The 141,780-nt window shown below is 46.8% G+C and overlaps 3 protein-coding genes and 2 long non-coding RNA genes across 14 annotated transcripts in view; 3 read left to right on the forward strand and 2 right to left on the reverse strand.

Moving 5' to 3' along the window:
- Positions 1-22,401: 22,401 nt before the first annotated feature.
- SLC16A1 (solute carrier family 16 member 1) lies at positions 22,402-38,065 on the reverse strand. Of its 4 annotated transcripts, none has more exons than XM_064398830.1 (6): positions 37,934-37,958; positions 33,632-33,734; positions 29,149-29,404; positions 25,644-25,787; positions 24,318-25,181; positions 22,402-23,909 (listed from the first exon to the last, which is right to left on the reverse strand). In XM_064398830.1, the coding sequence occupies exons 3-6, from the start codon at positions 29,363-29,365 to the stop codon at positions 23,644-23,646; spliced, it is 1,491 nt and encodes a 496-aa protein (XP_064254900.1). In that variant the 5' UTR covers positions 29,366-29,404; positions 33,632-33,734; positions 37,934-37,958; the 3' UTR covers positions 22,402-23,643. The 4 variants fall into 4 exon arrangements, with proteins under 4 accessions (XP_064254900.1, XP_064254901.1, XP_064254899.1 ...); XM_064398831.1 differs by lacking the exon at positions 37,934-37,958 and adding an exon at positions 36,336-36,449; XM_064398829.1 differs by lacking the exon at positions 33,632-33,734 and having other exon boundaries at positions 37,934-38,065.
- Positions 38,066-38,397: 332 nt separating this feature from the next.
- LOC135285991 (uncharacterized) lies at positions 38,398-50,467 on the forward strand. The gene is made up of 4 exons (XR_010350575.1): positions 38,398-38,637; positions 39,020-39,270; positions 40,372-40,466; positions 50,104-50,467. It is a non-coding gene; the product is annotated as an uncharacterized LOC135285991 (long non-coding RNA).
- A 3,570-nt stretch (positions 50,468-54,037) lies between these two features.
- Positions 54,038-76,601, forward strand: LRIG2 (leucine rich repeats and immunoglobulin like domains 2). Its single transcript, XM_064399409.1, has 18 exons — positions 54,038-54,314; positions 57,835-57,906; positions 58,395-58,469; positions 58,961-59,095; positions 59,610-59,753; positions 59,881-60,024; positions 60,793-60,936; positions 61,170-61,313; positions 63,455-63,535; positions 64,366-64,437; positions 64,577-64,645; positions 66,093-66,256; positions 67,502-67,822; positions 68,885-69,166; positions 70,412-70,861; positions 71,369-71,518; positions 72,400-72,681; positions 73,571-76,601. The coding sequence occupies exons 1-18, from the start codon at positions 54,067-54,069 to the stop codon at positions 73,777-73,779; spliced, it is 3,186 nt and encodes a 1,061-aa protein (XP_064255479.1). The 5' UTR covers positions 54,038-54,066; the 3' UTR covers positions 73,780-76,601.
- Positions 76,602-92,857: 16,256 nt separating this feature from the next.
- LOC135286250 (uncharacterized) lies at positions 92,858-96,939 on the reverse strand. Its single transcript, XR_010350682.1, has 2 exons — positions 96,887-96,939; positions 92,858-96,013 (listed from the first exon to the last, which is right to left on the reverse strand). It is a non-coding gene; the product is annotated as an uncharacterized LOC135286250 (long non-coding RNA).
- A 43-nt stretch (positions 96,940-96,982) lies between these two features.
- The window catches only part of MAGI3 (membrane associated guanylate kinase, WW and PDZ domain containing 3), a 53,220-nt gene continuing 8,422 nt past the window's right edge, over positions 96,983-141,780 (forward strand). For 2 of the 7 annotated variants that reach the window (XM_064399307.1, XM_064399314.1), the window contains exons 1-16: positions 97,087-97,501; positions 119,494-119,610; positions 121,037-121,156; positions 122,579-122,788; positions 124,094-124,268; positions 125,061-125,140; positions 126,528-126,585; positions 127,606-127,700; positions 128,296-128,484; positions 129,847-130,446; positions 131,472-131,503; positions 133,256-133,409; positions 133,920-134,011; positions 135,698-135,890; positions 136,596-136,781; positions 138,521-138,706. In XM_064399307.1, coding sequence (XP_064255377.1) covers positions 97,180-97,501; positions 119,494-119,610; positions 121,037-121,156; positions 122,579-122,788; positions 124,094-124,268; positions 125,061-125,140; positions 126,528-126,585; positions 127,606-127,700; positions 128,296-128,484; positions 129,847-130,446; positions 131,472-131,503; positions 133,256-133,409; positions 133,920-134,011; positions 135,698-135,890; positions 136,596-136,781; positions 138,521-138,706 — 2,809 coding nt within the window. In that variant the 5' untranslated portion in view covers positions 97,087-97,179. The other 5 variants (XM_064399312.1, XM_064399313.1, XM_064399309.1 and 2 more) reach the window with 5 other exon arrangements.

Consider the following 141,780-nt stretch of genomic DNA (forward strand, 5'->3'; position numbering starts at 1 on the left):
CCCAGGGTGGAAACCACTTCTTCATCTCCCCACAGACACAGAAAAAGGTTTTATTCCAGCTGTGACACAAGAGCAGCTCTGGACCTCCTCAGACACAGCCACACCTCTGTGTGGGCAGGGGCTGTGGGAGTGCCCAGGCTTGTCCTGTGCCAGGAGCTGCTCCAGACACGCTGGCAGGGCTGCCAGGGGCTCTGGGGCAGAGCAGGGCTGGATGCAAGGGCACGGGAGCAGCTGAGGGGCACTGCAGGACACCAGCAGAGCCGAGCTGGGCTTACAGCTCCCTGCACCCCATCTCAAGGGAACTCTTTGCCAGCAAAGGCATTTATTTGCAGCCCATGCATGCACATTCACTTTTTCTCTCTTTTCCACCTGGGGAGAGGTCTGCTCCATCGCAGGCTGCCCAGGGAAGGGATGAGGGGGGGTGCAGAGCTGGGTCTGCCTGCCCTCTGCCTCCTCCTGACCACACGTGTGAGCCACCCTAACAGGTATGGGCACAGAGCTGGGAAATTCCTGAGCATGCCCCTGGGATGATGACAGCGAGTTTTCTCTGTCCCTCCAGCAGATGAGGGCAGCACTAGACTTTTAGAGGTTTTAATGCCAAAACCTGTAGGCTTTCACACAGTCTGTGCCCAGCAGTGCCAGGTGAGCTCCATGCATCGGGGTGCTGGTTCCTACCTTGCTGTGACTCTCGGCAAGAGATTTTGGTTTTGTTTGTACCCCACCAGCTCATGGGGGCACTCCTGTGCCATCCCTGCTCTGACAAGGGACTGAGCTCCTCACAAGGGTGGTGCAGATCTGTTATCACAGCAATCAGCTCTTCAAAGGACACTTTTCACTTGCTTAAAACTTCTGTTGAAACAAGAGATATAATTTGCATCTGAATCTGATCCTTTATAATGCAAATGTACAGAACTTCAAACACCAGCTGACTGCCACTCCACAGGGCTGAACACCCTAACCTTGTTCTGGAAGTGACATGTTTACCCATGAGGGTAAAAAATGTTGTCGATCAGGTTACTTTTAACCACCATGACCATTCCTATTTCCCTCCTGTGCTGGCTGGAGCAGGGATGCTGTCCCCTTTCCCTGGAGGAAATGCTTATTGCAGACCTCTTCTGAAGAATGTCACATTCCAAGCCTTTAGCTGCCTCAGCCTCCCAGGCTCCTCACCTTGCTGTTATGGGAGGCCAGGGGAGGCAGCTGCACTGCCAAGCCACAAAGGACGTGCAACAACTGAGGTGACAATACACATTCCTAAGCCTAAATCGGCAATGGAATAAATTGGTACAAAAGCCCTTTCCTGGGATTTTCTGAGGAGCCTCCAGGCAAGCCTCAGGCAGGCTGGTCAGAGTGGAACAGCAAGGGAAGAGCAGTCACAGAATCACAAGGTGGATGGGGTTGGAAGGGACCTTGAAGCTCATCTTGTTCCACCCCCTGCCATGGGCAGGGACACCTTCCACTAGACCAGGTTGCTCCAAACTCCATCCAACCTGGCCTTGAACACTTCCAGGGATGGGGCATAAATGCTGCAAATGCAAATGTGCTCCAAACACATTGGGGAATTCAGGAGAAAATGAACAAAAGAGAAAAATATCAGGAAAATAATCCTCAGTGTTGTAGTGAGAGCAAGAGCTCGTAGGGCAGGAGACTCCAGGGGACTCTGGCTGAATAGAGCACTCACCAACCTGCAGGACCAGGTCCCAAAGCCCTGCCCCAGGTCAGGGCAGAGGTGAGCCCTGTGCCACAGATGGTGCTGAGTTAGAGCAGCAAGCCCATGAGCCAAGGAGGAGGCTGTTTGTTCCACTGTCTGCTTTTGTGTCACATTTCAAGGGAATTTTTTTCCAGGAATTTATTCCTGTTTTTCACAGGACGCCAGAAGCCGCACAGTCTGTCTGAAGCTCTGCTTTTCCCTTTCCCTCTCTCAAGGAAAACCAAGGGTTAGGAAAAGCCAAGCCAGGCACATTTACACTGAACTCCCCCCTGCAGATCCCAAACAAAATGCCATGAATAAATTTCTTCCTGTTTGGCTTCGGTTCCAGTGTTAAATGGGCCATTCTGTGCTCTGGTGGCCCAGCAGGGAGAGGGCTCTAGGTCTGCCAGCAAAGGGAGCTCAGTCTGCCTCTGCTGTGCTCTTATTTCATTTTCACCATGACTAGCCTAAAGACCCAATAATCACAGATAAGCCCGAGTGAACTCTTGTTAAAGCCACTGGGCAAACAACCAGCCCAGCCCAGGGACCCCACAGAGCCTGGGAATTGCTTCTGACACTCCACTGCCTCCAGCCACCAAGGACAAGCAGCTTTTGATCCACCAACGCTCAAAACCAAACTGTCCAATTGGAAATTTCCAACAGGCTCCTTTCTTTTAAACAGAATAATTTGCAGTTTGCTCAGAGTTTTTAAGCCTAGCTCTTTCCCTGCTTATTTTCTGAATTTTCTATTTAGATGAAAGACCTGCCTCCTCACTCAACAGCGGCTCTGGGCTTACTGCTGCAGCTTTCTTGACAGGAAGATTATCCAAAAATCAGAAAAATATCCTTAATGCCTCCAAAGGGAGTCACACTTCCACCCCTGGAGGGTGGAGAGCAGAGGAGAATGAAGCTGTTGGAATTAAACGGAAATGGTTTGGGCTGTCTCATCCCTGCCTCATAATGCTACCCAAACAAGAAGGGGAAGAGCAAGAGCCTTTTCTCAGTGATGCTGATCATTTGGTTCATTCTGAGGCCCCACAGGTTCTGTGTGTTGGGAAGGTTCACCCACTGCCAAGGCAGCCCCGGTGCCCTGGCACTGAGGATGATCCCGCCCCACAGGACACTTCTGCACCCTCTGGGCCTTTCTCCCTGGAGCAGGGGATTCTTATTGTGGATGTAACCATAGGCTCATGGTACAGGACCAGTCCTCTGGGAAAGGGACCCAAAGAAAGTTTAAAAGGAAGAAGGAAGCATGCTGGAATCACTAGAAGGAGCCAGAAGTGTCTGGAAAACCCCAGCTGGCTGAAGAGCCGTCCCTGTGCTGCCTAAGAGCTGCTGCCCAGCCCTGGGGACAGGGTGTGCCACCCAGCACTCCTGGTCAGAGCAGCCCAGACAGGGCACAACGATCCCAGCAGAGCCAGCTGTGCCTCTGCTTGCTTCCAGGTGTGAGACTGGGTGCTGCTCCCAGCAGGCTGTGAAGGCACACGTGTTCCATTTATCATTTTAACCATTAAAAGTAGTGTTTTTCTTCAAATGCAGCCTTACAAACCATTTCTTTTAATTTGCTCCATCCTTGAAGGTGAGTTTAATACCATTCATACATTTTCATTTATAAATTTGTCAGTAATAAGAGAGTTGGCACATGGGAGAAAGTAACTGCATAATTGCAACTTACACGCTTGTCTTACTGAAAAACTGCTGGCTCAGGCATCGGCCGTGCCGGGCACCATGCATGAAATTGCAAATAGAATTTAATTTGCCCTTGTATCCTGTAGGATCAGCTTAAAATGATTAATGCAGGAGAAAATGCTGTCAAGATTTTATTCATTACAATCTCCAAGGGCTGCAATGCAAAGCCATCATGTAAAACATGACAATGTGTAATATGCAGCTCTCTGAACTGCTTTCCTGTGGCAAACAATCACATTTCTGCTCCTTAATTCCGGTGCTGAGGTAAGCAGGATTCATCCCATGCACATTGTTGTGATCTCCTGGACAGGTGGGAATGCAATTTGTTTAAATTTAGGGCATACAGAGCTGATGTCTGAAGCAGCTCTGGAGCAGGAGGTAGTGCAGGCTCTGGAGGCTGTTGGACCTGCAGGAGGGTGATGTGACCTGCTGCATCACCAGCTGGGAACGGAGCAAGCTCTGAGACAGGGAGAGCCCAGAAATTCTGAGTTTAGGTTTCTCAGTCCTCTCTCAGTCCTCAGCTGTCTCTCACCCTTCCCTCCGCTGGGTGCAGAAAGAGGAGCTGGCCAAGCCTGGTGTCATCATCAGCATGAAAACACTGCTGAAGTGCAGGAAGGTGAAGCAGGAAAAACAGTGGAAAACCCCACAGCTGAACTGAAAAGGATAACCAAGGCAGAACTGAGAGACTGAAGAAATGGCTCAGTCTTAAAAATGGGCCTCTGAAGAGACAGATGTTCTTCCCCTGAAACTTCTCTTTCCACTGCTGATGAGGAGCCAGTAAGAAAAATCCCTTCTGCTCCGAAGCAACTGGCTAATTGGCTTAACATAGTGAGACAAATTATTGGATTGCTCTCTTTTTAGTGGTGGGTTTGTGAGGAGGTTATGGCTTAGAAATTGTTCTCATCAGAATTCTAATTGAGGAATGAAATATGGGTTGTGATTATGTTATTGAAATGGATTGTCTGGTAATTTTATTAATACAACAGAATTACTGTAGATCCCATGTAAACTGCAGCTGGGAGCATTCCTGTCTCAGAGGAGTAGTCCCTCCTGCCTCTGAGTTAATCACTGCTTTGTTAGAATGAGAAATGGCTCTCCCAGTCCCCTGAGCCAAACATCCTTTTCCCTTGGCCTGAAATCCATTTTACCTTTTGATTTCTTGTTGGCTGATCCACAGTGGCTCCTGAAACAAAAGCAACAAGAGCCCTGCCCTTTCCCCCTGCCCGTGTCATTCCGGGGGTGATCTCAGCTCCTCCTGATCCTCAGGGATGTGCAGTGGACTCCCTGAAGCTGCCAGTCAGGGAATACTCCTGCAGCAGGCTGGGCTGCTGTAATTACAGAAGCTGTTTGGCTAATTAGGTATTCAGAGCATGGCATGGACACCTCAGGCTCGGATCTGCAGCCCACACCGTGCTGCCTGTGCTGTGGCAGGGACAGAGCAGGGCTGAGGCTGCCAGAGGAGCACTGCTGCTCACACAGACCTTCCCCATCTCCAGAGCAGTTCATCCTAAAACCACGGTTTTAGTGGAAGAACAGGGTGTGCACCGGGGAGCTGAAATGATGGCAATGAGATGGTTGCAGTGGGAGTCAGTGTAAGTGTAAGATCATCAGGATGCTGGGCACCCACCTGGGGGTGAGGCACAGGGTGCCCAGAGCAGCTGTGGCTGCCCCAGAAGTTTCCAAGGCCAGGTTGGATGGGGCTTGGAGCACCCTGGGACAGTGGAAGGTGTCCCTGCCTGTAATAGGGGAGCTGGAAGGAGAGGAGCCTTAAGGTTGTTTCCAACCCAAATTATTCTGGGATTCTCTGATGATTCGGCAAGGTGGGTGTCCTTGTCCAGCCTGCACCTGCCAGTGTGAGCACATTTAAAACACATCTCAGTCTGATAGGTTCCAATTTTCCATTAATTTAGAAAAGTGCTGCAAGTAGTAATTGTGCCTAACCCCCTTTGCAAACCTTATGCCAGATTTTTGTAACTAATTATTAGCAAAGAGAAACACGCTGGGCCTGAAGAAGCCGACTGGGCCTCCTGGCAGGAGCACATGGACTAATACCTTATTGGTTTAGCTGCCAGTTAAAATGAGACAAATCAATGTAAATTTCATTGTTTTACAACAATATCGATTCCCTATTAAACAGCAGACAAAGCAGGTTATGGCTTTAGGAAAGCTATTAGGAGTTAAAGGATGTTTTTTCTTAAGAATAAACAGGAAAATAGTGTTTAATACTGGAGTGTCAAAGAAGGAGAAAGGTGTAAGGGAGCTGAAGGGGAGTGAAGGGGCACAGTGAAGCCAAGAAATGGCGTGAATGTCTTAGGAGAAACCAGTGCAGTAATGGACAGCCCTGGATGGGGAGGAGGGAGCAGTGGGTTGGCTTAGAGATGCTCCAGTCCCTTCCAGCCCCACGGAGTGGGATCAATACTCACACCCCAGCGAGGTACCAGCCAGGTGCCAGTCACTCTGCCACCCATCTCAGCTTCCAGAGCTCCTGGGTCAGCACAGCAGAACATCCCTGAGAATTTCCATCATGGAGAAAGCCTCCCACAGCCTGGAAGCCAGGCAGATGCCTCCACAACGTGCTTTCTCCAAAGGGTTAAACCAACAGCACCACAGGCCTGGGATTAAGATGAATAATTTTTAACTGAATCAATACTGATAACACAACGGAAGCTGGGAGCTTATTGACTCCTGGAGGCACTTTTAATGGCTCTTTACACAGTGAGCTCCACACCATCTCTCACCCATGTGAGTGCCTGGCACAGACAGCAAATTCCCTGACGCCACAGAAACTTGCCTGCACCAGAGAACAATAAAAGCAGCTGCTCTGAAGCCTGCTCTGCAGTGTTGGCACAACAATCCAGGCTGGTTTCCAACCCCACCAGACACTCCCATTTGGATTTTTGGGGCAAAACCTCTGCCTGTAGTGCCCTGCGAGGAGCAGGTTTGGTGCCTTCAGGATCTGTGGGATGTCACTGTCAGAAATGAGAGGAAAAGGCAGCAGTGATGCTAGAGAAAGATGCCATGTCCTCTCCAGGTTAATTATTTGTCTGAGGATTACATAATGCAGATGTGTTATTCAGAGCTTAGCAAGGGATTAAAAAAATCAAAAGAAGGATGAGGAGGAGACACAAAAGCTGGAAAGACTATAACAGAGCAGGGAATGAAACAGAAGACAAAAGATCTAATTACAAATGACATTATTTGCATTCTCATCAACTTGATTCAAATTTGTTTTTTTATTGCTTTAATCTTGGAGCTTAATTCAGTGGAACACAGTGGAGCTGTGCTTGGTTTGTTGGGGCAGGATGTGGTGGCGGGTGCAGACAGCCCCAGCTTCTTTTTTCCATGGGCTGGATATGTCAGGTTGTTCCTCAGGTTATATAGTCTCCAGACATATCTAGATGTTTCAATTCAAAAAATTAAGGTGGTAAAAATTCAACATTCCTCACCGTGCTTGTGTGAAATGGGATCTGAAACACCTTCAGCTTTGATTGGATACCCAGTGTGACCTGACATTTAACTGAGGATGGGAAAGCACAGGTATCTTAAAGAACAGGGTGGAAATAATTCTGACATTGTGCTCTTGATGAGAAAATAGCATTTTCATAGCACATGGGGCATTACATTACATTTCAGGTACTGAGGGTGATGCAAGTGATGCTCAGACAGAAACCCATTTAGACTCCCAGAGAGAGTTTGTGATTCTTTGGGAATCCACATGAATTTTAAGTAAAATTATTAAGCAAAAATCTGGCCCAAAGCTCAAGGACTGTATTGCATATAAAATTTTTTAAATTGTTTGAAATTGTGCTCGTAGTACACATGCTGTCATAGTGAAGAAGTAACTAGTTTGAAACAAATTAAGTGGTCTAAATTGTTTAAACAACAAAACATGCACAATGTTGCTCATGGAAAATAATACACCCAAAAGCCAGACCAGTTCTGTTCCTCCACACTTTTCCGGTATAAGGAACAACCAATACAGGTTGTTCAAAAGGTTGTTCAAGGTCCAAATATCTTTTGATGATTCTCATGACCTGAAATAGAGGTTTGGTTTGAAGAAAATCAATGGTTTCCACTGAAGCTTACTGTGCTCAGATGGGAACTTCCCTGGGAGTGACAGGGCTGACATGGAGGCATCAGCTCCGAATTTTAAGCAGGTTCCTACAGAAGTGAACTGGAGCAGCAGGAGCATGTAATTGATATTAAATATTCCACACCGTCTCAAACTGAAGATAATTTGAATGCAAGGATTTGAACTAGCATGCTAGGAATATTTATTATTGAATCCAGGAATGGTCTGGGTTAGGAAGAAACTTAAAAGTTCATCCCATTCCACCCCCCTGCCAAGGGCAGAGACTCCTCCCACTGTCCCAGGTGGCTCCGAGCCCCTTCCAGCCTGGCCTTGGGCACTGCCAGGGACGGGGCAGCTTCACTGGGCAGCGTGTTCCAGTGCCTTACAACCTTCACAGTCAAGAATTTCTCCCTAATATGTAAAAACATGTAATAACAATGTAAACCTTCTCTCTGTCAGCTTAAACCATTCTGCCTTGTCCTATCATTGCACACCCTTGCATGAAAAATTTGCAGCCTTTTAATTAATTTACTTTGTTTTCTTCTGTTCTATCACAGCACAAAGTACAGCACAAGCTGTGAATATCTTCTCCAACTGAGTGTCTGAACACTTGGTTTATACCTTTGCATTCTCAGGATATTTTCTACTCTATCACAGGCAAAGAGGATCCTGATTGCATTATTATTTATATGGCTATTGATTATAAAATATTAAAAGTGGAGCTGACAGAACCAAAACTTTTGCAACACTAATTATAATGAAAATAGTGCTCAGCATCCTCTGCAGAAATGTTCAGGCTAACACATTAAAATCTGAACAGTTGCAAATAGAGCTGAAATTACAGTTGTCCTGGGTTTAAATTAAGAAGCATTGAGTCAGTGTAAACAGAGCTGAGGTTCCACTAAATCAGAAGAAATGAATGCAGTTTGTTTTCATCTGGGAAGAGAAAAAGCTTAAATGAGAAAGAAGGAATTACTAAAAAAAAAAAAAAAAAAAAAAAAAAAAAAAAAAAAAAAAAAAGCCAGCATACCTAACAGCAATTATGCACATCCTCTGCTCTGTGCTGGGTGGGTAGCAGGTGGCACAGACAGATTCCCAAATGCTTGGGGCACTGGAAGTCTTTGAAGGATAATTTTGTGTATGTATGTCCCTTTGAAATGCAGCAAAACACTTTGCTAAACACCTTAATTTGCACTTCTTAATTATATGCAGTTCTTGCTTTCATGGGATAAAGTGTTTTTATTGGAAACTCCAAGTGTCATATTAAAAGGAATTTTGCTTTGGTTTAGACTCTGGAGTAACTTCCCATAAACCTCTCCCCATCTTTTGTGCCACTTTTCCTATCCCAGCTGTCTGTAACAGAAAAACCTTTGGGTGGTTCATCACTGGGTGACAGCAGCTTCAGTGATACAAATCCAGGAAAAATTACTTGCTATTTCAGAATCCCAGATGGAGTGGGATGACTTTCCTGCCCTTCTGATTCCAGCACAGCTGAGCACTGGCACACAGAACAAGAGGGGTCTCAGCAACGAGGTGGCAGTCAAAGAGCCCTGATGGTGCTCGGCTCTGCCATCACCCAGCAAGTTCTGAACATCTCTTTACACCTTTTTACAAGGGCAGGGAGTGACAGGAATGGATTTAAGCTGAAAGAGAGGAGTTTTAGATTGGACATTAGGGAAAAATTCTTCCCTCCCCAGCCTCAGTCAGTTGTTTTACATACGGTGCATGGTCCTGCACACAGGTTCTGTAAATGAACATGGTGACACTCCAGTGTAGATGAAAGTGAAAAATGATGTTGCATTCCTGGCTTCATTTCACTGTGGCACAGTTCATTGGTGCCATCTGTCTTAGTCCTTTTTAAATGGCAGCTCTTCTTGATATGATTGACAAGTGAATAGATTTTCTGCCACAAAGTTTTGAGGTCAATCAATCACTTATGTGTATTAATTACGAAGATCTTGAAGCTGCAGTGGGCAATTTTTTTACTTCAATGAGCTACACACACAGAGGTGCTTAAACTTATTTTTAAACAGCTTATTTGTCACTGTTGGTCAAAACTCTGGGCTGAAAGATTAAAAAAAAAAAAAGGGATTGGCAGCTCCTGAAAGCAAACTTTATGATTTCAGCAGACAGCTCTGCTGGGCTATATCAGCAATGGCACAGCAGGAGTCTGAGGGCACAGAAAGCCACATCTTCCTCCAGGTAAGGAAAAAACCCAGTTGCTTGGGCATTAAAGGTTTTATAACACTTTCTCCAAGAGAAGGGATATATAGAATCCTGGAATTGTTTGGGTGGGAAAGGTCCTTAAAACTCATTCCAACCCCTGCCACTAGATCAGGTTGCTCCAAGCCCAACCTGGCCTTGAACACTTCCAGAAGACTGTGGAAAAAATGAAACGTTATCCAATCCATGCCCAAATCCTTCCATTTCATACAGAAAATTAGTAGCATCCTGGCTGACAGGATGCTGCCCAAACTCCATGGGAAATAGCAATGCAATAATGTTGCCTCATGTTGTACGGATTTGTAGTGCTGCTCTGCACAGTTAAACAGATAATGTTTCTCACCCACAGACACCTGCAGCTTTACAGCCAGAGCAAAGATTCTTTATACACATAATATTTTTTCTATACAAAGTTGCTGACACAGGAAATAGAAAATGCAGGAGATAAGGTAGACTGTGTATGTATATCTATACATACATAAATTCTAGTTTGTGTATCAGTTTAACTTTATAGAGGGTTTGAGCTTCTGAGCACATAAAGGGACAACTTAAGCAGGTGTATGTTCCATGAATGTTGAAATTTTCCTGGATTTCACATAGCAAAATTCTGTCTATTTCAGGCTACTTCAAATGCAGGTGGCTGGAGGAAAGGAAGTTTTTGGGTGGTTTTTTTTTTTTTTTTTTTTTTTTTTTTTTTTTTTTTTTTTTTTTTTTGGTAAGAACAGGCTTAAAAAGAAACTGGTTCTATATCCTCTATTATATGAATTGAATGTAACTACAATCTGGTGGTGAGAAAACGTCTAACAACCTCTGTGTGTTATAACAAGCACTAGAAAAGAAAGGAGCTGGTTATTTTGGGAGGTTCTGTGCTGGCTTAGCTAATTGCAGCCCCTGCAAATGCTGAATTGTGTGAAATTTTTACACATATTTTGGGGAACATTCAGAATGCTCAATTTTCTCCAGAATGGGGTATTAACAATTTTGTAAAATTCCCCCAGCTGCAGCAGGGAAAGCATTGTAATACCCACCTTGGAAACGAGCGCAGTGTAATTAACACCCGCGCTGAGCCTCGGATGCAATGGAGGCTTCAGATGAACAGCTCAGGGAAGAAAGGGAAATGCTTGGAAGCAGAGAAGAAAGGGAAATGCAGTTCCAGGGTTGGGTGCGGCTCCCCAGCATTTGGGTGAAGGGGTCTCTGCAGGACCCTGGCTCGGGACACCCCCGGCCAGGCAGGGATGGCCAAAGGCTGGCTTGGATGATCTTGCAGATCTCTTCCAGCCTTGCTGACAACGGTTCTGTGATCCTCCCCTGGGAAATGGAGAGTGGGTCTGGCCTTGCTGAGCCCAGCCAGCCCTGGTGATGCACTGGAGAGCATCTCCTCCCAGCTCACCAGGAAATGCCTCAGCTCTTCTGGGCAGCACTTCTTGAGCTCCTGCCTCAGAGACACAGAGAGAAGTGTCCATTCTGCAGGAGCTGGGAGCTGCTGGACGATGGTGGCCCGCCCCTGAGCACCATTTTAACCCACATGCAAAGGGAAATCTTGAGGCTTCAGCCCTGTGCTGGTGGACACTGAAGGCTTCAGTGCATGAGAGGGATTTGTAAATGACGAAATTGTAATCATTTGTATGTAAAACAGCTTGTCCTTCACCTACCAATTCAATGCAGCCAATTGCAATTCCCAATCTCTTTTTAGGGGAATAGCTTGAAGGAAAACCTGAGGCTGCAGCCCATCTGTGCTTGTAAGTTTCTATTTATTGCGAAATAATTTCCCATTGCTGTTTTCTAAACTGCTTTGACAGAAACAAAGCAGTGCATTGGAGTGCTGGCTTCCCTCAGCAGTAGCCGTGTGGAATTGCAGGTTTGACCTCATTTCATCCTCCGAGTATTTAGAGATTGCTTTTATGCCCAGGAACCATAGGAGAAGAATATAGATTCCTTCCAGAGTGCATTGAACTTGGAAACGGTGACCTCTGAAGCTGAATTCTACAGCCACAAAAATAAAAAATTTCTTTCTTTAGGAATGAAAGAAACAGATTTAAGATCAACACCAAGAGAACAGCTGCTCGACTAAAAATACCCAACAAAGTGGAAATAGAAAAGCTGTTTCCAAATTATATATTTTTGGGAAAAAAAAATCATTATTTCTGTGATTCCCTCATGCTTTCCATATCTGTGTTGCTATCCAACAGCAGGGGCTGCAGAAGTTAAAGGACATGAGTCTATCCTGTGTCCCTTTGCAAACACACAGGCACAGAGAAGCTTTGCCAGGACTGTTACTAGATTCTATTCCAGGAAAAATGGGCAAATTTCCACTTCGATGATGTGATGCCCAAAGGGCATTTTCACAGAATGGGAGGGAAAGAACAGAGCAGCTTCTGGCTGTTGGGCTGCTGGAACAGCTTTTTTAAAGGCCCAAGTAGAGATTGCTTCCCCTTCAGGGTCTCGTCACACTTTGCATGAGGAACGGGAACTGCCAGAGCCAAGGGAAGTGCAACCAACACTTTGCCACTTCTGTGGCACTCTGTGCCATCTTCAGCCCACTCAGTGGGTTTCAAAGGGCTTTTCAAACACTTTACATCAGGCCATAAATGTGTATCCATTAGTTACCCACCCACAGCATCCAGGGGAGTGGAAGCAATTCCTGAGGCTAACAGGGAAAAAATAAATCTCACCATTTGGAAGGTGATAGCATAGAAGTAACAACTGCACATGTCTAGATAAAAATAGATGAATACTGCAGAGGCCAAATTGTCTTTTTGACAGATGATATGAAGATAGGGTCATAAAAACGTTCTCTCCATAACTGCACCCCCCTTGATTTATATTAGGAAAAGTGCCAGGAGTCATTATGGATTTAAACACAGCATTTTGCTGCCTTGTGCTGTGATGTTTCCAGCCAGATTAGGAGACAGCACATGGAAATGGCTCATTATGCTGTCATTTCCAGGGTAGGCGTGAGGAGTTTGCACACCTTGGCATCAGCATCATCACCCTGTGGGAGTGATGGCCCCAGGGGCTGCCACAGGTCAGGGACCACTCTCCTCCTTTGGCTGCAGCAGCACCAGGAGGGACACTGGGAATCCTGAAAAGCTGCATTTTGTTGTGTAGCCATGATCTCACATCCCAGCCTGCAGGAATGGAAGGAAGCCCTTGTTCTGCCTGGTTTTGCAAACACAAACCTTTGGTGCTTCAGCGGCTCTTTGCTGCAGGACAGTCTGGAGCTGAGCAGTGAGTTAATTAATTTAGGGTGGTGATGTGATATCCAGCATGCCAAGCTCTCCACAACCCCATTTAGCTCCTGACATCCTTGTGGCACATCCCAGCATGTGACTGCCACCTACATCCTCAATGGAGCACACCTGACCCTTCCTGGCTCTGTCTGAGCCATAAGCACATTAAGCAGAAATTGCCTGGAAATACTAAATTATTTCTTTCATGTTTAAAATGAACATGAAATAAAACTGAATGAAATCAGAGCCAGCTGCAAAGCTCTCAGTGCTGACCTGCCTCCCAAAATTCGGAACAGTTGCTGCTGTATGGGACAGGAGCCGGAGTGTCACACCCAATTAGCACCTAACTTGAGATAAGGGACTCCCATTAAAGGTGATTATTAAGACCTGATGGTGTTCATGCTGCTCTGCTCCTAGTCACACCATTCACTGCTGCAGCTTCAGAGGCGTTTGGTGCAGCAGCAGCTCCCAGGAGATGGGTCTTTATGAAGGGCTCCCTAATAAAGGCTTTAATTGCCTGGTAAGAGGAAGGGCGAGCCCCTGAGCTGGAACACCTCTAAGATTAAAGGCTGTTCCCAGTCTTTCTCCTACTGTTTCTCCTTTTAGGACTTCAGGTTTAACTCTTCTAACACTTTATTTCTTTATTTCTCTTCCCCTTTGGCAGTCATGCAAAATAAATGGGAAGGAGAGAAAGCCCGATATCAAAGAGGAAAAGAAAAATTATTATCTTTAAAAACTTAAATTTCTTTTTTTTTTTTTCTTTCGAAATAATATAGACAAGAAACTCCAGAATAACTCAGCAGAAAAAAACCAGTCTTTAGGTGCCTTGGGAGCTTGGAAAGCAGAGTGGCTGAAAGATGTTGTTCCCTGTGAGTGTGGGCAGGCCCGGCACAGGGTGCCCAGAGCAGCTGTGGCTGCCCCTGGATCCCTGGCAGTGCCCAAGGCCAGGCTGGACACTGGGGCTGGAGCAGCCTGGGACAGTGGGAGGTGTCCCTGCCATGGCAAGGGCGGGGGGCAGGAGATGAGTTTAATGTTCCTCACAGCCCAAACCATTCCAGGGTTGTAGGACAGCTTCCCAGATCCCACCCAGTGGACAGTGAGCCTGGCCCTGCCTGTGCTGGGTCCCCTCATCCCAGGCACTCTGCTTTGGGATGGAGTGTGCAATTCCCTGCACAGAGGAGCATTCCCTGTACAGAGAGGGAACGGTGCTTTAGCTCCCTTCCTCTGTCAGGAACTTTAATCGGTTGTCCCCAGACATGCTAATTAATTTGTTCTGAGAGGAAATAAGTGTCTCTAGACTTCCTTTGTCGTTTTCAATCTCTCTTTAACTCCCATCTGTTTCCTTCATGGTTTGTGAATTAAAAAAAAGAAAGAGGGGGAAAAATGGAAAGGAGTTGATTTGAATTTTCCTTATCAAATGCTGTTACCGTAGTGGGGCCCTGGGGATCCCACAGAAAGGTTGCACATGCCTCTGCTGAAATCTAAACAGCTGTGGGAAATGCCCTTTTCCTGTAAATGCTGCAGGGAAGTCATTAATAAACTGCAGTTCAGTGGGTACTGCCAGATGTTAACTCTGAGAGCAGCAGGAGGGGAAGGGGCCACGCTGGGCTCTGTCTGCAGCACAGGAGACAGGGACCCCCACCCTGACCAGCACAGCCCTGGAGCTGCTCTGTCTGCTCCTGCCCTGTGCCAGGCCTTGGCACAAGCAGGGTGCCTGGAAAGGTTGGGAATGCTTCCTTCCTTCTCTTTGTCCCCTCTTCCTTCTCCTCCTCCAGCGAGGCTGGGGAAATGCTGACTCCTACAGTGAAAGGCAACCAGTGCTTGGAAAGCCAGTGCTTTCCCCCAGGAAACTCCACTAATACCCAGGAAAAATTGAACCTGCTCAGGTTCTGGAAGACCAAGGTCACCTCTGATGGCACCAGCACCAGCACTGTCCCCAGGGGGTCACACATTCGAGGGGCCCAGTGCAGGGTGCTGCAGACACCTCCACTCCCCAGCCCATGCTGGGACCACCAGGGTCAGCCCAGCCGCAGGTGGGGCTGCAGGCAGGATGGGCACAACATCCCAGCTCTGCAGAACGAGGCTCTTTTCCCCCTCTGCAGAGGATAAAGTCAGTCATAAAGCAGCCAAGACAATTCAGCTGGAAGGGAGCAGGTTGTTACACCTGGCAGTTGATTTTCATAGCTTTTTTTATATGGTGCATTAACAGAGTAACAAGCCCTGTTACAGTTTCATAAACGTGATTTCAGACTGAACACCCTTGTTTCCGGGCTGGCTCGCGTTCAAGGAGCAGGGCAGCCAGCTGAGAGCTCGCTCAAGAAGCTGGGAAGTGGTCTGAGAGTCAAAAGAGAACCATAAATGAAGCAAAAAGCCCTTGCCTAGGTTTGGGCTTTCTCACAGCTCAGTGTTCTAGTTAAATGCACCAGCTGAACACCTTGGTTTGGGGGCACAGGGGGATGGCTGTGGAGGCAGCTCCTGATGGGACAGCGTGACCACCTGCCCACCACGACCTTCTGTGTCGCTTTTATTGGAAAATTAATTTACTCTCCATGTAATTAGAGAAAGAAAATAGTTTTGACCTCAGCTTCATACTTCCCAGCTTAATGTGTATGATTGCTTTGCCAGCCATTTATTACTGTCAACATTTCCAGTCAGGGCAGTGGGGAGCAGCAATGGGAGGGCAGGGGGGTGGGGAGGTTGGGCGTGTGCAATAATAAAAAGCTGTTTACAATTGCATTTTAATCATAGATACAGACCCGGGGTGTAGAAAATCCCACTGTCCTCAGTCACCAAAGGTTCACAGGGGGGTTGGAAGGGAAAAACATTGCTGCATCCCCTGCCTTGCCCTTGGTCTGCCTGCTGCAAGCTTCTCTCCTTCCAGAGGTGCTCCAAGGCAGGTACATCCAAGACTAATGAATTATTGATCAGCAGATAATAGGAGTAGCTTTATTTCTAATGGCTGAATTGCTTATTGATCCACTTCACAGGCAGAGAGTGGGAGGACTGAGGATTCACCATGTGTTATTGCCACTGCACCCTTGTCTAATTAACACCCCTCTTGTCTAATTAACACCCCTCTGGAGTGTGTGCTGGAGAGGCGCCTGTGCCCAGGACCAGGACTGGGAGTCTGTAAATCCATCTGGGTTTAAGTAACATTAACAATGAAAGAAAACCCAGCAGCTTTAGGTAATTATGGAGAGAAGAGAGGAAAAGGGGAGCTCCCTGTGATGGACAGCAAAGCCTGGTAATTCCCTGCTACCACAGCATCTGGCATTCACTGTGAATCCCAACAGGATGAAGTGAGAGCCAGCCACTGCTTGGAACTCCATGCTATTTGCAAAGTACAAAGGAGTTCTCACTCCTGGATATATGGAAATCAGACAGGTAGAAGAAACAAGGGCTAAATGCTGCCTGATAGTACAAAGTGGAAATGGATTTTTTTTCAGGCTTGGTCTTCCAACCACTCTTACCCATTAAAAAAAAAATAAATTAATGTCTGATCTGAATCTCCCCTGCCTTAGTTTAAGGCCATTTCCTCTGGACCTCTTGCTCTAAGGGTAGAAGAGTAGAAGAGACCAGCTCTGTTGTCACTACAGCCTTCTGTGGAGAGTGATAAGATGCCCCCCGAGCCTCCTCTTCTCTAGACAAAGTCCATTACCTCTACCAACGAGCTAGCCAGAGGACCAGCACAGCACGGTGTGTCGGCAGCAAGTGTTTCACTTCAGCTGTAGGACATGCCCTCCCTTTCTAGCCCAAGAGGAGAAGGCTCCAGGGAGAGCTGCGAGCTCCTTCCAGCACCTAAAGGGGCACGAAGAGCTGGAGAGGGACTTTGGACAAAGGCGGGGAGTGGCAGAACAGGGGGGATGGCGTGGCTCTGTCCAGGGCAGTTGGATGCGGTGCTGGGGACGGTCCGGGCTGGGAACGACCCGGGAATTCTCATCCCGGGAATTCTCCAGGGCCCGGGGCGCCCTCTGGCGGCCCCGCCGCGAACGGCCGCAGGGGTTTGGCCTCGGCCCCCGCGAGCACCCGCACAGAGCCCGCACAGAGCCCGCACAGAGCCCAGCACCCGCACAGAGCCCGCACAGAGCCCAGCACCCGCACAGAGCCCGCACAGACCCGCACAGCGCTCAGCACCCGCACAGAGCCCGCACAGACCCGCACAGCGCTCAGCACCCGCACAGAGCCCGCACAGAGCCCAGCACCCGCACAGAGCCCGCACAGAGCCCAGCACCCGCACAGAGCCCGCATAGAGCCCGCACAGCGCTCAGCACCCGCACAGAGCCCGCACAGAGCTCAGCACCCGCACAGAGCCCGCACAGAGCCCGCAGAGCGCTCAGCACCCGCACAGAGCCCAGCACCCGCACAGAGCCCGCACAGAGCCCGCAGAGCGCTCAGCACCCGCACAGAGCCCGCATAGAGCCCAGCACCCGCACAGAGCCCGCACAGAGCCCAGCACCCGCACAGAGCCCGCATAGAGCCCGCACAGCGCTCAGCACCCGCACAGAGCTCAGCACCCGCACAGAGCCCGCACAGAGCCCGCAGAGCGCTCAGCACCCGCACAGAGCCCGCACAGCACCCGCACAGAGCCCGCATAGAGCCCGCACAGAGCCCAGCACCCGCACAGAGCCCGCACAGAGCCCGCAGAGTGCTCAGCACCCGCACAGAGCCCAGCACCCGCACAGAGCCCGCACAGAGCCCGCAGAGCGCTCAGCACCCGCACAGAGCCCGCACAGCACCCGCACAGAGCTCAGCACCCGCACAGAGCCCGCAGAGCGCTCAGCACCCGCACAGAGCCCGCACAGAGCCCAGCACCCGCACAGAGCCCGCACAGAGCCCAGCACCCGCACAGAGCCCGCACAGAGCCCGCACAGAGCTCAGCACCCGCACAGAGCCCGCAGAGCGCTCAGCACCCGCACAGCACCCGCACAGAGCTCAGCACCCGCACAGAGCCCGCAGAGCGCTCAGCACCCGCACAGAGCCCGCACAGAGCCCAGCACTCGCACAGAGCCCGCACAGAGCCCAGCACAGCACCCAGCACCCGCACAGAGCCCGCACAGAGCCCAGCACCCGCACAGAGCCCGCACAGAGCCCGCAGAGCGCTCAGCACCCGCACAGAGCTCAGCACCCGCACAGAGCCCGCACAGCGCTCAGCACCCGCACAGCACCCAGCACGTTCCAGCCGCCCATGCGGGGATCCCCCACGCTGAGGCACGGATGCTCGGATGCTCTCTTTGGCATCAAGTGCAGCCGCGGCACCAAAAAGCTGGTTGGGGGAATTGTGCGTCCCTGCTTCCCCTCTGGCCTCCAGCATCGTGGAGTTGCTTCTCTGCCCACCAGGCCAAAGTGCTCCCTGCTGGGGCAGGCAGGTCAGAGACCCGCTCTGGGATTGGCACTCATCAGGGTCCTGAGGTCTGCAGTGAAGGCAGGAGATGCTCTAGTGACTAGAAGCTTACGAGTCTACAGGGACACAGTAGCGTGGGTAGCACATGGAATGGTGAGCAGGGATAAACAGGCTCCATGCCAGCCCCATGTGCCCATGGCAGTGGCAGGAACACCAACAGCATGGTGGTTGGGGTGCATGGGAGGCTTGCCCAGAACTGCTGCAGTTCTCCCATGAACACACAAGCTTCCCAAAAACCTGGGATGCTCAGGGTGTGCCCGGGCCCATCGTGGGGCCAGTGCAGCCTCTTCCTATCATGCACTCTAGCTCACAGCATAGACAGGACCAATCTGCCCATTGTGTGCCTCCAAACATCTTCTCCTCCTTTAACTCACTGGCCTAGACCACCTCAAGCCCTCCAGGGGACACGGTAGCAACACCCCAGCCTTGCCTGGACATCACTACAGAGCCCAGACTGCAGGGCTGCTCCCCAAGGCTGCACATGAGCAACATGGGGATGCCAAAATCTCTGCCTGAAGCAGAGCAAAGGTCCTGGATCCGCCCAGGGGAAAAGCCTGAGCAAAGTGCAGCAGAGTTTGTCCTTGGCAGTGTTTGCAGTGAACACAGTCTGTGCCCCACAGCCACCCTGGGCATGTGCTGTGCCCCATCTCCACGTGGCATTGGGGCATCCCTCAGCTCCTCTGGAATAGCTCCGTGACAGTGGGGCATTGCTCAGCCCCCCACCCTAACACAGCAAGGGGCTCTCGTTAACAGAATATAATGTGGACTGAAAATAACTGATCATCCTGCAGCTATTGATGCTCTGTCTCCTGTAATTCAGCTTTGCTCCTGTTAAGGGGCTGTTGTTTTTCCCCAGAGCCCAGCCCAGGCAGCAAATGCTGAGCCGTGGCCCTTTCCATCGGCCCCCTCCTGTACCTCTATCCCTGTGCCATGCCGTGCCAGGCCACAGATAGGACTCTCCATCAGGGCTAAATCAGGTCGCTCATTGCGCAAGGGTGTTTGGTCTGTGCCAGGGCACAAACCTAGACATGCCTCTGCCCCTCAGACAGCCCAGGCTGGAAGAACAGAAAGAGGAAGCCTTCCCCACAGGCCAGGAGCTCCTCCTATAGGTTCCTCCTGCTCCTCAGCTGCAAGCAGGATGGTTTATGTGATGCTGGAGGAAGTGTCTCTGAAGCCACAGCTCATCTCAAAGCCCTTGTGGGAGTCAGGACAGGTACAGCACAGCTGTGGTCACCCCATATACCCACCTGCAGCAGGAAGGTGGCAGCTAGCAGAAGCAATGTGGGTGACACTGATCACCCTGCCATTTCTTGGAAGTGTTCAAGGCTAGGCTGATGGGGCTTGTAGCAACCTGGTCTAGTGGAAAGCGTCCCTGCCCCTGTCATGGAGTGGAATGAGATGAGCTTTAAGGTCTCTTCCAACCCAAACCATTCCATGATTCTATAATTCTCTCTGTCCCTGGCCCAGCTAGGGCAGCCAGCCACAGCCAGAAGCAGTGCTGGCCATGGGACTGACAGATCTTTGCCAGCAGTTGCCTGCCCTGCCGGGCCCCACCAGGACCTTGGCAGCAGCTGGGAACAGCAGCACTTGTTTGCAGTGCAGCAGCCCAGAGTGCCTGGACAGAGATGCACACTCAGCATAACCAAATATCCCAAAATAACTGAATAAAGTCCCTGGGCAGAGCAGGAGCAGGCAGGGACCCAGATCCCCTCCTCATGCTTGTCACATGAATGAGCTCTGCAGCCAGGCTCCCCTCTCCCCAGGAAGGGGATTGTGATGCTTGCAGTGAGGATTAGGCTGTTTCTGTTTCAGGAGGCTGGGAATGTCTGTGGGTGAAGGGCTGTAGGGCTGCCAGGCCTCTTACAGCACCACAGGCACCACAGCCCTACAGAGCAGGGAATATGGGCTGGAGGCAGCCATGGGGTTGGGGTGCAGCTGGGCACCCCCCAGCAATGGAGGATGGCCCCACACCACAGCAGAGGCAGCAGCAGCCTCCCAGCCCACAACCACTCTGTTCAGAGGGCTCACAGCTGAACTGCCCCCACATTCCCCAACAGAGAGAAGAAGGGAAAGGAGGGAGGACAGCTGGGGCCTGCCTGCCTCATCCCAGCTCCCACCAACAGGCCTGGCTGCCACCAGCAGGCAGCAGTTCCCAGCCAGCAGCTGGAGCACACCCCGCTCCTCTAGGAGCCCCCAAACCCTCCAGCTGCTGCTGAGCATTCCTGGCTGGCAACTTCAGATGTTTGGGAAAACAAACTCCAGGGAATTAGCTCCCAAGTATTTCCTCAATTCTGCTCGCTATGAAGAGAATTTTATTTTGCTATCTCTAGAGGAAGGAAGGCAATGTGGCCAGGTGCACAGAGGAAACCTGTGGAAGAATGGTGGGAATCTGGCCAGCAATACTCCCACTACTGACAGCTCCTGGCACGGGGAGCAGGGAAGCACACATGTCCCCACAGATTTGCAAAGGGACCACATCCAGCAGATCTTAGTCTCCTCATCAGGCAGTGCAATGGGTTCAGCCTGCAGGGCATCCCTGGAACACAGGGGCTGGTTTGAGCTGCCACTGTCATCATGGGTAAAGCCAGGGCTCCCATCTGCTTTTTGGAGCCCTGTGCCTAATATTAGCTCCTGTTTTACAGGTATGTAACACAGAGAGGCTCTGGGAGCCCAGGTTGTGTACTTCCCAGCACTGCAGATAACTTTGCTTGCAGAAATAACGTGACTAAATATAGCTGTGCTGCTGCTGAGAGCTGAGCCAGGAGCAGGCACGGGGACAGTCCCTGCCTGCTGGAGGAGGCTGGCCCAGGGCAGAGGCTGTGCCCTGAAGGGGAACCACACCTGCCAGAGCAAGGACTGTGCTCCACTCCAGTCAGGGCACTTATTAATTCTGGGCAAGAGCAAGTTCCTCCTCCCAACCCTTCCTCTCTCACCTGCATTTCCACAGCACTGGATCAGAGGAACAAGTCCCACAGGAGATCCTGGAACAAGGACAGGACTGATGCTCAGCTCCAGATGGGGCATGGAAGTCACCAGTAGAGAACAACCAGGATTTACACTGAAGTGCTCCCAGTCAGCCATATCCAAGCAGAAAGGAAATTATTTAAACACTTTTTTTCCTTAGAAGCAAGGTTGGCTTCCTGCCCTAGCTGTGTGAGCCTCTCCCAGTGGCTCTGGCTACAGGAACACCCATGTCAGCTGTGGACACAGCCCAGACAGGACCTCCAATGACCACAAGAGGTAGGGACCAGCAGAAAGGGCTGAGCACATTCTGCATTTCAGAGGATAGATGCTCTTCTCAACAGACATCACTAATGCTTGGTATGGCAGAAGAGCTCAGGCCCTCCTGCAGCCCTGAGTGCCACCAGAGACCATCCCACACACAGAGGGGATCTTGTCTGTAGCTGCAAAAACTTGGATAACAGGGCAAGTTTCCCAGAGGTTTGTTATTGTGATGTGAGCCCATCCCTGTGGTCCACCAGACACCCCAGCTATAAAAATACAATTACCTGGCTTAACAATATCACAGCTCAGTAAGTGTACAACATCCTCTTTTGCAAAATACTCCCCTGGCTTAATAATCTACAGTCTTAAAAAAAAAAGGGAAAAAGAAAAAACCCAACAACAACAACCCAGGCTGCTTTTTAAGATATTTACAAAAAAAAAAAAAAAAAAAAAAAAAGGGCAAAAGGGGTCTTGCAGACAAGGGAGAGCAAGGAGAACAGTTGCAATGCAGGGCTTGAACTTGCCATAGACTCAGGAGCATCTGCACATTACTCAGACTTTTAAGTGCATGTCCCTCCCCCTCATAAATCAAGGGAGTTCTCAAGGGTTTTTATAGGTTTCTAAAACCACAGTGCATGAGGACACTATGCTCTTGCCATCCTAACTGCCAACCAAAGCCTCCTCTTCCAGCTGGAAAGGGGCATCTCACCCTCACAGTATGTGTCCAGCTTCCACAGGGTGCTGGAGCAGCAAGTGGAGAGCCAGGGCCCACCACAGCCCCACTCACCCTGTCCCCAAATCTGACCCTAAATCTAGGGGATCTGGCACATAGAAATCTCACTTCTAAGAAAGAAGTTCAACATTTGATGGGTAAATTGTAAAAAAACAAGTTTATTTGAAAAAACTCAAGCCTCTTAACATGAATTCTGATCAACATTTACTAGAACTTGAGAGCCATTAACCTGCTCCACGTACGTTGAGATATTTTCCAACACTAAAAAATAAAAAATAAATACGTACAAATTCTTTCCTCCCCCCTCCGTGTCCTAGATGTGAGAGGTTCAGCATCCACCGCCTTAAGATCTCAGTTGAACAGAAGCAAGTAAAAGAGGTTTCTCTAACAGATAAAAGAGCAAAAGCAGAAAAAGTCTCAGGGATGTACCATCTCCACCCACCTCACCACTCCGCCCAAGGTCAGGCACCCAAAACTTGGCTGGATGGGATGCTCTGGTGGAAGCCCACGCCAGGGGCAGGATGGGGCAGCACAGCCAACAGCAGCGTGAATGCCAGCACCACAACCTGAGCCCATTTCACACCACCCAGCACTGGGCTGAGAAGAGGCACTATTGAGCAGAGTGGGGAGGCAGGGGGAACCCCAACACTCCCCAAGGAAGGCTTGGGCAAGCAGGGCTGCCACAGTCCTGGAGTGGGTGATGCCCAGCAAGAACCACAGCCATCTTTCTTTCTTCAACCTGAATATCCCATGAGAACAGCTACAAAAACAGGGATTTTAAAGAACTACAGTAGCTAAAGTGTTTTCAAAACATACCTAAAGACCACCTAAAGAGCCAGGAGGCACTGAGCATGGGGGTTAAGGAGCACCTTGCCCCATGCCTGCATCTCCCCTGCAGAGGACCTGCAGTAAGAAGCGTGTGAAGCAGTATTCATCCAGGGCCGGCCCTGAAGCCCATTGTGCTTCAACAAATCCAGTATCCTGCTTTTTATGGCTTTTTAACAACAAAACTCCCCAAAACACACACATATCCCCCCACCCCCCAACCCAAGCAGAATACAGAGCTAAAGCACAGTTTAGAGTTAAGGCTCGTTCAGATTCAGCTAGATATGGAGACTGTAAGGCACATATTAGTACATTCATGTTACTGTTAAAAAGCCAGACTATAAAAGCCCCCCTGCCCCTGGACACACGAGGATACTGCATGTGTAGTCCTGTTACCTTTGTTTAACACAGATGGAAAGACAATTCAGAGCCTGTTTAAAAATGAACACCCGGTTTAAACACTTCTTACGGCCCCCCACGCCCGCAGAGCTCTGCCCCGGCTGCCGCACCAGGGCAGCAGCGCTTCCCCGACACTCCGGGATTGACACCGGTCCCTCACATGCGGCTCTCCTCCTCTTTGACACCACCCTCCACATTCTTCTGAGATGAGGGGGCCACATCATTTTTTGCCTCCTTCTGCTTCCCAGCCTCATCAATGTTGGTCTCATCCCCCTTCCCTTCCTTCTTCGCTTTCTCCTCCTTGGCCACCAGGCGATAATTGATGCCCATTCCAATGAAGAGGTAGATCCCAGAGATGATCAGGACAACCCCGCAAGCCCAGTATGTGTACTTGTAGTCACCATATATGTCATTGAGTTTCCCTAAAATATAAGAGAGGATACAGATTAGCAAGAAGCCCCCAGAAGCAGCACCAGGTCATGGAGATATTCCCAACAGCAGCCCAAGCCCATCATCCTCACATTCAGACAAGGACCTGTCCCACATTCCTTAATTCCCTGCTCCCCTACCCTATGCCAGAGGTTCAGATCCCACTTCCTTGGCCATTCCTCAGATGCTGGGGTGGTCTCCTGACCACTGCCCCAATGCCATGGGCTGCCCATGGCTCAAGGGAACCCACCACCACTCAGCAAGTCCAGGCAGGACAGCCAAAGTCAAAGAACCATAGAATCATTAAGGTTGGGAAAGACCTTCAAGATCAATCACCAACCCAGCACCACCCCATTAAAACCATGTCCTCAAGTGAGTTTTCCAGGCACAGCACACCCTACCTAGCATAGGAGGTCCCAGAAGAACAGGGCAGCACTCCACGATGGTCACCAGGCCAACAGCGCTGGAGAACCGCTGAGCTCCCACCAGGTCCATCAGGGTCTCAAACAGGATTGAGCTCAGCCAGCCAAAGGCAAAGCCAAAGAAGCCAGCATAAATGCAGAAGCCAGCATAGCTGGTGGACATGGGGACCAAGAGGTGGCAAACCCCATTGTAAATAATAGAGATGGCAAAGAAATACTGGATGCGGGGTCTGACCCACTTGGTGTTTGCCACCAGTCCCATGGAAGGTCTGGCCACCATGTCCACAAAGGCCAGTATGGAGAGCAGGAAGGCTGCAGAGTCACTAGCGATCTTCTTGCTCTTTGCATAATTGCTGAGGAAGACCAAGGGAGCAAACAACCCGAAGAACATGATTACATTGCCTGACAGATAGAGCAGGAAGCCCCTGTGTGTGAATAGAGACAGGTCCAAGAATTTGTTGATTGTCTGGAAGACTGAGCTCTTCTCTTTCTTGGCCTTTCCATCAATGAGGTCTGTGCTGGTGTCACCATCATCCTTCTTCCCCGCTTTCCCAGCCTCCTGCTGCACTTCCTTATTGGCCTCTTTCTTCATCTGATCCGGCTTGGGACCGATGGGCCGCATCAGGGATCCAGCCACGCAGCAGTTCAGCAGGAGGCCACCCAGGATGAGGAAGCTGCCACGCCAGCCAAATATGCCAAAGAAGAGCTGGTTGACGGGTGCCAGGGTAGAGAGGAAGACAGGGCTGCCTGCCATTGCCAGCCCATTGGCCAGTGGACGCTTCTTAAAGAAGTACTTGCCGATCATGGTTAAGGCAGGGTTCAGGTTGAAGGCAAGTCCAAGGCCTGCAAGAGAGAGACAAGGGGCTCAAGGCTTGGATGCCTCCAGCAGCACTGGCAGAAGAGCTGGTAAAACAAGTGGGGTTTCAATTCTGGGGAGTTCACAGCTCCATTTCCAATTTAGAATCATGGAATCATTTAGGTTGGAAAAGCCCTCTAAGATCATGGAGCAACCATTGCCCCAGCACTGCCAGGTCCCCATTAACCCATGTCCCCAGGTGTGACATCCACAAGCTTTTTGAACACTTCCAGGGATGGTGATTCCACCAGTGCCCCAGACAGTCCATCCCAACACCTGATCCACCCACTTCCCAGCTGGCATGAACAGGAGTCAGCCCCTGTTGCCAGCTAAAGAGGCACCCAGACAGTGACAAGAACCAGAATTTATGCAAATTCAGACATCAACTAATAATTACAGGGTTGAAGTTGCTCCTTTCATTGCCCCACTAGGGCAGAGCTGTCACTTACCCCCTATGACCCCAACACAGAAGTAGAGCTCCTCCACCGTGTTGCAGAAGGAGGCTGCAATCAGGCCGCAGCCAGAGAGGCAGCCGCCTGCGATCATGATGGGCCGGCTGCCATACTTGTTCACCAGGATGCTGCTGATGGGACCTGGGCAAACAAAGGAGATGCATCCAGACAGGAGTTATCTTTGCATGAGAGACCAAACACACATGCAAGCACATGCAGCTTTACTGCCAGAGGATTCCAGCTTCCACACAGCATTGCTTCTCCCAGTGAGAGAACTGAGGTAAGGGGAAAGGACAGGAGGTTCGGAGGCAGCTGGAGATAAGAGAATCACAAAATGGTTTGGGTTGGAAGGGACCTTAAAGATCATCTTGTTCCAGCTCCCTGCCATGGGCAGGGACACTTTCTACTAGAACAGGTTGCTGCAAGGCCCATCCCAACCCCATCTTGAACATTTCCAGGGATGGGGCAGACACAGCTTTCCTAGGCCTCTCTGCCCAGGCCTCATCACCCTCACGGAAGAATTTCTTCCTAAATATCTAATCTAAATTAACCATAAGAGAGAACTGTTGAAACACAAAGTTTTGACTTCTCTGAGCAAGTTGCCTTCTGTGGGCTGAAATAGGAGCTGCCTGGCCACCAGCTTCCCTCAGAGACAGGGCTTTGGGACAGGCTGAAGCCACCCGCCTCATGCTGTGCTGTGGGCTCTTGCCCTACTTGCAGCCACCCACCCACCATGGGCTGGGGTCTCAGCCACAAAGCAACTGCACATCTCCTGCCAGAGGTTTCTGATCAAGACTAGATGAAGCTGTGAGGAAACACCTTCTCTGGGTGCAGGTGAAGCTCCCCAGGGCTTGGGGAGAAGCAGCACTGCCCCAGGACAAGGGGTGCTTCTGTTTTCACTGCTACCCCTAATGCAGACAAGGGCCCAATTGCCCTTTTAAGTGCTTCAGTATCAGGTGCTTTAATCCAAAGCAAACAGTGATTAGAGACTGCCAAGCATGCTCTACAGACACTAAAATGTATTTAAATACACTGAATGAACATCCATTGAATATTAACAGACCTTGCTTTGCCATTAACAGACAGAGAGGTTGTCAACATGTTATTCATGGGTCCTCAGATGGTACTTGACCTTTTTGCCCAGTTTAAACAAAGCCTGGAGCAGGTTACAGAAGCTGCTCCCAGCCCCACAGCATTCTGCTCTCTGCTACCAGAGGCTCCAAAGCAATGCCACCAGGGATGGGCCATGGCTCTGGTCCTGTGAGAGGCGGCAGCAGCAGCACCTGGGAGCTGCCACATCGCAAGTCCCACAGAGCACTCAGCACTTTGCAAAACCTGAACCTTGAACTCAGCAAACGTGATGCCCCTGAAAGGCTGTGGCTGCCTTTAGACTCTTCTTCCGGGAAGTCCACCTAGAAATAGCAGGGTCCAAAGAGCAATCAGGAGGAAGCCACCCAGCTGGGCAATGCCAGGTACTCTAGGGGCAATTGCCCCCGCCCCCCCCCCTTTTTCAAAGGAAAAAAACTCACACTCATGCCTTTTTTCTAGATTCACTGGAAGTGTTTTTGACTAAACATTACCTGATCTAACTTGATTGCTCAAGCTGCCAAAAACATGTAAGTAATGGAATCTAATCCCAATGTGGGGCTGACAAAGGAGCATTTGACACCGTGACATCCATGCATCCTGATGGTGATGGCACAGGGCAGCTGTAGGGAAATGTGCTGCTTCCTCACACCTAGCCCTACCCAGGAGAGAAGCTGCCCCAGCTCTGTGAGATTCCAGAGGATGAACTACTTTTTCAGCCTCCTAGCAAGCAGGTGTCCTAGGACACAGGGAAATCAGCACACAGGGATGCACACTGGGACTGCTCCAGCGCAATTCAGACTCTGTAAAGGGTCTGGTTTCAGACAGGAATGAATGGAGCAGCAGCGATTCCTGTGCTTCAGCAGCTGGGGGATGACTAAAAAGTCCTGAGATGGAAGTGATTCTCAAGAATCCAGTCCAACTCCTGTCTCTGCACAGGACAATCCCACCTTCTGCCTGAGAGCATTGTCCAAAATGCTCCTTGAGCTCTGGCAGCCTTGGGGCAGTGGCCACTGTTCTCGGAAGCCTGTTCAGTACCTGACCACCTTCTAGAGGAAAAATGCACCCAGGTAGATCTGGGGTACTTTCAGCATCCCTGCCACCAGCATATGGGCAAGCAGCTCAAGAGCAGGCAAGCAGCTGCTGGAATTTAACAGCTATAGTTCAGTGGAAGCAGGAGAGACAGTATCACATGGAAGGAGGGGGACATGGGGACAACCACTACTCCCGTACTGGAGGAGGGAGTTCTTATCCCTGCTGCCAGGCAGCTCCAGACAGTGCCCCCAGAAGAACCAGCTCTGAACTATTGGGAGAGGAGGAATGGCCCAGATTGGGTCTCATTAAGGCAGTTATACGGTTTACAAGCTTGTTACAACATTGGAGCAGGGAAATGTGCTGGTCGCTTCGCTAGCTGAGCGAGGACAAAGCAGAGCCTGTTCCCTGCAAAGGAAAAGCCTCGTGCTCAGCCGGGAGCTGACGTCAGCTCCTTTGGATGCACAAATCCAACAAGGCTGCAGGCAACTCGCCAGCTGGGGACTGGCAGCAGGGACAAGCTCCCATTTGCCTCTGAAGTGGCCACAACAGCAGGCTCACAGTGTTTCTTTCAGCACAGCACGACACTGTGTTTGCAGGCACATACAAGACCCCAGGCTCTGGAGAACAGGAACACTCTGCATGCTCCTCACCCACTAAAAACATGCATAAAGTACCCAGCTTGAGAGTGAAAAGCCTTCAAAAGGCAGCTTCTGAAGGACAGGGGAGAGAGGGAAGCTGTTTTAGTTTAGGTGGGTTTGCCTTATTCTGCTCATGTCTCTGTACTTCCAGGGCACACTACCATCCTCAAACAGCACAAGCTGCCTATGGCACTGCTTGACACCAGCAAGCAGCAGCATGTGGCACGAGGCTTCAGTGCACTCCAAGCACAACTGAGCTGACAAGAAACTGAGGACAGATCCCTACATACATCCACTATTCCCTGAATTGGAAAAAAACCCCCCAAAATAATAAAACCCCAATGTCTTATCTGAAAGTGCCTCTAAGAGCAGGGCTGCCACATGTAGCCACAGCAACTCCCTGGCCCTTCAGGAGGATGCTGGGAGTAGACACAGCATCTGCAACCCACTGTAACAAGGACAAGGGCAGAATTACACAAGTCATAATTCCCCGGAAAGATTTTACAGCTTTGCAGAAGAGGACAGATTAACCCGGTTTTTGCATTCTGGGCATTAAACTGAACTTTCTGAGCAACCTCCTTAAAGAAAACTCATTAAGGGAGGTTTTGCTCTCAGATAAGGAGGGAATTCAAAGTGTTAGCAAAATATTGGATGTTGTCCCTACAATCACCAGCCCCAGCAGGAAAGCAGCATCTTGTGCTGTGATGCAGGAGCACAAGTACCACTGCCTCCACCCCACTTACCTCCTGCATACATAACAGCCAGCATGATGGAGGAGATCCAGGAGACTTTGCTGCTGGAAGCATTGAAGATGACCTCAATCTCTTTGAAGAACACTGTGATAGATTTGGGGAAGGCATAGGAAAAACCAATGGAAATGAAGGCTCCGATGACCACAGCCCATCCCCATCCTCCTTCAGGAGGAGTGTATCCTACAGGGCCTCCGATGGCCGGTGGCATCTTGAATCGTCAGCGATGATTCGGTTGGGGATCAAAGATCTGCAAAGGACAAAGCATTGCCTCAGCTGAAAGCAGAATCTCTGCTCCTGGCATACAACTGCACGGCTCAAGCTCTGTTTGCAAGGCTGGCACTACACCAGTGCCCCCACCACCACGAGGAAAGTTGATCCGTGAGGTGAGAACACCCCAGGATCACCAGCACAGTGGGCCACTCCAAAGCACACGCTCAGATTGCAGCTGGCCTTTAAGACCCCAGTCAGCACACATTTTTAAGTGACAAATTTAAGACATGTTACCCTGACCTAAGCTGGAAAGAGCAGGCAGTGTCTGTGACAGCAGCCAGGACTCATCTTCACGGGCAGAGCTCCCATAGCATCTCCAGGAGTGCAGCCCCAGCACTGCAAAATCCCAGTAAGCCCCAGGCCACCTAGAGCAGGAGCTGCACAGCAAGGTTTTTAAATGCAGACACACTGAGGGGAAGTAAGTCCCTATGCACGAGCTGAACAGGACACCTCTATTTCTGCTGAAAAAGGGCAGTTGGGTGTCACAGCACACCCACCATCCCCAAAGGTCAGGAGCTATGGCTAAATTTAGCCTGAGCAGTGACCAAGGAAGGCTCCCATATGCCACCAGAGAAGGGGGAGGTGAATCCACAAAGAGCAGTCCCAGCAGAACCTGGTTCCCCCTGTGGTATGGCCCTGACAGGGCACCTCTGGACCCAACTGCATCCAAACCCTCCTCCTTGACCTTGATCAAAAAGGCTACAGCAGTTTCACAAAGCACCCAAGTATAAAAACAATTCACCTAAAAAGTTCAAAACTAGAAGTGACTAGAAAACAAAAAACAGGAAAAGGTCATTCAGGCTTGCTGAACTGTGGAATTCCCTCAGAGAGGCCGATTCAGAGCAATCCAGAAGTCAAGATCAGGCTGTTCATGCACGGGCCCACACAGCAGCAGAACTAAATCATAATCCAAAGCCGCTGTTACTCCAAATGAAGGCTGGTCCAGGCAGTTGAGAGCAGCACAAGGCATCACAGCAAGGAACTGTAGCAAGGGCAGCTGCTCACAAACAAGGATCACAACATGCAAAGCAACAGAAACCACTACCAGCCCCAGAACTCCTGTGTACCCCCAGGGATTTCAGAAGGCATTTTCCGATGGGCTGCAGCCCTCCCCAGCCTCATAGCCAGAAATACCCCCACCTCACCCACCATATTAAGCACCACCAGCCAAGGGGACAGCATTAGGCTCCTTCACCAGAGCCCACCCCTCACTCCACAGCCATCTGCTGCTTAGGTTTGCACTCAAGATAAAAGCCACCTTCGAGCAGGAGAGTCGTTTCCAGAGCTCCCGAGGTCATACCAGACAGAGTGACAACTTCAAAGCAGTGTGGTGCTGGCTCAGAGAGGTGCAGCCTCCTATTTATAGCCTGTATCCGCCCCAGCTCACAGCGATTACTATCTCATCCATGGCTGCTGACATGCCAGCATCTGCCTGGCACATCCCTATAGCACACACTACAGGACTACGGGCTACTGTCTTTTCACTCACTCACTCTGTGTCACTTGGTGCACATCCAAGCCTGTGATCCCAGAGTCCTGGCCGAAGCACAGCTGGTGATCCAGAGTCATGAGGAGATCCTGCTCCTTCCTACCTGGCACCAGAGGTACTGGCAGCAGTTATCTGATACAGCACCAGTTTTGCCAGAGCCATCTGACACCTGGCTGCGGTGATGCCCCGGACCCACACGGGGCCAGAGGAAGAAAAGCACAGGAGGTCGGATTCTGTAAGCTGCTAAGACTAGTTTAGTGTGACCCAGACAATGATTTTTCACTGGCAGGGTAATTTCCTGCATCCTGGCCAGTGCAACACATGACCATCATGAGCAGCTCCAAGCCGCCCGCCGCTCCAACAAAGGAATCATTGACAAGACGCTGCCCCTGGCACGTCCACAGCTGAACTATGCCCAGGAGCCAGAGCCCGTTTCTTCTGATTTCCTCTCTGGGACTCAACAGGATGAGCCCGTATCTCTGGTGTCTGGCAGCAGGCAGATACCTGGGCCAACACACACCTGTAGGCACCCACGTGGGACCAACAGCCACTGCAGGAATGGCCAGGCTCCACAGAGACTCCCAGTGCAGTCCGGTCTCCTGGAACACAGAGCAGCCCGCCCACCCACCATGAGCACTGGGAATTGCTGAACATGCCCTCCCCGCACAAGCTGCACACTGGAGCTTCCGCCACCTCTTGCTTTGAGTCACACTGAGCTTTCACAGCCTTCAGTGAACCCTAAAGCATCGTCCAACCACAATGATTTATCCAAAACATTTTTGAAAGCTGAAGCTACCAGGTGTTGGCTATAAAAGCTCCCAGCAAGGAATATAATCTACTTGTGAGCACTAATTAAAACTACAGGCAATAAAAGCCATCCAAGGCAAAGGCTGAGGAGGTTTTGATGAGGTGTTGGGGATTTTTCCCTTTTGTTCCCAAGACATATACACTGGTTTAATTCTTTCACTGCTCCCAAGGAGCTCAACTGCTCCAAAATGACTGTGGCTTGGTTAATTTATTTTTTCTTCCCCTACAAGCAGCATTTCTCCTCCTAAGGGTGCTGAGGTGGCATCTCTCTGTAAAATAAAAGGCTTCTGGCAGGTTAGACATGACCTCTCTTGCATTGCTGAGGCACAATGAAAAACCTTGAGCTGAACAAGGTTTTGAGACCAAAGATTCCCAAAGTCTGATGCCAGAGAGTTTACACAAAGAGTTCTGCATGCCACAACACTCTTCCCTGACTCACTGAAAATCCTTATTAAGAAATAAGGATTCAACTGTGTTAGGCTTCTTGACGATTTACTCCTTGCCCACATACATAAGCAGTTTCAAATAAGTGAGGAAAAAAAAATAAAGCACATGTGAGGCAGCCAGCCCAACTGGAAAGATTCCCTCCCTTTTGCAAAAAGAGAAATAAAAACCAAAAACAACCAGAAGAGATAGTTATGACATTTTCAGCTCTGTTTTGGAAGAGCTGCAACATGTAAGATGTGATTAGAAATCAAATTCACAGCTGCCAAGCAGCCAGCTACAGTTTGCCCTATTAGGAAATAAAATAACCATATTTGCAGTAATTAAGACTGATGAGACCAAGTAATAACTGTGAGTATCATAACTGCTCCCTATAAAAGTCCTGACTAATCTGCAGGAATGGGTAGCCTACAGCCACCCTCCTCTGCACAGCAATAGTGAGAGCAGGAATTAAGACAATGAGGATGGTATCACCTCAAAACAGATCCCTCAGGAGACTAAAGCCCTGCCATCTCCTAGGTCCCACGCACAAGCAGTTCTCCTTTCTCCAAAGGGGGCTGGAACAGTATGATTTCAAGACTTTTAGTTACATAATGCCGTAAATTGCTGCACTTTTGAAAGCTCAGATTGGCAGGACTCCAGCACAGAAAGACAGAGGCTCACATTTATAGAGCACTGCAAATGCCCCAAAGTATTTCTGGGGCAAAGCCTTTATTGAAGTGGTTCACACCGCTCCTTTCTGGGGTCAAAGGAAGAGGGACATTCGCCCATCCAAGCAGAGGCCCTGCCCAGGCACAACACACCTCTGCCTCTACTCATACATCTCTCCAGCTCAAGGCTCCCTACAGTGGGTATGCACTCAGTGGCATCTGCTGCTCTTTGAGCTCACAAAGCCTTTCCCCTGGAGCAGGGCTCTCAGAGTACCTGGGAACTGGAGCAGGGCAGGCAGAGAGCCTCAACTCTCGCTCCATGGAGCGGGACAAGCTGAGAGACCCGTATCTTTCTCCCACAACCTACCATCAGCCTAGTGCCCACACAGATTTGTGCTGCAGCCAGCAGAGGCTCATCTGGCATCTTAGCAGGTGTGAAATCCACAGTGGCTCATCCCAGCCCTGCTGTCTTTGCTTCCTGTTCTTCCCCAGCTTCTGAGATGGACATAGCATTGCCCAGAGAAGGATCTCCACAGCAAAAAGATGTCCAGGGATGTCCCAGCTATCCAATGGCCATTTGGGCACCTTGTGCCCTTGTAAGCTGGACCCAGCCTCTGGTCTGGGAATGCCAGCAGTGAAACACCTAGGCTAGGCAGGATGGGCACAAAGCTGCCCCTTGCCAGCAGCAGAGATTGCACTCCCTGAGGGACCTCTTCCCTCAAACCCCCAGCAGAAAGGGGCATGCTGTTCCCCTCATTCCCATCAACCCAGCCCAAAGAATTAGCAACATCCATCCCCCCCAAGCCCAGCTCACCACAAGAAGCTCTTCCAGTGCTCAGCACAGGGTCATAAACATCCGTGGGACATTTGCCCAACATGGGGAGCTGGCAGGACCCCAGAATCTCTCCTTCTGATACCTGAAAGTAAAGTGAGATCTCTTGCTGGGGAAATGAAGGGGCTGGCAATCACCAGCTGTTCACAGCAAAGAACACTCTATAGCTTCAAGTCTGGCCTTTTTCTAGCCTGAAGTGAGATGAAATAGAGATTGTCAGGAGTTGAGACACCACTTGCACCAGTTTTAAGCAGGTTTAGAGCATTATGCATAGAGCTCTAATTCTAGGAGGCACATACAGCCAGGGTTTAACCTGGCAGCACATGGCCTACGTGACTCCCTAGCACTTCCAAGGGCTCTGCACCAGGACAATAGTCAATTGAGGCCCTGCTCAGCCCCAGCCTTTGCTGCCAGGGTGAGCCAAGGTCAGCAGCACAGGCACAGCTCACTCAAGGCCAGCGGCCCGCACAGGCAAGCTCAAGGTTTTGGCCAGAAGCAGCTCAGCCCACTCAGTGCCTCTTCCCACCAGGAATGGCCAACGCACTCCCAGACATGCCCCGGTCTGCCGGCCCGGTGAGCCAACACCGGCACGCAGACAGACAGACGCCATGGGGCACAGCATTGGCAGCTACCCTCCTCCAGCTCCCCCACTGCAGCACAAGCCTCAGCCCGCAGAGGCACACATCATCCTGCTCACCCCACCGGGCACAACCGCGGTCTTTCCCGGGACACGCACAATTGATCTCTCTGGTGGACACAGCTCCTCAGCCCCCAAAACGCTCCCAGCATGGCACAGGACAAGAAAGGCTGCAAGCTGCCCTGCAAAGTGAGATGCTGGGATAGTTTGTTGGCAGCTTTGAGGGCAGCCAACCAACCGATGAGCAGCTATTTGTGTCCACCAGAGAAGCTCCCATCTGGGGCTGCTTGCCTGGTTGTTAGCATCAGCAATGCTCAATAAGGACCGACTGTCTTACTGGTGTGAGAAAGCATGAAGTCAAGCTTAAGCAAGCTACCAACAAGTCCAAGGGAGAAAGCCTGGCTTATTTCTACACCAGAGCCTGGCTGTGGTCATGGCTCTTCTAGAGCCCGCTAACCCAAAACCCTGCAACCAGAGGGGTTTACAGACCAGTTAAAAGAATATTACAGCTCTTGCATGTAGTCTGGGCTCACATCAGCTTCAGCCCCTAGCACAGCACCTAGAGTCCCCTCTCTAACTGCCCCCCCATCCCTAGGGAAAGGGATTCTCACGGCACCAGCTGCCAGCCAAGCCCCTGTCTCAGAAGGGGACAGGGGGTGCTCAAGCCCCTGCACAGGGTTTCCCAGTTCCCTCAGCACAAGTTGTGCTCTGCCAGGACACAGAGTTGATCCTCCCTGTACTAGCAGTGCTCAGGAACGCTCCCAGGACACCCTGTGCCCGCCCAGAAATCCTCAGAATGAGAAAAATGTAGTATGGAATAGCATCGGCATTCTTTCATTAGAGACCCGCAATGCCAGCCAGAGACAGCTCCGGGTGTCTTGGCAAAGCAGGGGGCTGCAAAATCACAAAAACTCACAGCGGTTACCATCAAACTGTCCCTTCCCTAAGAGCAGGAGTCTGAATTTTGATCCCAGCCACTGCCACATTATTGGTACCTTCAAGCCCTCAAACCACAGATGAGTAAGCACCAGGACGGAGGTGGGACATGCACACCAAGGACTCAAAAGCACAAAGATGGAGGTGGGAGAGGAAGTCACACCAAGGACCCAGGAATACACGAATGGAAGTGGGACACTCACACCATGAACCCAGCCCTCAAACCAGGACCAAGGCAGCACTGGGATGGAGGCAGGAGAGGAGGTCACACCTGAGGGCCCGGTAGCACTCCGGTGATTGCAGTAATTAACTACAGGTCCCACGTGAATTTTCCCTAGCTACAAAACTACTCTGCAGCGGCTCTAAGGACACAGTGAGTCATACCGATACCGCTAGTGAGAGGCTCCCACCTTCTTAAGGGTCTGTTATAGGCTGATTCCAGAGGAGGAAATGGGAAAAGCCATAAAAGTGCAACAGTAGATTTGTACTACAGGGCTTAATGAGATGCACCTCCCAAGCCTACGTGCAGCTTTTCAACTCCTCATAAAGGAGATCTAAAATGACAGCATTAAAGTCACTGGGTATTTTCCACCTTAGCTGCCAGATAAATCAGGCCAACTGTGCCAAATAGGAGCCAAGCGAAAGCACACGCGACCATTCACACCTTTCCCAGGTGACACCTCCTGCAAGGGAACAATGTTTCACACCTTCCCAAGGAGCTAGGAGAGCCACAGGCACCCCCACCGAGAGATTTGCCATAAACTAGCAGAACTTTTTTCTAGCTGGGAGGTGCTTCACCCCAGCGGTTCATCTAAGACCAAGGAAGTTCCTTCCCAACAAAGGCACTAGCAGGAGCTTGGGGGAGTTTCCTTACACCCAGCACACCCCCAGCTGCTCCCTGCCCTGGCCCATTTATCAGCATTTCTCCTTTCCTCCCAGACATAGCCAAGGAAACCTCAGCGCAAAGACACCCAGGAGAATCCAGCAGCACTAAACTACCTCACTTAGCATGAAAATGGGATGCCTGTGCACCACAAAAAGACTTAAGGCTCACAGAAAGGCACAAAACCAGAATTAAACCTGCTCCCTTGGGATGCAGGTAAGAAAACCCACCTTCTTCCTCAGAAAAAGCTTGAAGCTGGAGAACAGGAATAACCCTTGTGCAAAAGGTCCACACTTAAGGGGCACGGTGTGAGCACTCAGGTCATTTACTGTTTCAGGACACAAATTCCACCTCTCCTGCCAAAGATACAATTCCAAATTTCCTTATGATCCTCCTGTTCACACTCATCCCCTTTGCCTGAGTCAGCTTTCAAACCCTCCGGCACTGTTCACTTTCATGATGCATTTGTGCACCCTTCAGTTGCAGGACTCCTGCCCGACCTGCAACACCCACCCTGGCTGAAGCATTCCAGCAGCATGTATGGAGCCCAGCCCCGCTAAGCTCCCCAAGCATCTCACCCTGGGGCCAACAGGCTTCAACCAGAGCAGACCCCAGGACCAGAGCCGGTAGGTGTTGGCTCTAGGAGTGTTCTGACAGCCCCTTGCTGCCCAGCGAGTGTAGGCTACCAGCAGCCAGCACTGAGTTCTAGCAGCCCCAGCTTTCAGCTGCTGGTCATCGCAGTGCCTGGCCAGCTGAGTGATTCCCACGCCAGAGGGGGGATGCATGCCCCAAACACCTATGGGGCCATCAAGACCATACTACCACCTCCTCCGTGAGCAAGGCAGAATCAAGCGCTAAAGGCACCTTTCCTGGAGCTGGAGCTCGGTTCTGCAGTCTATCCTGCACAGCCAGCAGGGGAACACGGGGCTGAAGGACTCGGGTGACTCACCCACCTGAGCAGCCTCGAAGGCCCGAGGTCCAGCTCTGAGCACCTGCCAAGAGTCACCTGAAGGCCAGTAAGCGGCACTGCGATGCAGAGCTCACCCAGACGCTGAGGGCTGCAGGAGTGCTCCCCATGGGAGCGTGTACCCCAATACCACAGACCCACTCCAAGGACATGGCTCCCACGAAGCTTCCAGGCCCTCCCTGCCTTTATCAAGAGCCAAACACACACAGTGATCACCTCCTCCCTGCGCCCCAGAGTTTATCAAGCATCCTCAAATGGTGCGGAGATTCCCCCACGCAGCCCCACAAACACGGTGGGGGAGCAGCCTGAGGGGCCGGGCAGGGGAAAGGAGGAGCTCCCCAGGACAGGGAACCCCACCTCGGGGCAACTGGGCTACCCGGGCCGCCTGAGGCCACCACCATCCATCCTCACCGTTCGCCGGGATGAGGAGGCCGGGGAAACCCCACGCCAGGGTGCTACTGCCGGTGAGAGAGGGAAGGGGGCGGTCAGGGCAGGGTGCTGAGGGATCCTCACCACGCGGCCATACCAGAGCGGGAACAAAACATGGCTCCCCCCTCAGCCCGGGCGCGGGGGAGACCCAAGCGGCGGATCCAACACAACCAGCAACGCCGGTGCGGAACCAACTGGCCACCGAACGGACGGGCTGCACGCCCGGCCACAGGGGCGGCCCCCGCCCCAGGAACGGCCCAGGACCATCACCGGCTCCAGGACCTGGCAGCCGGGCCGGGAGCGGCGGCCGCGGGGAGCCGCCAGAGCGCATGGGGCTCCCAGAGCCGGGGCCAGAGCCGGGGCCCGACCCCGAGCCCCCCCAGCTCCTCGCTCGCCCGTCCCGCCGCGCCACGTGGGCCGCCCGCGCCCTACCTGCGGTGCCGCCGCCGCCGCCGAGTGCGGCCGCCCCCGCCCCCGCCGCTATAAGGGCGGAGGGGCGCGGGGGGCGGGAGCGGGGCGTGCCCGGCCGCGCTCCGCCCCCGCGCGCCACGTGCGCCTCGCGGGCCCCCCCGACCCCTGCCCGCCCTCACGGGCCCGCGGGCCGGGCCGTGCGCCACGGCACGTACTGCCCCGGCACGGCCCGGCGCGGCCCGGCACGGCCCCACGGGCCCCGCTGGCGCCGGGACGGGCTTTGGGGCCGAGTGTGCTGGGAGGCCGGCCCGGATGACACTGCCCGGCGCAGCGGCAGCGCGGGACTTCCCTGAACTTGTCCCACGGGTGGCTCGGCGCAGGAGTTCCACTCGCTAGGCAGGAACAGAGAATCCCCTTGCCCCTCACTGCCGCGCCCCCATCCCTCCCGGGGGTCCTGGACACGCTCCTGGCAGTCCTGGCCCCGCACACGGGGGGGCCTGAACCCACTCCTAGGATCCTGGCCCCAATCCTAGCAGACCTGGCCCTGCTCCTGGTGGTCCCGGACCCCTTCAGGTGCAGGGTGCTGCACAGTGTCTGTATTAAGACACAACAGCCCCTAAAAAGCCATTAACATTAAAATACACTGCATGATGGTTGTGCTTTTGTGTTCACCGCAACATTTCTTAGCGTTGGCAGCCCTCCCTCGCAGCTGTGCTCCCATGAAGGTAAGGACACACTGCTAGGGGGGCATTTGTGGTGGATCAGTTATTTCAGCTGGGCCTATGTACCCAGAGATGTGAAGGAGCACTCACAGTTTGGTCCTGCAGGATGGAACAGTCCCAGGCTCTGCATGCCAAACGGTGCGTGGGAGAAATGCGTGGGAGAGGCCCTTGCTGGCAGCACGTTCCCATCCCAAGCAGAGCTCCTCATCTCTGGATGCAAGCCAGCCTGTGGCAGCCGTGCATCCCGTGTTCTTCACTCACTGCATGTCCCAAGTCCTGCCCAAAGGGACTGTTACCTGGACATGTTTTTCTCTGGCTGCTGTCTCCCAAAGCCTAATGATGCTACTTCTGGGTCGCATGTGTAATGCTCTGATTTGTTTCACAGCCAAAAGAAGAGTGGTGTAGTCCAACTGTGAGTCAAGGAAGGGAAAGAAATGAATAAACAGTGACGCTCCACAGATGGAGACATAGCAGCTGTGGGGAGGTACCAGCTCCTCCATATCAAAGGAACCACTGCTCCTCCATCACAGCAAGCATGGTCACAAGCGTACTCTGAGCGTGTTGAGGCACTGAATAGACCAGGTGCACTCAGTAAAAGGCCAGGGACTACAACCAACTCTTTCACCCACTTCTGAGGTGAGACACCATAACCCAAAGAGTGAGTGGGTGGGAGGATCTCTTGATCCATCTGTTCTTGTGTGACTGAGCAGGGAGAGGCCTGTGCTCTGTTTTGCTTAAACAACAAGATAAATAACAATTCAAAGGGGCAATTTTGGATGAAACTCAAAGTGCCACTTGGCTATGCTGTTAAGATCCTACCTAGGCTCAAGTGCTCTGCTCCGCTGGGGATGAGCAGTGGGAAGTGCTGTGGTGAATCCCAGGTGGGACATGGTCTTCAGTTTCCTTTGAGAAGACCCAGTGCTGCTGGGATGAATGAAGCCAGAGAGCATGTCCTTCATCTGGCACTGATGTGCAATGCCCTAGTGTGTGGGTTTTAGAGCAATGTGCAAAACAAGAGGCCAGGGATGGCAGAGCTCAAACGAACAGGGAGCTGCCAGAGCAGTGATGGACTGGAAGGGCAGGTGAGAAGCTGCAGGACATCTCTGGTGTTCCTGTTTCTGCTGTTCCTGCTGCTTTTCCATCTTACTGAAAATGGGAAGGAGTCTTTCCTGTTCTGTGTTGCTGCATTTTTGTCTCCTTTAAAAGACGGATTTAATAATAATCCTATTAGGAATTTTTTTCTTGTGAGGAAAACAGGATATTGTTTCAGGATATTGAGCAACAAAGCTGTCCTTGAAAAGCAACACTAAGCAACCTCGCAGTCCTGTTTCTGACTGCATTTCTGGTGGACACTAATCAAGTTCAGCATCCGGGACAGCCAAACCATTTCATTTCCAGAATGTGAGAGAGGCCTCAGCACAGCAGTACAAATTCAGGTTTTCTGTGTTCCACTGTAAACATTAAGGACCTCTAGTAATCTCAAAACATAATCATTAGTTCTGATTTCTCTTGCAATTAATGTCTGTAGCAGATGTAGAAGTCTAGTCCTCATCGGCCATGAATACGCATGTCCTGCTTGATAAGAGAAGTAACAACGTGAGTCCAAATCCAGGAATTCTTGGAAATCTCTTCGGAAAGTCTGTTCCATTGAGATATCCATCCTAATTTCCTGACTAGGCTTTGGAAAACGGTTTTCTGAGCTTTTGGATTGACATTTCACTTCAACTGGGTTTCCAGGCTCTGAGTTTACCCCATGACAATGGAAGCAGAAGAGAAGGCATCAGATCACTGTCCTTACGGAATGTGCAAGTTCTCCTCCACGGATGATATAGGTATGACATTGTCCAGGGCTGTATTGGTGTAACAGCCTCTGCCATTGTTTAGAAAATAATCTGCCTTAGAAAGAAAGGGCCTGCTAAGATGTTCAAAATGGCCACTATTGCCATGGAAGACCTCTGTGGTTGTGTTCATTTTTATGCTCATTTAGATCAGCACTTTTTGCCTGTCTGGACTCCCATTGCTGCTCTGTTACCACCCATTCACATGCGTGTCCCCCAGCAATGCAGACCAGCACTTAACAAGGTTATGTCTCCCCAAAGATCCCCCTTGGATCCTGACACTTGTGGCCATGTCAGAGAGACCTGCATTTGCCAGCATGAAGAACCCCATACTTTCTACCTAGTGCCATTGGAGATAATTCCTTATCAAAATTGGCATTGGGGCACCATGTTACCAGTGAGTGGTGAGACAGACAGTGATTTGGCTTATGAGATGATGTGAGGCTAGCAGAAAGAGGATAATCCCCGGTAGTCTTTATCAGAAGCCCTGACCAAAAGGGACTGCGACCTCACTGTGAGCTCCAGGGGAAGGGGAGCGAGGAGGATGCTGTGGGGTGGTGGCAGTCAGAGGCAAGTGGCAGCAAGTCAGCTGGTCCTGCTGTTCCAGATGGGAAGAGGGTAACTGTGCCCTGTAGAGAGCTTTGCCTGCTGCATTTGATTTGACCTGGCTAAGAAAGAGAAGGCCCTGCTGGCTCCAGCTGCATCCTGGCAGCTGCCACTCCTGCTCTTTGCTGCCAGGAGAAGCATCCTTTCCTTGGAGAGCTTGCCTAGAAATAAGTGAATCTTGACCACATGGCAAAAGCTGAGATGTCACCATGGCTGTAGTCCTCCCTTATCCCTTGCACTGTGCCTCTTCCTCATGTTCTGGGGTAAGAGCTCCCTGGTTCTGTTCAATGAGCCCCTCATGCTGCAGCCTGCACAAGCATGTCACCTTTTGCCAAGGAACTTACCTGGCACAAGAAATAGTATCTCTGTTCCTCCTGCCCCTCCATTCCTGCACCAGAGGAAAGTAAGGCTCTTCAATGTCCTTTTTCCAATACTAATTGAACGCTCTGTGAGGACTCACTCATGAGGGTCTCTACTCTCTCTTCAATGAGTATGTAGCCTGATTGCTATCCTATATGTTCCCAGTGCAGTGACTAGTTCTTTCCACATTCTCCTTCCTTCTTTCCCAAGTGCTGGCTGCCTGACTAGCATGTCTTGGCAACACCAGTCCTCACTCAAGCTGGTAACTCATCCTTTAGGGTCTATAGCCAGTGCCGCCAGTGCCTCCAGGCAGGCAGGGGAAGGGGCTGGTGCTTCCTCTGGCATGGGGCTTGGTGGGTGAATATCACCCCAGGGAGTGAGAGCCCACTGGAATGGAGCATCATCACAGAGGAGACACAAAGGTGAGGCTGCTGGATGAAGACTGAACTGCATCCCAGCCACACTGGGGTCATCCAAACCAGTCTGACCAGCACAAGATCCTGTTCTACTACATACACCAGATGCTGGGATCATCTTCATCCAAAAGCCTTCTGGCAGAGCTGGGGACCCCTGAGGCAAGAGGCAAGGGTAGTCGGTCAGGCCACGCTAGTGGGTGTACTTCTTGCTGTGTCCAGCTCTCCCATGAGACCTCCACTGTCCCAGAACATGCTGTTTTAATGACTCTATTCCTGTTCTTGGGGTGGGGAGGAAAAGGTGGGGGCTCAGCAAATAATTTAACCATATCCTGCACCAAATAACTTCACATGTCAATAACACTGGCTCACCTGCATTTCCATTCTCTGTTGTATCCCTGCCCAGAGAGGCTGTTTCCCCCTGGTTCCAGCCTGCCCTGTGTGATCCCTGTCTGTCAAGAGGTTGCTGGCGTTCCTAGCCATGTCTCTTCACCTTCAAACAGGGTTCAGCACTTCTCCCTCTCCACACAATGCATCTTTAGGATCAATTTCCACTGCTGATGGGTTTGTTGACTGGACTGCTTCTGGGAGGATGCTACCTTCAGTGAGCTTGGGGTAGTATCACCATGGGGATGAGCTGGAGCTTGGGGCTGTGCTCCGGTTCTGTTTCCCCTTTGCACCATCTATAGTAGCTGTTTTCTTGGAATGTTACACAAAGCCAGGCTTCTCTCTGTACTACTTGACATTTTTTATCCTGCATCATCTCAGGAGAGATTGGGGCACTCTTTTAAGTCTGAAGAGGACGGGAAAGGACTGCAGGCTGCAGGCAGCCTGAGAGCCAAGAGGTTTGACCAGCTGACCCTTACACCTGTGAAGATGTCTCTCAGTCCCTGGCCATGCTGGTCCCACCACCCAATCACACAGGGTTGCCCACAGCACCATAACATCCCACACTGTGAGCACACAACCTATTGTGTGCATGTGTAAATACATATTTGTGCTGCTTGTTTCCAAAACCCCTCTTGTTCTGTTCCCAAAGAGCCTGGACTGACAATGTCAGGAAAGCCTCTGTCCCCCTGGCTTTGTTTGACCGTGCTTGTTTGGAGGAAAGATCCCTGGAGAGGAGCTCACTGCTGCTGCGTGCCCCGACACAGAGAGTGGGCCCCAGTTCTGAGCAGGGAGGACACCCTGCAGGCTCTGTTCCCCCACAGAGCCCAATCCAGCATCATCTCTGACCCTGGACAAAAGGGAGCAAGGAGCAGTGCCCGTGCCTGGCTCGCTTGGAGATGGTTCTTTCTGAAGTGGTCAGGTGCCCTCCCTGCACAAACACAGGCCTAAGTCCAACACCACCAAAGTACACTAACAGCTGGAGGCAGCCCTTGCCCCAGAACAGGTTTTGGGGACTTTGCCTTTTGCTACCATGGAGATGGGATTTCATGCCCTGCCAGCAGAGAAGCTCAGGTCTCCCCATTCTGCCCACCCACCCTACTTGCTCTGCCCATTCTGCAGGTCATCACAGAATCATAGAATCATAGAAACATTCAGGTTAGAAGGGACCTTACAAATAGTTTCATTCCACCTCCCCACAACAGGCAGGGATGCCACACACTAGATCAGGTCCCACTCTTCTCTCTCTGAAATAGTGTTAACCATAGTGGTGACCAGAAAGAAGGTTGTTTTGGGAAAAAAAAAAAATATTTACAGAGCCCAAGTCCTACCTTCCACGTCACCGTTACTGGAGATAAGGTTTGGACACCGTGAAGTGTCCATCAAAACTAGCTCTCACCAGCCAATTCAGTCCCACCTCCTCCACGTGCTGTTTTGTGTTGGGTTTGCACACACTCTGGTGAGCTCTGACTGAGCTCAATAGGCAGGAGGAGTTACATAAAGCAATTTAATTAGTCATTTGTGCAAGCCAGAACTACTTCTTCAATTGGGCAGGTACCCCATGAACTGACTTTTGACCCATTGTGGCAGCACAACCACCCATGGCTGAACAGTTACATAGGCACAGGGTGGGTGCACCATGCTGGCTCTAAAAACTCTCAGCAGAAAATAGTTGCAATAGCCCCAGTTACAAATCCCTGATCTTCCATAATCAGAGAATAGGGTTAAATGTGCCTAATAAGCTCATTCTAAAGTGCCATTACTACTCTAATAATAGCTGATAAACTAGTCTTTTGTGGGACAACAAACATTTCTGTTATTCCCCAAGCCCAGCTTGGGGATAGGATAAATAAAGCTAGCTCTTGTTTTAAAGCAGGAGGTCATGCTTCCTCTTAGGATAAAGGCACTGCTACCCCTTTCCCTGGTTTACAAGCTTAAAGGAGCAAAATTGAGTGATACAAAATGTCAGAGAAAATTAGATTTTCGAGCAGGAACAGTTAAAAACAAGTCAGACAGACTGGCACTGAGCTCCCTCCACATGTGTGTTTAGCAGATAATTTGTTATCATCCCAGTTCAAAGTTAACCTGCTGGAAAGCTGCTGTGGGAGAGTTGGCTGATCTGCAGTGTTTCAGACGTCCATGTTTCAGTTGGGTGCAAACAAAAAAAAATTAAAAAGCTTGTTTTTGAGTAAGCCTGTTGCTGACGGATACAAATACTTACTTTCTAGGTGGAAGTTCATTAGGGCACAAGCACCAAATGTGATTAATCACACAGTGCCCAGTGCCATGGCTTGGGTGGTGGCAGCTCTCGATGCTGCCCTGTGATTTTCACTTCCCTGTCCTGAGCTGGAGGGACGAGGGAGGAGGAGGATGGCAGAGTTTCCTTACACCCTCTGTCTTTGGGGATTCAGGTACTAGCCCGGGTGAGCCAAAGTCTCAGACCCCTGCACCTGCCACCCTCCTCTCTGAGCAGCACCGTGAGTCCCCCTGAGTCCCCATTTGGCTCCAAATGCCCCAGTGCAGGGATTCAGGGACTCCTTCAGCTCTACCTTGTTGGGCCTGTGGCAGGAAGCTGTGGTCAAGGCTGTCTGCCTGCCCCAGCTCATCTGCTATTCTTACCTTGCGGGGGTGAGCTGTGTTTTCACTGTCTCAGAGATGGGATTTGCCTGTTATGCTTTGGAAAAGCAGCCAACTGTGGTGCAGGGAGCGGGAGGGAAGGCACGTGGTCTGGGCTCACAACAGATATTTGTTGTAGGGCTAGCAGCAGCTGCAGACCTCGCTTCCAGGTCTCCTGGAGCATCCCAGCCCCCTTTGCCTTGTGAAATGCCCTGATCATGCTCCCCTAGGATGCCCAGAATGCCCAGGATGATAAAGTCTCCCAGGATGCAGAATTTCCCTCTAAGTGTCTGAGCTCTGTTAGAACCAGCCCAGCACCTCTGCTGCCTTCCAATCTGCATGGCTGCCTCTTGCCTCTGCCCCAGGAGCTCATGCTGGGGGCAAGAACTTCAGCCCCAGCACCGCCAGGGCAGGAATGGCCGTGCTGCCACCTGCCAGTGTTCCCTCCCTCTGCCACAAAGCCATGGCACCCTGTCCCAGCCTCTTGTGTGTCTTGGAAAATCCCAGGTCCCAGCCGTCACCAGCCACCCTTGACTAAATGAGCTCTCCTCTGCAGTCTGTTCTCAGATTGAGTCTCAGCAAACGTTCATGCCAGGCAGGTCCTCATGTGTCACCAGCCATGGGCCCAATAGGGCTGCACGTGCACGTGGCTGTGTAATGCCATAACGAGATTACACTGCGACATGACTGTTGTGAAATAATCCACAGTATCATTCAGTAAATCCCAGGATCCAATTACCTTTCCACATGACACCCCTTCCTGGGCATGGGGAGGCCAAGAGGCTGCAGCCTAGTGCCCTGCCCTTCCAACAGCCTCCTGCTCAGCTCCTCCACCCCCCTGCACCTCTCTGCCTCCTTGTCATTTAGGATTATCAAAGTTTGTGTTTCTCTGCAGGAGCCCTGACCCTCTGCCAGGCTCTGCTGCATTTTCACACACGCCTGTTCGCTCCCCAGCACCACACTGCCCCCCTGCCCAGCCAGCCCCAGCTGCCTCCCCAGCCCAGCAGCACCCGTCCCGGCTGAGCTGCTGCTCAGCTGGCTCAGGCAGCGATCCCAGCCTGCCCGGAGTGGGGCAAAGGGCCAGTCTGGCTGGTCGCGGGCCCACAGTATGCGGGAGTGCTGGGCACACTGCGGTGTTGAACCCAGAGAGCTCCGGCGTGCACCCTGCCTTCCACAGCAGCAGCATTGTTTGCAAACGTTGTTCCAGGTCATTTTCCTTGTCCTGGCAGAGCTGCTCCCGAGAGCCAGAAGATCCCTTTCTGTGAGAATAAAGCCCGGGGCACAGGTACAGCCACACTCGGCGGCCCAGCAGCAGTGCCAGGGCACGCACGATGCCCTGCGGCTGGCTCAGCGTGCTTCTGGCCCTGGCAGGTGTTCAGACACCAGCGCTGTTGCCAGGTCAGGCAGGGAGTGTGGCCAGCTGCAAATTTCAGCTTCACTTTTGGAGCCTTTGAATCACTGGCCAGCTGCCAGGGTTGTTATTTGTTCGTCTAAGTATTTTTTTCCCAAGTGAATTTCAAGCTGGTCAGAGGAGCCAGGATGAGGAACTTGGCAGAGGGGCCTTCGGTATCCTCAATGCAGGGGGAGTGGGAGTGCGGGCAGGATACTGCGGAGTGTTCTGCCCTGCCCAAGAGACCCCAGACAGCAGGACAGTGGGCTGCATCAGTGCTGGCAGAGCCTTCACACCAGGAAATCTTTAGTTTCACTTCTCTCAAGGGGGAACTCAGACAAAACACACACAGGGTGGAATCCATGGACCAGCCTGCTTAGTACAGAGTCTGCACCTCTGTACATCCTTAATGCTACATGGGTCTTGGTGAGGTTTCAGAAGCTGTGGCCCCAGGTGTGGATCCCTGGGGTGAGCAGGGGATTAATATCATCCATTTCTGTCTGAAGAAAACCAGAATCCCACCTGAGCCAGAGCTGAGGCCATACTGAGGTTGGGGCTGTGTCCCATCTGGATATCAGAGGCCAGGAACTCTAACTCTGGCCCTGCTCTCTACCGCTATGCTGTCCACCCACTCTCTGGTGTGGGGGGAGCTGCACTGAGCTGCAGCTTTGTGTTTGGCCAGCTTGCATTTGCTGAGCCTGGGTTGCAGGCAGCTTGCTGTAAAAGGCACCTGGCTCCCACACCTATTCATGTGAAGGTTTGGGCAGAGTTTACAGGGAGCTCATACTTATTGCGGTGGCCCTGGGTTCCAGGGAGAGCCACCACTGTGAGCTGTCCCAGTGGTAACAGCCCTGGCTTCCAAGGCTGTGTGAGGAGAGACAGGAAACAAAATAAAACAGGGGCAATTTGCAGGAGAAGAAATTGCTTTTCTACCCTGGAAACCTGAGCCTCTGGCTTCCAGAGATTGGGAAACCAAGACTTTGGGAGGGAAGGTCTGGCAGGTCCTTGGGAGAGCAGAGAGCCATGGGGCAGGGAGCTGTGAGACAGGAAACTGTGGGGCAGAGAGCCTTGGGGACAGGGATGAGACTGCGGCCCGAGGGAAGTGCCAGCAGGAGGGAGCTTGCTGGGATCTGGCAGGGACAGTGCACAGGCAATTAGAGCGTGTCCTGTCATTCCCCCCACACTTCCCATCTTCCCATCACCTTTCCAGCCATTGTTTGGCAGCCCTGGGGCTGAGGCACAACATGGAGAGAGGCTGTCTTTTCTCCCTTCCAGGCAAAGCCATTTCTGTTACGTTGCCTCATTCTCCTGACATTACCGTAATGGATTTTGTAAGACACCTTTCTGCCAAATTGTCTGTGCCTTTCCTGTGGCTCAGCAGTGGCCACTTGCTGGCCACTGCAGCCACATCAACCTGTCTCTTCCAAAGGCAATCCCAGCTCACCTGATGGCAGATTGAAAGGCTGTTCCTGCCAATAGAGTGGGAAAATATCAGTGCCCACCCAGTACATGGCACAGTGGCCTGCAGCTCTGTGCTGGGGGGACATTCCAGACCCCTGGAGATCCCTCTGTGTGCAGGGACCCTGCTGACATTTCCCAGCACAGAGCTGGCAGCCCATGAAGCCTCACAAATAGCACAGGGGGCATGTGGGAGCCCCCAGCGCCACAGCTGCAAGTCCCACACGAGCCTGAAAGATTAATGACCTTTTTCCAGTGTTTGCTTTAGGCAGACGCTCGTGCTCCAGGGCTTTGCTCAGATAACAGTCTGGTATGAGAATAAGCTCCCCTGGTGAGGTGCAATTTAGAGAACTTGAATAGGGGCTACAAAACTAGTTGCAAATAAAGAGATTAAGATCAGTATTTGTCCTTTTCTTTTCCTTTTTCCTTCCTAATGGAGCAAAAATATTCCTGTTTATTGCTATAAACCCTTGGGGGCTGTGTGGTAAACTCCCAGTGGGAATTACTGTCTCAAGAGATCAGAGATCCTGAGAACATCCCCTTGCCAAATTTACAGTTATCATTAGTTTTAATTAGCCTTGTTTATCTCTCCCTGCAGTGGTATTTGGGGAACTAGCTCAGGTCAAACACGGGGCAGTTCCCTTATTGTTACCAGATATCCAAAAATCTCCCTTCAGGCCACACCAAACTGTCACAATGTGGACACCTTCTTCAGGCCTCTCCTGCAGCCTGGCTCTGGGCTCCTGCACGTCTGCGAGGAGGAGTAAATGGGAAAAGGCCAGGAGAGGAGGAGACCCTCTTATCCCACTCCCTGCAGAGCCCCCGTAGCCCTCAGCCACCCCAGCTGCTCAGCTGCAACGCCTGTGCACTCACACCCTCCCTGCTCTGTATTCTTCCTAAAAAATATAAAGCATCACTGTCCTATTAATTATGTGAGTTCTGGAGCAGTATTTTTCCCAGAGTCACCTACTGGTTCACGTATTCGTTTTCCAGGCAGCTTAGCCAGTAGCCTGGCAACATGGTGACCTTATGCTCTGCTCAGCTTTGAGCATTTTATTAGCCACACTGGACTCTCTCCACTGCTCCATATTGCTGAGCCCCTCATTAGTACAATTAATAAGCCGCTGCTGTCAATTCAATCAAATGCCAGGCTCGACAGCAGGAGAAAGCTTTGGCAGATCAAGTAGGGGAGATTCTGGGTAGCACTGGGAAATTGTAGGAAACCTTTCATCTCCCCCAAGGAGCTGAACAAGAATGGAATTGTGGGATTGGGATTCTCTCAGGTCATGTTTATTTATCGCTGGCTCGTTAGTATAATAAATCAGGTCCCCTGTCACTTTGAATGAACTCATAGGTTTGCTGGAAGGAACTTGGCAGAACACCTTGATATTATTAGTGACGGCGTGGACAAAGCCCCCTGAAAGGCGATGCCCTGGCCGGGGTGTGCAGGCACCTCACACGCACCCACTCAACCCTGCACCCCACCAGGGACTGGCACGGTCATGCCAGGGGACCGGGATTGTCTTGGGACACACCACACAGCATGTCCCAGGTACTCAATAGTCACAGGAATGGATGATTCTCCCTGCTCCTGTGCTTGTTCAGGAGACGTGCATGGTGGGAGACCTCCCTGTCTTGGCTTGATGTGTGTTGCCAGTGCGGAGCACTGGGCAGACAGTGTGGGTGACATTCTGCACTGACACTCACGTGGATCAGTCACACATGACAGTGCTTTGCCTTTCACACCTCTCTGTGTCCTGCCAGACTTTGTCCTGGCTCTGACGTCGGTGTGCTCTTTGGATCCCATGCTGGCTCCAGGAGCTCCTGCCACAGCAGTGCTGGGAGCTGCTGCAGCTGCAGGGCAGACGGGTGGCAGCAAAGACCTCATGCTCACACTGGTGCTCACGTGCTGCACCAGTGTGGCTGTGGCTCCTGAGCCTGATCCCTGTGTCCTCTGAGTGGGACCTACCAGCAGCAAGAGACCAGGAGGTGGCTTTCGCATTTCACCTCTCCCTGAAGTGGGCACATCCAGTGGTCTACCAGAGATGCTGGAGAGGTCACAGTCTCCTTGCCTTGATCTGTTGCTTTTCCACACCAGAGAAGGGGATGTGCAGGTTGGTTCCCACTTTGGAAATAATATTGAGTGACAACAAGGAAGACCTGTGATTGGTGTCATAGTCTGAGTACCCCAATAGAGCAGCATCACAAGTGTATGTCCCAAAACCCTTCCTTAAATAAGTTCCCCAGGAAATCCTTTGATCTGGTCTGATGGTGAGAACATAAATTTGAGTATAGCTTAAAGGTTACAAAATAACCATTCTGTTTTATTGTTTAATATAAAATGGTGTTTAATCTCCCTGATGTGATAAATATTGAACTGTTCCTAATTTTCTTTTCATAGGCCTTCTCTATGAAGATCTTCACCTTTCACAGAATTCTATCATTCTTGAACTGGACCTGCACTACCTTTGAAATGCAGGGATTCCCAAATCAACTGTGTGCTGTTGAAGCATGCCCCATCTCCATCCCACCCTGCTCCTATTCCATAAGAGCCTGGGAAGTTCCTGGGGCCATGCTCCCGCTCATTATCTCTCTTGACTCCGGCTGACCTATAAATGTTAAAGGAAACAAAACAAACTGCTGGGAGGGAGAGGAAGGGCTGTAGGTGTTGGCCGCATGTCAGTGGAGCCAAGCCAGATTCCAGCTGAAGATGCTATTGTGTTGCAGTGATTTCCCTGGAAAAACAGGCCTGGAGATCTCCTTACTGTTCCTGGGAAGCACTTGATGACCAGGAGGGTGTGGATTCGGGGCACCCGGAAGGCTGTGGGGGTGTTGGGGGCTTCTGACAATGTTGTGAATGTGTCCGGGGGAGGGAGCCGTGCCACTAGCCCCCTGGCACACATCCCTTCCTCCCAAGAAGTGCATTGGCCACGGGCATACTGGGGCCATGGGCAGACACTGACAGGATCACCAATTTGCATCCCATCCCTCAGGGCTCTGGGATGGTGCAGACACCCTGGGAATGGACTGGAGGAGACAGGAACATTCCAAGAACCCCAGCCAGAGCTCAGCCATCTCTGTGCCATGAGGAGGGTCTGTGGGTGATGGAGTTCTCCGCACAGTGCCAGCCCTCTCCAAAGCTTCACAGGCAAATCACTTCAATCTTTTTAAATGTCGGGCTTAAACCACTACCCGAGCATCCCATGCATCCCCAGTCACTGCCCACACTCAGCATGGTACATGGAAAGCTGTCTGGGGACACAATGCTGTCCCTCTCCTGCACCACAGGAAAACCTCCTGCATCCGCCACCCCTGGACAGTCCATAAATGCCCCCTCCCTCCTTATCTTTCCCTAAGCAGCAGGGGTCTTGGCATCTCCTTAGCCCCTGTTTCCTCTTCCAGCTCCTGTTGACACACTGGCCCTGGGAGAACAATGGGGCTGAGGGCAGCAGAGAGACAACCTGTCTGTTCCTCTGGCTGTCCACTCATTTTCCTGGGCACAGCTGGGCCACAGGGACCTGTGGCACAGCTGATGAGGTGGCAGCACCAGGGAGAAGCTGGGGCAGGGTGACCCCACAGGGGGGCCACAGCCTGAGCAGTCTGGCACTGCCCCATCCCAGCACCGCAGCACTGGGCATCCCACAGGGTAAGGCCACCCTGCACTGCCTGGATGCTGGTGGAGATGTCCCAGTGAGGAAGGGGATGCAGAGGTATCTCTGTGCTGATGAGAACAGGGCTGAGAGGGCAACAGGGGCAGATAGAAAAGTGTCTGGTCACAGATTTGGGGGAGAGAAGTGTTTTTATTGTGAGTTATTGGCCAGGCTGGCATCCTCTGTCCTCCGGCAGCGTCATTGGCACAAAGATATTAAATAAAGAGCTCGTTTCAGGCCGTGCTTGTCGAGGCCAGCAGGTTAAAAAACTTCCCTGAATTTCCAGCCTGCGAGGAGCAGGGAGGTAAGCTCAGCCTTATCTGGAGGGAGTGCTGGTCAGGAAGAAAACTCTGTGCTCCTGAGGAGCGGCTGTCCGCCCAGCCTGAGGTGCGGCAGATACCGCTCAGCCAAGGTCAGAGTCCCGCTCCGAACCAGCGGCAGCGACAGTCCCGAGGGCGGCGTGGAGGGAGCAGACGCGAGGGGCTGGGAGCCCAACACCTGCCAGCACCTCTGGCAGCCCCCGCACCTCTCAGCAGCTTCCGGCACCCCCAGCCCGCAGAGCTGGGCTCAGCACCCCGAGGCCACCTAGGCTCTCTGCTGGGGCTCGTGTGCCATCCAGTGGCGAAGGCTCAGCTCCAGCACAGTGTGAGCCTTCCCACGCTGCCGCTCAGCGCCGCGAAGGAGTGAACCATGCTGGGCTGGAGCCTGGAGAGCATGTCGCTGGGGAGGCTGCAGACAGCAGCGGGATGCGCTGAGTCTCCACTGCCACCCAGACGGGGAGGCATGCCCGGGCCAAGGATGCTCCTGGCAGGGGCGGGAGGCTCCTGCTGCTGTAGCAGGATCCCAGCTTCCCCTGAAATGCTCAGGGAAGCAGTCCAGGAGCTGGGAGGGGACAGTGGCCCGAGGGGGATGAGCCGGGCTGGGCTGCAGCAAAGCCTCCTGCACCTTCCCGAGGGATCCAGGATCGACCTGTGCTGGGGAGTGGGGAGACTCCTCACCTCAGGTAGATGCTTAAGTCCTTCCATGGCAAGCCCCTGACCACTCCATCTGTCTTGTTCCAGGCAGGAGCAGTAAAGGGATCGAGGGCCTCCTCCATTTTAAACCACAGTGACACTGATGGCTGGGCTGGAATTGCCTCCAGCAGGGCTGTTCCAGCTGTACCCTCAGGCGTGCCACAGCTACCTGCTCTGCAAGGGCTCGTGCCCACTCCAGCGTGGTCAGCAGGACTGGGCTTTGAAACACCTGTGGCAGTCCTGGGCACACAGGAGGTGATCTGCGTACAGCACTAGCTCTGCCCCAGACGGATTCCAGAGGCATCGTCCCAGAGGACCCTCAGAGGGATGTCACATCTAAATGGATACTGTGGACAGCTGCGAAGATCTTGGAGCTGTGCTGGACTGGGACTGGCAGAGGGAGCAGGAGGGAGAGTTTTAAGGGAATTGCCTGAGGAGGCAGGGCCCCCAGCAGTGGGAGTTGTAGCTTGGTGAATCACAGCAGGCTCCCTTCTGCTCCAAGATGAAAGGAGCAGCTCAGCAATTAAGACTGGCTTCTATTAATATGCAAATTTCTGCTGCCATGGCGATAATCTTATAAATGCAAATTGCACTGGGAACTATTGTTCGAGAGAGACCTGTGCTGGGCCCTGGATTTTGTCTAAGCAGATTCTCCTAATTGAGTTCTCCTGAGCCTGTGGCAGCCGGGGGCAGCACTGCCAGTGCCCACCCTGATGCCAGATTCCCACCTGGCATCTTCCCTGTCCTTGCTCAGCCCTTTTTGCACAGGTCATAAAGAATATCCTGAGTTGGAAGGGACTCACAAGGATCATCGGGTCCAACTCCAAGCCCTGAACAGGACACCCCAAAATCCCACCCTCTGCCTGAGAGCATTGTCCAAACACTCCTTGAGCTCTGGCAGCCTTGGAGCCATGACCATTCCCTGGAGAGCCTGTTCAGTGACCGACCAGCCTCTGGAAGAAAGGGGCACACAGTACTGGGCACACGGCCAGTGGTTTGTCTGTGCCCAGGTGCTGGTAGCCAGGCCGGGCGCTGGCGCTGCTGGTGTGATCCAGGTGAAGCCCTGCAGGTCTGTTTGCCCTCAGGCTGGCTGTGGGAGCACAGACCCAGGCCATGGTGCCAGTGGAGCCGCACAGCCTTGGGGACACCTGTGAGGTGCCTGCGAGGGGACACCTCAGCACAGGCGCGCTGCACCCACAGCCCCGGGGGAGCGTGACACCCTCGCGGCAGCACCTAGTTCGTGAGGAGACGGAGTGGGTCCGCTAGGAACGGACAGCAGAGGGTGATCTGCCCCTCCCTGCAGACACCGGCACTCAGACGGCAGGAACCGCCGCTGCAGGCGGATGGAGCGAAGGCCCGAGAGCTCCGACCGCCGGCGGCACCTGAGGCGACACCTGAGGCGACACCTGAGGCGGCCCCTGAGGCGACACCTGAAGCAGCGCCTGAGGCGGCAGCCCTGCTGGGAGGGGCTTGTGGTGGCACCGCCCACCCCGTCCCCGCGCCTGCGCGCTCCGCCCCGAGGGCCCTGTCGGGGGCGCTGGGCGGGGCCTGAGGTGGTGCCTCGCTGCCTGGCCCCGCCCAGCCCGGGGCCGTAATAGGCCGGAAGGCAGCGAGGGGCGGGGCCGGCACAAGCCCCGCCCCTCGCCGCATGCGCGCTGCGGTGGCTCCGGGCGGGGCGGCCGGGCCGGGCCGGGCCGGGGGATGCGGGGCGCGGGGCCGGCCGTGCGGGCCGCCCGCGGGCCTCCGCCGCGGGGTCGCCCGCTGCTGCTGCTGCCGCCGCTGCTGCTGCTGCTAGCGGCGGCAGCGCTGTGTGCGCGGGCGGCCGCCGCCGAGCCCTGCGCCGCGCCCTGCTCGTGCCGCCGCGGCCTGCTGGACTGCAGCCGGCAGCGCCTGCCCAGCGGGCCGGGCCCGCGCAGGATTCCGCCGCTGCCCGCCGGCATCACGGGGCTGTGAGTGAGCGCGGCGGGGCCGGGCGGGCGGCGGGCTGTGCCGGGTCTCGGCCTGGCGGGGCGGGCCCCGGCTGGAGGCCCGGCAGGGCTCGGGCTCGGCGTCCTTGTCTCGCTCGGTCGCTCCCTGGCAGGAGGGTGCAGGCGGGTGCGGGCGCTCTTCCCAGGGAACGAGCGCTAAGACGAGAGGACATAGTCTTCAGCTGTGCCAGGGGAGGAATTTCTTCACAGGAAGGGTGATGGGCGTTGGAAGGGGCTACTGAGGGAGGTGGTGGAGTGCCATCCCCTGGCGGCGTCCAAGGAGCGGCTGGACGTGGCACCGGTGCCATGGTGTGATTGACGAGTTGCTGTTTGGTCATAGCTTGGGTTCAGTGATCCTGGAGGTGTTTTCCAACCTAACTGATTCTGCGATTTTGTCTGCGGGGTGTTCTCACGGGCAGGGCGGCCCCGGCAGTGATGCCCCAGGGTGGGAGGCAGCCCTGAGGTCTCTGGAGTCTCACCTGAGCGGGGTGGAGGGGCAGAATCGCTCCCTCCTTTGCTGCTCGTGCTCAGGTATCAGCCCAGGGCTCAGAGGGGTGTTCTGGCCTGCAGATGCACGTTTCTGTTGAGCTTCTCATCTTCCAACATCCCCAAGTCCTCCCTAGAGCTGCTCTCAATCCATTCTGTGTCTGTCCTCTATTGTGGCTTTCAGGATTTTGGCACATGAAGCATGGGTGATGTTTTTTCTTCACTAGTACTACTCTAGCAGTTCTGAATCTAAATGAGCTATAATGTATACCAGCTGTTTAAAATTAATCAAAGCCTAATTTTTCTCACAGGATCGAGTCCCTCATGTGCTTTTCTCTATTAGTTCTGTGATACCATTTCAGCTGGCACTGAGGACTAAAAATTCTTCTTTTTCCTATTTGTCAAATTACTTGCAGGTGGTGCTTCCAGTATGTGTGTGTGCAGCTTGGTTTTATTTTCACTCTTTGTTTTTAATAAAGCCAGCAGAGCAGAACTTGGTTTTCATGATGGAAGGACTCAGGCAACTAACTTCATTTTTCCTATGAATTTATATATGTTTTGTGGCTAACCTGGTAGGTGATGAAAAGCATTGTGAAGTTAGTGATTTAGGAGAATTTTTTTTGTATGTCTGCCCCTTAACGTTAGTTTCTTTAGAGCAAGGAATGCCTGCCCTGTGTGTGGGGGCAGAGAGAAGCACAATGATGGTGGTCGCTGCCTCTAGTCCCATAGTGGTAGGTGTGTTTATATATCCTGGTAAGCAGAGAGACGATGAATAGAAATAGTTCAGATATCAGTTAATTAGCTCAGTAAGTTCTGTTCACAGTAGATTTTTTGGGTGAGCTCAACTGGCTGCCTGCATTCTGTATCAGCACCTCTACAGTGCCACAGTATGCTCTGCTTGGCTGAATTAGGATCATTCTTCATGATCCATAATCGGTTTGGTATGTGTGTTCTGTTTTGTTTACTTAAGAGATGAGTACCACTTAGGCTCAAAATGAATGTTTAGATGATGTTATATACAATACCAGATGAATCTCTAAAATACAAATTTTGCATATTTGCTCTGTATTCTGAACAGCCTCGGCCTCCCAGTTACAAAGGCTGCGTAAAGGGTGGGTTCTTTGGTGTTGGCTCTTCCAGAACAAGGGAATGGCATCTGGTTCTCCAGAATAGCAGGAGTCTTAGCTCTGTGAATGATCTCTAAACACAGAAAATCTGCCAATGTATTTCATTCTGTATTTTGTGATCAGTTGGTCTGTTTGAAAAATAAAACCATCAGTAACAGAATGTAGATATAAATAATGTCAGAATCACTATAAATATCAACTCTACTCAACTTCTTGAAAGAGGACTTATTGTAATGAAAACTTTGTTGTAGTCCAAATCTGAGTAATAATAGAAAAATACTTCCCTGTGCTTTCTGAATTAAAATCTTAATTTCTAACTCAGTAATTAGACAGTAGGCTTTGGGGGGGGGGCAGGGGGGATAGCTGGATGTTAGCTCATCCTCATCACCCAGGCCCCATGGCTGTCAGTGATTAGGAGGAATTTGGAGGAATTCAGTGTCCCGAATAATCTTAACTTGTGGTCAGTCCTGAAGTAGTCAGGCAGGTGGACTAGAAGGTTGTTGTAGGTTCCCTTCCCAGCTAACATAATTATTCTATTATAGTTTTCCTGAAAGCCTTAGAAAAATCAAGTTTCAGTTTTCTATGTGTATTAATCTTGCTTCCAAGATCTATGTCGGTGCCCGCTAGCTGTGCCTGACACACAAGTTGGCCTGCAGAACCCATGGCCTGGTTTTGCTCATTAGTGGAGTATCTGCCCACCTTGAGCAGTGCATTATCTTCCATGTCCGTTGTCTCCTTCCTCTGTCTGCTGTGCACTGGTTCTTTGGGAACAGCATGGCTTAGTACTTCCTGCTCTGGTTAAACTCTGCTCCAGGATTGGACTGCCAGCACTGGCTGGGTGCCTGCATGTTTGAAAAATTCAGGAAAGTCTGCTGTTGGGGTTTGGGATCATATCTCCCTCCACCTGTCTGTGCCAGGCTCCTGTGATGCCCAGAGGCTGGCGCTGAAAGGGGTTTAGGGGAATGTGGGCAGCTGGAGAGACTGTCTTGAGCATTCAGCCCCCTGAGGTGGGAAGCCTGCTGAGGAGCAGCTCATGCCTGGTTGTTTTTGTGTTTTTGCTAGTGTTTAGGGCTGGCTTAATCACCACATGTACTGAGGAAGCAGAGCTGCAGAATAGTTCTGCAACTGGCTGCAGTTATTCTCCTCTCCAGGTTCTCTTGATTCTTTTTTTTTTTTTTTTAAATTGTTTCCAAACCCACACTGCTGTATCTGTATAATTTGCATCTTGGTGTAATTAAAAGAATACATTAACAACTGCCTGACTTGCCATGACACACAGAATTTTAATAATTCAGCAGAATCTTTACACTGAACCTGAGTGAAAGTTAACAACTATAACTATACTGTAGTCTGGTAAAACCAACTGGTGCTAAAGCATCTGTCTGTAAGATTCCAGCCTCAGGGTTCTCTCCGCTCCAGCTTGTTTGGGAATTTTGTGTATGTTGGTCCTTTAAAATAAGCCTGCCTTGGCTAGTCAGCATCTTTGGAAAGCTGAGAAAATGGGGATCATGCTGCAGGAAGCAGTTCAATAACAGGCATTTTGTAAGAAATTACTCTCGTGTACCTGCGAAGTTTTTCCTTCTTGCAGTAGACAAGTGTTGTTAATAAAGCTCTGGATTAAAGCCATAATTCTCTGGTCAGGTACAATCTTCCTATCAAGAAGCTTTAACCAAAGTTTTTTTATTCAAAACAGAGAAACAGAACTGTTTAGACTTTTAATTGTGAATAGCCACTAAAACAAGCTCTTTTCTTTAGTGAAGGAGCAACAGTATAAAATACATAAATGCAGTTTCAGAGTTGAGATTGCATAAAGTATATATGTTTTGGGTTTACTGAGGTTTTATTATTATTATTCCAGGAATTAAGTAACTTTTTTCTCTGTTGTCTAGGGATTTAAGTCATAATAATTTATTATCATCCAACTGGAGCATTGATTTGTCTGTCCATACTCTCCAAGAAGTGTAAGTTGTTTTTTATGAGGATAAAGTCTAAAGATATCCTACCTAATTCTAATTAGAATATTTCATTGCATGTCAAGATACCTGGTCTGTCTTGCAGAAATATTCAGTGTAAGTTAATTAAAAAATTATGGCGGCAGCACATTTTATGTATAAAATTGTTGTGTTGTGAGCAGAAATCTTTCCCATGAAAGATCAGAGGACCAGTATTTTTAAAGAGAAATGAGGAGTATTTGTTTTGGCTATAGCTGATTTTAAATGAAAGAGAAGTAATAGTATCAAGGAAAATAAGAAAAGCTAGCCTGTTTCACTGTTCAAATTGTTCGAATTATTAGTATTTAAGCTCTTGGGGAATCTTTTTTGTCAGCTACTAAATATTGTTAATACAATAAAACTTCTGAATGCATTGATATGAATTATTTCTGCTGTGTACAGAAGGATTTTTTTCTTCTTTGAAGCGTCAGTAATTTTTTTTTTGCCCTCTATTTAAGGAAAATGAATTACAATGAGCTAAGTGAAATTCCATATTTTGGAGAAACAACTTCCAATATAACTCTTCTCTCATTGTAAGTAATAGCTCATCTGCCTTTTTCTTGCTTAACAAATGGGAGAACCATGTTAGAGTTCTGCTATCAAATTGTAGGAAAACATCTTTTTTCTTGAAATACTTCTCATGTAAAGAGCATCAGGGAATATGTAAGCACTCTTTAAGGAAATACAAATCAGTTAGACAATCAAATCACCCTAAATTACCGATAAAATGCAGTCAACCAAGGTAGGGAGCTTTGAAGGGGCGGGATTCAGTCCAGGAACTTCCCACAAGGACCAGCTCATCTGTAGGCCTCAGAATTTGAATCTGTTCATATGTCATGGTGGCAAATAGCTCTTGGATTTGCAGTATTGCTTTAGGAATTAACACTTTTGGAAGCAAGTTGTGCATGTCCCATTCATGAAGCTCACTACTGCTGTTGATATACAGAATCCTGTTGCTGTTGCAGCTGTGCATCCAGAAGGGTGAGGTGTTGTGATAATCATATTTACTGCTGATCTTTTTCAGGGTGCACAATACCATTCCAGAAATAAATGCTGAGCAACTCCAGGTCTACGTTTCATTGGAAAATCTAGATCTTAGTTCTAATCTTATCTCAGAAATTAAAGCCTCTTCCTTTCCACGAATGCAGCTGAAGTACCTGTAAGTATGAGTGATCTGCTGTCTCTGGGATTCCTGCCTCTAAATGTTGGAGACCTCATTTACTCATAATTAGTGTCCTGAAGCTGGCATCCTTACACAGCTTTGAACTGGTAGCAGTGCTTAATGGAGCTACAGATGTCCTTGAAATAAAATAGTTTTCATACCAATCTGTATTGTATTTTCCCAAATAACACGGATAACAGCAGTTGCTGTTGTCAGAGTGCAGGTACATAAGCCATCAGGGACAGGGAATAATTTCCGCCCTGTTTGAGTAGATCACTGTGAGCATTGTGTTAACCACTGCTTATTAAAACATGGAAATGCAGTAAAAATCAGCTCCTCCACCAATTCCTTTAGGAAAAAGAATTTAGCTTGGTGATTTGGATTTCCCATGTGACTTCACAAGGGTCTTGGGTTCTGTTAATCAGTGGTTGCTCTGAGGTGCTTGTGCCATTCTGTTTATCAAATTCTTTGTGTTCTGAAAGTCCTCTTTCCTTCTTTCTTTCTTCCTTAGGAATCTGAGTAACAACAGAATAACTACTCTAGAAGCAGGTTGCCTTGATAACTTATCTAGCTCACTAATGGTGATAAAACTGAACAGAAATAGGATTAGTGTGATTCCACCAAAGATCTTCAGATTGCCTCATGTGCAATTTCTGTAAGTAACAGTCTTGAAATCATCCAAACATTTACAGCTGGGCTGTTAATCTCAGCATGTTCTTGACTTTCACGCAGTGATGCTTGTTGCAAGGTGTCTTAATATTTGACTGTCATCTTTATGAAAGGGAACTGAAAAGGAACCGGATTAAAATAGTGGAAAGTCTTACATTCCAAGGATTGGAATCCTTAAAATCCTTGAAAATGCAGCGCAATGGGATTAGCAGACTAATGGATGGAGCATTCTTTGGCCTGGGTAATATAGAGGAATTGTGAGTATGCCTGGTTGTGGAATTTTTTAGCATAAAGAAAATGGATCTGGGGAGTTGTGTCCTGTATCGTTTCCCTTACATCAAAGCTGTGCTGAGATATTGATGAAATCATAGGAAAAGAGTATTTCCCCATTATTTTTATTGCATATCTGGTTACTTCAGAAGTGGTAAGATACGCTTCCCCATTCCTGGAGGTGTTCAAGGCCAGGTAGAATAGGGCTGAATAAGTTGAATAGAGCAACCTGGTCTAGTGGAAAGTGTCCCTGCCCATGGCAGGGAGTTGGAATTGGAAGATCTTTGAGGTCCCTTCCAACACAAACCAGTCTTGTGATTCCTTTATATTGGTCCTCTTTCCAGCTTCCTCATACATGGTGATCAAGAGTGTTTGCCTCTGTAGTTGCTTTTTGCTGGTTTTCATTTGCAGTCACCATAACATGGGGTTGTTCTTTCCTCTATGACTTTGACAGTGTGAACACAAGGATGTATGATGCAATGTTAGCAAAAGACTTCTTTTTAAAAAAATATTTTTGAGAATAGAGATTATAGTTTTGTTTCTGCCACTCGATCCCTGAAGCTGGTGTTTGGTTACTCAGTTCTGCATATACTTCAGGTCATTTTTTAAAATTCAACAGGATTGAAAGAATCATGCATTTTGTGTTGTCTAAGTTAAAGTTAGTAAATAATTTGAGATCCACAAGGTGAAATTTTGTAAGTAGGTGTTTCATTGATTATCTGTTTGGCAAATGTTTTTTCTGTCTAATTCATTAGAGAACTGGAACATAATAACTTAACAGAAGTAAACAAGGGCTGGCTGTATGGGCTGCGGACATTGCAACAACTCTATGTTAGCCAGAATGCCATCACCAGGATCAGCCCAGATGCATGGGAATTCTGCCAAAGACTTGCTGAGCTGTAAGTCCTGGGCTGCTATTCATTGGGGATTTTTGAAATGTTACAATTATTGATTGGCAAGAATGAATTACTAAAGGAAGTACTCAATTTCCTTGCTAGGCCCATGGTAATGATGTATTTTAATTATAAGTATTCTGTTAGAGAAATTAGAACACAATAGTTAATCAAGTCAGATAGTATCTTAATAATTAATCCCCCTGCTTGCCTTTAAAATGTTTGTTGAATGTTTTCAGAGACTTGTCATACAATCAGCTCACTCGCCTCAAGGAATCTGCCTTTGTGGGACTTGATTTATTGGAGAAGCTAAACCTGGGTGACAATCGCATTAATCACATTGCTGATGGTGTCTTTAGAGGTCTGACAAATCTTCAAACCTTGTAAGTACAGAAAACTTCAAACAGAAGTTTCAGTTTAATGCAATTTTAGTTTAAGTGGAGCTTTTGTAAGTAGAGACAATGGATATTGCATTGTGGGAGCCTGAGGTCATTGCTGATGCTGTCTTGCCTGCAGGTGTGGTAGAGCTGATAATCTTTTGGCTTGCCAAGATGACAGAATTCCAGCCCAGCTAAAACAAGCCAACCACTTAGTTGTAGAGGTAGTAAGAAACAATGACTTGGTGACCTTAAGTGCTAAGATGTGTGTCCTACGGCTTCTGAGAGGTGTTGGTACCTTGTGTATCCAGTTGTGGAGCAAATAGCCTGGAGCTCTTTGTTCTAGAGGGTTTCCTTAGGTTTGGAACCTCAGAAACCAAGGACTGAGCCCTTTTGTGTTGTAGAAGATGTGGTTTAGCCCATCTTGCTCATGTGCTGACCTCACAAACATAACAGGGGATGTAGAGTTTCTTCTTGCTGTTGAAGGCACAGCTTTGTGCTTGCCAGAACCTTTTCTGGCAGATCTTGGATAGTTCTGAAGAGACCCAGTCCTGTCCCAAGTAGATTTGAACAGTTGCAATTGTCCTAAAAGTCAGTACTTGAGAAAGGAGTGAAAATTTCTAACCCCTCTGTCACTTCATTAAGTAAATGCTTAAATAAGCAAATTCACCAGAGAGATTCATGTAAGCAGTCATACTCTGTTAACCTTAATACAACCTTTTAATGAAATAATTAAACCTAATTTCTTAGATTTAGACTAGCATGAAAAAGAACAAGAGCAGATTAATTAGTAGGTTGTCCTGGGCTCTCAGGGGTGTCAACAGTGAGGGCCTGGCCCTTTGCCTTGGGACTGGAATGTGCAGGGTAGAGAGCAGTGGTGATTAACAAGGCTCCAAGCATTAGTGCCCAGCCAGGCATGAGGAGCCAATTCCTCTCTCACACAATGAGGGTTTTTCTTTGGGGCTGCTCACTCATTTTGCTGAGTGGTCTGAGTAGTGGAGTGTAAAAATACCTCAAAAAACAAGAGATACCATGTGGTTTTAGTTCCATTGTTGTTTGTGTGCTGGTTGTTTGGTGCTACAGCTGGTGTACATATTTCTGTGTGTGGTTTTAACAAGACCTCTATATTTCAAAGTAAGAAAAACAAGAAAACTGTGTTATCACTGATGGTATCCTGGAGGTTGATCCCAGTCTCTTCCACAATGGTGTTCTGCACAGTTTACAGTCTCGCATACTGGGAAAGTAGATCACTTTTCCCTCATTAATACAGGGAAAGAGGTGTTTATATGAGTGATATATACAGTTGCCTGTGTATGCAGCTAGATTTGTGTCAGTTGGCTCATTTGGAAGCTTCATCTAGCTGTTGCGTAGAATATCAGGTAAGACACAGGGTGGACTATTTTTTATTAGCGTGATTTCCTTTAAATACACTCTTCTCTGTGCATAGTGGTATCAAAACAGATGCTTTTGGCACAGTCCATGCCATTCAGGCTAAAAATGCAAGTGCATTTATTTAATCTTCTTTCTGAAGAGCTTTTAATCCTCTCCAAACTGTATTGCTCTATTGCTTTTGCTGTTCGGACCTCTCTTCTCCATGAGGGGCTGAAGTGCTATGCTGAGGTCAGTCAGAAATACCATTAGCTAATAACAAGATTTGTGAGCAGAATATCAACTTCATTTTGAAAAGCCACCGAGGTGTGCCTGGCAGGCCTACACTGTAGCCTGGGTGTAATTGCTTAATATGCTAATACTGGTATAAGCCTGTTACTTGTGAAGATTAATGCTGCTGGTGTATTGGTTAACTCCCTTACATGACCCAGCTTGCTTCAGGAGCCTCTCCCAGCTCCTGGCAAATAATCCATCACATGAAGAGTGCTGGTCAGACCGGGGCTTTCCTTAAATGCCACATCAAGAAGTTGTGCTGCAGAATTTGTTTGTGGTGCTTACTGCAGCACTTATCATGAAGTTTTCCCTTTTGCTTCTCTGAAGTCAGAAATTCATCTCCTGACAAGTTTAGTTTGGTAAAAGATTTGAGACTTTCCAGATGTGCCAGAGCCCCATACCTGGCCTGCCTTCCCTAGCTCACCACTAGCCCTGGTCATAATGATGTTCCAAGTCTTCTTTCTGAGAAATGTCTTCTCCTGCAGGGACTTGCGGAACAATGAGATCTCCTGGGCCATAGAAGATGCAAATGAAGCTTTTGTGGGACTCAGCAGGCTGGATAAACTGTATGTATTACAAATTAGGGGAACAACAGCACTTCCCAAGCATGCAGAGAGGGAGAGTGCAAAATATTAAGTAATTGTCAGGCTTTCTGCCTCATGTCATTGACTTTCTCGCAGTGTTTCCACTTGTGTGTAACAACCACTTGATGTAGTCCTGGGTTCCTTGTTCAGGAGCACCAGATCCATGTAGCACTGCATTTCCTTACAGCACCAATTTGACGAGATTAAGCATAAATATTTGACTGCATTTATTATTGAATACCTCACTCCCTCTGTGTGATGGTGTAACTTTTTTTTGCTTCTTTGGTTTGGGTAAAAGTTACTACTTATCAAAAGAACAACTGCAAAATACAAAGTATTTTTGAGCAAATTTGAAACACTATTGCATTAACAAACTTCGTGATACTTAGACTGTGCACTTTTCATCCAGTGCCACATGTTTTATAGGACTCTCCATCCCATGTAGTTACAAATGTTGTTTATAACAAATAGCCTGATGTGCGGGTGCAGTCCAGGAAGTTGTGTGGTGGTAGCAGGTTGATAGTAGAAACTTATTGCTTTATTCCCAAGTTCTAGTTATTGCTGTTTCATCCTCTTGACTTAAGTTATCTTCTGACACATTTCTAACCCAAACCTCTAAGTTGAAAATAGAAAAGAAGCGCTGTTCTTGGGAAAATTAGTTGAGCCTTTAAGCTGAAAAGAATAGTATTTAGTTCTGTATCTCAGCTAGAATTAGAAAAAAAAATTATAGTTAAGCATCAGGATATTTCTTTTGGGTCTTGTTTGTGAACTCATATTGACATTCAGACTGGTTTCTGGGCCTTTACTTTCAGAATCTTGCAAGGAAACCAGATTAAGTCAATTACCAAAAAAGCATTCTCTGGTCTCGAGGGACTTGAACATCTGTAAGTATTTTAATTTGTAGAACTCCTAATTATTTGTCAACTTCAGTCTTGTGTTCTCTGAGAGATTTTCGAGTATTTAACTGAAGGCAGCGTATGAAATCACACTGACTCCTCATTGTTCTCTTTGCTTAACTTACAGAGATTTAAGCAACAATGCAATAATGTCCGTCCAAGAAAATGCCTTTGCCCATGCTCAGCTGAAGGAGCTGTAAGTTCATAACAATTATTTAGAGATTCTTTACAAGCCCTACCTTGGAAAGAATTCTTCAGCCATTGTAGGGTTGTTTGAAGTTGTCTGACGTGTGTCTGCTTTCATCATGAAATATTTGCAGCAATGCTGGTAAAGTTGGTAGCAGAATATTTTGATTTAATGCTTGATAAAATCTTCAGCTGCATTTCCTTAGTTGCAATTAGGAGGAGTTAACTTTTTCTTGCAGTACTGAACCATTAAGCTTTTCCTATCCTATGATTTTGCAGCAAGCTCAGTGCTGTCTGTAGGCAGTGAACAAAACAAAGAATTCATCAGGAATCTCTCGAGGATTAGCAAATCCTTGTGTTTTTTCTGTGTTTTTCTTCCTATTTTGGGGGCTAGGGAAAGGCTTTACAATTCACAGCTAGACAAGATTTTTTATGTGCTCAGCAGATGTTTAAGCTGATAGGGTCTCCTGTGGTCTTCAGACGTCTGAAGTAATATAATGTGAAATGACCTTCACACCTAAGACTAATACTACTGTAATGCAGTATTTTCTGTGAGATAAAGTCTCTGACTGTTGTAATGTGGTCTAAAACTGTTACTCCATTAGTTAACCTTGGCCAGATGGACTTAGTCTGTAAGGTCTGCTGCTGTGAGGAGAATTTCAGGTGTTAAAGCTGCCTTCTCTGATGTATTTTAAAAGTGATGAGTCATTCATATGTGCAGGCAAAGAGCAGGATGGAATCCTGGCTTGTTTGGTGCCTCTTTTCTCCTATGACTGGCTGCATCTTAGGACAGATCACTTCTTGTTAAATGACTGTCTCAAGTCAGTCAAACTCATACTTGGAGTATGGCAAACAAAACTCAGCCCCCCATGTCTTGAAGTCAGTTCAGAGGTGGTCTGGCACTCCAGCGAATGAGTAATAATGCTTAGGAAACTTTGAAAGCAGATGGTGGGGAAGAAGAGACCCATCATTGTTTTCTGTGGAGCAGAGAAAACAAGCTGCAGTTGGTATCTGTATGAAACAAATCACTTTTGGCCTTAAATATTTATCAGCTGGCATTAAAATGAGAATTGAGGCTTCTGCTAATTTCATAATGGCAGTTGTGTTTAGTTTGAAACATGGAGCTGTGCTGCAATGCTATGTTCTTTTAATTGCTTTAAAGAGGGATGAGATAATGGTAAAGACAGGTTTAGTGATTTTGGGATTGTTTTTTTAGAAGTTGAAACTCAGAGTTTATATTCTCCAGGATTAAAATGAAATGTTAGGTTTTAATGCTGACACAGAGGGACTGATTCGAGCATAAATACCCAAGATTTTATGATAAATACCCATAGGTATAAAATAATAGTGTAAATCTGATGTGTCTGTATGTGTATGCTTTAAGTTGCTTTGCTGTGTGAAATCACAGCATGTGAAATAAACTTCACTCACCCTTTTGTTTTGCCCTGTTTCTGCAGAGTGCTGAACACCAGCAGTTTGCTTTGTGATTGCCAGCTGAAATGGCTGCCCCAGTGGCTCAGTGAGAGCCATTTGCTGCAGACTGTCAGTGTCAGCTGTGCTCACCCTGAGTGGCTGGCAGGACAAAGCCTTCTCAGTGTGGACCCTGATGACTTTGTTTGTGGTTTGTATTTTTAGTGACTTTTGATACAGAAGCACAGTAACACAAGTCTTGTAGCTGAAATCAAGCTGTAGTTGCTGGTGAGGTACTTGGTCCTGGCCGTGGTGCCCATGTGGGCCCATGTACATCCCTGAGTCTGCTGTGAGTTTGGGGTTTAATTCTGCATCTCTTCACTCTGTTTTTTGGTGTTTGGGCACTGGAGTTAACCTGAAGGAGTAGTGCTGTTGGGCATTGTTTTTTATTTAGCTTACTAGTAAGAAGGGATTATGCTTTTGTTCTCCTTGCTTATGACTACCTTTAGCTTTGTACGGTCTGTTTGACACTTTCTTCCTGCTTCTTGCCCATACCAGCAGAATATGGCAGAATCATAAAATAGTTTGGGTTGGAAGGGACCTTAGAGATCATCCAGTTCCAACCCCTGCCATAGACAGGGCCACCTTCCATGAGAACAGGTTGCTCCAAGCCCTGCCCAACCTGGCCATAAGCTCTTCCAGGAATGGGACAGCTGCAGCTCTGGGCAAGAATTAGAGTAGTTCAGGCTCTGGCACATTTCCTGGTGCTCCATAACTGTGATGTTTATGGTGGTCTCAAACTCTTTGCCCAGAGTCTGTGTGAAGCCTGTGGCAGGCCTGATGTTTTCTTTTCCTGGTGAGCAATTTTATAACAGTTATTTGTGTATGTGCAATTCTTTCATTGCTTTGGTGGCAAAGGCTACAGTAACAACCATGTAGGTGCACACACCCACTTGTCCACTCCAGTACAACCACGGTGGCACCTGACAGAGCTCTGCATGTGTCTATGAGAGTGTCTTTGCTAAATTTATGGATATGGAAATCAGATTCATCGAGTGGGATGAATTAGTGAAGTTCCAACTTGTTATGCTTTGTGCTTGTAGAACTTCAAGGCTCTTCAGGGTATTTAAACTATCTGAAAGTAAGTCTCAGTCCTTCATAAAGTGGCCTGGTTCTTCAGCTGAGCAGGATTTTTGAGTGTGATCTAAATATAGCAAGTTTCAGACAGTTGGACAAAAGGCAGGGCTGCTCGGCATTACACTTCCACACTGATTGTTTTCAATGCTGATTCCTCTGCCTCCTTCACAGCTTGATTTCCAGCTCAAAACAGCTGAATTTGTGCCCCTCAAACATCTGTTCCCAAAGTTTTGGTTTTGCTTGCATTGTCTTTTGAGTGAGTTTTCTTGCAATATTAATTCAAGAGGAAAGTAGCTAATCTTGGTGCTTTTCTTTTCAGATAATTTCCCTAAACCACAGATCAGAGTCCACCCAGAGACCACGGTGGCCCTGCGAGGCACAAATGTGACCCTGATGTGCACTGCTGTGAGCAGCAGTGACTCTCCCATGGCCACGGCCTGGCGCAAAGACAGTGAGGTCCTCTACGATGCTGACGTTGAGAGCTTTGCCAGGTACCAGCAGCAAAGTGGGGAGGTGCTGGAATACACCACTGTCCTGCATCTCTTCAATGTGAATTTCACTGATGAAGGCAAATACCAGTGCATTGTCACCAATCACTTTGGCTCCAATTATTCCAACAAAGCCAAGCTGACTGTCAATGGTAAGTGATAATGGTAAAAAAGGAGAAACACTCTGAATCTGAAACTCCATTTAAGTAGCTACTAGTCTGTTTTTCACTAAAGCTGGCCCAAAATACTCTTGCAAATATCAGTGGGATTTAGATGTATCACACATAATTTTATAAAGCTGCAAAGAAGTGATTTTTTTTTTTTGTGGATGAAAAGCCTCTGTTCACTTTTTGAAAGTGGCAGTTTATCTCCCGTGCTTTGTTAGAACACAATTAGTTGTTCATCTCATTAGTTGGAGGTGGAATTCTTTAAACTAAAAGCTCCCTCTACTGTTTCCTCAGAACTCAGCACCTTTCCCACATGTTTGTAAAACTGGGGAAGACTCATCAGACAATAAGTGGTAAAAACTCTGAAAAGTCAAAAGTGAAGGTTTTTTTTTTATTTTTAGTCATCATAATTCTGTTTATTTTGAGGGAAGGGGAGGTAAGAAGATGATGTTCATATCAGTCAGCAGACCACTGGTCCTCACAGTACCTCAGAGCAGAAGTGATGAGATGGAAGCTTACCTTCCCTGTTAGCAGAAAAGAAAAATGTGGCAAAGACTTTTCCCTTGATTCTTCACATGAGAAATCATCATCTTCACATCATCTATGGGGAACTTAATGGCTTTAAACTGAAATAGAGTATGTTTGCATTGGATATTAGGAAAAAATTTCTCCCTGCAAGGCTGGCAAGGCTGTGGCACAGGTTGCCCAGAGAAGCTGTGGCTGCTCCATCCCTCTAAGTGTTCAAGGCCAGGCTGGACAGGGGTTGGAGCAAGCTGGGGAAGTGGAAGGTGTCCTTGCCCTTGGACATATATTGTCTTAACCCAAAGCATTCTGTGATTCTATGAATACTGTAGATACTGTATTTAAATTTTGCGAGAAAGGCTCCTAGAAATAACCACTGAAAATTTGTGCAGTTCTTCAGAAGAATCTGTTGCTCTCTCTTACGGAGTGTTTCACATATGTTTTCAAATTTCCTCTCTGCTCTGGAGCTTTTGCTGCATTTTACCTGATAATGAAAATGCTGACTCGATGTCCCCTTTGATGCAGAGCTCCCTTCTTTCCTGAAAACTCCCATGGATCTCACTATCCGCACCGGGGCAATGGCCCGGCTGGAGTGTGCTGCTGAGGGCCACCCCCCGCCACAGATCTCCTGGCAGAAAGATGGTGGCACAGACTTCCCTGCTGCAAGAGAGAGGAGGATGCATGTCATGCCTGAGGATGATGTGTTCTTTATTGCAAATGTGAAGATGGAAGACATGGGGATCTACAGCTGCATGGCCCAGAACATCGCAGGGGGACTCTCAGCCAATGCTACCCTGACTGTGCTGGGTGAGTGTGATTGGCCTGTGCTGGCTGAAGGATCCGTGCACTGCTGCAGTGGAAGTGTAGCTTAGCTATAACTAGCAAGTTGAAATGGTGGAGAATGAAGTTAAAATACGAAGAGCAGCACTTTGTGATGATTACACAGGGAAGCTTTAGAAGCTGAGTTGCAGAGCTGCCAGTGGAGTTGGAGTTAGCATGATCTTTGCAGGGAGCTGAGGGCAGTGTGGATCAGGCAAGTAATTTGTGTTGCCTTATAGCAAATTTTGTTACAACTAACAAACCTGCCATGAAGACCACCAGTGGGATCTTGGGGTGCATGAGAAAGAGCACTGCCAGTAGGTCAGGGAGGTGATCCTGCCCCTTTGCTCAGCCCTAGCGAGGCACATCTGGAGTGCTGTGTCCAGTTCTGAGCTCCTCAGGACAAGAGGGATGCAGAGTCCCTGGTGCAAGTCCAGCAGAGGTTATGGAAATGATGAAGGGACTGGAGCATCACTCTTACAAGGAAATGGTGAATGGCTGGACTTGATAATCTTAGAGGCCTTTTCCAAACTAAATGATTTCATGATTCTGTGAAAGGCTTATGGAACTGGACTTGTTCAACCTTGAGACAAGATGTCTGAGAGGAGCCCTCATCAATGTGTGTCCATGTCTTCAGGGATGGGTCAGAGCATGGGCCTGGCTGTGCTTGGTGGTGCTCAGCAATGGGACAAGAGGCCATGGGCAGAAACTGATGTACAGCAAGCTCTGCATGAATGTGAGGAAGAACTTCTTTACTGTGCAGGAACAGGCTGCCCAGAGTGGAGTCTCCCTCACTGGAGACGTTCCAGAACCATCTGGATGCAATCCTGTCCTGTGTACTCTGGGATAACCCTGCTTGAGCAGGGAGGTAGGACCAGATGACCCACTATGGTCCCTTCCAAGCTGACCCATTCTGTGAACTATGCTGGGTAATAATGGAAGGTCAGTTTCTTCCAGAGTGCAGCATTTTTTGAAGACACTGGCACTTAACATTATGGCCAAATGTAGAATTGGACTGGCACGGATTTCCCAAAGCAACTGCAGCTGCCCCAGCCCTGGAAGTGCTTGAGATGCTTGGATGGGGCTTGGAGCTACTTGGTCTAGTGGAAGGTGTCCCTCTCTATGGCACGGGATGGGACAGGATGATCTTTGAGGTCCCTTCCAACCCAAACCATTATAGATTAGATCCCATGATTCTTTGAAGTTATCTTACAATTTCTCTTTTTGTCCCAGAAACTCCTTCCTTCATGAGGCCCCTGGAGGACAGGACAGTGACCCGAGGTGAAACTGCTGTGCTGCAGTGCATAGCTGGTGGCAGTCCTGCCCCTCGCCTCAACTGGACCAAGGACGATGGTCCCTTGACAGTCACCGAGCGGCATTTCTTCGCTGCAGCTAATCAGCTCCTCATCATAGTGGATGCAGGGCTGGAGGATGCTGGGAAGTACACGTGCATCATGTCCAACACCCTGGGCACTGAGCGTGGCCATATTTACCTAAATGTCCTGGCATCCCCCAACTGTGATTCTTCCCAGAGTGCCATTGTCCATGAAGATGATGGCTGGACAACAGTAGGGATTGTGATTATTGTGGTTGTGTGTTGTGTGGTGGGAACATCCTTGGTGTGGGTTATCGTCATCTATCACATGAGGAGAAAGAATGAAGACTACAGCATCACTAACACAGGTTAAGTGTCAAATCAGCAGTCTCTGGTCTTGTTTTTAGTCCAAAACGCTTGAAATTTATGGATTCGTTACAAATGGATAAGATTAAAGAACTGAAGATTTCCTTCTAAAATCCCTTCAGGGTTTTGCTCAAATTCCTCAATTTTAGAAGTTCTTTTAAATACCAGAAGTGTGCTAATTCTAATACTTATACACTAGGTTTGCCCTACATTGAGGGAAAACAGTAAAGTTTGGAAGTAGATATATAAATAATATATCTATATATAATAAATAATATATATAATAAACTTAGAAATGTTTTCAGGGCCTGGAATAATAGGTGTAAAGTTTCTTTCTGGCCCTGTCAGCTTTGAATGGGCTGTCTGGATGTATAATTACTGAGGTAGAAAAAAGATAGTTACATGCAAGTTGAAATTCTGGATGTTCTTGTTAATGTGGGGAATAGTGCTGGTAATATCTTGAAATCTTCACACTGTTTAATGTTGCCAATGTTAATTCTGCCTTGCAGAGGAGATGAACCTACCTGCTGACATTCCCAGCTACCTGTCCTCCCAAGGAACTCTGTCTGAGCCTCAGGAAGGCTACAGTAACTTGGAGGCAGGGAGCCATCAGCAGCTGATGCCTCCAGCTGGCAGCTACATGCACAAAGGCACAGATGGTAAGCAAAGGCCTCAGGTGTGTTGCCAGTGCCTCATCAGGAGGCCAATGCACAGTCTCATCCTCACAGCTTAAGTGTCAAGAATAGATCTTTATCCTATTTCTTTCCTTTGGCATCACAAGAGCCCAGGCAGAAGAGGTGGAAATAGATTTTGACTGGAAGATGACTAGCTGTGACTCCTATCCTTGGTAGAAAATTGGCTGTCTGGTTGGTTGGTTTGTTTTAAGATTGGTTGGCTTGTTGCAACTAAGGGGTCTGCACTATTTTCCTACCTTGTTTGGACAATTTTCTGGATGTTTGTGTCATTGAGCTTACAGAGATGCTTTCTTTGACATCAAAATGCTGAGGACTCATTACTCATTACATAGGCTGGCTTGAAAATTGATCCTCAGTGTAAGTTTTTCACTACTGTCCATGATCCCTCCAGTGCAGTCCCACTGCACTAGAGTCTGTATCAGGAAGGAGTTGAGAAGCAGCTCATCTAAGTGACTGGTTTATCAGCAGCTCTGATGTGTATGGGCGGGCAGGGGCAAGCCAGGTCCAAGATGGATGTGGGCAGGTATCCTGGTTTAATCCCTAGGCTGTTTCACCCAAGCTGGCTGGATCTGTGCTGAACTTTTTTGCCCATGAAATAGGGGAACATGTCTGTGGTTCCCCATGCCAGCTTCAGAAGGGGACTGCTGTGGAGGATTTGGATGATGGGAATGGGGGGGTTTCTCATGTGATCTCTCAAGCAGAGTACTCTGTTACTACTTTAAGTGTAAAAAGACCCTTCAATCTGTGCTTTTGTAATAAATGATCATACCAGGACATAAAGCCTACGGAAATCTGGCATCCTCATCCTTTTTGAGAGTATTTTATTTTTCCATTGTGTTCATTAGGTGGTGCAGCACCATTAGTGATCTGCTCAGATTGTTATGACAATGCCAACATCTACTCCCGGACCCGAGAGTACTGTCCCTATGCCTTCATCACCGAGGAGGACCCCCTGGACCAAACACTCCCAAATCTCATGGTGCAAATACCCAAGGAAACGTACACAGCATGCACCCAGAGTGAAACCAGTGCTCTGGGTAATCTCTTAGCAGACAGAGATGTGCCTGTCTTCCTTACCAACCATGACAAAAAAACTGATAAGAAAATCTCTTCCCAGCAGATTATTGGTGAGTGTCCACTTTTCCTTTTGTTGCTTTGTATTCCCTGATAACTTTGGCTTTCATTATGCTGCCCTTCACTATTGACACACAGCTTCAAGTGCCAGTAGTTTGTGGAATAACTCACATTTATTAACCACTTATTCTCCAAATGCCCATGTTGCATCAGCAAGCAACAGCTTATATCCAGTACCTGAGATTGAAGAAGATGATGTCAAAAAGATAGAATTTCTTAATTTGCAGGTTTAAGTTTGTGGAATGTGAGCCTTTGCTTATACTACAAGGACATGTATTAACCAAAAGTTGGAGCTTCATGTATGAAATTCAAATAGCCTTTCTGTTTGAGCTGGCCTGAAGTTCAAAAAACTCCCTAAATTAGTTATTTTTATGTTGACTTTGTTCCAGATCACCTTTTTAAAAATTGACACTGAAGCTCTGTGTGCTCCTGGTTACTGTAAGAGATAGCTGGAAAAGGAGAGCATCTAGTAAAATACACTCTCAAAACCAAAGAAAATCAGCTCAGAAGGATTGTAATTGCCAAGTCACAGAGCTCAAATCTTTTAAAGATTGATCTCTGCTCTTTGTGAGCAGTGACAGCACCTGAGGGAACAGCTGGAGCTGTGTCAGGGGTGGTTTGGGTTGGGTATCAGGAAAAGGTCCCTCCTCCAGTGGGTGGCTGGGCAGTGCCCAGGCTCCCCAGGGAATGGTCATGGCACCAAGGCTGCCAGAGCCCAAAGAGTGTTAGGACAGTGCTCTTGATGCACAGGGTGGAATTTGTTGGGGTGTCTGTGCAGGGCCAGGAGTTGGACTCGATGACCCTTGAGGGTCCCTTCCAACTTAGGATATTCCTTAATTTTATGAACTTGCTTCTGTACATCTTCTAATTTTTCTCCCTCAGAGCCCTTCCAGGTTCCTCTGTGGGGAGGCAGCAAAGACCTGGCTTGCTCCCACCCGCAGTTCCTGCACCATCCACTGGCCCACGAGGCCCCGCAGCCGCTGCGGAGCGACCGGGAGCAGGCATCACCCAGGCCCTGCCGCAGGCTGCGGGAGGAGAGCTTTGATTTTAACAGGACACGCCACATTCGTGACCACACTGAAACCACATAAAACACTCACACAGCCTTGAAAGCAAATCCACATTGACTGACTGTATTTACTACCTCAGTACTAACCCCAAGGCCAAAGATGCTTGTGTATGTATCTGCAAGTACTAAAGAGTCAGACTCTCTTGGAGGAGATGGCACATGCCCTTTTTTCTGCAATTTTTCCATTGGAAATGGGAATATGCACCAGGGAACACATGGAATATTAGTGCCATCTACAAAAATAGCATTAAAACATGGATTGTGTGATGCTGGAAGCAGTCTTTTGTGGTGGTGCACGTTTTGGAAAGCTCTCAAGAACGTGTGTAGCTATTTCACAGTGCTTTGTCTGCTTGGAAACAAACCATCAGGGCCTCCTCATGGAATTCCCCCGGAAAGTGTAAAACTCTTGGCCAGCTTTTCCTTCCTTAGACTGTTGGCAGGTGTCTGTTGCCAGTCTAAATTTGGGGCTTGTTTTCTTCTATGAATAATGGACTCTAGTTGTAAATAAACTCACATTTATAAATATTTTGTATACACTGAGCATATAAATGTGTTGACTGTAATGTAAATTATTTTTTATTATGCCAAAGTGTGTATCATACTGTTAGTCTCGACAGCTGCATATCAAGCCATAGGGGGAGCTTGGGGGGACTGAAAGCTTGTTTGTGAGGGAATAGAGCTGTCTGTTTGAAAAGTGCATTTACTTACAGATATGTGGTAGAACTGTGATATTGATGAATTTCATTGTTGCCTACAACTGTGTGCCTGGCTGACCTGGCTGCAAGCTGATCCATTTCATGATAGTAGCAGAATTTCAAGGTTTATCTAAGCTTTTATCTATAAAAACCCCTTTGTATTGTATCTGCTGAGAAGGTCTCCATGTGTTTCCTAGCTGACAGTTAAGTGAACTTTTAAAAAGAATGCGGTGATGAAAAGCACGAGGTAAATTGAGAGAGCACTTGATGAATACTTATTTCTTCTGCATAGCCAAAGGCATATGGAGTTTAAAACACTGATCCTTTTCTGTTGTAAAATATCAGGCTACATTGTTGAACTAATAGTTCCCTTAAATCTTAGTGTGGTCAAAATGTTTAAATATTTGACAGGTGAGAAATGATACAATGCAGGGAACCCCTCACTACTGAAAAATTTTGCTGACACAGAGGAAGCTCAGACTCCATAGTTTCAGTGAGATGTGCCTGAGAAAATGAGGAAGAACAATGACATTATAAAGTTTTCCTGGGAAGTTGTTCTTTTAGGGGGAAAATGCCCCTTTTTGTAGAAGGTGTTAAAAGACTCCTCAGGGATGGGTTTTCAGCGGATACATTGTGCTCTGTGGTCACACCTTTAGAGTGAGCTGCTTCCTTCCTGGTCACTGCTGCCTGCTTTGGAGCTGTAGGATTTGTACCCAAGTAAAACCATCTGTGTGATATTTTTATAAAGACAGAAACCCCTTTTTGGCCCAGCTCATTTGTAGGTATGTGAGAATTCCCATTGATCTATTCCTGGACTGAAAGGTTTGCAACTCAATTGTCAGGTCTAGTTGTGCAGGATCACAGCAGAATTTAGACTGTGGTGAAGTATTTGAGTACATGAGTGGGGAAACACTGGGACTAATGGTGCTTTTCTCATGGCTCTTTGGACAGGAATAATAGTCAAATTGTTGCAAATGAGTAAATATTTTAAGGCCTCTTCCCATACTCTCAAAGCCAGCATGGCTGCTTTGGTAGACAGCAGCTTTAGTGGGAAGGGGATGCAATTGTCCTTGACCTTTGGGTAAAATAGAGAGAAACATAGGCTGTAAATTTTGGGATTCTGACAGGTGATTTTTTTTTTTTTTTTAAATTATTATCAGTTCATTTCTTTCTGGTTTTATTTCCTCCAGACTTTTCCTTCCCAGACAGCATTTAAGGCACAGTGCTTATTCTGAATCCAAAGTGATCCCTGCTGCAGGGACTAGGCACTTTAAATCAGTTTAAGTCCAGATGAAAAAGGTCACGCCATGAAACTACAGCAGCAGCAAAACCTTGTCATTTTGGGCTGCTCTCTCAGCCAGTAGTCACTCAGGATACTGGGACAAAGTGCTGCTGGCATCTGTGATTCCCAGCAGTGGGAAAACTGCATCCCTGCTGCTGCTCTCATCGCCATTTGGCAAATGCTTGTTCCTAATTCTTTCATTCCTCTCTTGCTTCGTGGGAGCTGAGCTCACACAGATCTGTCACAGTGCAGCTGGCATTGTCCAGACCCTGAGAGTACTTGGGGTGCAACTCTCTGGAGCAAGAGAATTCCTCACCTTTAGGTAGGTGAGACCTGCTTGTCCTGGGCCAGGGCTGTAAAATCACTGCTGTCTGCACCAGGACTATGCTGGCTGTCAGAGAGTGCAGCTAAAGCTGCTCTGATTTCTGTGAGAGAGTGGCCTATAAAAGCTGAATCCTGAATTAAGACATTTGCATCCTTCCATGAGCATTTAAAATCCATAAGCTGGTTGTAAATAGCTGATGCTTGTAAGTAGGTGATGCTTTGCTGCACTGTGGTAAAACTTCTTTGGTAGACCTGGAGGAGAAAATCGTGCGTGTCTTTTTTTCCCCTTTGCAGAGGGACAGAGTGGCCTTTCTTTTTTCAGTAAAAACAAGCAATTGCCTCAATCAATGCCAAAGCACTACCGGTACAGGAAGTGAGTGGGGTCAGAAGCAGCAAGAGCAAAGCTGCTTGTGTTCCCTCTTGCTATTTCCTATTGTCTATTTATATTTTTTTCACAGCAGAATGTATATTTTGTATAGCATATGTAATATATGTTTGTCCATTGTAACATATGTCCAAACAATAAAATGCTGTATACATTGACCATTCAGTGTAACTCAGTTTGCAAATTGAGTAATTCTATTTTGTCCTATTATTTAATTTTCGTAGGGGGAAAAAGAGTAAACTTTGCCAACTGGACAAGGTCCTGAGACTCTGAGATTTGGACAAGGTGATCTCCAGAGGGTGTTTCCATTTCAACCATTCTCTGAATCTGTGATTCTCATTTCAGTTTTCCTGCACAAAGTACCTGTACCCTTTTTGGAAAACAGGGGAAAGGTGGTTCTTCCCTGGTAGTGTTAACTCTGGGCCAGGAGCCTTGCAGATCTCTGTGCTCCCCACACTTTTCTCTTGCTTTTCCAGTGTTGCCCTCCTGCACTTTGGATCCTCTGAAAAGGAGATTTTCTTTCCAGCAATGAACTGTTAGCACAAGTTGGTGGGAGCATCTCCCATATGCCAGCTGCAGGAGATGCTACTAGCCCAATCCCTCCTGAAAACCAGCATGAACTTTTTATTCCTTTGAATAACTCCCTCTCTCTCCCGCTGCCTTCTGCTGGTTCATGTGATAATTAATCACCTTTGTTCTCCTGTGCTGTCCTGTGATCTTCACTCTTGTACCTGTTCCCAGATCTCAGCACCGTCTAGGTTTTCCCAGGTTAACTTGAGCTCCTGCAGCTGCTTCATGCCCTGCTGCTGCTGACAGAGATGTTTACACCCAGGGAAAGGGCTCCCAAGAGCTGCATGTGCCTTCTTCCCCCCACCCTGGACACACTGACCTCCGTGTTTATTCTGGAGAAGGACTTTGCACAAGGGCATGCAGTGTCAGGACAAGGGGAAAAGGCCTTAAACTGATGAGGGAAGGCTTAGATTAGACATTAGGAAGAAATTCTTCCCTGCAAGGTTGCTGGGGCCTTGGCGCAGATTTTCCAGAGCAGCCATGGCTGCCCCATCCCTTGAAGTGTCCACAGCCAAGTTGGGCAGGGCTTGGAGCAACCTGGTCTACTGGAAGGTGTCCCTTCTCATGGCAGGGGGTGGAATGAGATGAGCTTTTAGGTCCCTTCCAACCTAAAACATTCCATGACTCTGATTTATCAGCTCACATTCCTGATAATCAAGGATTTCTTCAGCCTCTGCCTGGACTAGGACACTACCTGGCTGGGCAGGGGACAGCAGAGTCACTTGCCACCTCAGGAGGACCCCCTTATATTTATAAACCATATTGGGTTTCCCTGAAGTTGAAGCATTCAGAGTGTCCACAGCATTCCCCAGATCCCAGCTTTTTGTGTCCTCTTAAGTATTTCCAAACCACCTCAATTGCAGGAGAACGGCCTCAATGATCCCACCCAGCCCCACAAGCCCTGATTTAACCAGGAGTGTTATGGAACCCCACCCCTGTGATCATTTCAACAAGATGCTCAGGAAAAACCAGCTACTGCCTTCCCAGGCAAGTTCAGCTCTCCCTAGCACAGTGTCAGAGCCAACAGCTATTGCAGATAAGATCATGAATAGTTAATGTTCTCAGTTACCCAAGCATATTTAAAAATTAACGCAAGCCTGGTGCTGATGAGAGTAAAAAACTGGGTCATCAAAGACAGGAAAAAAACAGAAAACAATTGCATTTACCCTTGGGCTTCACTAATGACTAGGATTTTGTGGAGGATCCTAGTTCTTCCTCTCTTTAATCCTTCAGTGGTTTAATACTGGATGCTTCATTAAAGCACCTTCCCTTTTGCCTGTCAGGTTCTGGATCTGCTCTGAGCTGACCAGGATGGAAATGGGCTGAAACACAGCACAGCAGAGAAGGGACAACCTCAGAGAGTGTCCTTTAATCCAAAGGCCTTTTCCTGCTGTGCCCAGAGGCAGTCCTGGCTGGGGTTGCTATTTGGAGGGCAATGGAGCGCTATTAAGTCCACTGTTTATCTCATTTTCTCCCAGTGAGTTGCCATTTATCTGCTCTGTGAGGGACGTGGCACTGATTGAACTCTGAGTGGTTCCTGACAGGCACAGCCGCAGGGTCGCTCCTGCTCTGCCCTCTCCATCTCCTGGTGGTTTCACGTCAGGATTTCTCTCACACGAGGCAGAGCTGGGCTGAGGAAATGGTTAAAGCTCCATGCCAGGAGCCCTGAGCAGAGATCAGGGCATCCTCTCTCCAGCTCATCTCTTGGCAAAGGCAGATCTTCTTTGAACAAGATCCTCTTGCACATAACTTGCATGTAACACAGGATAACTGCTCTGCTCGTCACTTGGAGGGTTTGATTTCACATTAGGTTTAATGTACCTTCTAAAGACTTATGAATGTAATTCGCTCCAGCAGTTGGAAACATCTCTTCTGTCCTTGCACAGAGTTATCACTGACACCATTTGCCTGATGCTGGGTGCTGCAGGAGCATCTATTGAGCAGAGTGCTGTGATTTGTGATTTGCCAAAGGGGATTTTGAGATGCAGAAATAAATGTGCCCTGCTCCATTAATAGCTAGCAGCCTGCTGAGAGTATCCCTGGCAGCATGTTGGCTTGGGAAAGGTCTGGCTGAACTCAGTGAGGAGCAGTTCTGTAGAATGGGACTGATCCTGTGGGCTCATGGCACCAGGTCCTGCCCTGATGGATGTGGAACATTACTTGTGTCATGCACAGTGGTGCTTTTCCCTCCCCTGGGCTCTGTGGCCATGGAGTTGGCAAGTTTCTGAGCTGGCTGAGGTGACACCAGGGTCCTCTCATCCTCCCTGTGACCACATCCTGAAGCTCAGATCCTACAGTAGCCGGGATGCCCCATGGGCAGTGGTACCTGGCTCCTTGCTGTGCTCCTGCCCTCCCTTTCAGCTTCTGCTTGGGTCTGACTGTTCTGATTTCTTGCTCCTGGTTAAGGAACACAAGGTTTTTGACAGATGCCTTCGCCATTATTCTTCCCTTAATGCTGTTGTTGTTTTGTGTTACTGTCAAATTGCATCTTCCTAAAGTCCTTCCCATCTTGTCAGCTGCAGATGAAGTGCATGAAGGGCTGAGTAATCTCCTAGCTCTGTCTGGGGAAATTGCCTTTTATTATTGATAAGGCAGCACTGCCTTTGGAGGACACAACTCCACTGTGAGCTGGAGCAGGAGCTGGGGAGCAATGCTCAGCCCTGCCAGTGCCCGTGGGTGCTCCCAGGGAAGTCAACCTGCCCCTGGCCCGAGCAGGTGCCAAAAAGAACCAAGCAATGCTGCAGCAAGGTGGATCTGAGGCTGGGAAACTCCTGTCAGGCACCTCTCACGGAGGAGAAACCTACTGCAGGAAGGAGTCTGATGCTGCTTGGAGCATCCCAGCTTCTCCTCCTGCACCTCACAGGGAGCAAGGCAACCGCTTTCCCACTTTGTGCTTGTCCCCGTTGCAGGTGAGTAGTGTGTCACCTGGAGGCATGGCTCAAAGACAAGCCCCATGATGTGCTAAAAGTTCCTTGGCACCAGGACAGTTCCTGCAGCATGGTTCAGCTGGTGTGAGCTGTTCCTACTCCCAAAGCTGTGTACAACCGACCAGATACTGCTGGAGTGCCGCAGAGGAAGAGGAGCAGGGCAGACCCTGCTCCCTGGTGTGGGAAGTGGCAGCTCGGAGATCCATGAGGCACAGGGCAGGTGGTGCATTCCAGGATGCAGCTTTACAAGAACTGCCTGAATCTTCCTACACATATTTATACCCTCCTGTGCTGCACAGGAGCGTGGCCAATGCTCAGCTGTTCCTTTGGCCTTTCTCCCAGACAGCCATACAGGGATCTGCCAACAGTGGGCACAGGGATGGCACCTCTGGTGCTGGTGCTGCATCCTGGGACCCTCCACCAGGACCTGCTGCCACCATTGGTACATGTCACAAACTGTTAACCCTGCTTTTTTGTGGGTGCTGTGGGGCAGGACAGACTGATGGTCCTTGAGCACAGCATCCAGCTGCCCAAACAGGATCCAGGCTCTTTCAGCACTGAGTTCATTGTGCTTCCATGAAGGTCATTCCCTTGGCACGGGCCTCCTCCTGCTTGGCTTGCTGGTGGAAGTCCAAAGTCCAAGGCAGTCCATATCTCAGTGGTGCTGTGAGCAGAGCACCCAGGCTGGGAAGGGTCTGAGGGCTCTGTGCTAGTGCCCTTTGGCGATGAACTGGGCAGAAAACTGCCAAGTCAACACAAGCCTAGCAAAATACTCTTGTTGGAAGCCACCACAGCAAGCACTACTCTTTTGCTGATAAATCTGATTTTTAAATGAGCTGATTTTTAAATGTCAGGCTGGTAAATAATGCATCTGGTAAATGAAGAGAGCTGGAACCAGGCTGGAACAAGCAGCCAGTGCTGCAGGTACAGCAAGTCCTGCACAGCAGGGAGAAAAGTGGCAGCAGTTCTCGGGACCACATTCCCTGCACTGCTTCTCAAATTGCTTTTAAAAGTCTTCCGTTCCCACAGCACATTCCATGAGCTTTTCATATAAGCATAAATCCAGGAGTAGCATTGATGGGAACAAAAAGGTTTTATACATGTGAACTTCAGAGAGCAATAGGGAAAGCAGGAGGTTCTTGAGGCAACAGCCCTTGAAAGAGATGGATCTTTTTCATTTCAGGGGCATTTGCAGCCACATCAGAGCCATTCTGGTGGCCTTCTTGCTCCAGATCCTGACAGACAGCTTTTCCTAACCTCTTACCACCAATACTCGAGTAGAACAGATTGTTAATCACCATTAAAAGTCCCAGGAGCTGCACAATACTGTATACTTCCTACCTGCCTGGAACAGATGGGGCAGAAACTCCCTGAGGTCTTGGATATGTGTGGCTTTGCATTAGATAAAACTCCCTGCTACCTGCAGCTTTCTGTGAGGAAGCCCAGTCACGAGTGGGCTGTGCTGGGGGGGGGTGTGTCCTGGGTGCAGCCCTGAGCTCAGTGCTGTGATCTGAAGGGTGAGAACCTCAAATCGCCATGGCTCATCAGTCTTGAAAATCACTTGTGCTGAGGGCTGTCACTGGCTGCTTGTGGCACACCCCTGTGCACGTGCTAGCCATGCAGAGCCCCAAAATTGTCCTGTTTGGCTTCCAGCTCCTCCACAGATGTTTCAGGTTTCTTTGGGTGCAGTAGCCAGAGAAGAGATCTGTGCAAAGGAAGGATTTGGGGTCAGAAAGAGCTTGGACTGTGTAGCATCAGGAGCACGTCCTGAAGAACAGGTTTCCTCAGGGCTGCAGGGCAGTAAACCTAGGCCAGATCCCAGTTTGTTTCGTGAGTCCTGTCACCATCACATCTGGTGGGGACCTGGGGCCTTCTGCAAAGCAGGAGCACTGGCACAGAGCAGCACCAATGCACACACCCCAGGAGTGGGGCTGGAGCTTGGTTTGGTGGCAAAGCTCCAGGAACCAGCCTTCCCAGGAAGGCTGCTGCTCATCTCTGGAACAGGCAGTGGCACAGGCTGCTCAGAGCAGCTGTGGCTGCCCCATCCCTGGAAGTGCTCAAGGTCAAGCTGGACAGGGCTTGGAGCAACCTGGTCCAGCAGAAGGTGTCCCTTCTCATGGCAGGGGGTGGAATGGGATGAGCTTGATGGTGCTTCCAACACAAACTGTCCTGTGATTCTACAGGCTGCGAGGAGCAGAGTTGATCAGTGATTAATTATGTGCTATCGGAAGCAATTACTGATCAACAAAGTGCCTTGAGGCAGTCTGAGGAGCCTATGGAAGAGGTGTGAAACCAGCACAATGGTCTCCTTGAACACTGCTGAATGTGTAGAGAAGAGTTAATGGCTAATTAAAACTCTGGATGATTTCCAGGGTGATAGTCAAGGTGCTTGTGTACTGGTGTTAAAAGACAAATTCTTCATTGCCAATCCAGCTACCATCCTTGTTCAGTTAAACTGCAGCAGATCTCCCACAAAGGTAATTTTCTGCTTCTCTGGCTTAATTCTATTCATATTTTAGAGGGTAATTAGCATCACTTGGTGTCCTTATATGCCCAACTGAAACAATTGCACCTTATTTCAGGAGTAAAAGTTAATGCCTCTCCATGTAGGTTAGTGCTGCAGTTTAGGATGAGGGCTAGGGCCAGGCAGACGTGGGGACCAGGGCACCATTGCCACTGCTGCTGCTGCTGCCAGAAGCCTGGTGCTTGCTCCAGTGCAAAGATTCCCCAGTTTCCATTTGAGCTGTTTTCTGGATGCTGTGGCTGGCAGCAGTGAGTCCACAGTGCCAGCAGCTGCCTCTGCTACTCAGCAATGGTCAGAGGGGTGCAGGACAGACCTGACTGTGCCAGGCAGTGTGTGACAGCAGAAGGATGCCAAGGGCACACCATGGCCACACGTGGTTTCAGAGTCATAGGGGATGGTGACGGGGCTGTCACCTGCCACACAGTCAGAGGGGCTCAGCCAGAAAACAATGCCCAGAAAATGGCAACCAGACATTGTGTGTTTGGAGGCCTCATTTATGGAGCTGCTGATGAGGCATCAGTGACTTTGATAATGTCAAGGACTAGAAAGTAAATGCTTCCACTATAAATCTCTTCTGCTTTAAAAGTAGGTTATACTTTCAAAGCGCTTTAGTTCTTAGGAATTTAATATTTCTATGTCAATTGTAAGACAAGTAATTGGATGGTGAGAAGGTTGTTACTGGAACCTGAGATTAAAGGCAGGATTTGAATGCTGTGTTGTGGGCAGGTGGGTGTTTTTGTTCACTGCAAATGTGACTCTGGAGGTTTTGCTGGCACCATTTCTGTTTGAAATCATGGAAGCATAGAATATCCTGAGCTGGAAGGGACCTGCATGGATCATCTCCTGGGCCTGCACAGGAGAACCCCAAAATCCACTCTGTGCCTGAGAGCGTTGTCCAAATGCTTCTGGAGTGCCGGCAGCCTTGGGGCTGTGACCATTCACTGGGGAGCCTGGGCAGTGCCCGAGCACCCTCTGGGGAAAAATCTTTGTCTACTATCCAGCCTAAACCTCACAGCACCCATGGAATGGCCCCGGCAGAGAGGACCACTCTCCCAGCACCTGCCATGCCCAGGGTACTCACCCATAGAGTGGTGTGTCCATAGAGGAAGCAGCTGCAGACCTGGGCTGAATCCTCCCTGGGAGTGGGTTGTTTTAATGTCATCAAGCAGTTTATATTGAGGATATCAAAAGCTCTTTCGGCCCACACTGGGAGATACTTGGGCTGCTTCTAACAAAAACTCTGCCTCCTCCTACCCTCATTCACCCCTTCCTGCCTAGGGAAGGAGTTTCCCACATCCCATGAGCAACATTTCCCTGGTCTGTCCCTTTCCAAATCACAAGCTGCATTACTGCAAGCTGGCACCAAGACTCTGAGGTGAGCACAAGCTGGCTGAATCCAAGCCCTCCCTGTGGGGCTGCAACCCCAGAGCCCCTGGACATGGACCATAGCTACAACACCATGGCCATGGATTTCCCTGAAGAGATGAAGCAGCACTGGTGGAGGTCCTGGGGCACCCTCTGTGAAATCACTCTGCCTGTGCCATGCTCTCACCTGAGGGGTGCCAGAACTGTGCAGCCCTGTCCTAGAGCTCCATGCCCAGCCTGCCAGAGATGAGAGGAAAATGGGCCCAGTTTAATGACAAGACTTTCATATTTCAGCCTTAAACTTTCCATAAACCAGCAGCTGCTGGACAGGTGAGCTGGACTCCTGTGCCTAATGTAGATTGATAGCAGATCAGCTTTTCTGTCTTAATTTGCTTATGACCTAGAGAATTAGCAGAGAGGATCTGTTATCCTGCCAGTGCACTAATGACTTTGGCAAGAGAAGGGCTCCCCAGGGAAGCAGTGGTATTTGCTAACCTTTTCCCAGTTTGCTTTACATAATAACAAACTTCTCCAAATGTCCTCAGCGTGACTGGCCATTCCCCTTCACCTGCACATGCCTTGATATTTCACTTTTTAAATTTCAAGACTATTGCACAGTAAGAAAAGGTGCTGAATGCCTCATGTCATTCATCTTCCCTCTCCCTTCAGAGGCTCTTAGCTACGCCATCGGTTTAGCAATGCAAAGGGAGGTACTTTTCCTTTTCAAGGTCTCTAAAGATTTCCTGTATCCATATGTCCAGCTAGAAAAGAAAAACAACATGAATCTGCCTGCCAGCCTACCCTTCAGCTCACTGCTTTTCTCCAAAATGGGTTGCAAGTCTGGGAGCATAGCAGAGACCCTCTCCAGGGGCATTTCCAAAGGCAGTGGGACAGCTGAGCACACACTGTGCTGAGGATCAGGCAGGACACTCCAATGACATACCATCCCAATGAATGTCACAGCAAAATATCATGGAGTAGCTGTGGACAAAAGGACCTGGGGGTGCTGGACATGCACTAGCCACATGTGCTGGGATCCAAAACCACCCTGAGCCCTGGGCTGATCACACAGTGTGGGCAGCAGGGGAGGGGGATTCTGCCCTGCTCAGATGAGATCCTACCTGCAGAGCTGCTTCCAGCTCTGGGAACCAACATCAGAAAGATGTGGAACTGCTGCAGCGAAGCCAGAGGAGGCCACTGAGATGCTCCAACGGCTGGAGCCCCTCAGCTCTGGATCCAGGCTGGGACAGCTGAGGGTGTTCAGCCTGGAGACAAAAAGGGCTCCAAGGGAGCAGCTCCAAGGCTCCAGGAAGACTTTAGACCCCCTTTTGGTGCCCAAAGGGGCTCCAACAGATCTGGGGAAGGACTTTGGACAAGGACCCAGTGGGATAGAACATGGGGGAATGGCTTCCCACTGCCAGAGGGCAGGGGTAGTTGGGATATTGGGAAGGAATTCTTGGCTGTGAGGGTGCTAGGGCCCTGGCACAGGTAGCCCAGAGCAGCTGTGGCTGCTCCTAGGATGGGAGCTATACAAATGGGAACGATGAATGGAGTTTGTCCAAGATACCATCATCACTTCATGTGACACGTGTGTGCAGACACCATTTTCAGCCCTACAGCCTCCCTGCACACCCACCACTGACCATGCCCTCTCCAGGAATCAGTTAATTCCTCACCTTGACAGCCCAGTCCAAGTGCCAGCAGGTGCAGCTATTGCTGTTACATGCTGTCATTTATGAGTGTTTTCATTTCTACAGATTCTTGACATGAAAAGCCCATAATTAAGACAATTAGAACAAAGCCTCATAATCAGCATATATTTAAATAAGATTTAATTTACAGGTGAAAGTTCTGAACTTATTATTTAAATAATGTTATCTTTATTGACAGTATGCGATATAGATCTGACTTGCTTAGGGTATTTATGATACTCATTTCTTTTTAATCCCTCTTAATTTGATGAACACACATCAAACCTCCAGGAAATGACAGAGCTTCCTCAGGGAAGCCAGGCAGAGCTGTGTTGGTGGTGACTGGGATTGCCATGGGGAGGCTCCTTACAGAGGTACAGCTTGTTTGAGTCACTGCAGTGATCCTGGAATCATACAATACTGAACTGGAAGGGATCCATAAGAATCATCAAATTCAACTCCTGGCCCTGCACAGGACACCCCCAAAACCCCATCATCTGCTTGAGAGCATGGTCCAAATGCTCAATGAATTCTGTCAGGCTGTGACCACTTCTCCAGGGAGCCCATTTCAGTGTCCATGATACTCCATAGCATGAGTTTGGGCAGCCTCAGATCTCTCCAAAACACTCAAGAGAGAGATTCTGGCTCTGGGAAATGATTTCTCACTTCACTGTGTCAGAAGCTGTTGAAAATAGCTGCTGTCAGCATCCAAGAATTCTTATGTGCCAGCAGTGGGGTAAGAGGTTGGAAGAGGCTAGCTGTTCATCTTGCCAAAGGAGCTGGAGTATCTCCTATGTTCTCTGCTTTGCTCTCCATCCCTGGCCCCCGGGGCAGCCTTACAGGGAGCTATCCTTGCTTTGCTCCAGCAGGTGCAGGACACTCCTGCCTGCTCGTGCCTCTATCCTGCCCATGCCTTCATCCTGCCCATGTCTCCATACCACCAGACATGGTCTTACAGAACAGACAGCAGCAACAGCAGACCTTGATCATCCTCTAGACCTAGAGACTGCCTTTTTCCCCCCAGCAATGTCTTTGGGAAGGTTTTTTGAAATTATGTTGTCCCTGTGAATGTTGGTGTCACCCCAGTGGCAGGTGTGCGGTGCCACCTGTCAGGACAGTGCCGGCAGCCAGGCTCCTGCCAAGGACAGGGACGGGGAGGATGGTGTAACCGATGTGCCCGTGCTGGCTGCCGGGTAACCAGTGTCTGCTCTGGTTCACCTGACAGTGCTCCAGAACACAATGCACCTTCCCTCAAGAGCGGGCTGCAGCTGGCAGCCCTTCATTTCTCAGGCTTAAAAATAGTCACAGGCATTATAAACAACCTTGCACAGAACACAACAGAAACCTTGTTTTTCATCCTCTCTGTTCCTTGTGGGAACAAATGCTCTTATCTCCTGTCTGTGCTTGGTTGACTGCAGGAGAGAGACATGAACGATACAGCACATTCAGCACCTCACCTTGAGTAAAGGAAAATATTTATTTATTTATTTCTGCTTCTGTGATGCTCCAAGTTCTTCAGAGGAACCAGGATGAAGCAGCAGCTCAGCAGCCACTGGAGAAATGTTTAGAGACTGGTACCCACCAGCCTCGGAGCTTTCAAAAAAAATCTGCTTACAGAGGACAGACTTTGGCTCTTTCTCAAGAGCTTCTTCTGAATCCAAGGGCTGTCTGGCAGACTCACATTAATAAACAGTTGCACATTAACAGTTATGAAGTTTTTATCTTCTGCTAAAAAGGTATGAATTATGCAGCAGGGAAATACATGAGTTAGTAGTGTGTAAAGAGCTCAGAGCAGCCCACGGATCCACTGCATGGAGGTGCTGTGGCTCTCCTGTCTCTGCCAGCCCCATTCCGGCTGTTGGCAAGTCGGTGCACGGGCTCCTGTCCCGCTTTGGTGCATGCTGGTTCCCAGGCTGGCCTGGGAAGTCTGTGAGCATGTCTGGCTCTGCTCTCTCTGGGAACAACACAGCTGCCAGTGCTGGTCCTGCCCTTGCTGTGCCACCAGCTTCACCACATTGGGCTTTCCTCACAGAGTGGTGATAGTGAAAACCAGAGCCACACTATTTTTCTGTAATAAGGCATTTTCGGTAATCTTTCAGAGCCTTCCTTTCACTGCCACAGGGGAAAGCTTTTGATGTCAGCTCTTTAAGTCTGGCAGTAGGCTTGGTTTTTGGGGACCTGACTATATGGGGATGTGTGGTTCATCCCACCCATGTGCTGCAGCTATGGCAGCATTGCCTTCCCGAACTTGTTCCCTAAATCAGCTCCTATTTAGGCTTTGTTTATAGCTCTACTTAACCAACAGAGTGTTGCATGTAAAGGTTTCTATTTATTATTTGGCAGACGGGGGTCTGTTAAATTCCAGTTAGAAATGAGTTGAGGGAAGATCAGGCTCTTTGCAGAAGCTTCCTCCTAAAACAATGGAATGGGACCAGGGACATGAAACTCATGCACCCCATGGCACTGCCCTGGGAATGAGGGACAGCAATTATCAAAATTAACTTCATAGAATCCTGAAATGGTTTGGATTGGAAGGGCCCTTAAAGCTCATTCCCTCACCCCTGCCATGGGCAGAGACTCCTTTCCCAGGCCAGGTTGCTCCTCACCACACAGGATTCTGTGCCACAGCTCCCAGGTCCTGTTGTGCCACTCATGCACATGATGCTCTCCTGCTTTATGTATGCTGTAAATCCTGAAGAGGTTTATTGTCTTTTTTCTCTTCCTTCTCCCCATGCACAGCCCCTGAACAGCCACCTCTCTGCCTGCTCTGTATGGAATTTTTATTGGTGTAATGTATATTTTGACAAGGATTGTGAAGGCCTGAGGGTGACAAATATTAATTGCACACTGAATTTTCCACTCATTAGTAGGACAAAGCTTCCCATGAAATAATTCATAAGTGGAAGAGATGCTGAGGAAACTATTTCTCCAGAATAGTGTCCAGGCTCCCATGAGCTGAAGGGGAGAGTTACAAATAAGCAACAGGCAAGCAGTTTGACATTGTTCTATTTTCTCCCAGCACCACTATGATCTATAAGCCATAGCATGCAGATCTTTCCAAAGAAGCTATAAGAACCCTTTAATATTCATGCTGTTTTACCATGAGGCAGCAACTGCGCAGCAGTGATAATACCCAATGAGTTTTGATGCACTGAGCTCACATCTCCAGAGGCTCCAGCTCTGTCAGCTGGGCTGCTAGGTGATGGACAAGACGCTCTGCTCCTCTTGTCTTGCTCAGGCTTGTCTCCCACCCATCCAGCCACTGCTGTTTTCCATCAGTCTGCATTTCAGCCAGAGGCTGTGCTCTGGGAAAAATCCTGCTGGTGTGTTTACCCATGCAAACCAATCTTTGGAACCTGCTTCATGGCACAGGCAGCATTCAACATGAACCTGCAGTTAATTACGTGTTCTTGCTAAAATAGTTGAGTAGCCTACATTCTGATCGCTGTAATTGCATCCTAATGAATTTATGTGTCAGCTTGTTACATGCAACTTTGGTGTTCTGTAAATATCAAACTAAGTTGATTGTTCCATCCTGAGGCATCTGAGGTGCAAGTAGTCCACAACCAACCTTCCAAATGGAGAAGTCTAGACTTGATTATCTTGGAGGTCTTTTCCAAATTTAATGATTCTATGATTCTATTCTATAGTTATTCCAGGAGCTTAGAGGGGAAGGGCTCAGTGCCAGACCTTGCCAGGGACAGAGTTGGGCTCTGCTGGGCAAAGAGTGGGATGTGGGCTCCAATGCCAGACCAGTGCTGGACACCCCCTGCCACCAGCCCCAGCTGTTGGAAAACACTGCTGATGTTCTGCCAGTCCATGGAAGGAGCTCCCGAAGGGTCAGAGAAGAAACTACAAAACCATAAATTAACCTGGAGAACAGAAAAGTGTAATCCTATTGACTTCAGTGAGAGTTAAAAGCAAACAGTTCTGTTAACTATTAATTGTTATAATTGAACAAGATCAGAAGCCCAACCCATGCTCTATGGAGACAACTGAAGCTTCTACAAAAGTTACCAAAATTATGCCATGCTTCCATTATGGCTCTTTACAGAACATTTCTTATTGTCAATGTTTTTCATGTTTGCTACCAAAATACAAACAATAGCTCCCTAAAAACTGTGCATGTTAGTTAACCTCATTAAATCCTAAAGGATTAGTCAGCTGTTCCTCAAAGTTATGTGTCTTGGAAAGTGATTTTCTAATATGCAAACTTCAAAGGAATTTTGAAATCCTGCAGTGCAAGCGAGACAGAAAATGTTAATCCACTGGGGTGCTGCTTAATGGCCTGCTTAATTTTTGTCTTGCTTGGTCTCTGTAAGCAGCTGGATATGAAGGCTGCTTGCAATTCAGCTTCCTCTTGTATCACCCCACTCATCGAACATGGATTCCTCTTCCACGTGGATGACATTGCATGCAGGTATGGCCATGCTCCTGCATCTTTTCCCAACCTACAGCTATGCATGGACACAAACCCACCTGGGGAGGGCCTTTGCAGGCCCACTGGTGGGTGATCACAGACTCCTGGAATGGTTTGAGTTGGAAGGGACATAAAGCTCATTCCAAACCCCCTGCCATGGGTAGGAAACTCTACCACTATCCCAGGCTGCTCCAAGCCATGTATGACCTAGGCTTGGACACTTCCAGGGATGGGGGACCCACAGTTTCTCTGGGCCACCTGTGCCAGGACCCCAGCACCCTCACAGGAAAGAACTACTTCCTAATAGTTAACCTAATTGTTTCCTGTTTTAGTTAGTGTTAGGGAGGACAGGGAGTCTGCACCTGCCCAGCATATCATGTGGAATTGGGAACCCACCATCGCACAGTCTTGGTGGGGACTACTCTGACTCAAATAAATAATGCTATTAACTAGGAAGTAATGAAGGAATTAAGCACACTGAATTTTGAAAGCACAAAGAACTGAAACCCACAAATTAATTAAGGTTCACAGCCCCCCAGTGCAATTCAGAGGTAATCGCTCAGTTCACGGTTCATGTGGGAGAAGAGAGAAAGGAATGTGGCACAGTGGTAGCAGCTCTCTAATGTAATAGAAGAAGCACATGTGGCATTTCAGCCCCAAGAAGCTTCTCCTGCTTCCCCTGCATCTCCTGGGTCTCACAGAGGACTGGAGGACCTGGGCTTGTGTGCTCCGCTGTTTGAGTGGAGTCCGGTCAGAGATTCCTGGCTCTGGTCCCATCCCATTGCCTTCCCCCATTAAGGCCTGCAGCATCAGCCACATTCTGCCAGGACACTCAGATGAATCTTGAGATCCCTACTCATAAGTATTGGAGGATGTTGCTGTAACAGAGACAGCCAGCAGTAAAGTCAGCAATCCAGGCTGAATAATGTATTCACTGCTGTGTTATCAGCTGGGAAACCTGTTAGTAATAAAAATGCATGAGCAGAAGCAAGAGCACATGAATGTTTAAAGGGACAAGGGCATTCTTGAGGATGACACTTAGGCAGGCCCAGTGTGAGTCTGGGTGTCAGACATATCAAAGAGCTTCTCTATGGAAGCATTTCAGCATGTCTAACATGCAGGGAGCACAACTTTGCCTAAGGGATCTTATTTAATTCACCTAAAAATGAAAAGCATCACACCATACTCCGGAGACCAGTGAAAGATCCTGACATTGGACCCAAGGATCTCAGAAGTCTTTTCCAACCTAAATTACTCTCTCCTCTTCCAAGTAAAGCAGCAAGATGAGAGGAAATGGCTTCAAGTTGCACCAGGGGAGGTTTACATGAGATACTAAGGAAAATTGCTTCATCAAAAGGGTCGTCCATCACTGGAACAGGCTGCTGAGGGCAGTGGTGGAGTAACCATCCTTGGAGGGACTGAAAAGATATGTACATGTGGCACTTGAGGACAAGGATTAGCGGTTGTCTTGGCAGTCCTGGGTTAATGGTTGGACTTGACCTAAATGATTTCATGATTTTATGATTCCTGACCCTTATGTCAATAACAGATAGTGTCCAAACTCACAGGAGCCATCTAACAATAGGACACATTCTTTTTTTCTTTTATTGAAAAACTGTTTTTGAGGGCTGACAGTGAAAGATGAAGCACCATGTACTCCCTCTCCTCATCCTTCAGTGAGGTTGAGCCCAGCAGTGGGAGTTGAGAAGTGGTATCTGTAAAACAGATGCATCAGCAAAGAAAGAAAAGTCCCTGCCTTGTGAGAGGGAAATTAACTTTAACATCTTTGTTATAAATCAGAGGAAAGGTTGGTGCTGGAATGGTGAGCTTTGAAGATTATCATATTGTCATTATTCATTAATGACTACAAAAGAAGCTGCCTTTAAATTATAATGGTGGAGTATAATGGTAAACCTATGAAGCTTCTATTCGATCCCATTTACTCTCAAACGGTTCTTTGTAAATAACTTATTAATAAAACTCAGCAATATTAATCAGGTTTTGGCTACAGTGGCATGTGTTGCTGTACAAACACTGCCAGGAGAAAAAAGAATCTAGAAAAACTCTTTCCCTGTATTTAGAACAATAATTTAACAACTAAATTATAATAGGACAGGAGCTCCAGAATTATGGACTTCATACTCTAGTGGAAGGATTTTTGTCTGGCTGATACAGGAGGAAAAAATAACAAAAAAATAACATAGAGAAAGGTGTGTCACCAGTGTTCTCAGAGGAAGGGTGACATTGGTACATAAGCTCTGGTTCTGAGACTGCCTCTACAATGTGCTGAAAACCATGCTGAAAGGGAGAAACCCAATGCAGAACTGGACACAGTGCAGTGGGAAGACAATTTCTCAGTGGATGCTCAGCCATGGCACCTCTCAGCAAGAGTGTTGTGGAAGCAACAGAAAATAAGGAGACTTTTAAATCTCAAGCATGGGGAGCTCTGAGTTGCCAACCCAAAGGAACTCTGAACCCCAGGTATATATTTTTTCCAAAGTTCTGCCTCTATTGTAGCAACAGCTGGGTGACCTCTGCCTTGAGGTGAACTTTTTTCTGTCAGAGTGCATTATTCTACTTCCTGTACTAAAATGTAAATTAACTTAAAGCCTTTGTAAGCAGCTTATTCAATATAGCTGTAATTTCAGCTGGGGCTGTAAAAAATGCTCTCTGTAAAACTTTTATCAAAGTTATTTTGTGTTATTATTCCTTTCTGTGATGTGTCTGGATTTTCTAAACAGCAAATAATTCTGCACTTATCTTGGTTCCTTTGATAATAATTTTTATGACAGATCTACTGAGACTTTAGCTATATTATTAACATTCAAAAAGAGGAATGGGGACAGTCTTTTCTAAATAACTCTGTGTAAACCCTTGCATGCTGCTGCTTAAATACTAGTCATGGAAAGACAAGGAATGTATTAATCATATAGATTTATACAAGTAATGTAACCAGATCTGCATGAGCTGTTGCTCAGAATAATGAAGGCAGTTGTCTTTATGTTGGGCAAGGCTGATCTGCTCAAATGAGGCTTTCTGGAAGGTACAAGCCGTTGGAAGACTGACAAAGTGGTGAAGTCAGTGATGTCAATAGCAGCCAAAGAAAGGTTGGCTGTGTCAGTCTGAAATCACACCTCAAACACCAGGGAGCGATCCCAGGAGAAGACTGATGCACATACAGGTAACCCTAGTGCTCCCTCCAAATGTAGGAGCAGGGAAGGAGACTTGTTTTTCACTTCCTAACACTCCACTGCTCCTCCTTCATCCTCTTCTATAGAAGTCAAGTGAATGTAGACTTCAAACACATGCTGTAATTCTGTACAACTGTGTGACTCTTCCCTCAGTGTCTGACTGGGTCTTTATCCCCTCTTTGCATTCATTGGCATCAGCGGTGCTTGATCGCATCATCTGCGTCCCAGAGCAAGTAGCAGAGGGGTATTTGTGTAGGTTTCTTCTTTATTCACACTGACAAGTCCTCTTAGTTCATCTCATTAACTCTAAAATGTGGAGCAATCTTTGTAGTTACTTTTTAAATATACTCTGGAAGTTTTGACTCCTGTGGGTGAGGCACAGAGGAAACAGCAAAGATGAAAAGTGCTTGAGAATATATGACTGCATGTCCTGCAGATCCCTGAATGACACCTGCTCTTGGAAATTATTTCCCTTGTTTCAGAAGTGCCTTATTTGTCATTCTCCTCCCCCCCCCCTTTTTTTTTTTTTTGGCCAGCTTGAGGGTAACTGAACACTGCTGTCATTGTACAAAGCAGTACAATACAGGTCAGGGGCAGACTCGTCCCTTGCCCAAGCTTTTAACCTGTTGGCAGTTGTTTGTGTCGAACAAACAAACAAACCATTTTCTGTCAGTTTTTTCCCATATTCTCTGTCGCAGGATTACAGAGCTTCCTTCACCTGAGGAGTCTTTCATTTCATGAGTGCTAGTTTAAAAGGATTTGTGATGTTTCAGGTGCAAAATGATGTTGAATATGCAGCTGGAAAATTGCGGCATACAGAGGATCTGTATTTACTATCTGATTTACTGTAAAATCTTGGTTGAAACATCTAAAATTCCCAGCCCAGCACTCTTGCTGTTTACAGGAGTACTGAGGAGACATTCAACACTGATCTCTGCTCTCTGGTGACCAGTGACAGTAGTACTGAAGGCACAACATGGAACTGTGTCAGAGGAGGTTTAAGCTGCATACTGGGAAATGGTTCTTTTCCCCAGAGGATGGTTGGGCACTGAAAAGGCTCCTCAGGACAGGCAGTTGTCATGGCCCCAAGGCTGCCAGAGCTCAAGGGGTGTTTGGACAACACTCTCAGGCACATGGTAGGATTTTGGGGTTGTCCTGTGCAGGGTCAGGAGTTGGACTTGATTATTATATTCTATGATTCTCTGATTCTACTGTATGCAATGATGAGTAGTTCTCAGCATTGTAGTAGTGCTTAAGAGTGGCTATTTATTTGTGAAAGAGGAGCAAAGAAGGATATACTACTGCATGGATGCTATTCCTGCTTGTACTGTCTCTCATTTGCCTGCTGTGCTGATGTGTTTATGAAATACAGGCAGATTTATGGTGCAGCTTTGCATCAGTGAAGCATGCATTGATCCCCATCTACAGCCTGCTGGGTTGATACATTCTCGTTTCTCAGGTGAGGAGCGCAGACATCAGGGATTAGTCTGCCCAGGGTGACAGAAGCTTCTCTTGAGGCTGGGGTTTATTCTCTAAGCTTTACAAAATTCCCTGGTAAGGTTTGGTTCCATGGCAGCTTCTGCTCCTGTACAAGTTAATTTATGACATGTTTAAAAGTTTGTCTTCAAATAAATGTCTCTTAGGGTCACACAATTTTCAAATAGACAGTCCTGGATATGTCTGTCAACAGAACAGCAAGTGCCTGGCTTTGAAGCACTCTTATTCAACTGTGATTTGTTTGTGCTTCCTCAGAGATATGGAGGTTCCTGAATAATTTGTTACCCTGTGTTTGAGATGAGGGCTCTGTTAGGGAAGAACACTGCCCACTGCTGCTTCCTGGCAACTAAGATTTTTTTCAGTTAATGCAGTGGAGTTAGCCATCACTTGTTGGTTCTCCCAAAAGCTGTAAAAACATTGTGGTCAGGTAGTGGTGTTGTGAGACAGACAGACCTCTTGTGTGCCCAGTCACCAGGAAAATAGGAAATAACACCCTTCCGCATAAACAAATGCCAGCTGTGTATCAGTACAACTGGTTTTCATGTCATCCTTGCTGAGGATGAAGATGTTCTTATTTTGTGTTTGTACATGTTGTGTGACTGTTTTGCCTCTGTGGGGGTCTCTTCCCTGTACGCACAAGTCTACTGACCTACACATCACACCAAGATTTACATAGCAGGCACTGGGCATGAGGAAAAGGACTTCAGAGGAGTCCAAACGCAACACCACAATTCCTTTTCTAACCACTCTGAGAAAGTGTGTCTTCATGCACTAATTAAACAGTGTTTTGACATGTTTTTGCTGTTTTGATTGCCTTTGAACTTTGGCAGTATGATAAAGAAACTTTGCTTCCTTTCTCACCAAAAGCTGTGCTGCCTTGAAGCAGATTATGTCCTTCATTCTGATGTGGCAGAGCTTAGCATCCTCTTCTTATGGCATTCTATGTGCGCTGATGCCAACAGCAGAGTGGATTGGCAGCTGCTGGTTTTTGTTATGAGCAGGTTTCTTAGTGTTTCCACTTGCTGCTATTTATCGTTGCAAAATGCAGTGTTGAAATCTGATACTTCTAACACACTGTGTTGTCCTGACTGAGGTGAACACGGGGACACAGCAATGGGAACAAAAATCCATTGTTTTACAACTCAGCAAATATTCTTTAGGCTCTGCAGCCACCAGCTTCTTCACTTCCTCCTACAGAAAGGAAAGCTCCAGTCATACCTCTTTATTTGCAAACAGTGGCAAGGTTATACTTTCTCAGGACTCAGGGTTTTTTTGCAGCCCTGCTGCTCCTTAAGGACTTCAGCCCACTGGGCACAGCTGGAACCTTCAAGACACTCCTAAAACATTGTAGACATCACAAGAGATTTGCGGTGGAAATTCAGCCTCTGATTAAGAGAAAAAAAATGTGAAATTTGCAATTTGAACCAGAAAGCTTTCAAAGAATTAATTTCTAGCTCGTATGCAGTGACACTGATTTTGAATGAACTTTCCTGTAGTTCATACTTTTTAGTGTTTCCTTTGTTCAGCAGCTGTGCTGTGCTCCCAAATGCTAGGATGTACATGTCACATACCTGGCGTGTAATCTGCACCTGGCATGAGTTAATTGCTGTGCTGAGATCTGTGAATCACAGCTAAATAAACAGGCTCATATGAAGAGAAAACCCATTGGATTTGTGTTTTCCAGTTGAAAAAGTATCTGCATCTGTTTATATTTAAATTGTACCCACTGTTCTGAGCTGTGCTTTGGCCTGAGGTGCTCAAGCTACTTTGAACCAACTGGTTCCAGCGGCAGTAGCCATGGGAATGCTGGGAATACACAGGAGTGGTGTGTCTCTCTGCCTGTCTGGTTGTGCAGGCACTAAGTGCAAACATGAGAGTGGATCATGGACACCCCACCTCAGCTCTCACATCTATCTCACACCCAGCTGCCAAGGGTGCCTCCTGGCTAAGGGATAGCCCTGGCTGAAGGTAAACTCTTCCTTAGGCGGGAGCTGACCGGAGTAAGGCCCTGGCTGAGGGGGGCTCCTGTCTGAGGAGAGATCCTGACAGAGATGCTGGCTGACAGGAGACCCTGCCTGGGATGGGCACTGACTGAGCAGCTCCTGCCTGAGGAGAGATCCTCAGCCCTCGCTGAGAGTGGACCCTGCGGCAAAAGGCGCTGGCTGGGGAACTCCTGGCTGAGGGGATATCCCGGCCCAGGCAGGCATTGCCTGAGGGGCCCTTTCCGGCCAGGCGGCCACATCCGGAACCTGCCGCACCTCCTAGGGGGTCCCGGCGGGCCGGCTCTAAGCCCCCTACATGCCCCGGCCCGGCCCGGCCCGGCACCCGCACGGCCTGTGATCAGCACCCGGGCGCCAGCTGCGTGTCCAGGGCGTAGCAGGCCACGAGGGGCGCGGCCAGTGAGGCCGGCGGCGCGCGGCGGAGACGGGAAGGGCGGAGCGTGGAGGGGTGAGGCCGGCGAGGCGGGGCTGGGGCGGCAGTCGGGCAGCAGCCGCGGCCGGGGCGGGAGCGGCGGCAGCGCGGGGTGGGTAGCGTCGCCCCGTGTTGCGGCATGTCCAAGACGCTGCGGAAGAAGCGGCACTGGCTGAGCAAGGTGCAGGAGTGCGTGGTGTCCTGGGGCGGCCCAGCGGGCCCCGATCCCGATCTGCTGCGCGGCGGCGCCGAGCGCGGCGAGTTCCCGTACCTGGCGGGCCGGCTGCCCGCGGGCGGCGAGGGCGCGCCGGGCCCCGCGCTGCTCTCGGGCAAGGCGCCAGCGCCGGGGGACGTGCTGCTGGAGGTGAACGGTACCCCGGTGAGCGGCCTCACGCACCGCGACACGCTAGCCGTGGTGCGGCACTTCAGGGAGCCCGTGCGCCTCAAGACCGTGCGCCCAGGTGAGCGCCCTCCGCCGCCGAGCTGGACCGAGGCCCTCCCGCCGCCGCCCAGCCGGCCGCGCGTAGGCCCGGCCGCGCCGGCGCCCTGCGGGGCGGCGGGAGGGCCGCGGCGGGAAGCGGCGCCCGGAGGCAACCGGGCGGAATCCGGGGCGCGGGTGCCCCGCTGGGAAAGTTTCCGCGGGTTCGGGAAGGCGCCGCTGCCGAGCGGCGTGATGTAAGGGAAGAGGCGGCCCCGGGACGGTGCTCGCTCCCCCGTCCCGTCCCGTCCCGGTGGCCTCTCTCGAGGGTCGCCTCCCCGCCCGGAACGCCCGGCTTCGCGCCGCTGCGATGCCGTGTTTGCGCGGGTGTGACCCTCGCGGGCCTCCGGGTGACTCAACGGCCTTCGGAGGGTCCGGTGCCTGCGTCCTCCTCTCCGAGGTGCTTTCCGTGGTGTTTATATAATCCGCTGCTTGCAGAGGTCGAGGGTGGGTGGAGAATGGCCGGGATGGAGCGCCGGAGTGCCATCGCTTCATCCTGTTGGTTTCCCATTTGGCAGAGATAAAGAACCCTGAGAACAAACTCCGGCTGTTCTTTTTTTCCACAGATTTGTATTATTTCTGAGTACACCTCAATTAACTAATGCTTGTGGTGAAATCATATTTATCAACGTGTCTGTTAAATGTCAGATTAATGCTGAATAGTGGCATGAGTTAATTCATGAGCTCCAGAGGTACCTACTGCTTTTTTGGTCAGGCAACCCAGATGTGAGCCTGCTGCCTTATAAGAAGGTGTCTTGGGAAAAAATATTTTTCTCTGAATCCCAGTGGATATCAGTATTTCTATGATTGGGGTCTATAATATTTCTCATAGAGTCTCTTTGCTTAACACTTCTCTTGTTCTTCTTTGGTAACTGCTGGGTGCTCTTTGACTTCACATAATACGTATTTTAAGTCAGGTTTTCCCTGTTTGACCACTAATGGAAAGTCATCTTCCATATAGAGACTGTGCTGTTGGTCCTGATTCATATAATTTGCTAAATTAAAACAACAATCAAAAAAATGAAACAGACGCGCATCTTAAAAGTACCTATAGAAGGCCTGGTAGGTTTTGAAAGAGGTCTTAATTTACAAAATTGTAAATCCTTTCTGAAGGGAGAAAATGGAAAAGAACAAACAGCTGCAAGTTAGATGTGAACTAAGAGGATTTTAAAAAGAGGGACAAATTGTTTAAGATAGAAAATAATCTCTTTTTAAAAGAGAAAGCTTGTGGAAGATGAAAGTATAGTTCAGAGGGATTTCTTGTATTTCCTGTGGAGTGAAATAGGAATATTCTTGTGCTCGGGAGTTTCTATAACAGCAATATCAAAACTGGCAGAAAAGATTTAGAAGTAATTGCTGCAATTAGCAATAGAAAATGGCAAGAGCCAGATGATGTTCATGAGGACTTCCAGGTATCAACTGTTAACAGTAGTGTTACCTGTTTCTTAAATTCTAGGTGGTGTGGAAGGAATGGGAGTGGGGTATATAGAGTACTGATGAGAAAAGGGTCCAGAAGATCAACACAGGCTGGTTGGTGATTCCAGCAAGTTGATTAAAATTTGAGTTTTAGAAGAGAAGGAGACTATTGGGCATGTGAACCAATACCACTTAATGAGGAGAGTGGGCTGCTTTCACTGGCTGGTTTAATCAAATCTGAGCATTTTGGTGAGGTGGATTTTCAAGTAGGCTTTCAGTAAGGTATCACTGACTTGGATGAGGATCTTGCTGAGTGAGCATGGTGTGGCAGCGTAGCTGCCAAAATACAAGAGCAGAATTCTCCTGTGGCTTAGTAACTGGTTAAAACAGAGGAAAGGTTTTTTTAAACAAAGGAAAACTGCTGCTGAAGTCTTGTAAGGACCTGTGCTATTTAGCATAGTCATCCAGAGCTTGTAAACCCATTGCTGGTGAGTTGTTCAAAAAGAAGTAGCATTTTTGTGCTGATTTTATGTAACTTTTGGAACAGATCAAACTGAATCTTCAGATCCAGCAAATTTTCCCATACTGAAACATATGTACCACATCAGATGATTTTTGTAGTCATTTTCTCTTTTAGATGTAGTGTCCTTGAATCAGTATTTTAAAACATACTAGTTTTTGGTTGTTTTTTGCAAGGCTGCCACAGCTGTTCAGTGGCAGTTTTCCAGTCAGGGTATATGTTATTAGGAAAGTTGTTGACAAGGCGTTCTCTGTGAAGACCTGTGACTTTGAATTTGGCTTCCCTTTTGATCCAGAGCCATCCAAACCTGCCAAGTTTTGGAAGGCGTCTGGGAAGGTGCAGGGGACCATGTGGGTGGTTGAGATGGAGGGAGTGAGAGCCAGGAGCTGGTGGTCCCTGATAGGCACATAATATGTCTGAATTCTCAAAGACACGTAATTGTGTTACTTTATTTCAAGGTCCTGTGTTCATGATTTTTCTCAGTCAAAACTGAAACCATCATTTGAAAGGCATGGAGTGCTCTGCCAGTAGACCTTTGTGTGCCCCCTGGTTCTTCAGGCTTGAGTGCTATTGGGACACAAGTCTGAGGGGATCCAGTGTCAGGGGTTGACAGTGAGGGATTTGTCTCCTTGCATCTGAATTGTAGGGTGTTTTTAAGGTCTTGATGCTCACTGTCTGCCTGTGCATTTTAAAGGGTGAGTTTGGTATTCCATCTTCCAGGTGAAGTCTGTGCAGGTGACCTTGGACAGCAGGATCTGGACTGCTTTAGTTCAAGTCATAAAATAGTCACTCCCTCATTAAAGGCAGTAACAGCTTTAGTTGACAGCAGTAAAATCTGTGATACTTCTTGCAAGCTCATAGAAAATTTAAAATGGAAATTTCAAAATGCTGTTTAGGCTTGTTTGATAAGACACTTGAAGGATATGAATATTAATTTGAATGCCATCTGTTAACTGCACATCACAAATGATGGACCATTTTGTTGTTGTCCTTCCCATTCTTGTTATGTCTTTATTACAGAATTACAAAATCAGCTAGATTGGAGAAGACCTTTGAGACATCAAGTTCAACCTATGACCTAACAGCATCTTGTCAACCAATGCTGTGGCACTAAGTGCCACTTCCAGTCTTTTCTTAAACACCTCCAAGGACAGTGTCTTTTCTTAAAGACCTCCTGCACCACCTCCTTGGGCAGCCTGTTCCAATGCTCGATCACCTCTTCTGTGAAGAAGTTCTTCCTGATGTCCAGCCTGATTAGCTGAGGAGGGAGAACAAGACCAGTGTGCCAAGGCTGAGTATCATGTCCCACATCAGGATGGTCTCAGGTGTGTGCAGACTAGCCAGAAAATCCACAGGTCCGTTATGGAGAGGGATTGACTCAGCATAGTCTGTGGAAGGCCAGTGTTGAATAATCTGCCAGTGGCACTTGGGACTGATGCTGGGATCTAAGCTGTCTAAATAAAACTTAAATTCTAGATGAACTTTGAGATGATAACCATACCTCTCTTTATGTGTAGTTCATCATCATCATCTTGATTAGATGAGCAAAGCAGCCATACAGAGAGCTAGGGCAGCTTGTACAGTGGGATATCTGTATGGATGTGCACACAAGCTGCCAGGGGCCAGCTCATCCTAATCAGGCCATTTGTATTTTAGCCATGCTTGGGTAGTGCTGGTTTTCAGCTAATTGCCTGCTTACATGCATTCAACGGCTGTTGTGTGCTCAAGGACCTTCCCTGTCTGGCATTACTTGGATTAGGGCATTAGCCTTGTAACTGGCCAGTACTGCTGCAGGGTCTTCTATTTCCATTAGTGAAATAGAATGTTCTAGTCATATCCATGGTATTTGAGTGCTAAGTTCATCCTCATAGATGCTTACTTTCCTTCCAGTACCTGAAAGGAACTTACAAGAAAGATGGATATTTTTGGAAGTGCAAGTCGTGATAAGACAAAAGGGAATGGATTCAAACTGGAATAGAGTAGGTTTAGATTAGATATCAGGAAAAAAATCTTTGTTGTGAAGCTGGTGAGGCATTGAAACAAGTTGTCCAGAGACGCTGTGGCTGTCCCATCCCTGGAAGGTTGGACAGAGGTTGGAGAAATGTGGTTTAGGCATAGAACTTTGGTGGTCTTTAAGGTCCCTTCCAACCCAAACCAGTCTGTGATTCTGTGATTACATAAAATCTATGATTGCATGCATATTGAAGGGCCCTGAGCAACCTGATCTAGAGGTGGTATCTCTGCCCTTGGTGGGAGGATTGAAGTTGGATGGTCTTTAAGGTCTCTTAAAACCTAAAACCATTTTAGGATGGTGATTCTATGATGATTCGGAATTAGGCAGAAAGATGTTTGTATGTGCAAATGGGATTGTTGAAATACTCATCAGCACAACCCTGAGTTCCTTCTTTCTTCACAGTAGTGACGCCAAAACTAGACTGGAGACTTAAAGTAAGAAAAACTACTGATACCTACAAGTTCCTCTTTCTGCAGGCTGAGTTGCCAGATACTCAGTCACCACCTGCCAGGCTGATTGTACCAACGGTAATAATGAAACAGCACTGAAGTAGAACACAGTAAGAACCACCATTCGAGTACACCATGATCTGACAGAACTACAAGCTTTACTTTTTTTTTTTTACATGTAACTAAGAGACATGACAATTCAGAACTTAAATGATTTTACTTTTTAACTGTATCTCAGGAAAATAGTTTACAGTGGATCAAGTTATACGAACTACACTAGTCAGCAAGTGAAGAGCGATACAGGATGGATAGTAAACACACTAGGGATTTTCAATTTGAAGAAGTTGCATTCAACTGAGAACAATCACCAATTCATAAAAATTACAGGCTTGAGAATCATATATATTGAAAAGTAGCTTCAAGCAAGCTTTTTTAAACGTAGCCCTGAAAACACACGTTTAAAGCTTCCCGTCAGAATTACAACTAACAACCTGCCTGTGCTTTGCAAACAGAATCACATTTCCACACGAAACCATTACTTTAACAGGTTGCATAAGCACAGTGATATAAGCCTGTACAAGAGTTTGCTGTGATTGTGTTTCATATTGAAAGCTGCACCTGGACTAATGGCAGAACATGGCTGGGTGTAACTACTTGCATCTGCACCCTAAACAACTGGAGACAGCTTTACACAGGTTTTACAACTCCCTTGTCACCATTAGCGCCTTTAGTATCTCCTTGACAAACACCCTTCCTAAGATACTACACTTTCCACCTAAAATACTTGCTCCTGTTTTTAAAGCTGATCAGATTGGAAGCCATGTTATCCAACTTCTGCTGAAATAGCACCTGGGAGAAGATCCCATTTCCATCATGGTCCACGGAGGACCCAAAAAAAAGATCAATTTAACACAAATTCAAACACCAATTAACAACAGAGATGACAAATTACTAGTAATTCTGATTTTTGTGATGATGTAGCAGATCAACACAAGTCTGCAATCTTCCTATTGTGTTTTTCCTCTCACTTTCTGTTCAGCAGAACTACATAAAGAATTTACTCAAAAATACAAAGAGCTGGGTGGTTTGCTGTCTAGTTTAGTAATCCCTGTAAAAGTATTGCGTCTCTTCAGTAGTTGTGTAATTTAGTCAAATTTTAGGAAACGGCATGCATGGTATTTTGGGTGTGTGCTGTGAGTTCTGGACGCACAACATATATCAGAAGAGGGATGTTCAGCATAAAACTTAGTGAGTCTGGGCAGGAAAATCACTCTCTTACATCACTCTCTTAAAAACCAATTAGCAGCACAAAGCAGAAGTGCCTGTTTTCATATAAGATTTCCTTTTCCCTACAGGAATTTTTGGAAGATCACAGCAAAAGTGTAACTGAAGGAGAAGTGAGGGCCATGTGCTGTGTCTGGCATGTTTCTGGTGTTTGTGCAGCTGGTTTTGCCTACCAGCTTTGTCCTGCAGCTGAGTATAGAGGTGCATGTATGTAACTTACTTATTTTGCTGACATTGTTAAAAACCAAAGCATAAACCCATTGATAAATAATTTGAACTTGGTGTAAGTTGATATGCTGATTAAGTACTTCCCTCCTCTAAGTGATTTCTATGAAAAATCTAAGAAATGTTTCTGCAGTTTTAATTCTGTGAATGTAAAAATTATTTTGACACATTTTTTTCCCCAAATAGACAACAATAACACCCAAACTACTTAAGCTATCCCCCTCTTTGAGATTTCATTGCCTGCAGATGCAACTTTGCTTTGGTTATACACCAGGTTTGCCATGACCTTGTTGCAGCAAAAAGCAGCAGAGTTTGCTGGTACTATTCATTAAATGCAAGAGGATTAACATCCAGTTTATTTCCTCTAAAACCACAGAACTATCAGGAAATAACTAAGCTTTAAAGTTTTAGGTTTGTAGAAATGATTTCCTCCTAATGCATGTACTTGGAGGGGGGGGGTCAGTGGAGGAATTTCAGAATCCTGTTATGTAAAAGAGAGTCAGAGCCCTGGGAATTATGTTTAATGGCTTGTTTCATCCTTTATTGCTCTAAAGAATCCTCAAAAATCAGCTGACCAAAAGTACCAGGGAAGTATTTTTACCTCTGTTGTTGCAACTATTATCTCTCAGTAATTTCACTAATCTTCTTTCAGTGAGATTAGATTGGAAATGCTTTGGTGCAGGGAGGACTTGTTTGTGAAAATTGCTTGGTACTGTGGGTGCCATCGAGGGAAAGTACCAGTAAGTAATCGAATGTGGTGTTCCAGTGCTAAGGAATGTATTGAGAGATGTATTGCCTTGGTTTTCCTTCTAGTTGACAGTGCTTCCTTGGAAGATGATGTTTGAAATGTGAACTTCAATGAATTGTGTCTGGTGTATTAAAAAATACTCATGACATAAGTTTGACAACAAAATTGCTGTGTTTTTCTTTCATAGCAAGTGTTGGTCCTTGTTTAAAAAAAAACAAACACTTTTTTTTTTAAATTGTTCTAACCCAGACTATGCTGTAATGATTGTATGGTTCTATGACTTAAGATCTGACATATTCAGATGCCACTTATGCATGTACTTTTTGTTTTACATGGCAATAATATGCCGTATATACAACTAATATATTTTTAAAATGTATGCCCTGCTAGATATGGTATGAACTGTGGATGGGTGTGTGCATCTGGGGGTTAAACCATGCGGAACAGCTGAGGTAATAGCTTGTGCTGTGTCCTCTTAAACGTTTTGAAAAAGGCAAGTAGTTATGTCCTTGACAAACCTGGGGACTATTATTAAACCCTATTTAGTGGTTTATTTGCAGGCAGCAGGAAAACAGTTTTACTCAATCCCGGGCCTGAAGTATTGGTCATGTTGTGGAATTACGGACTACACAACTTGACTCTTAAGTTGCAGGCTGTCCTCTCTGCCCTAGTTACTCACTCTAAAAAAAAAAAACCTAATCCTGTGGATTTTATTTCCCTCTCTGTAGGGCAGCAGTGAGTAATTACTTTTCTGTGGTGAAGGTAGAGATGCTGGAAAAATTTAATTAATGCTCATTAGGAGAAGCTGGTAGTACCTAAAGGAATTCATTAGAGTGGGACTTGTAATGTTCTTCAGAGTAGCAAATAAATGCAGTGAAGTGAATGTTATTTACATTGTACTGAGTGGTATATTTTTCTGTTCTGCAAAATGTTTCAGAATATGTGTCCTCCACAGCCAAGGATGTCTTTTAACCCCTTTAAAGTGTCCAGATTCAAAATTAAGTTTAGGTTTATGGCATAAATCTCTTAAACCTCCTGTCACTTTGTCAGTATGGAAATGAGGAACTTAGGAGAAAAGTTACATATGTCGGCTCAGCCGTAAGGTACCACACTGGGAACGCTTCACTGTGACTTTGTTTGGGTGGCTAAATGGCCTTATTCATTTGAATTTTTCATTTTATTCTTCTGCCACAGTAAATAGCTCACAGAAGGTGTTGGAGAGTGTGATGACAACTTGTTTTGTGCCCCAGGCCCCTGCGTAGTGCCAACAGGAGCGCAGAAATAACATCACCTGTAAGCTGATGTCCAGGTTTGGGTGTCGTGAGTTGGAAATAACTTTGAACCCCAGAGCAGCCCAGAGAGCAGGTGAGATGCCCTGTGGCCACAGCTCAGGTTGGCCTTTGGTGTCTCCCTGTTGATAGATGTTGGTCAGATCTGGTGAGTACAGGGTCTGCCCTGGGTTTATTTAAACTCATGTTGTGGTTTGAACCTGAAGCTACAACTGTTTGTAAATCAGAGGTATTTTTACTGTTGAAACAATGTTCTTAGAAAATTTTTTAAACTTATTTTCACAGCTCTTCGTTTCCAGCTGTTAGCTGTCTAACACTGGAGCTGGCACTTGCCTCATAAAGAAGCATTGCAAGCATTTGTGTTACTCCAGCAATTCCTTATCTGAAATACTGAGAATTGGAACTCTGTGGATATTGGAAAACTGTGTTACCATGCTGTGATTTGCATAGCTTTAATAGATTTTGCAACAGTCAGATTTTACTACAAATTCTGTAACAAAATACAGGCGAGACAGGTGTGTCTGGTATGAATCAGTATTTACTTTCTCTGGCCTTTGCAGAGGGAGGGAACCTGAAATGAGGGAGCATGAAAACTATTGTGTAGATGAGCCCCTATTTAAACTGTGGTGTTGGACACTGCTTAAAATGGAGTTATTTGTTATCAGACATTGGCAGACGGTCGGGGGCATTGGAGGATGGCATCTTTGGGGTATTCATGAACCTTTTCATCAGTCTGTATTTGTACACAAGTGTGGGTAGTGTGTCCACAGTTGTTCTCTCAGTGAAAAATCTACTAAAAATAGGGTATTCTTCCATTCAGACATCAAAACCTGATCTCTAATGTGAAGTGTCATGCTGTAGGAATAGTAAAAAAGCTTTTACATGAGGAAGTTCTTTCTATGAGCTGTTTCTTATAGTGGATGTAATGCAGCAAAAAGAAAAAGGACTTGAGTCACTTTCTGCTTTATTGAATTACCTTTGGGTGGCAGGAAATTCATTTGAAATCCTTATTTACTGCCTTTTGGCATATATATATTTTTTTTTTTTCTATTTGAACTATGTTCTTAAGAGGTCTGCTGCTCTTCCTGGTGTGCAGGGCTGCAGAGATGTTGGATATTAAGGACAGAAACAGTGTTTTCAAAAAAACCACCCAGTTCTTCAGCAGAACTTGGTGTTATCTAAAGAATTTGAAATTGGGACACAAGAAGTGGGTGCTCACTTCAGACTGAAGTGATCTGAAAAGATTCGGCATTCGTTGTTATTTGGCAGTCTAAGTTATAAATGCCGAATGCAAGGCTTTTCTCAAATTCTAAATGCAAACTGCAAGGCTTTTCTTATTTTTAATGAATAAGTGGAGGTAAAAATAAAATCTGCTTTTTGAGGTAACAATGTGCACTTGGTTCAAATGCAGAAAATTTGACCAATGCCTGCAAACTTAGCTGGACCTCAGTGCTGTGGCAAATTATGTTGAGAAGCAGAGAATATTTGGAATTTTTCTGTGCAAAGATTATTCTTAACCAGCATGCTGGACTTGCACCGTTATTTTTTAGAGTAACAAATGATGCAGTTAGCCCTCTCCAGTCAGACCCTCCTGGCACCGTAAACCTTCTGGGTGCCCTGCGCTGGGCAGGTGAGGATGTGCTGCCTTGGCTTCACCTGATTGCTCTGACAGTGCCTCTGGGAAAGCCTCGTTAAGTCTCTTAGTAAGAATTTAAACTGGCAGGTAAAGACAAGCTAATCTCTCTTCATCCCATGATTTATTTGAACAGCAAGATGTCTGTTTCCTTTTCTTTGCTGTTGCTGTAGATCTGCCAATGGGCACTGAACAATGAATTTGGGAATTTAAATGGATTTATTTAGTAGCAATCAAGTGCTCGCTATGTAATTGCTGACTGATTCTGACTCAATATGAAGAGTAAAATTGTGAAGGATCTTGACTACATTCCAGTCGCAGTTTTATGAAATGATTAATGTGGTTAGAACAGGTGCCTGCTGTCAGATTTGCCCAATGTAATTCTTACGCTTGTAGGTTCAGGGTGGGTTTTTATCACCTAGCTGAGTGTTTTACTACATTGGTCAGTTGATATATAACATATACTGGTATTCAGACAAAAATGTAACCTTTTAAAACTCTTACCCTCAGGTTTGTGTGTGTCCTGCAAGTGAGGAGAAAAGGGAGTGCTTTAAAAAGTCTATGTGGGTAACAAGCTCTGTGCTCTAATGATCATGGAGCATTTCAGAGAGATTACTGCAGAACTTATACAGTCACACAAGAATGATAGGAAAGGAATGATGCAATAAATACAGGAACAAACTCTGTGCTGTTAGTTTGGGTGTTCCTGTTGGGGTGCACAGCCATAGCTGCCTCTGGTTGATTGCGAATTGTGAACAGAAATTGGATTTGGATGTGCTTTCAAAGCTCTTTATTTGAAGTGCTTTCTTTCGAGGATTCCATTTCTGTGTCAGTCTTTAATTTAGGGAGCTCTTTAAGCAAATATAAATGGCTCCAGCCTTTGGAGACAGCTCCATACAGATGTTGGTTGGCGAGTTTCCCTAGTGGAATGCACTGCAGTCTGAATGCATTGAAACTTCTGTTCTTGTAACTGAGGACTCTTTCTGCCTCATGACCTAAACAACATTATTATTTTGCTTACAGCAATCACCTTGTGCCAAACGTGGTTACACAAACATTAAGTTACAGAATTGTGGAATTGTTAAGGTTGGAAAAGACCTTTAAGGTCACCAAGTCCAGCCATCAACCAGCACCGCAAAACCATGTCCTCATTTAAAAAATGTTTTTTGAACACCTCCAGGGATGGTGACTCCAGCAGTTCTCTGGGCAGTCTTAATTGAAGCAACGCAACTGGTGCAAGTTAGTCACTTAATTTAATGGCGTATCAGCCAGACAGTTGTCACAGACATCTGCTGGGGAGCAGTTGTTTGCTGCCCTGTTCTCTAGACTTTGATTCTTGTTCACTGCTGAAATGTTTATTTTGTCATTTATTGTACTTGGAGAAGGTCTAGTAGGTATCTTTGAAGATGGCCATGAGTGATTGTACCATTTGTACCCTCACTACAGCCATGGCCCTGCAGGATTTTCTAAAATCAGATGGTTTAGGTTTTTGAAGTATGTTTGTACATGGCTTATGCTGGAAATCATAGAGTGAAAATGAAGTTACTGTGGATTTGTTGCCCATGATATTTTTCTTGCTTTGAGTAGTTCTCGTTTATTGTATAGAGTAGAGAAAGAAGTTTGCTCTGAAGTTAAAAATAATTGGAAATACAGCTGTGGTGTTCCCTGTGTGGAATGACCTCTCCATAGGTGAGGAAATACTGACACATGCCAGCTAGAGCTGGATTCGTTATACAATTGACCACTGAAAGAGCAAGTTTTCTTTTAATGTTCAGTAAATTCTGATTATGAAAATCAAATTTATCCTTTTAATGAATAGGTTATTTGCCCATTTTTAATCTGCCAATCTCTTGAACGCAGGTGTTCTGAACACTTTATTGCACAAGTATCTCTTGAAAGAAGATCACCATATTGCTGTTACATTGGGGTGGTTGTGTGCATGGCCAGGAGCTGGACTTCATGATCCTTGTTGGTACCTTCCAGCTCAGGATATTCTGTGATTCTGTGAAGGTTTATGTTTTAATAGCTGTTGGTTACCAGCTTCTTTTTCCACATGCTGTCATCCTCCATTGAGACACTTCTGTTGCTAACTACAGATAGATAAGAAGAAGAAATGCTGAGAAACAGATGTTGCAAAACCAAGTTCCCAGCTGTGTGCTAGCAAAATGAATATCATTATGATTAGTTAACAATTCCTTGGCAGGCAGAGGCATACATAAAACAGTAAATACAGCATGCGGAAATAATAATATTAATTTAGGGAAAAAAAGAAGAAATTTCTGAACATTAAACATTGGCAGCATCAGTTCAACCACCTGTGTTCCTGAAGAGCTGACTGTATTGTGGTAAGTTACACCAAGGTCAGCCGAGCTGATTTTAGAACTGGTTTTAGACATGTTTTCCTGCAAACTGATGATGGGGAAGCGCATGGATTTTCAACTTAAGTGCTGCATCAGTAATGAGGAGAAGTCTGTCAGCCTCAGCTGGCTGGGTTTGTTAGAAATTCCAATGACTGTGCCAAATAGTGAGGTGAGTGCCTCTGGCAGCTGTGGCTGTCAGTAGGATCCTGCACCACTCCCAGACATGCATTGGAGCTCATCAGTCAGCACCTCTGGTGTATTTTTGCCAGGCTGGTTGCTGTGACCTGGGTTTCTGCAGGGAAGGGCTGTGGTGGGGTGTGCCAGCACTGCCTGGGCAAGTCCAGCGTGCTTGTGTTTCACTAGAAAGCAGCTGGATCTCAGAGGCTGAGCAGTTCCTCTGTTGCTGGCATCCAGCTCCTCATGTGTACTCCTTGGAGAGAGCACTCTTTCACAGTTAATTGAAAATCCTGGGTTCCATAACTAAAATAAGTCTTATTAAATGAATAGTGATGAAATAATAGGATATCTTGTGCAAACAGAAAGAGAAATTCCTTTCATTTTTTATATTATGTGATGATTAACTGAGCACGTATGGAAATGGTTTTCTCTTACTTGATTACTTAAACAACAGCCTGTGATAAAGATTGTAAACAGAAGCTTCCCTGCAAAATTGGGTTATAATAGAAATGGAGTTCATGCAGTGACACCAGAGGGATTCATAGGTGTGACAGGTCAATGTGGATCAATGTCTCTGCTCTTTGTGGGATGCTGTGCTGCACACTGGTGTGCCCCTGGCTCTTGGGTGTTGCAGTAGACTGAGTAAAGCATCCCCTGGGGTAGAATTGCCATGTGAACTGTGTGAGTCAAGCACTGACATTAGTCATGGCTGATGCACATCTGGAGTTCCAGTGATTTCACTGACTGCCTGTGTTGTGCAGTGAGCTCTGTGGGGGGGATTGTTTTCCAAATCATGAGACGTCCCTAATCAATAGTGCTGTAACACAGCACTTCTGTGGGTTTGATCAGAGGAGTGCTGCCCTGGCACAAATATCTTGGTGATTTCGGGTTCCTGCGAGTCCTTCAGAGTGTGGTGAGTCACAGCAGTGCAATCTGCAGCCTGAAGCATCAGCTGTCCCTTGGGAATGCTGCAGCCCACCCTGCAGCAGTGCTGGGATTTCCCAGGCTCCTTGAAAAGCTGGTTGCAGGAAGATCTAATTCCTTCATAAAGGTTGCATAATGACTCATGTTTGTCGGAGCAGGAATTGCTCCTTTACCCTTGTGCTCAGGGGGCCTCTGTGGTGGTGGGACCTTGGGGGCGTCTCATGGGAAAGTGGCATTGAGAAGCCACTAAAATGCCCTTGGGTGACATTCTTGTATGGGAATGATGTATTACAAAAGGTGTTACACTTGTAGGCAGTGCAAAGCAGCGATGTTCAGGATGGGGCTGGTATTTAAAAACCCAATTTGCTGTTGTGTGAATTAGTTTATAGGTCCAGCTACAACGGTCCACATGCTGTTGCTCACTGACACAGCTAGAGGACACCTCTGCTGGGAACATTTTCTGTTTTCCATGGTGGATGGTCACCCCACAGGTTTGTCTGCTCAAAGGAGAACAGACATGCAGCATCTTTGTCAACAGAGTATCTTTGTCAGACTCCTGGCCTGCCAAACTCGGTACTGAAATAGGTTAGTGGGCCTAGAAATTATGCAGAGTGTAATTGCATATCTTGCTTCCTATTGAAAGCAGACTAAAAATAAACCTGTCTGTGATTTGCATAAATTCTATTCTGATCCGAACACTCAAAAAAGGTCTTGGCATGTGAACACGTACCCTTCTGTTGGGAAAGCAGTGCCAACTCCCAAGTAGATTAAATGGCTTGTGTAACAGGGAGCAGCTGCAAGGACATTTTTCTTTGGGGATGTGATTGAAGCGTGTTATTCTGTAGAGCTGCACGCTGCTTAAGCAATGAGATGCGGTATGTTAGACATACGTCACTGCTGAAACGTGATGCACTCTCTGGACAGACAGAAGGATTAGCAGTTTCTGCCAAAAACTATGACAGGTTAACCTGCACAGGTGCCCTGTGTGCAGTCCCTTGTTGTGGTATGACATGGAATAATATTAAATTGAATTTGCACGTAAGCTGGAGATTTCCGAAGGGAAGCATTAATATTAGAATAGTCTGGGGACTCAAGTAACATTTTGTTCAGTTGGATATGTTAATTGTGCTTTCCAGACCAAATGGGTTTGTTTGCTGTCTCAGTAAAGCATTTTCTCTAGTGTGAATAAATTAAAACCTCACACTGTAAATTTAAGGGAATGAATAGAAGTTTATTTGTGGAAAAGCAAGCCATAGTTAGCCCTAGGAAAATCATCTCCATTGTTCAGGTTACTTGTCTTTGTTTTGGTGCTCCACTTTTCAATTAAGAGTAGACTAAATGATTTATGTGTTACTGTAACCTGTGACAGCTACAGACAACTCATTTCATGGTTGTAAGCCTCTGTATTCGACTTCACAGTACAAGTGTAGCAGCGACAGATACTACTTACCCAAAATAGCCTCTGTAGTGTATTGAGCTGCACAGTGATTAAAACTTAGCAAGGCCTTGAGTGCATAATTAAGAAGTTTTAATAAAGTGCTATTGTTAAAACAATTTTGTGTTTTAATTTTTTTATGTGTCTTTGTATTACAAGTTCTGATTGTTGTTTTGACCTTTTAGAGTGTTGTAACATCTTTTTAACATGTTTGAACCCATTGATTTGTTGCCGTACCAGCTCCATCACTTGCATGGTGGTTTGAGTAGATCATGATCAGGAAATGGCCTCGCATTACACTGGGGGCAGGGTTTATATTAGGTGTTGGGACATTATTTTTTATGGGAAGGGTTGTAAAGCTTTGGAACAGGCTGCCCAGGGAAGTGGTGGAGTCACTATCCCTGAAAGCCTTCTAGGAAACATCATGTCGATGTGGCACTTGAGGGCATAGTTTAGTGGTGAACATAGTGGGTGCTGGTTGATGGTTGGACTTGATGACGTTAAGAGTTCTTTTCCAACCTTGACAATTCCATGTTATGTTCTGGTCAGTGTATTTGATTCATCTGCTGTTGTGGTGTCAAAAGCCTGTTTTCTCTTGTGCTTTATGTTCCTTTGTCACTTCGAGAGTCATAATTAGATCTTGCGAATCACATTTGGTTTTTGTGAGTGGTCTCAAGCTCCCAGGCTGGGTTCAGTGATTTTTCCATGCATCCCTGTAAATCGTTTTCTCTGTCTCAAACCTGACAGTAGCAGAGGCTCACAGGGTGCAGTTTATCTGGATTCTTGTTCTTTACCATCACTGTCAATGCATCTGACTTGAAATGGAAATCATGGGCCAGTTTACCCCATTTTTGAAAATACAGTAAATCTTTATAAATAGGCAAAACATTGTTAATCTGTTCAGTGTTTTTTCACTTCTTAAGAAAATATCAAATTAAAGGGAAGAAAGTCTCCGTATATAATAAAAAAGGTCAAACTTCCCCTTTGTAAAGTTCTTTTGCATTTTTCTTCCCTGCTGTTAAGTTGAAGGAAATAGTTATGTTTGCATTTTATTTGAAACCCGTTCATTACTTTAAATTACTTGAGTTCTGTGTATATCCTTCAGTGTCTGATCTTGTATCAGAAACAGCTGCACAGACCTTTGAGCCTTGCTGTTCTCCTATTTAATAATAGACTATTAAAATACTTGGCATTATCAGAGTAAACCCTGGTCACTGGTATTTCTCCTGACTGTATTCCCATGGTTAATGGATTTTTGTGTGTGTGTGATGTATTACTGTAATAATATCTAATGGTAGTGTGTGTGAAGCTGGAGTCTGAAAGTTGGAACTACTTTACTAAAAATCATTTTCATTTAAAAAATCCTTAAGGTTGTAGGCAATTCATTAGGCTGTGCAAGATTTTTTGCTGCCAGTGCAGGGCATAAAACCAACTTAAAATCCTGCCTTTCTGTGAAAATCATGCACAGGCTGAGAGTGTTACAGATGTAACAAGATACAGAGAAGAAAAGTAGAGGTCAGTGCTAGAGATGTGTAACTGAGTAGTATTGCTGCCCTACATAGGGATTTCCAAATGCTGCTGGTCTCAATTTCCTACTTTTTCCTTAGTTCTGAAGTGGTGAATGACCCCACCCTGCCATGTGGTGGCTGGGGATGCCCTGCAGAGATATGGCTGTGTCCCAGGAGCAGATGGAAGGGAAGGGGCAGGCATCTGCCCGGAGCTCTGCTGGTGCTCTCCCTGCTTAGAATGTGTTCTGACATGTGAGCTGAGTGCTTGTGTGTTTAGGTGATTTTAAAGAAAAGCTGTTTGTTGCTGCTTGTGCTTTGACCAGAGCTGCCCTCTGTGGGTGCAGGAGAGTGTCCCCCCACCCTGCCCATGGATACACTGGGGCAGGCAGGGAAATGAGCTCACGGTAGGTGGCAAAAGGTTAAGAACCTCTTGGTTTTGCAGTGCTGGATCACAGAATCCCAGAATGGTTCAGGTTGAAAGGGACCTTAAGGATCGTCTCATTACATAGGCAGGGACACCTTCCACTAGACAGGGTTGCTCCACGCCCAGTCTAACCTGACCTTGAACACTTTCAGTGACAGGGCAGCCACAGCTTCTCTGGAGAACCTGTGCTTAAGGCCTCAGCACCCTCACGGGGAGGAATTCCTTCCCTCTGGCGGTGGGAAGCCATTTGCCCTTGTCCTGCACTTCAGGCTTATTCTTCACTTCCAAGCTTCAGTGGTTCTGGTACATCTGTGAACAATAGCAAGTGTTAACTGGGTACCAAGTGCTATTTTCATACACCGCCCAAATGGCACTGACAGCTCTAGCTAGATTTTTTTTTCATGGCAGATCAGGAACCCACCCATAGATACTCACGCTCTAGAGCCTTCTGTTACGGTTGACTTTTTCTATACAGATGGAACTAAAATCCAGGAGGATTGCATCCAAGCTCCCACTGTTTACATTTCACATGTCCCTCTCAGCTCCAGGTGTATTTTGAAATAAACAGTGCGTGACTTGCCACTCCTTTTTGTTTCTCAAATACGTTTTGGTGACATGCCTTTCAAAGGATACTTTAGTTATCTTCAGAACTTGAAATGCTTTAATGATAGAATTTCATGAGCAAACACAATCATATTAGTTTTCCACTGGTTTACTTAGAGTGGCTAGGATTATTGGGAGGATCTTTACAACCCTGTAAGATTTCAAGGAAACAGCACAGAATGCTGGAATATTCAAGAATGTGGAATGAGAAACTTTGTCTCTCTGAATTGGTCACCGCCTCAACTGAGGATGTGTAGGCATTATTCTGTGAAGGCCAGTGTTGAATACCTCTTAGTTTTTCGTAATGAGTGATCTAAATCCGGAGGCCTAAAAAGTCAAAATTCATAGTTATTGGTGGTTCTGGAGTCGATTTTCTTACTGACAAAAGTAAGAAAATCCCCGAAGTCAACTGGGTTGTACATTCTGTGATGGACTTTGTGGTATAACCTTATTTCCTTAATCTTGATAAACAGGTTTTCATTTCTTTCACTAGTATTGTAAACACCCTGTCAGTATATTGAGCAGTCTGGTAAATGCTTTATTAATACTGTAATGAGCAGAAATTACCCTGAGTCCATAAAGGGGCCAGGATCTCTTTTCCCACATGGGTCACTGGTCCAGGCATGGTTGTCACCTCACCTCCCAAAGTGGCCTGGATTTTCTTAGGGAACTCCTCTTTTCCACAGGCCGAGTCCCAACTTGGATTCCTACCTTCATTACCTGGGAGGAAGACTGGGAGGTGTTCAGTGTGAGCATGCCATGGAGCCCTTGGTGGCTTGGGACACAAGCTGCCAGGCATTGCTGCTAGTCTCAGCCTTTCTCCTCAAAAATCCCAGGGCTGTGGGCCCCCTTTCCTGAAGAAAAAGCATGCTTCTGCACAGGAATCCATCTGTGCTTCTAACCCACAAAATGAGGAAGCACCTGCTGACTGGGTTGGACATTCTCAAAATGATCTAGTCTCTTTTCTGTGTTAGTTGTAATAATTTGAACCTCCCACCTTCTCCTTGTGCTGAGAGTGTAGGTGTGTATTTGCCAGGTCACAGTGTCACTTGCAGGTGAAGGATGGCAGGTACTGACAGCTGTGTCACCACTGGATCTTTCCAGCCTCTCCATATTTCATGAATACAGTGATTCTCTTGCATGCTTGGAAATCATTCATTGTCCTCATTGAATGCATGTGTTCAGATGTGGAACTTATATGAAATCATCGTATGTTAATAGTTCCTGGGGAATATAATAAAGCTAATGTATTGCACGCTAATTCTAGCTTGGTTTTCCTAACACTGCATCCCTGGTTTGTGGAGCTGAACATTTCTTTTGCTCAGTCACATCAAAAATTGCTTAATCTCAGTGGGTGTATTGACAGTCCAGTTTAATTAAACAGTAACTGTTTTCTACTTGATGAGCCTTGAGAATTCCTGTTTTAGTTAGGCTGTGAGTGAAGCCATGGAGCTGCTTTATAGCTCTTAACATGTGTTTCACTGGAGTTTTCATAGTCGGTGGCCTATGGCTGCCACAGCTTATGTAACCCATCATAGAGCTAAGCGGAGCTGTTGGATATTCTGGGATTCTGTTCACAGTGTGGAATTCTGAATGTATGTGGTGATACTCTGGTTACATTTCTCCTCTGCTATGTTCTAAGAAAACAAAATTGCATTGCAGTATGTAATATCTGCAATTTTCACCCTGTGCTGTTCAAACTCCCCTGGGGAGGGGAGTGAGGAGACTTGGGGGGTGGAATTAAGGGGATCAGCAGGAGATGGCAGCAGATCACTGCGGGCTGGGCCGGGAGAGCTCCTCCCTGCCCGGTCCTCGAACTGTGGGGGCTGTTTTTTGGTGCATGAGAGGCTGGACATGCCCTGGCTACATGCACTGGGACCCAGAAACCAGCCATAGCCCCAACCCCCTTTCTCCCCTTAATTTGTCTCCCTAACTCACAATGCTCTGTATTATTGCAGTGGCGCTTGAGCCTTTTTTTTTTCCTGCAGTCACTTAGTTCTCCTCCCCCAACTCCAGTGTGCATATCCTCATCTAAACAGGTTATTTTGGTTAATTTAAATTAAAACTGAAAACAAGAGGCTTGTGCCTGTTCATCTGGCAGAACCTGAGTGGTATAAAGTATATAATTCCTCTTGACTGGTCCCTTTGTTGCCCGTGTTATCCTTTAGAAGTGGCTCAGCAGCACAGCAAACACCAACCCATCATTTATCAGGTCATTTTGGAGAGGCTGGTACATGAGGTTTTCTTAAAAGCCTGCGTGAAGCAATGTAAAAGAAGCATGTTCAGCTCCTGGCAGGAAAATAATCTGACTTTTGCCAGAGGTTGCCTAAAGCATCCTTACTATTACTTTATTTTTCTGCTTTCTAATGCACACCATTCTCTATGTGAATTTCTGTAACTTTTTCCTCTGCCCACTATTTTGTTTGACTCTTCTCTGTTTTCCCTAGGCAATCCTGTCAGTCTTCAATTTAGTCATCTTGGTCTCACAGTATAGTGTAGTCTCTAAGCTTTTAATATTAAAATTAACCCCTCAATATTGGCGTATCCTTAGTAGCAGCCTTGCCTTTATTTTGTCTTTAAACTGAGTTGATATTTATTGAAAAGGGTTTATAAGCTTTTAAAATTTTAAACATGAAGAGGGAAAGATCAGTGGGTAAATAAAGTCTGTAATTCTACACCCAGAACAGATTCTCACATATTGTCTGATTTTTCCAATGTGCAGTACTCTGAAAGTAGCTGATGAACAGATCCATCTGCCTCAGCAAAATGCAAGTGTATTGATCTGCCTAAGTGAAATATGCTGCGATTGCTGAAGTACATATCTGGCTTTGACAAGGAAATGAATGGACCATTTTAGCAGCAAAATTTTTTTTTAATGTTGAGGAACTATCTTGTCTACAAAGAATAAAGTAATTTGTACTAACAAATGGAAAATACTTTTCTTTCTGGAGATTACCCCATTTGTTTCTGTATTCCATGACATGTTGTGCTCATTATGCTGCAGGAAGCAAATCCAAAGTTTTATGAGGAACAGTTCATGCTGGTAAAGCAGGGAATTGAGGTATGGACTGTGGAGTTGCTGTGACTTCCTAGGAAGGGTTTGGGTGGAGAACTGCATTAGTGGGAATTGCTGTTGCTTGTGTGACTGCTGGACAGCCACAAGGACAATGCTGAGGTGGTGTCCTAATACTGCAAAATTTTTTTTGTGTGTTTGGAAGTAATTTTTGAATAAATGACGCTGTTAAAGGAGGTGAGAAGTTGACTTCATTTGGAGTTCAGGATTTGTGTTCAGCACAGGATCTGCTGCTTGTTCAGAGGGTGTGCTGGGCTTATTCTCTCCTTATCTGAGAGTTTAAGGTGATTTTGTGTGTTTTGCTTAATCTGTGGACATCACTGACCTCACTGAAGGGCTGATAGGTAGTCTTGGTTCCACTTTGAAATTCTCATCAAGACACAGTTTTGTTTGGAGGGAAGAGGGTGCGGATTGAAATTCAGTTTGTTGTTGGTGAGTGGTGGTTGCTGAGGTCATGTTCAGGAGTTGAGAACAAGATGTGGAATGCCCTCACCTTGACTAAAAGGGAAGGGAAAGTATAAACTTGCCACAACCAAAACATGCAGCCAGTTTTGCAGAAGTGACACATGTTGGGAAAACTTGGTTAGTCGTGGGAGGGTTTTGATGGTTTGGGATTTTTTCCAAATTTGACATATACGTAAGTACAATAATTGATTGAAGATGTAGGTGAATGGGCCTTGTATGAGGACTGCTGTGGGGGTCTGTGATCTGTTTGAGGTGGTCTCCTCAGCAACTTTGAGCTCACAGGCTTCAAAGGCTCCTATCAGCAATGCTTCTGAGGCAGGTTTATGCATTTCATAACCTGTTGGTGATGTAATTTTACAGGAGCAGTTGTCTGTTCCAGCCTTTTTCCCTGCTGTTGTGCTACACCAGTATCCATCTGCTGCTGCCCATCTCCTGCTCTAGGTTTGGAGACAAAGGTTGAGCTTTTTCCCTAAAGCCCTGAGTGTTCTGCTGTAGTACGTAACTTAAATTTACCAAGGTCACTGAACCCTATTTACTGTGTTTTCTGGAAGGCTGACAGGGTACAAAAGATTGGTTTGTACCCTCCTGTCTGAAGGATGAGGCAGTAATACAAGAACTCAGTTATTTGTGTGCTGGAGGGCCATGGTTCTCCAGTGATTTGACAGATTCACTAATGATACCTGACAGAAGTATTGCAAAGGAATAATTGTAAAAAAAACCAACTATTACACAATGTTTTTAAAAAGGAAATATTTTCTTTTTATTATTTGAAGAATGCAAGCTCCCATGTAACAAAATATTGAAGTCAGGTGACTGGTGAGAAGGTGTAAATTGAATGGAAACTACTTCAAAATACAGTGAAATAGTTTCTTGTCTGTAGAGACTTTGAATTTTGGTAATAGGTTTTGTATTTTAATACTTTATATTGATTTTCAAACAATTCCAGAATATTGTCACTGTCTTGTTCGGAAGATGAGGGGGAATGGTTGTTAGTCACCTCTGCTTAAAACCACTGTGCCAGAAGAAATTCTTCCCTGTGATGGTGGTGAGGCCCTGGCACAGGGTGCCCAGAGAAGCTGTGGCTGCCCCATCTCTGGCAGCATTCAAGGCCAAGGTTGGATGGGGCTTGAAGCAGCCTGGGATAGTCGAAGGTGTCCCTGCCCATGGTAAGGGGTGAAACATGATGAGCTTTAAGGTTCCTTTCTGACACAAACCATTCTGGGATTCTGTGATTTGATAGCACAAAATGGTATTTTCCATCAAGGCTGTTGTATTTAAAACAACACAACTCTTCCAATTCCATGCTTTCTCTGAAACTTCCATAGCAGTGAAACACAATTCTTATTGTGAGATCCCACTTTACAAATTATTCTAAATTTTTTTTTTTTTTTTTTTTTTTTTTTTTTTTTTTTTTTTTTTTTTTGTAAGGAAAAGTCATCAACAAGGACTTGCGCCACTACCTGAGCCTTCAGTTCCAGAAGGGCTCGATAGACCACAAACTGCAGCAAGTGATCAGAGACAATCTCTATTTGAGAACCATCCCTTGTAAGTATGTAAAGATCAGCCTCATTTCATCTGTTCCTGCTAACTCCCACGTAATTTGTGAGTTTGAAATGCCCTCTCTCTTAATATGATTTAGTTTTACCTTGTAGTGGAGACTTCTGGCTTTGCAACAGTAGCTTTGCATCTGAAGTTGATATGAATTGGTGCAGCCAGTATGGACTGAAAACCGGCAAAAACTTGAGAATTCAAAGTTCAGATTGTTTCAGTAATATCTGTGTGTTGCTCTTCACAAGTTTGTCAGTAGTTGTTAGAGTGATCCCAGCCACCACAAGAAATAAATCTTTCTCAGCATGATCAAGCCGTGCCAAAACATCCTGAATTTAGTCAATGTGTTGTGGTTTTTTCTTCACAAAGAACAAACTGAGACCTTGAGTGTCAAGTGCATTTGGCAGAGCAGGGCAGTTGCCAGGAGGGTGGGAGGAGGGGTTGGGTGCAGAAGGGGTGACAGTGGCAGAATGTACAGGCAGATCTTTTGCTCATCCTGAGAAGACTGATTAAAGAGGCTCATCGTTGGCTGTTTAAATATTCATTGCACTAACGTTTTTGTATCTACAGGAATTCCGCTGTCTTCTTTCTGAGCACACCTGACAGTTTGTGGCTTTCTTAAACTGCATTTCACTATTACTAGCTTTTATTTACTGGTTCTTTTTCATGCTGCTGCCTGAAAAAAATGATACATGCTTTTAAAATGCTATTAGGTTGTAGGCAGTAATGAATAGTAATGAATCAGTCAGGAGAGCTTTAATTAAGCTGTTGTAACTATGGGAGGCCTGTTTTCATATACAAAACACTTTGAGAACCTCTGCATTAACACAGCAATTTACTGATGAAGTTTACTTACAGCCAGGAGTTGGAGTGTGGTTGAATTACTGAATTGTAGGTTAAAAAATAAATTCTGTGCTGAGTTATGGATTTGGTGGGCCAAAAATCAAATGTGCTTAGTCATGATGACCTCATTGAAAATTAGAGAGTTGATGCTGGTGGAAATAGGGAAAGATGCAGCCTCCTACAGCTGGGTTAAAATAAAATACCACAGCTGTTCCCAGAATCCCAGACTGGGATTGCGTGGCCCAGGTGTTGTCAGCTGCCACAAATGTTGTTTTTGGTTCAATGACCATAAGAAAAAATTCTCTTTTAATTGCCACCTCACCTAGCTGCTTCTCTCCTCCTCCCCCCAATACCAGAAGTGTTGTTCCTGTGTAAAGTGAACAATAATGTATAAAAACTGGCTCAGTTTTTATACATTATTGTTCCCTTGCTCACCAGTTGTTTTAACTCTTACTGGAGCGACATCATCTTTGTATAAAGATTTGAAAATACATTGTTTTTACTGAACTGTACAGCAGGCGGCATTTGGCAACAAACAGCACTTAAGTGTCTTATAAGAGTGTTTTCTTTGTCTTTGCAGGCACTACAAGGGCTCCCAGAGATGGGGAGGTCCCTGGGGTAGACTATAATTTCATTCCTGTTGAGCAGTTTAAAGCATTGGAAGAAAGTGGAGCCTTACTAGAAAGTGGAACATATGATGGTATGTCAGTGATGTTTAATGGAATGGGAATAAGGACCCAGTACTTGTGTCCAGGATCTTAGTCCAAGGGTAGCTCCTTGTGGTACCAGTTTTCTTGCTTACTTGATGGTCATGACAGGAGTAGAGAGACAATAGTCTATTTTTAGGTTACTGTGAAGAGGAGGAGCGATCTTGTTTTAAAGCTTTCTCATAATCTGCAGATTGTCCTTTCAGCCACTCTTAATCCCACCAGATTATTTTCACTGCTGCATTTTTGGGCAGCATTCTAAAAAGGTTTGTCTGTGCCTGTTAAAAATATAAGAGAATTTAGTCAATTTTGTGTACATGTCAGAGAACAGTGCCATGTTCTTCTCTCAGATGTGCATCAAGAGACACAACGCAAGAGAAATTCTGTCCCAGCAGGGAATCAAAAGCATTTTTCAGTGAAAAGCTGAACAACACTAGACCAGATTGTCCAAATCTGTATGAAAGTTGGTTTTGTTAATTGTGGTGAGGAAAAACATGGTAATGAAGATGGTGAAAAAAAGAAGAAAATATATCAAAAGTAGACAATCCTGTGAAAGGCTCTGTGCCTCTTGTTTTCCTTATCCCACACTATCTGTTCATATTGTCCAGTCTGTGGAAATCTCCTAAGCAAATTTAGGCTAAACTAGTAGTTTCTTTTTTTTTTTATTCCTGAGCTGCACTGTATCTGGCTCTCCTCTCTCTGAGCCTTGCCCTTGCTTGATATTTGCAGAAGGGTTTTCCTTCTATATGTATTTACATGGTCAAAACCATATCCAGGCTCCAAAAGTTAGCCCAGCAGGAATTCTGGGAAGCTTCCTTGCTTTGTGCTCAATTCCCTAATAAAAATCATATGAGCAGTCAGGAGAAAGGTCAGTTGCTGAAATTCTTTTCCAGAAAACAGCAGATCATTCGTTTGTATTTTAGATTAAAATATTGAAGGAAAAAATTGTTCCTTTTTCTGAAGTAAAAATATCAACATATTGATATGAAGGTGTTGATATTAAGCCATATCAACATCTTTGTTTTGCTAGTGTATTGTCAGTAGAAAATTGCAAGTTACTTGTTAACTGGTTTTATGGAAATAAATACCTCATGTCTCCATAAAATTAATTTGCTTTTTGACTTCAGTATTTCTGTTGCTCTAAATCCATCTTTTTCTTTAGAAAACTTATAGCAGGATAAAAGTTTTCAGGTAACCTCTTGTTTTCTGACAACTAGTGCTGCATTAGCAAGAAGTCATTGTATGAATAAATAGGCTTTGACTGTTGATTGGGCTTTGGTAGTGCTGATGTCTTCTTTGAGGCTTAAAAATTTCATCAAAATACGTTTGCGTGGGCACTAAACTGGTAACAGCCACTGCTAGAACCTTCAGCAGTATCAGTGCTTCAGTGACCCTGATTTCTGTCTCATTTTCAGGTAATTTTTATGGTACTCCAAAGCCTCCAGCAGAGCCCAGCCCCTTTCAGCCAGATCCAGTGGATCAAGTTCTTTTTGACAATGATTTTGATACTGAATCGCAGAGGAAAAGAACCACATCTGTCAGCAAAATGCAAAGGATGGAAAGTTCTCTCCCTGAAGAGGAGGAAGAGGAGGAAAAGGAAGCAGTTAATGGCAGCGGAGGGATAGGTTGGTTGACAAGGGGAGAAATTCCCTGGAGTATTGTATGAATGGATAAGGGCTATACAAAAAACATTCATGCTTCCTTAGTTTTGGTGAAGTATGAAGACAGTTTCTGTTCAGGCTGGTGCTTCTACTTGATTTTGCGATGACCTTTTAAAAAGAACCAGCTGTTCTCCCAGCCAGATGTGCAGTTGCATCATAAAATGCACTGCTTGGTCAAGAACATGTGGTGCTGGAAATGGGCCAGTTACACAAGCTGGAAGGAAAAATCTGTCCACTCTTGAAATAACAGAATCCTTCACAGAGTAGAATTCATACCCTGCAAATGTTACTGTTGAATTTTGAGGCAGTTACTGAATTTGTACACAGGAGATTTTAAGGAAGTGATTGGTTGAAGGAGCAACATTGGCTCATTCTGTAAAATTTTCAGATGATTTTGCATAGGGGAGCTATCACACAACCTGCAACCACCTAAGGGGGAGCTTGTGGAGAGAAACAAAACCAAGTGTGTTGAGGCTGGAGCAGTGGCCACCAGGACCTTTCTGGGATTGGCAAGATGCCCTTTTCCTTTTGCTTGGTTGCTGTTACTTTCCTTTTGTCATGGTTACTCATCTGGAGAGGGGAGAATTGGTGGTGGAGAGGAACTGTCACATTGCATTTGCAGCTGATCCTGTGTATGACTGTTTAGCACAGAGTTACACTGACCAGACCTGACCTAATCATGTAATCTTCAGGGCTGGCAACACCACAGAGGGGCCAGTGGTCAGGCTGGTGGTTGGGTGAAGGTCACGGACATCATCGTGTGACAGAGGGTATCAAGCATAACCTCGGTTCTGAAGGGTATAGGCTTCTATTTAAAGATTCCTGCAGGAATTTTTGGGATCTTTTTTCTAGTTGTGGCTTGTAGGAAGGTGTGGTTTATTTTACTGGCAGTTTGTGTCTTCTCGACATTTCCTTCTGATTCTTTGAGGAATATTAGTGGGATTTTTTTTTATTGCTTTATGGCATTACAAACACTGTTCTCTCTGTAGAAATGGCAACAGAGCATAGTCAACTTGGATTTCTGCCAGTGTTGATTTTTCAAAGTCGGCTCAGACACATAATACAAGGTTAATTCTGTTTGGCAGGGGAAGAGCAGAGTTCAGTCTTTTCATGTCAGCTTTTCAAAGTTCACAGCTGAAAAAAAAAGTGAAAAAATGCACATCACATACAGGGACGTGTTTGACATCCACTCGTAGCCAGATTAAGAGGGTGGTTCTTTGTGAGAAACAACATAAGCATCTGACAAACACTTTCCCTGAACAACTGCAGAAAACAAAGAAAAACATTCAGATTCTCCTGACTGGATGAAACCTGTTCCCAGCTACAACCAGACAAGCAGCAACATGGACTTCAGAAATTATTTGTCAAGGGATGAGACCCTGGAACCACTACCTAAGAACTGGGAAATGGCCTACACGGACACTGGCATGATCTACTTCATCGAGTGAGTAACTCGCTCCTTGGAGGAGAGCAGTGCTGGTGGCTGCATTCTGGAAAAGGTTGCTCTTTCACCTCTCTTCTTCTCTTGCTGCTTCTATTTCTTTATGAAATTTACTATTTTCCTGCTGTTACATTCCTTACTCATAGTCTTCAATGTTGCATGCTCGGTACAATTGCCAGGAATTGTGCAGGAAGATTTTATGGTTCCACCTGCTATTCAGTTTGTTTGTTCTAAGTTTTGTATCTCACAAATACAAAGCTGGATGAGTATTGCTAAGTGAAGTGTGACATAGAAACCTTCTCTGTGTCAAATTTCTCTGAAATTTGAGACCCTGTTTAGCTTTTCTTCTCTGCTTTTGTTCCTTGACTGGGAATGGATGTTTCAAAATACAAATAGACCAGATGAAAGCCCAGGATAGGGAAGTAGCTCATGTGTGCACATGTAAAACTGCCTCATTTATGAATCCTAAGGCAAAAATGAAACAGAAACCTTCCTGAGAATTTAGCATATGAGGAGGCTAAAAATATTTTTTTTCCTATCAGGTAGAAACAGCTGTTATTCCCATATGAGCTTTTGGGGGCTGGGGGGAGGATCTGTGCCTCTAACACTTCCTGTGTGCCCTGGAGAGTCTCCAGCGTGCTGGTGCCTTTTCTTTTTAGCATTTTATTATGTGACTGAGGCACAAATAAAGGTTGTATTATCTGAAGCCTACAGTTTTCTACAAAAGTAAATACTTGAAGGAAAGTTTCTTCAGTGTGAGGGAGTTCTCTTACTGGCATGTGTTCTGCTCCACAGTCACAACACCAAGACAACCACATGGCTTGATCCCCGACTCTGTAAGAAGGCCAAAGCTCCTGAAGATTGTGAAGATGGAGGTGAGATGTTCAGAATGCATTTATCACCTGTCACTGCTAAATGTATGAGTTTATCCCAGCTGGATACAGTCTATTACTTCTGTGGTAGAAGCTTCTCCCTGCTAGATGTGACTCTGGAGCTGGCAGCATAGTGCTGAGTGTCCCCTGTTTGGTGGCATTAGGAATTTACGTAAGACTGGAAAAGTCTGTGGTGTATTTTCCCTGGAGTAGTGGAATCTGGCCAGATGGAAGGTTTATCTGCATTCCTGAGCAGAATGTGAGATGTTTTGTTCCAGTAAGTGTCATTCTTAAGGAGAAAGCTCCACATGAGTGATGATCTCACTGGAAACTGTTGTATAGGTGGAATATGGCAGGAGAAGGTCCATAAGTAACAAAATATAGGAATAACAAAGAAGGTATGGCAAAATGCCTATTGCTAATGATAACTATTGCATGTGACATAGTATTTGAATGCAGAAGCTAAGGGAACAATCTGACTGATATAAATTCCTTCAAGACTTTCAGGTCAGTAGCCTCCAGGCAGGCAATTTCTGCAACTATTTGCTACACAGTTGGGCAATTTAGTCTGCTAGAAAAAAGTATCAGGTAGGTCTGTCTTCAGCGAATGCCTGACATGTTCCAAAAGCTGAAGCAGGCTCAGAATGACCTGTCATCCTCCAAAATTGCCCAGCCTGACAGACGTGTGTCCATAATGAAGCCAGCTGGAGCATTGGCTGCATACTGCTGCTTGTTAAACATACATGCAGCTCTTTAAACAGAAATGCAGGATATCCAAATAAACAATAGTTAAATTAATAGACCCATTGTGTCTTTAGTCAGACCCTGTGGAACAATACTGGTATTAGTAATTGGTGTCATATGCTGTCATATGCTGGGGAAATTCCTGTTATTGTCAAACTTAGTCAGCCTCAAACAAGATTGCAGGGCAAATTTATCCTTAAAATGTCTGTCTGTCTATATTAATTATTCTGATATTTAAATTTCCATGGTCAAGATAACTAGAACAATAAACTTGATAAGCTGACCTCTGTGGTAACTGCTTATTACCTTCAGTCATGAGCTGCTGGCTCTTTCTTACCAGACGCTGAATTTGCCATAAGAAAAGGAGCCTTTTGGATGTAATTTTCAGCACAAACAGGTCTTGACGTTTCTTATATGTTTAAAGTGGTGTGATTTCATTGAATACAAGGCTCATCATTTAGTGCAAGAAAAAGTAAGAATTGCAGGGCTTCAGATTCCCTGGAACAGGCTTTTACCTTTCATCAGGGGAGAAAATGGGACCTGTATTTTCTTCATATATTTCATGAGCATAGGTGTTCTTTAATAAAAACTGATATTTGTGGATAGTTTTCCCTTGTTACGGAGAATTCGGTCTTTCTGATTGCAGAACTTCCTTATGGATGGGAGAAAATAGAAGACCCTCAATATGGGACATATTATGTTGAGTAAGTGCTAATTATTGATTTGGCATACATAAAAATTGAGCATGAAATTCTGAAGTCCTTGATCCCCAGTAAGCAGAGATTGTAATGCAGTGAAAGGCCAGGTTGGACAGGGCTAGGAGCAACCTAGTCTAGTATCCATGCTCATGGCAGGGGGTGGAACTGGATGGGCTTTCAGGTTCCTTCCAGTCCAAAACATTCTGTGATTCTGTGAAACTATGAAATGTATGCAGGAAAAACAGCTCTGGGGTCACAAACTCATGGCACAAACTTCTGGTAGCACTGGCACATGGGAAAATCCACGGACTTAAGGACTGTTTTTCATTTGGGGAAGGAAAGCAAGTTGCAACCAAAATAACTTATAGATGGAAATGAGCTGATGTCATTTTCTTAGCTTAACAAAAACAGAGTCACTTGACTTAAGAATGGCATCTGATAACTTTAAAAGAATAAAAATAACTTGTAGATCATTGCTGTCTTCAAAGAGCCAAGTCAATAACCACTAAACTGCCACAGGAGCTCTTTTGAATCTCCTTCAGGCCAGAGGAAATTAAATCTCTCCTTAACCATGGAGAAGAAAAATGGTAGAGTTGAAAATGTAGCTTCAGAGAACAAGCAAACATTTTTCACTTAGCACAACCAAGGTATTTGAATTATGCTCAAATGTGTTGGTTTTCCCCTCATATGCTGTATTTCTCTATCATCTGTTAGGGAAAAGTTGATGCCTGAGTCTGTAAACAGTATAGGTAGAAGGGTCAAGAGAAAAAGCAGGTTTGCTCAGATCAACTCTGCCTGGTGATTAAAGGAAGTAAAATTTGATTTGCCTCAAAGTAAGTAAGCTGCTGAAAGAATGAACATACTTTCAGTATTGATTATGAGAGGTTTTTTGTTCATTTTTCCAGAGCATTCATCTGACATAATAAAAAATAGTGTTTGTAGATGTATTTTTTGGGGTTGTCTTTTTTGGGAGGTGGTCAGAATGTTTGCTGTTGAAATCCTGATCTACCTTTTGTATGCCTGCAGTCATATTAACCAGAAAACTCAGTTTGAAAATCCAGTATTGGAAGCCAAAAGGAAAAAGCAGCTAGGACAGACTGATGCTGGCCCTTCCAAATCAGGTATCACTGAATATTGTATTCTTTGTCACATATATCTTTATCTGCAAGTATGCTTTGTAAAAATCCAGTTCTGGAATTCATGAGTGCATCAGCCTTGTATTTGTGTTAGCCATTACAGTGTTACCCTCCACTATTTTTTGGATTTTTTGAGGGATTTTTTCATGTTAAAATTTAACGGAGGCACTAAGACTGCTTTTAAATAATTTTGGTTGTTCTGAAGCTGGTTGTCATAAACAGCTTTGGAATATATGGAGGGTTAGAAGAGCCATCTGGAAGTGCAGGTAAAGCTGCACTTATGCTTTTGATCTACTTTAAGCTTGGTATTCAAGGATAAAAATTGGGAATTTAAGGTGGGAGGTTTGCATACAGCTCTGTTGCAACCTGTTCAGAAAAACTCTTTTCCATTCACTGAATTCAGCTGGAAAATGAGTGTAGCACTATCCTGTCTGTTTGTTTATCCTTTAAGACTGCTTCAGAAGCTGAGCAACAATAAACAAATCATTAACCTTTGTGACACCTTAAAAATAAACAAAAAACTTACCAGAATTAACCCTGGTTTCCTGCCCTCCTGACTCTGTATTCCATAATTCCAAAGGGCCAGGGAGGTCTGTCTTCACTCAAGATCCATCCCAGCTTACTGGAGCACTTATAAGGACATCCCTGAAAAAAAGTACCATGGGATTCGGCTTCACAATCATCGGAGGGGACAGGCCTGATGAATTTCTCCAGGTGAAGAATGTGTTAAAAGATGGACCCGCTGCACAAGATGGAAGAATTGCTCCAGGTCAAGTATTATTTCTGTAAACTTCCGTTTCCTGGGATACTTTGGAGAACATGGCTTTGAGGCACAGGAGGTTGGACGACTCCATCCACATCCTCACTAAATAAAATATTTTCATATTTGTGAAAGATCTGTGCAGAGCAGTGGCTGAAAAGGAAAAGATGCAGCATTCTAGATGAAAATTGACTTTAAGGGCCCTTCTGAAGGTTTCAGTACTTCTGCTTTAGCAAAGACACTTGTCTTCATGTTTATTCATAGAATGGTTTTCCTCTCTGTAAGTGACGTAAAAATAGTGTGTTTGAATCCTGGTCTGTTTTGCCTTGTTCCTACCAAAACCATGACACCGATTATTAAAACTGCAAAAAACCCACAGGAATGAGGAAGCAAAGTTGTGTGAGCTGGACAAGTGAGGAGAGAAGAGGGATGAGCAACCCATGAAGACTTGCATATTTTTTCATAGTTATTACATGTGTAATTAAGTTACCTATAACCTTACCATAACATCTGGTTTGCATATTAGAAAGGGCAAAATGCTTCTTTACGTATAACACAAACTCTTCAAATGGGTAAAAGAATTCATACTTTGAATGATAAATAGTATTTTACTTACAAAATGGAACAATTTCCTGTTTTGTTGCTGATGTATTGTTTGAACTTGTTTGTATGTGGTTCATTTTCCACCTCTGCAAAAATGAAAACAATCCTGCAGAACTGTTGGAATAAAAAGATGTGCAGCTATTCCGATTGTAGTTCATGGAATAAGAGAGATCCTGTTTTACTGATGCCTGGGCATTAAAGGGATAGGACAGTTTGCAGGACATATTGTAAATCACATGCAAAGTTTCAATCAAAATTATGAAAACACAGAACAAGGTTTTGGGATCTGAAGCCCACATAATTTTGTTTTGGAAATGTATTCGCAGCCACATGTGGCAGCTGTAAGAGTATGGAGCACGTGTGTGTGCACAATCCTAGCTTAAGTTCAGCCAGTCCTAAAATACACACAGGGCCAAAAAAATCCGATTTATTCTGCATTGGGTTTAGGATGCTCTGCAATATGAATTAAAGTGGAAGACATCTGCTTGCTGTAGTGTGCGTGCTCTGCTTCATCTCCCATGACTGTACAGTATCATTTTTTAAATCTGCTGCAGATTAAACTTTATATATTTAGCGCACTGTGTCCTGAGATGAAATAGAATAAATGCAAAGAGGAAATCCTTTATGCTTTTTGGCAATATTAGCCATGAGGTAATATCTCAGACACTAGTTATTAATTTGAAGACAGCACTGTGATTTCTTCAAGGTAGGCTTTTGTTGAAGGTTTTGCTTCTGTTTTTGACACTGTCAAAATTTCTTTTGTAACAGGCGACGTCATCGTGGACATAAATGGAAGCTGTGTCCTTGGCCATACCCATGCAGATGTTGTCCAGATGTTTCAGCTCATTCCCATCAATCAGTATGTGAACATGACTTTGTGTCGTGGGTACCCTCTTCCTGATGACAATGAAGACCCCGTGGTGGATATCATGACAGCCACGCCTGTCATTAATGGCCCACCGGTGGCCAAGGGAGATGCTTCCGTGTCCAGCCAAGATTTAGTAGCAGCAACAGTTGTGTTGGAACAGAATGGGAAAGTGTTGGTCAACGGTCGCCTGAACGGCCCTTCTGTGGATTCAGCAGAGCAGAGGGTCTCCTTTGCCTCCTCAGGAGGCTCTCAGCCAGAGCTGGTCACCATCCCTCTGGTCAAAGGGCCTAAAGGCTTTGGGTTTGCCATTGCAGACAGTCCCACAGGCCAGAAGGTGAAGATGATTTTGGACAGCCAGTGGTGCCAAGGCCTGCAGAAAGGGGATGTCATCAAGGAGATTTGCCATCAGAATGTGCAGAACTTGACCCACTTGCAGGTGGTGGAGGTGCTCAAGCAGTTTCCAGTAGGAGCGGAGGTGCCCCTGCTTATCTTAAGAGGAGGTACAGACAAAATTGCAGTTGTCATATAGGTTATAAGCTTTTAAAAGTCCTATTTTAGTGTAATATCTAAATAGTGTCCAGTTTTGACAGCTAAGCAGCAGTTCATTATATCTCTGAGCCATTATGTTCTAAGTTTGATTTATACCCCTGACCATTTAGGGTGAGAGCATGTTGCTGGGGTTTTGTTCGAAGTTTTAGTTAGGTTTTTCTTCAGGTTTTTTTTTTCCTCAACAATTATATGGTGACATGTTTATGCTCTGTCTCTTCCAAGTCTCCGGGGAGTGCTAAAGCAAACACGTGGTCTCCGGTATAATGCAAAGCATATGATGGACTGAGTTTTGTGGGGTTCTCCAAATATATTCTAGTAACTGTGTCTGTAGTGAACAGGGGATTGCAGGAGATGGGAAGAAGCATTAGCAAAGAGGTGGGGCTGATCACTGGGAATAGCAGAAAAAATTCAGGTTTTTCCTTTGCATCTTCACACCTCTTCCTTGATGGTCAGTCACAGACCAGAATGCATCTTCTCCCCAAAAACTGTAGTAGATAGTGTGTGTCTTTCAAAGGAAGCTGAATCTGAATGGATTATGAGGCAGCTTGTGGCTGCTCGGTGTCCCTTCAGGCTTTATTGTAATGCTGACTTCAGCCACTGGCATTTGCAAAAAAATCTCTGGATCTTTTTCTGTGTAAATACTACTATTCCTTAGTCAGCTAAGGAAATAATTAGGTTCTTTGTGGCAAGTGAAATTCCTTCAGACAAATTCATGAGTCTCCTTATCCTATGAACTGAGGGGTGACTTGGTTGACCAGCTTCTAGAAGAAAGAGAAATAGATATTTTTTCATTGTTGTACAGCTTTCAGTTCTAATTGAGACTTCGCTAAAGTGATGGTTTTGGTCACTTTGCCATTTAAAAGCACTGTGAATCAGCTGCTGTTATTTTTACCCCAGAGGCAGCTGAGTTATATTGGTGAAATGTTGTTGAAACTTCTTGTAACCTGCTGTTAAAGCTACTTTCTATTTTCTTCAGGTCCACCCTCCCCTACTAAAGCTGCCAAAGGAGTGAGTATTGGTGATGTATTTAACTTGTTTCTGACCTGCTTTGTAATCTCATTTCCTCTGGAGTTTAGTCCCTGTGATAACCTGCAAGATGGTTTAGCAAAACCACATCTACTTGGTAGGCATAAATTCTTTGTCAAAGTACCTGCTGTTAAGAGTACCCATTAAAAGGGAAACAAAATATGGCATCTATTTTTTTCATTCCTAAAGGAAGTTTATGATCCTTTGATTCTTCTCAATCCTCGCATAGAATTAATGGGCTGGTTAGTGCTCCCTTCTGGAAATGCTTATCTTTGGATCCATATTTTCAGCAAATCTTTATGGAGCTGTACATTCCTAGCTCAATACTCATTGCTCTTGGAAGTTTGATGTGTCAGGGCATCTTTAATATATATTAGCTCAGTAAAGAATCCTTGGTCTTTATAGAACAACCTCTGATTTAATAATGCTGATATTAATGCTTATGTTTATTCTGGAGGTTTCTGTTGTAAATTAGGCTGATCGAACACAGATACTTCTTTAAAATTGCTTATTGTACAGAACATATCGGGGCAATTTATGAAAACCCCATTATCAGAACACAGCTGTAACTTCTCTTTCTATCTTTATCCTGCTGTTTGAGTGCAACCTTAGTTGTATCCCAGCAGTGGAATGACACAAGCACACATGTTCAGCATGCTCAAAGATGACTGTGCTCAGTAAGATCTTCAGATTCAATTCCTTGCAAGCATCCACCTGCCTGCACTGAATAAATCAGAGCAGAAATCCCTGCAGTTGGAGGGCCCTGGCCCTGTCAGCATGGACCCCAGGGCAATGTGCTAAAAATAGTTTAGACTTGGGGACTGGCATTCTGTTCCAGCACACATACAGCAGCAACAGCCCACTGAGTGCTCGATGCTCAGTGGCATTAAGCAGCGTGGCAAAATAATTAACTTTAAAAGGGCAAGTTCTTGTGTTTATAAACATACAAGAAGTGTCAGACTGCTGAATGGCTCCGGGCAGTTTCTTCTGCTCTTGGTGAAAGGGCAGATGTACGTCTGTTCTGCTCCTGCTGTGGTTTAGCATGCACTGCCATGTGCCAGTTTTCCAGGCTGGGTTGCAGCCCAGAAGAAATGTTTAGAGTTATTTTGTTGCATAATTGATTGGGGATATAGATGAGGGACCACAAGGATGTTTGGTGTCCTTGCCTCATGAAGAAGAGTGTTGCAGCTGTCAGATCATGAAAAGGCAAATAGCAAGTTGTTAATACCTCACACTACCCAGGTGTGTCCTCCTGCCCCATATGTATATTGTTCCAGCAAACAGCTCATGCTGGGAGCACCTCTGGTGCTTGTGGAGAGGAGCTTGGCAGAGGACAGGAGGCAGTGCCTGTGGAGCAGTGTGTGTGCCTATGGTGCTGGATTGTGGTCCAGAGCCTGGCAGGACCCTGACAAGGATTCGGTGTCTTCTCCAAATGTGATTGGTCCTTTATGCCCCACTTCATCCCATGTGTTGGTAACTGTCAGCATCTGTCCATCTTCACTCCTCTCTGAGCATCAGTCACTTCAAACTCTTTCCAAGCCTAGTCTCCAGTAGAAATTCATGTACCAGTGAGAAAGACTTTAGTACTCTGGCCAGACATATCCACTGGAAAAGCTGTAATTTTGTTCCTTTCTTCCTATGTCTTTCTTCTGCATGGTGTTCATTGTCTTTGCACCCAAAAGTGTAGTCATGCCTTTATATAATGTGGTTTTTTTTATTTGTGGGCTGTTTCAGAAGGACAAGCAGGACAGTTCTGGGAGTTTGGAAGCTGTCAGTGATACCATTCCGCAGCCGATGCCCTTCCCACCCTCTGCTGTGCGACCAGGCTCTCCTAAACTGGACCCGTCTGAAGTATACCTGAAGTCTAAGACAATTTATGAGGACAAACGTAAGTACATCATCTTCAACTTGAAAATACTCAGTTATGAAGGAATTTTTCTTTTGTTGCATGTGCAGTAAGACTACTGGGACTTTGTTGCTAAGTTTGTTAACTTGCTGTGGATAAAACATTTCAAGTAATGCATAATTCAAACAGCTGTCAGAAAAATTAAAAAAAAATAAAGTATGTTTCAGCTGTATTTTCAGTAAAACAATTAATTGCAGAAATAATGTCAAGGATGGTTCTGAAGTAAACTGCAGCAAACCTGCTTATAAAAGTAGTTCTGAGTTGTGTTACAGAGTGGCTTTTATCCTGGTCTGCTGCACAGATGAAGTTGAGATTTCTGCTTTGAAAATTAATGATACCATTTTGAAAAGAGGCTATCACTGTATTTCTGATTACTGTGTTTTGTCACTTGAAGACTCAAGAGTGTACCACCAAAGCATAAGCCTTCAAGAATCCCTCAATAATCCAAGATAGTTCCTTGCATATTTTGAAATACTGTTTTTTTTTTCTTAGCTCCAAACACAAGAGATTTAGATGTTTTCCTGAGAAAACAAGAGTCAGGCTTTGGTTTCCGGGTGCTTGGTGGAGACGGACCAGATCAGCCTGTAAGTGAAACTGCTCACAGTTATCTCATAGTATTGCTGTTGGAATGATCCTACTCTGTTATCCTCATTTCCCATAATCCCATCCAGGCAGTTCAGTGATGGCAAAATTGATCAGTTTGCTACCTGCCTTTCAGAGATCAGGAATTTGTCCCCATTACCTTTATTTTTTCCCCTCTTCATGGACTCCAGTCTCCAAGGTTCTGCGCCCTTCCCACTACCGAGCCCATCCTTGGCCACATTTTTTGTCGGGCCAAGGACAGTGGTGGTGTTTCTACAGCTCTTGCTGTGTCTCGGAGCCCTTGGAAGGGCCATGCTGGTCCCCAGCCTTTGTCCATTGTCACCTGATCCCAGTGGTGATCAGTCATTGGTGAGCTGATGGGAGCAGCGCAGCAGCGCATCCTGGGAAGCAGCTGAGTGGAAGGAAGCAGTTGCTCCTCCAGTCAAAATTTCATTAGGCTGTTCCTTTCCTTGCAGCCCAGTGAAACGAGGTTTGAGATAGTGACACACCCCGTTTATTCCCTGCTTCTCTCACTGGATTTTTAAGCATGCATTGTGTTAGAGGCGGTGTTGGGCAAATGCCAGAGCAGACACCCCTGGATGGTCTGTTCTCCAAGGGCAGGTTTTATGAGACTCCGCTCTATTTTCAAACATGCATACATTTCTCTTTGGGAAGAAGCTCTAAGACTTGTACTATATATCAGGAACCTTTCTTTAAGCTGTTTAACTGGAGAGAAAAAGCTTTCGGAACAGATCTGCATAGATTGTTTTATGATTACAGTGAAGGAATTCAGTTTTACCATTCCCAGCTGTGATCCAGTGCTAGTCTTTTTTTTTTTCTTCCTCCCTCACTAACATGCATTTAAAGTAAAGAGCAAACCCAGAGAATGTTACTTCTGTTGCACTTTATAGCATTTGTGCTGTTTGGTTTCCATAACACCCACAGCTGTTAGGAAGTGTGGAGCTGATGTCTTGAGTGCTCTGTACTGATGAACTGCCTACCATTCTTAACCTCCAGCAGTACTAGCTGTGGTTACCCTTAATCTTCAATTTAGTTGAAAGTGATTGTAGCATGTGAAATTGAGTGTCGTGTTCTTCTCTGTATTATATTTAGTAGCACTTTTTGAGGTGGGGGATAGGCAGAACTGTTGATATTTGAATTCATTATCTAATTACCAAAAGCTGAGAGCTGAAGCATCTTGAAATGTGGAACTGTTTATAAGCAACTTTTCAGAAATAAACTTAAGTTTGTTCAAAAGCTTTTATTTCTTCCCCAGTAATTCTTCCTCAGTCTTGGTAAAAAAAATAAAAATAGAATGAACGTCAGAGGTTTTTGTGTCATAAATGTCTAGGAAATTATATATATGGTAAGTACATGGTGTGTGCTCATTTAAAAAACTGAGCTTTCTAATAAACTGGAAAACATGCCCAAGAGAGAGGAACTGACAAAAGTATAGATTAAAGATTTTTGAAGTATTTAGTGGATGCTTTGAAACTCCGGATTGTCTCCACTAGATCAGCTTGTGCAGAGTACAATTGCTGGCTGCATTTCTGCTAGAGCTGGACAGTGAGGTAGTCTTTAAGAGTCTTCCCCAAAAGACCTCTTCTGCACAGATTCACCTGGATTCCAACCACTGTGTATTCTGATCAACTCACGTTCCCTTTCAAACTCCTGGACTCTGCTCACAGATTTATATCGGAGCCATAATCCCATTGGGAGCAGCGGAAAAGGACGGGAGGCTGCGTGCAGCAGATGAGCTGATGTGCATTGATGGAGTCCCTGTGAAAGGGAAGTCACACAAGCAAGTTCTGGATTTAATGACCAGTGCCGCTCGGAATGGGCAGGTGCTGCTCACTGTCCGGAGGAAGATCTTCTTCAGTGGTAGGTATCTGCTTGCCTAGAAAGAGCACTTATGGCTTGTAATCAAGTCTGCTGAAGCTGCTCTAGAACTTAATTACTGCACTGGGGCTGAGCAGCCTGAGATTGAGGAGGGTCAGCTATAACTCTTAAATGGAGAAAAGCAGAATTTAATAGGCTTAGACTCTGTTGCTCACTAGTTTGCACTGCTCACACAGGTAAGGCTCTGAAAATTACGATGCAAGGGTGGTTTCTTCAAACTTTTTTGCAGGTAGTAGTTAGAACAGCCATTAGTGCTATGGAAATTGTATTATAATGCAGTCTGTTTTCTCAACATCCCAGAACGGTTTGGGTTGGAAGGCACCTTAAAGCTCATTTTGTCCCATGCCCGGCCATGGGCAGGGACACCTTCCATATGCTGTATTCTCAAGTCTTTCAGCATTAGTGTGTAGGAAGATGAACTGTATTCAAATGAGAGCTGTTTCAGAGCAAGATCTTGAGATGCTGCAGTTTTAGATCAGTGTCCAAATAAACACTTTACAGGAGATTAGTTTTTGACTCCATGAATGACAAAGCTGGTGTGGGATTTACAGCTGACAAGGGCCCCCTGCTCTGATTAGCAGCTGCTGTTGCCACCTCGTGCTGGTACTGACAGCTGAGCTTCATGGTTATGCTGAAATTGCTTTGTGTGATTTGTTTCTTATTTGTTGTTTGTCTATTCCCTGCAAGGGGAAAAGCAAGCAGAGGAGGAGGAGCCACAACCTGTCCTGACACAGAACAGCTCTCCTCGGCTGAGCCGTGTCGACTTTGCCAACCAACCATGCCCAGAGGTCTACGATGTCCGTCTGCAACGGAAAGAGAATGAAGGATTTGGCTTCGTCATTCTCACCTCCAAGAACAAACCTCCTCCAGGGGGTAAGTGCCATGTCCTGGTGGCTCTGCCTCTGCCTAACCTCACTGGGGCTTCTCCACAGATATCTCTTCCCGTGCAGTGCTGACATTTCCCTCATAGTCAGCTTTCACGCACACTGGCACAGCCCAGCCAGTTGAGTGTTGGTCTGTCTTTCTTCATATTTATGCTCTCGTTCACCCAGCTGTGACATAAATGGGGAAAAGGGAATTTATATCTCAAACCACCCATACCCAAGAGTGTGCACTTGTCCCAGGGCAGCATTTAGGATGCAGATACTTTTCAGGCTGTAGTGATGTTGCATTAATTCATTGGCATTTTCATGGAAGCATAGTTTAACCTTGGCTTTATATTACCTAATCAGGTAAAAATTCTTATTTTGGGGGTCTGAGGAAGTAGAGTGTACAGTGTTTGGTGGAAAACAATGAACTTTCTTTGCGTGTGTTTGTCTAGAAAGATCATCAACATGAAAAAGTAGTCTGGTCTGGTATTGCAGTTGTGAGATACGGACATGGCTCAGGAAATAGTTGTCTCTAGTTCTGCCTCTGTGCTCGTCTTTGGGGAAAGAACTAAAATTGGTCTTTTTTCCTTCTACTTCTCATAACATTTCTTCTATTCTCCAGTCTGTCTATTCTGGCCCCATAGCTTTGGTTTCTGGAGGAGTCTGTGCCGGGCACAGTGTCACTCTGGGGTGAACTGAAGGAACCAAGCCTGGAGAGCTGGAGGAAATTTGAGACAATTATTACAAGTGCATATTCATCTCAGAGACCAGGAAAAGCAGTCCAGTCTGTGCAGAGCTGATGCAGCACCTTGCTGGCCTTGCACAGGCTCTCTTCTCAGGTCCTCACCTCTCTGAATCAGTCCCCAGCAGAAGTTTGATATATTTTTGAAGTGTGTTTAAGGGTTAATTTTTGTTTGCAAGTAAGAAGAGTTTGCCCATGCATCCGAATCTCTGTGTTACAGTGGATGTCCATAACTCTCTCTGAGCCCACACTGTCTGTCAGGGTCAATGCATGAAATGGAAAACTACATTATATATGGTAAAACCAACTGTTCTGGTGCATTCCAGGGCCACATATTCTCACTCATTCCTTTGCAGATGTGATCCATTTCCTTCCCATGTTTTCCTTCATGCACAGCACTCTGTAGGTGACAAGGCCATGCTGTTGGGTTAGCGTCTCCATTCACTCACAATGAAGCATTCTTCATTATTTGCTGGTTTGTCCTGTACAAGCAGTTTCACCCTTTGGAGGAGGAGAGGAGGGACAAACACTGATCTCTGCTCTGTGGTGACCAGTGACAGGACCAAGGGAACAGCTGGAGCTGTGCCAGAGGAGAGTTAGGTTGAATATTAGGAAAAGGTTCTTCCCCCAGAGGGTGATGGGGCACTGAACAGGCTCCTCAAGGAAGTGGTCACAGACCCAAGGCTGCAAGAGCTAAAGCAGTGTTTGGACAACACTCCTCAGGCACAGGGTGGGATTTGTTTGGATTTTGGGATGTCCTCTGCAGTGACAGGACTTGATGATCCTTGTGGGTCCCTCCAACTCAGCATATTTTGTGATTCTGTGACTGGCAGTTCTGGGTCTATGTGATGCTTATCTGATGTGCACATTGTAAGATTCTTGAGACTGCCCTGTGATGGGCCAGGATTTGTATTTTCATCCTTGTGGATCCCTTCCCACTCAGGATATTCCTTAATTCTGTGAATACTTATGGTGTTGCTGTGCCTGTTCTTGTTTCTTAGTGATTCCTCACAAGATCGGGCGGGTTATCGAGGGAAGCCCAGCTGACCAGTGTGGGAAGCTGAAGGTGGGTGATAGAATCTCAGCAGTAAACAGCCAGTCCATTGTGGAGCTCTCTCATGACAGCATTGTGCAGCTCATCAAGGATGCAGGCAACGTGGTGACCCTCACAGTGGTGGCTGAGGAAGGTAAGGAAGGTGCTACCACACTATCAAAGTTGGGTATTAATCACTCCTGAAGTTTATTGGCTTAAATGGAGCATTTGAAGATGTTTGGAAATTAAGGAGAGTAAATCTTAGACTGTCCTGAGTTGAGTGGGACCCATGGGGATCATCAGCTCCTGGAAGTTGAATAAGTTGGAAGCTCATGTGTATGCTCTGGAAGAGCTGAAGGCAGGTGGGACAGAGAGAGGAGCTGCTACAACAAGGTGCTTATACCCAAAAAGAAGCTAAAATTATTAACAACGCAATGAAGAGTGAGAGAAAGTCTCATGTGTGAGAGAGAGAAAATGCTGCTAACATGGACACATCCTGTCTAGATCTTGTATTCTCCAGCCAAAGAGAAATGACCCCTCAGGGGGCTGCAGCGGCCACAGGATCATGCTTAGTGAGAAAATCTTCTCTCCCCAGCTCAGGGGCCCAGCTCCTGCTGCTGCAGGTGCTGCCAGAGCTCTGTACCCAATGAGGCCAGTGCTGCCAGGATGCTCTGTCCCTGCTCTAAGGCCACAGGGACTCCTGCTTTCCAAATCTCTCAATATAAACCATGAGTTTTTGCTTTCTCCCATGTTAAAACACACAAATTCCCTAATGCTGCATCCCTGCGGCAGAAACATGCTGCAGTTCTGTCTGCCAAAGCTCCCCTTTGCAAAAGAGTCACATCCCACCACATGGGGAAAAAAACCTTGACAGGGTTTTCCTGCCAATCTTGCACCTGCAAAATGTGCTGTGTCACCTGAACAGTAAAGTGAGTCCTGGGGACTGCAAAGTCCCATCTTTGGGGACTGTGACTTAATGACAACTCCCATGTAACACTGCATGCACTGTGGTATTGTTTCTAAACAAAAGTATAAATATATACAATCCTGTAATTTGGAGAGAAAAGCTGTTTTCCTGCCCTGCATTTTCTTGAATGCTGCTTACGGGTTTAATTAAACTCCCCATCATTATTTTGTCAGAAAGTTGTCTGTCTTCACCTTTGAAATAAGAAATACCTAGAGCCAGGCTGTGAATAATGTCAGCAGATGATTCTCTAATTTCACATTCATTGCAAATATTTAACATGCCATCTCAGCTTGTAACACAGAATTTCAAAGACTTAATATTCTTTTTTGTTAATGCTTGAAGTGGAGAGACCTCTATAAGTTGTTATTTTTCTATTAAGATTTTTATTTTTATCAAATCTGGTTCATTCCAGTTTGAAGGGACACACTTAAAAGCAGTTGCCATGGGTGATGTTTATAAAGCAACTGAAGTTTGAGTTGGTTGAATTAGATATGTTTTCTCTGCAGCTTTTAGTCATCAAATACAGACTGGTTCGGGTTGGAAGGACCTGAAAGCCCATTGGGCTGCCATGGAGAGGGACACCTTCCACTTGTTTTCAAAATAAGTTTTCTGAATATCATATTTCTACCCATTATTTGTGTATGACCTTACATGGACTTTGTGTAAAAACCTTTCTCACTGCGTCAGTTGCAGATTTGGACCCAAAATACAGAGAGAAAAACACAACCTGGGGAGACTCAACAAAGAGAGGAAAGAACCCTTCAGTAGCAGGTGGTAAACCAGAGAAAAGATCAGTCAGGAAAAATCTGTGGCTCAGAGGAGCTGGAGTTGGTGTGTTTAGAGATGAAAAGAATTTTGTGACAGTGAAGGAGAAAGAAGCAGAACCGTTTCCATGAGTTCCATATATTCTGGAGTGAGAATATATCTCCACTTTGAAATTCTCCTTGAATGTAGCTGAAGAAATAGAGTTTAGCTCACAGTAGAGCCCTGCGTAGTGGGGGAATCCAGCATGGATGTGGGCGAGCTGGGGCTTCAGGCACTCAGGGAGAGAGCCAAGCCTCACAGGGTTGGTTCACACCCAGGAAAATCCAGAATACAGCTCCAAAAACACAAAATGCACTTTTTGCTGGAAGCTGTTGAGCCTCACAAGGCAGAAACCCTGATAAAGTTTGCTGTTCCCTAGCTTTGTCCTCTGAGAGTGCTAACAAAACCTGTTCCTGGTCCCCTTCCCTCCCCCCAGGCTTTCACAGGCCTATGATCTTTGCTTTTCATGGGAATAAATGAATTCCCTTCATGCGCCAGAACAGATTCTTTAACATTTTTCACAAAAGCAGGAGCCTGTCAGCTTTTATCACGTATTAGCTGGGAACACACAAGATGAGGCTGCAGAGAGGGCTGCAGGATTTGTACAAACAGATGGCGTTTTTCTTGCCTATGCTTCTAAATTAAAAATTGAGGATAAACCAGGAGTAAAAGTTGACATTTTGTCTCTAGAGAAAAACCTCTTTAAGGCATGTCATGAGAACAAGCAGATGTGCGGAGGGCTCGGGAGGTCTCGCATACCTGAGAAATTCAGTGTAATATGCTTTAAATTTATCTTCCCTTAACATTCTTGAGCACCTTTTTGTATTTTAGTGGAATTCATTTGTTCTTAATTAAGAAATGCAGTGGTGTGCTGCACCTAATGGGGCTGGAACATCTCTAGTTTTGGTGCTGGGAATGATTGGGTTTTAACCCTTTCAGGGAAAAGGAGTTAATAGTTTATATTTCAGCACAAAAGTCCATCTTGGGCCACTGCTTGCCATTCAGGTTCCAGCTATGAGGCAGCTTTTTGCATAGACTGTGGTTCTTTATTCTTAAGCGAGAGTGTAATTTTTGTATCCTGAAACACAGGGCTTTTTCCAGAAATGCGCTGGATTTTTTGTAAAGTGCACACTAACAGTATTTTCCCTGGAGGGGAAAATAATAGGGAGTTATTTTAAATGGTTTTATCAAAACCTTATTTTTTACTTAGCTTTTGGAAGAAGGCAAAAGACTTTAACATTCCTCTTGATTGCCTGCCAGTGAACTCCTTCTCCCAAGAGACCAGTTCCTCACCTTGCCTGGAGCTGGGCAATGGAAAAGTGTTGTGCCTTAAATGAGTTGGCAATCTCCCTTTATTTGGTGGGGCCTTCACGTCTAAATCCCTATTTCTCCTGCAGATGCTCATTCACTTACCTTTACAGAAGGGTATTTTTTCAAATGGACATTGTTCTTCATCT

The sequence above is a fragment of the Passer domesticus genome, chromosome 25 (genome assembly GCF_036417665.1).
Source record: "Passer domesticus isolate bPasDom1 chromosome 25, bPasDom1.hap1, whole genome shotgun sequence".
NCBI lineage: Eukaryota > Metazoa > Chordata > Aves > Passeriformes > Passeridae > Passer > Passer domesticus.

Bases quoted from the DNA above. Each gene is read 5' to 3' on its own strand.
- SLC16A1 (XM_064398829.1), bottom strand. From the start codon at position 29,365: ATGCCACCGGCCATCGGAGGCCCTGTAGGATACACTCCTCCTGAAGGA. The intron at 25,788-29,148 runs GTAAGTGGGGTG...TTGTTTGCCCAG, and splicing joins GGCTGTTATGTATGCAGGAG to GTCCCATCAGCAGCATCCTG. The intron at 23,910-24,317 runs GTAGGGTGTGCT...CTTATATTTTAG, and splicing joins TCTGGGACCTCCTATGCTAG to GGAAACTCAATGACATATAT.
- LRIG2 (XM_064399409.1), top strand. From the start codon at position 54,067: ATGCGGGGCGCGGGGCCGGCCGTGCGGGCCGCCCGCGGGCCTCCGCCG. The intron at 61,314-63,454 runs GTAAGTACAGAA...CTTCTCCTGCAG, and splicing joins CTGACAAATCTTCAAACCTT to GGACTTGCGGAACAATGAGA. The intron at 71,519-72,399 runs GTAAGCAAAGGC...TGTGTTCATTAG, and splicing joins CATGCACAAAGGCACAGATG to GTGGTGCAGCACCATTAGTG.